The sequence below is a fragment of the Mustela putorius genome, unplaced genomic scaffold, assembly GCF_011764305.1.
Source record: "Mustela putorius furo isolate JIRA1106 unplaced genomic scaffold, ASM1176430v1.1 tig00537227_pilon_pilon_pilon, whole genome shotgun sequence".
Classification (NCBI taxonomy): domain Eukaryota; kingdom Metazoa; phylum Chordata; class Mammalia; order Carnivora; family Mustelidae; genus Mustela; species Mustela putorius.
In genome coordinates this window covers 39,337,305-39,465,486 of record NW_025422368.1, presented here as the reverse complement: position 1 = coordinate 39,465,486, position 128,182 = coordinate 39,337,305, and the positions used below count along the sequence as shown (strand labels likewise).

Genomic DNA, 128,182 nt, shown 5'->3' with positions numbered 1-128,182 from the left:
GGTTTATATGTTCACATTCTCCAATGTGCACGCACCACACTTAGCACTGTGGTGCCGTAACAAAGGCACTGGATCAACAATCACAGTGTAGGATAAACTTCTGTTTCCTTCCATGTAATTGTTTTGGAAGGCTACATTATTTAACCGTTTGGAGGCAATTTACTCATCTTTAAAATGAAACCACTGGAGGGGTGTGTGGTTGGCTTGGTCAGAAGAGCATGTGATGGGGTGCCTGGGTGGCTCAGTGGTTTGGGCTGCTGCCTTCGGCTCGGGTCATGATCTCAGGGTCCTGGGATCGAGCCCCGCATCGGGCTCCCTGCTCCGCAGGAAGCCTGCTTCCTTCTCTTTCTCTCTCTCTGCCTGCCTCTCTGCCTACTTGTGATCTCTGTCTGTCAAATAAATAAATAAAATCTTTAAAAAAAAAAAAAGAAGAGCATGTGATTTTTGATCTCAGGGTTTTGAGTTTGAGTCTCATGTTTGGTGTAGAGATCACTTACAATAAAGAAAATTTAAAAAATAAAATGAAAGGGATTAGAGAAGATGGTTTTTCTACATTCTCTTGGGGCTTCTGACATCCGAATTATGCTATTCCGTATCTGAAAGATGATATATATGAACAGAGGAACTTTGAAACCTAGATTCCCCATATTTTGACAGTGAAAAAAGCATAAAATAAAATATTAAAGGAACAATAGATGCTTGAATTATACTAGGCCTCACATTTTGTAGATTTCTTTATCAGATATCTTCCTTAGTGTTTACAGATCACAGTCATTTCTGTTTTAGAATGTTTTTTTAAAAAGATTTTATTTATTTGAGAGAGAGACAGTGAGAGAGAGCATGAGGGAGGAGAAGACTCCCCATGGAGCTGGGAGCCTGATGCGGGACTCCATTCTAAGACTCTGGGATTATGACCTGAGCCAAAGGCAGTTGTCCAACCAATTGAGCCACCCAGGAGTCCCATAAATAAAAGAGGATCTGGGGGCACCTGGCTGGCTCAGTTGGTAGAGCATGTGACTCTTGATTTAGGGGATGTGAGTTCAAGCCTCACACTGGCCCTAGAGCTTACTTTGCAGGGGGGCAGGAGAGGATCTGGTTTTGGATCATCTATCATATCATCAGATGATGTTTGATAATCTACCAGACAAGGGGAAAACATTAAGCACTTACATAAAACGCATACCTGTATGGGTGTCAAAAACACACGACTATAATTTTAATCCCGCTTCAGGCGGGATTATAAAGAGAATTTGCTCACCTTGCTCGAGGTGCTATACCCAACCTCCTCCTGCAGGAGGCGCTCCAGACACCTGCCCTGCATTTACTCCATCCATTCGCCCCTCCTCTGACTCTTCTACACTCCCATCAGGCAGGAGTAGGTAGAAAATGCACAGCTTTATGTGGTAGTGTATTTAAGGTGTTTAAAAATCCCACATCAATACCTGACTGAACCGCCCCCAAAACAAAACAAAAATCCCAACTAAAATATGCTGCATAAACTGACCCCAACCAAAGATATATAAGGTCCATTGACCTTTTTAGTTTTCTAGGAGGAGAAACTTACTGTCATTAGTTCTTTTCCATATGTTCTGAGGTATTTTAATTGTATAAGCAAATTAAGGCTCACTGAAAATAAAAGCTATTTTTTTAAAGCTAAAGATTCTCCATCTTTCTCTAGAAAACTTTGAACCTAAATGACTACGAAGCATAAAATTTGAATTACAGAAATGCTCATGGCTTTTAATATCTCACCTTCAAATTGCTTTCATTTTCTCAGTTTTTCCTCAGTCATTTTATTTTATTATTTTTTTAAGATTTTATTTATTCATTTGACAGAGATCACAAGTAGGCAGAGAGGCAGGCAGAGAGGGAGAAGGAAGCAGGCTCCCCGCTGAGCAGGGAGCCTGATGCAGGGCTCCATCCCAGGACTCTGGGATCATGACTGGAGCCGAAGGCAGAGGCTTTAACCCACTGAGCCACCCAGGCGCCCCTCCTCAGTCATTTTAAATAATGCCTTACGAGCTTTATTTTTTCTCCATACTTGAGGGAGGAAAAAAAAAAGTATCTGAAATGAAGAATTAGCTTGAGATAACTTACCTCTACCTTGGCTCCACACCAACTTGGATTTCCGATTCTTTGAGCAGGTCAGTGATTTGGGGAACCAGTAAAAGAGATGGGCTATTCTTCTGAAGGTCCTGTTGAAGTCACTTCTAATGGCCATAGCTAAAACTATGAATGTTCCAGAATGACTCCCTACAGAAAATATGGATGAGGAAAGCACAGTAACACCCACATATGACACTTTAGCTGTGAACTCTCTTCCAGCCAATATGTCTGGGGACCACCTGTTAGCCCTAAATCCCCTTCTCCTGTCATTCCTTTGGTTTGTCCTTTAGACCTTAGCCCTCATAACTTAGAAACTGTATTAATAGATGTTCTTTCTAAAGAAAGCGTTTTAAGCTTCAGAAACTCTAACCTATTATAACACTTGATAATTTTTAAGCTAGACTGCCCCTCCCCCTTTCAAAAAAAAAACACAGTTACTTTCAATGGAGGAGCAAAGTTACCAGTATCCACTAAAGTTCAGCATCCAGCAGAATTTCAATGCAATTTGTAGGACTTGGTGATTAACAAGCTGCCTCCCAAAGCCATAGCCTTGAGTGCAGTTGTTTTGTACAAATTTAAAATGTTTTATATTGTACAAACTGAAAACTTTTCCAGTGAAAACATCATATGTGTTTTAAACTGTCAAGAATTTATCCTGGAAAAAAATTTTGATTCTTAGAAGCCAAGAAATGTGTAAAAGAACAAAGATTCTTGCTAAGATTCCGTTTTGGAATTTGACCCTTAGCTGAATATTTTTCTAGACCTTTAACATTATTGTGTACTATTTCAGCAGACACCAATGTTTAGCTCTCTACTAAACAACTGCGGCTGAGGTTCTGATCATCCCACCTGAAGCTATGTTTAACCACTAGTCCTTGTGCTTTTTGCCAAAAGAAACTTAGGATAGCTTGCTTAGTCCCTCAACATCCTGATGTAGTATCTGAGTTGTGTGTTTAATACACCACACTAAATCTTTGATGCTGATTTGTATGCTAAAAAACACAAACTGTATTATTACCAGTTTTTATTTCCACACTGCTGTCTTTGTTTTCTATTCCATTTTTGGTATTCCTTAGGATTTGGACTTTGAGTCTTCCTGTAAGTGACAATTGGGGAGGAAGTCCAAATAAAACAACAGTGTAAGACTTTTGAAGATACTTAGGTCTTTACGTTTATTTATTTATTTTTAGTAATCTCTATCCCCAATATAGGGCTCGAACTCGACCCCAAGATCAAGTGTTGCATTCTCTTCTGAGACAGCCAGTAGCCCCAACTTTAGTGTTCTTAAAAATGGGATGTGGGGGCACCTGGGTGGCTCAGTTGCTTAAGTATCTGCCCTCAGCTCAGGTCATGATCCCAGGACCCTCGGATCAAGTCCCGTGTCAGGCTCCCTGATCAGTAGGGAGTCTGCTTCTCGCTCTGCCCCTCAACCTGCTCATACCTTCTTCTTTCTCTCTTGCTCTCTCTCAAATAAATAAAATCTGAAAAAAAAAAAAAGGGACATGAATGATATATTCAGCTAAAACAATAGTGTTATAACTCCCTTATATTTTCAACACTTTGTATTTTCAGCACTTCTGAGTTTGTATTTTTTTTTTTTTTAAGATTTTATTTATTTGACAGAGATCGTAAGTAGGCAGAAAGGCAGGCAGAGGAGGTGGGTAGGAAGCAGGTTCCCTGCCGAGCAGAGAGCGCAATGTCGGGCTCTGGGGCTTGATCCCAGGACCTTGGGATCATGACCTGAGCCAAAGGCAGAGGCTTTAACCCAGTGAGTCACCCAGGCACCCCAGTACTTCAGAGTTTTAAACATTGGAGCAAATTTCCTACAGCACTTCTGAAAGACAAAGCACAATGCGTAACAGACGTTTCTGAGTGGGGTGAAATCAGAAATAGTAGGCTTACCCTGGTTGTGACTGTGATTCTGAAGGGAGAATAAATTTTTGATATATCAGTTGAGATTGCTTATTCCTACTGATAGTGGTTTTTTAAATTTTTATATTATTTATTTGTTAAAAAGATTTTATTTGATAAAGATCACAAGTAGGCAGAGAGTCAGGCAGAGAGAGTGGGGGAGGCAGGCTCCCCACTGAGCAGATGTGGGGCTCAATCCTAGGACCCTGGGATCATGACCTGAGCCACAGGCAGAGGCTTTAACCCACCGAGCTACTCGGGTGCCCTGGTTTTTTGCTTTTTAATATTTTATTTATTTATTTGACAGAGAGATAGAGAGCACAAGCAGGCAGAGCAGTAGGCAGAAGAAGAGAAAGAAGCAGGCTCCTGAGTCCAAGGCAGGGCTCAGCACCTGAGCCGAAGGCACACGCTTAACCTGAGCTACCCAGGCACCCCCAGTAGTGACTTTCTTAATTCCCAACAACTTACCTCTTATTTTTAGCACAGAACACCATAAAAGTGAAATTACTGCTCAAAAAAATAACTGGAAAGCAAGATAAACCCAAGTTTATTATAATTCCTTTCTGGATAAATATATTCTAGAGTAAATATTTTGAGAAGATCTTTCACATCTAAGAAGAGTCACCCTGCTTGACAAAGTGTAGAGGTCTGTAAGGCAATCATATAGTATTTGGTCATTTCCAAAACCATAGAACCTGGAACTTCAGAAGATATTATGGGATTATTTTTCACCTTTCTTCCGTAACCTCTAATTCCTTTTTTATTTACTCAAAAAGATTGTTTTTTTCCCATATGCTTTATGTTCACTTGAGTTTTTATTTCTTCTGCTGTTAGAACTATAGCTTATGTAAAGAGCTAAATCCACTAAGTATATACCATTTTTATATCATTAATCCCTACCTTTTGAAAATATATCACAATATTGAAAAAAAGGCTACTAAACTGATATAGCCTATTGGGTTATTATTAGGTAAGCACACTAGTATGTATCACCATGTATTCATTAACTTAAAATGTTCTGAATGATGATTGTATTTTTGAAGGTAAAATTTAAAAGCAAGAATACTAGGGATGCCTGGGGGGCTCAGTCTGTTAAGCATCTGCCTTCGGCTCAGGTCATGATTCCAGGGGCCTGGGATTGAGAGCAGGAGGCCTGCTTCTCCCTCTCTCTCTCTGTCTGTCATTCCCCCTGCTTGTGTTTCTCTCTGTCAAATAAACAAATAAATAAATAAAAAAGCAAGAATGCCTGGTTTCCATGTTGCTGTTATGGGGAATAAAACATTAAATCTTTTTTTTTTTTTTTTTTTTAAAGATTTTATTTATTTATTTGACGGACAGAGACCACAAGTAGGCAGAGAGGTAGGTAACGAGAGGAAGGTAACAATGCTTCCTGCCAAGCAGAGAGCCTGGGATCATGACCTGAGCGGAAGGCAGAGGCTTTAACCCACTGAGCCACTCTGGTGCCCCTAAAACATTAAATCTTAACTGATATTCACATGGAATGGATTTGTTCTTGTCAATACAACTCATAAAAATTCAATCCCCACAGCATGGGTTTATTTATTGGTAATCTTTCTAGAGGTGCTGAAAACTAATCTGCAAATATGTGAACTGATCCCATAATAAAAGTAAAATTTTACCTAATGTTCAGTGACATGAACATTTAAATTATACAATCAAATACATACATGTTAGATAGTCCAATGGAAAATTACAATCAAGAGGGATTAAACAAACATCCCCTCACTCCAGAAACTCTCAGACTAAACAGGTATTTTTTTTTTTTTTTTAAGATTTTATTTATTTGACAGACAGAGATCTCAAGTAGGCAGAGAGGCAGGCAGAAAGAGGGGGGGAAGCAGGCTCACCGCTGAGCAGAGAGCCTGATGCGGGGCTCGATCCCAGGACCCTGAGATGATGACCTGAGCCGAAGGCAGAGGCTTAACCCTCTGAGCCACCCAGGCGCCCCTAAACAGGTATTCTTAACAGGCATTCTTGACAGGGACCATTCACCCACATATTTCTTTCTTTTCTTTTTTTTTAAGATTTTATTATTTATTTGAGATGGAGAGAGAGAGAGAGAGAGCACAAGACAGGGGAGGGTCAGAGGGAGCAGCAGACTCCCTGCTGAGCCAGGAGCCTGATGTGGGACTCAGTCCCTGGACTCCAGGACTGTGACCTGAGCTGAAGACAGCTGCTAAACCGACTGAGTCACCCAGGTGCCCCATGCATGTATTTCTACAGTATGTATAGGTGATACTTAAAAATTCTCTACTACAATAATACATTGATTTGAGATTTCAAATTAAAACCTAATCCATTTTCAGGGGCAGCTGGGTGGCTCAGCTGTTAACGTCTACCTTTGGCTCAGGTCATGATCCCAGGGTCTTGGGATGTAGCCCCGTGTTGGGCTCCTTGCTCAGCGGGAAGACTGCTTCCCCCTCTCTCACTCCCTCTGCTTGTGTTCCCTCTCTCCCGGTCTCTCTCTCTCTCTCTCTGTCAAATAAATAAATAAATAATATCTTTAGGGAAAAAAAAGAAAACAAAACCTAATCCATTTTCAGTTTCCCAATGTTCATGTTACTCAAATTTATTTACTCTTTGGGACATGCTATCTTTATGATATGCAGGTTGTGCATAATCACACTTCAATAATCTGGTAAGTCAGAAACCGTTTAAGACCGAAATCAGAACCACAACCTTGCTGGATGAAGTAACTTCTTGCTGAGTCCATCCTTTAATATACGACTCTCGATAGATGTTTCAAAGAGAATGTTCCCTTTGGATTTGGATAGCATAAATTTATTGTAGAACTTACATTAAACTAGAATCAGATTTAGAAGAGAAACAAAACTGTCCTTGTATCCAGTAGTCTGAGAATGATTTACCATCACCACAGATATTTCTTTCAAAAGACAACTTTTGTTTCTCAAACTGCTATAACACAGAAAAATACAAACTTTTACATTAAAATTGAGAAATTTATTGATATTTTTTCATGATGGAGTAAGCAGAAATTAAACAAAAAATGTACAGCTTCAAACAGTGGAAATAATCCTAAAATTCTTATGACAGTTACACACTTATGGCCAAAGTAAAATGAACAGTTTTTAATAATTAAATCACTTTAAAAATTCTGCTCAATAATTTATCTGAAATTAAACACATGTGACGATAACTGGGTTCTGGGCACCTTGTAAAATGAAATGTCACTTTACCCTTCCCCCAAAATTGTGATCCTTGTAAAACAGTGGTTCAGTTCGGCTCCTCACCCAAAGAAGCCACTTCTCCATACTATCACTTGTAAGCAAGTCAATTATCAGTCATTTCTGATCTGTAAGGATGACAAGTTTGGTTCCACTTAAAAAATGTTTCCAGTAGGCAGTCAGAGATGTAGAACTCAGCCTTACTCAGAAGAGTAGAGGATCAGTATTTCAACATATCAGTCATGGCTTTCTTCTAGAGCTCACTGAGGTCAAATATCCTCATTTAATTATAAATGTTAAAAGGTAAAATTACATCTTAACAGCAGCCAAAAATTTATATCTTTTTTTACGTATTTACAATATTGTACATATTTACATGACCACATCAAATACTGAATTGTAGAAATAAGAGACCATTTACAGAGGCATTCATTTAATGCCCCAGCATTATTTTCTTGTGCAAACTAAAGCTGTTCTCAAACTTCCCAGAAAGCTAAAGACAGTCAACATTGCGAAGGCCGCCATCCATGGTTAAAGAGCCAAACCTAAAACACAAAAGAAAAAAGGAAATTAGATGATTCCTTTATTTGGCCCTAACACTTTAAAGAAGAATATAGGAGACTTTTCACATGAGTAAGCTATTAAAGAGTTTAAGCAACTATGATTTGCTCTATTTCTTACTGAAACACAGTGGTATTATTATAAATATGTGAAAAAAAAAAACCCCAATCAGTGGCTTGGAAGGACTTTAAAAAATAATAAAGATATTTATTTATTTATTTGACAGAAAGAGAGAGAGAGAGCGAGCAAGCACACAGACAGGGGGAGGAGCAGAGGGAGAGGGAGAAGCAGGCTCCATACTGAGCAGGGAGCCAATGTAGGACTTGATCTCAGACCCACCCCAGATCATGACCTGAGTCAATGGTAGATACTTTTTTTTTTTTTAAGATTTTATTTATTTATTTGATCACAAGTAGGCAGAGAGGCAGGAAGAAAGAGAAGTGGGGGAAGCGGGCTCCCTGCTGAGCAAAGAGCCCGATGCGGGGCTCAATCCCAGGACCCTGAAATCATGATCTGAGCTGAAGGCAGAGGCTCAACCCAATGAGCCAACCAGGCGTCCCTCAATGGTAGGTGCTTAACCGACCGAGCCACCCAGGAATCTAATCCAGAAAATGGTTTAGGTTTTAATATGGAATCTCAAATCAATGGGAGGACTTCTTAAGAGAAAAGGATGAGGGATGTGATCTAGGAAGTATTAGGAAAAACTGGGTAAATTTTTTTTGGTGGGGTGGGATTTAGAAAACCAAAGGTAAGAAGTTGGGAGTAAGTGTGACATCTCAACGGAGAGTAAGGAATGCAACTTTGCTGTTCTAGAGTTATTTCAGGGGCCAGCAGGAAGTAAAGTTGAGTGAATGAGCTGGGCCAGAGTATTCTATTCTTTGAATTCAAGTGTGAATTTAGATTTGACCTTTTAGGTAACAGGAGTTTAGAAATTTCTGAGCTGAAGGAGTATGTCAGTAGAGTGTTTGGGAAGATTGTTTTGGCTATAATAGCCATGACATATGGGAAAAGCCTAGTCTTAAGAAGATAGGTGGTAGGTTATCACGACAGCTCCTAGGTGATAATCTAGAGGAAGGAGGTTTGATGAGGTCAAGAGGGGGAATATGGAAACATTCTCAAGGAAGATCACTAAACTTGATGAAAGGCAGCAAAAGGGTTAGTATCTAAAATAACCTATGTTCAAGGGATCAGGAAAAAGGTGGCTCCACTGAAGAGACTGAGGAAATTGGAGGGGAAACTAAGTTGGGAAGGGTGGTATGATGTGATTTTTAGATACAAAAGAAATGAAGTGATAATGAGAAAGCCACATGGAGACAGTGGTCAAGACCTGGAGTCCATTATTAGCTCTGGCAAAAATCCGTAAGCGGTCATTTGACATTTAAGCTGTGACAATGCCATGTTATATCACACATATATTGTCAAATAAATTTGCAAATAAGACAGGGGAAAGTGACTTATGGGACACGTTTTAATAAGTGGGATTTTACGTCACAAGGCAGAAGAGATTCAATGTAAGTTTGTGAAAGCATATCTTAATAGTCTTTTCTTGCTGATATTTAGCTCAAGTTGTGAAAAAACTAAGTTGGGTACTATAAAAAGTTTAGATAATTACTATGTAATTGCTATAAACCAACAGAAAAATAGATTTTAAAACCAAAAGGCAATTCACACACACAAATCTGAATAAAACATAAAAAGATGCTTTCATATCACTATTAACCAAAGAAATGCAAATTAAAACAAGGTATCAGTTTTAACCAACTAAATCAGCATACATTAAAAATGGGTCACATTAAAAAAAAAAAAGGTAACATTTGGGGTGCCTGAGTGGCTTAGTTGATTAAGCCTCGGTCTCTTGATTTTGGCTCAGGTCATGATCTCAGGTTTGGGGGATCAAGCCCCGCCTCAGGCTCTGAGCTCACCAGGGCATCTGCTTGAGATTCTCTCTCTCCCTCTCATTTTGCCCGCCTCTCACTTGGTGCATGTGCACTCTCTCAAATAAATATTTTAAAAATAATGATTCTAAATTTGTTTATTTAAAGAGTGAACAAGCATGGGGACCAGCAGGGGGAGAGAAATCTTCAAGCATATTCCCTGCCAAGCACAGAGTCCAAGGCAGGGCTCAATCTCCTGAACCTGAGATCATGACCTGAGCCCAAATCGGGTGGTATGCTTAACCCACTGAGCAACCCAGGAACCCCAATAAATTACAATTCTAATGAGAAGATGTATGAAAAATAATGTGCAAAAGATTTTCAGTTTCACAAATGGATTCAAATTAGCAAATAATTCTATTAACCAGTGCTACTTTATAATGGAATCAATCACAGTTGACTTGTCTTTATCCAAGCAACCCCAAACACATTAAAAGGCACCATGGAAATCACAAAACAAAAGGGTTCTGACTTTATATCCTTTCCCCACTACTTTAACCTAATGATACAGGAAGACAGACAGGTACAAATATAGATCTATATGTATTCTACTGCATATAAAATCACAGGGCAGAGTTAATATTTGCATTACTTACCTTTCTAAGATATGATTATTTTCAGCAAGTTCTTTAACCACCCCTTCCATTTCTTCCTTTAATTTCTTCATACTATACAAACAAAACAAGTATCAATGTCTCTGCTCAAGAAAGTATGCAAATGTTTTAGAATTCTATTAATATGTTTTAGTACTCTAGATTGGACTAAGCCATTAAATACCATTAACAAATTTATTCACAACAAATACCAAAAATTTCAAAATAAAAGAGCAAGATTGCAAACTGAAATAAAAATGAATGAAAACATCATAGTTACCAAATAATAAATCTCTTACCCAAGAGTCATTTCCACTAATGTATTAGAACATGGATAAATTGGGGTCATGGTATGTTTGATTCCACTGGAGGCTGCAAACATTTTCTGGGGCAAAGTTTCTTGTAACTGAAACATCAAAAATACCTACATCAATCACTGAACAAAGTATAAACTACAGATCTTACATTAAAGGCTACACGTTTTTTTGCTTTTGTTTTTTTAAAGATTTGATTTATTTATCTGACAGAGAGAGAGCACAAGCAGGGGGAATGGCAAGCCCAGAGACAAAGGGAGAGGGAGAAGTAGGCTCCCTGCTGAGATCCCAAGACCATGGGATCAGGACCGGAGCTGAAGGTAGATGGTTATTAACTAACTGGAGCCACCCAGGTGCCCCAAATGTTACACAATTTAGTAAGCCCTTATAGCTTTAAATTTTAATATCAAATCTGTGAATGATACAGTACTTAAACCACCACTTTAAAAAAGGTTATTTTCATAGATGATTAAAAAGAATGGTCTATCAGATGCTTTTAAAAATAATTTTTAAATTTTTTATTTTATCAGATGCTTTTAAGTGTAAAATACCTAAGTTCTGAAAATTTGGTTCAAAACACATATTACAAATGGGCAAACAGAACTGAATATAAGGCGTATTAAATCGTATTTCTCTCTTTTCAATCATTTCAAATATAAGCTGAGAAGAAATGTATTTTTTCCTAATAGGAAAAAGATTTTTTTTCTGGACACTTTTGATAGTTATACCTCATTTGTATAGTCTTGATACTTTGATACTTCTTCTTCAATATCAAAACACTGATTAGTTAGGGATAATAACTGTTTCCTAAGATGAAGCATCTTTCTAAAAACCAAAAAGAATCAATTAGTAAGCAGTCTAATGAAATACTATCTTACTTACAATATACAATGTACACTGAATTGTACTTTGCACAGTCAGCCACTAAAGTTCCTTACCTCATCCATTCTTCTGACTTATCCAAAAATGCTTCATATTTTTTAACACATTCGTCTGTAAAGTGGGTCATAGCTTTTGTTGCATGGTAATACAGTTTTTGCCTATAATTTAGAAATAATCACATGCTTAAACCAATGTGATGGTTTCTACTGCCAATATTAAAAACTTTTTAAATACATAAAATTTATGTTTCTTAATAATGACTATTCTGGCTTTAGAATATGGATAGTAGAATGCCAAAGGTTTCTAAGATAGGCATTATAGCAGCAAGACGTGAAAGAGAAGGTTCATGATGGAGAATGGTCAGAAAATATTTATTTAATGAAGTTAAGGTTAAGAAAGTGGTTAATTCTGTCCTTGCCTATGTTCTCTATTCTCTATCCTTCTGCAATCAAAGCACATGATGTAGAAGATTCCCTTCTACATCATTCTCCCTTTTCCTTAACCTCTCAACCAGACGAAGTGGGCCTCAAATATGTGCACACAAAGTAACAATTCTGTAAAGCCAAGATTAAAAATGTACTTTTTATCTGAATTAATTTCAACTTTTAAGAGGAACTGCATTAATTACATAACCAGAAGTAATTATTAAACATGATAAGGACACTTACTTATCGAATTTGTGGATCTGTTCTTCATTGTAAGCTAATCCTAAAAATAAGAAATATCACTTCTGCAAATATAGAATCACAAAATCATGCACACTTCTTTTTCTTTTGAGAGTATGACTTCGAAAAAGCTAAGAGTTTAGAGTAGATGACACAAATTTACAACCCATGGGTTAGATATATAGCTTACAAACATTTTTAATTGATCTCTACAGTGTTAACATAAAAAAAAATTAACTGCCAACATTTAAAAAAATCAAATATTTCTTTCTTTTAAAGATTTATTTATTTATTTATTTATTTAAGTGATCTCTACAACCAATGTGGGGTTCAAACCTATGACCCCGAGATAAAGAGTTGCTTGCTCCACTGACTGAGCCAGCCAGGTATCCACAGGATATTCTAACAAAATCTTTATTTCCAGCTCTCTTAAGGATAGGAAGATTTTGGTGCAATGAATTTCATGAATCTGAGTAGTGACTCTCCCCTTCATATGGGTATCTCCTCTCTTCTCCTCCTCCTCCAATCTCGTTCCCTTTTGTTACATGTTCTCTAGAGATTTTAGAGTTCAGAACCCTTAATTAAAAATACTCAAAAAACATTGGTTTTAAGAATAATTTTTAGTATATTCAACCTCCTTCCCAACAGAATCAATTCTCTGAAATAAGGATCCACCCTTATAAATATACCAAATTAATTCACCTGAATTACAACTAGTAGAGCTGATTCATTAGATTAATAAAAATTTTACTTACTACGTTCTGCTTTGTCTTTTTTGAACTGATAGTAAATCTCTGTGATGCAATTTAGCAGGACTTGTAGCTTTTCTACACTATATAAGGAAAAAAAAATCCAAATAAATTAATTGAGTCAATGTGAAAAAGGACATTTAATAATAAGAGCAGACACTACCCATAAAATTATATAACCTACTGTCTATCTTTTGGATGAGTGCCTTCTTGATGGGCCCATGTATCTGCCAGCAATCCACCTGGAGATAATTTGCTTTCGATATCCTGAAGACTGGTTTCTATTGTTCCCTGAGAACTGGAAAGCTAAATAAAACCAGTGGGTTCAGATCCAGATTAGCAAAATACAGAAATGATACACTGCCAATGGAGTCTACAGTCTGAATCATATTTTTTTTTGTAGATTATGGCAATTAAAAGCAAAAAAAAAATATTTTTATTTATTCATAAGATTATTTATTTATTTGACAGAGAGAGAGAGAGATGACAAGCAGGCAGAGAGGCAGGCAGAGAGAGAGGAGGAAGCAGGCTCCCTGCTGAGCAGAGCCCGATGCGGGGCTCAATCCCAGGACCCTGGGATCACAACCCGAGCCGAAGGCAGCTTCTTAACCCACTGAGCCACCCAGGTGCCCCTATTTTTATTTTTAAATGCAAGGACAGTTTCTTGGTTTGATTTTCTACAGAGTATCACATGATAATAAAATAAGAGATTAACTAGTATTAATACATCTTATAAAGCATTTCTTACTCTAAATATCCTTTCTTAAAAAAACATGGAAAATACTTTCCATCATTCAATTAAGCTTGGTTCTTTACCTGTAAAATATGGTTAATACTCTGTATCTCATAGAGTTGTTGCAAAAGTCAAATAGAACCATTAGCATAGTTAACCATTAGCATAGCAAACCAATGACTGTCATAATTTTGTAAATACTTACTCTCAACAATTTGGTGTGTATGTCTGAAATTTCACCTAATTCTGCTGCTTCTAGGTTGATCTTCATCAACTTTTCATAACTGTATAAACAACAATTATGGAAAAATTAGCATAATGAATACATATATTTTAAAAGATGTTTTATAAATTGTATCTGAGTTTTTATGACAACTATTTGAGAATAAAATATTAAATGCAAAGCCTACAAGCAAAGATTCCAGAAAAAGTTGATGTCTCTGTAAAGAAGGAATTTCCAACAGTCTATGCCAAGAAAACAGTCAAAATACTAGACTGCAGAATGGCGGTCAATAGTACACACTGATTTCATTTGTTATATTTCCTCTGCAATATAAATAATACAGCCCAGGAAAATCTTAAAATATTCTGTTTCAAAAAACAGTCTCAGGGATAAGGTAAATTAATAAGTACTAGTAAACTAAAAGTAACCCCCAAATTCTGTAAATCCTAACAAAACACAGTTCTAGAACACCCCTTACCACTTCCTTTGTTAACTGCAGTTTTGTATTTTCCTATTCAGAGTGGCTGCTTTTGCAAGGTTAAAAAATGAGACATTTCTATGTCAGATTACCTTTTCCTTTGCAAAGGGTAGGAGAAAATGTCACCAATGTTCTTTTCTTACCGAGAAGACTCAATTTTGTCTTTGTAAGGAATTAACTTAATCTAAGGTTGTATCTTAATACAAATATTTGCAGAGCATACTGTATGATGCCAAGGATAACTAAATAAATGAAAGAGAAATGGGACAATATTTAACATTTTAACCAGTATTAGTATGGAGGTCATCTACTCACACTTTCACAGTTTTTTCAATGTTTCTGATGCAGAAATCCAATGTGATTACAACTTCTGTCTTTTTGTGAACAGTTTCATTATAATCATCTTTAACTAATTCTCTAAAAAATAATAATATTCTCATTAGTTCATCTAATGAATGATTTTTTTTCTAAAAACATTCAATTTATTTGCCAGAGAGACAGACAGCAAGAGAAGGAACACGAACAGGGGGAATGGGAAAGGGAGAAGCAGGCTTCCAGCTGAGCAGGGACTTGATCATAAGACCCTGGGATCATGACCTGAGACAAAGGCAGATGCTTAACGACTGAGCCACCCAGGTGCCCGTTTTTTTTTTTTTTAAGAATTATTTGTTTTCTCCTATCACTAATTGCACTACTGTTACTATTGTTCAGACAAATTTATTAACAATCTTGTTATATTATGAAAGCCAGTTCATCTACCCACTGCCTTGGGCTGAGTCTTGCCAATTCACTTTTTATTACTGAAAGCATCACTGTGACCCCTATGCTTTTCCAGGACACAAACTATTAATTACTACTTATTAAGAGTTTGGAAATCTAAGGCATTAAAATTATATTAAGGAATTAAAAAATCTATAATCACATGAAAAATCTATAATCACATGAATAAGCATTATGCCTTATACCACCAGAATTAATTTTAATTACTATTACGATCTCTCAAGAAGCAGAATGACATAGTAAATGATAAAACTGGAGGGCTTTTGGTTTACATTTAAGGTCAACAAACCAAACCTGTTTTTGCTAAGGATGACATTTATATTTTCAAAGGTTATAAAAACAAAGTAAAAACAAAGAAGAGAGGGGTGCCTGGGTGGCTCAGTCATTAAGCATCTGCCTTCGGCTCTGGTCATGATCCCAGGTCCTGGGATTGAGCCCCACATCGGGCTCCTTACCCAGCACAAAGCCTGCTTTCCCCTCTCCCATTCCCCCTGCTTGTGTTCCCTCTCTTGCTGTGTCTCCCTCAGTCAAATAAATAAATAAGATCTTTAAAAAACCCCCCAAAAACCCAAAGAGAACTTATGGAGCTCATGGAGTCTAAAATATTCATTAACGGAAAAAGTTTACCAACAGTGATCTATCTTAAAAACTATTAAAAAAAATTAAAAAAAAAACCCAAAACCAAAAAACAAAGCAAAAAACTATTTTCTCATGGCTTACTAAACTACAAGTTACGAGGTAAAAGAAATCCAAGCTTTATGGAGCAGTGACTGTGGTAGATAACAACCGCATGAACGTGAGAGAATAAGTAACAATACAAAAGTAAACAAAAGTAAATTTACAGTACAAAATTAAGTAAATTTACTTACAAAAGTAAACAGAATCAACACTTAAAAGAGTTTTCTAGAAATCATTTAGTAAAAATGAAGAGGCTTTTTAACAGAAAGAAAAAAAGCATAGGCTTACAAGCTGGGTATGTGAACACCTAAAAAACCCCATCAATTTATGGATTTAACACAGAGGTGACAGGCAAAAAAAGTGTCATTCTTCTTTCTTCTTAAAGCACCAGCAGAATGAGAATGATGAAACACTTCATACATGTTTTTGCAAGAAAGGATGAATAGGTGTGAGGCAGATATACATAAACTGTCACAAGCATGAAAGCCAAGTGGCATTATGAGCCCAGGGAACATGAGGCCAGTAGTATGTGTATATAAAATTCAAAAGCCTCAAATGATGTATAGAAACTGGAGGCACGATGTTCAAGGGAGACTATTTGTTCTCTGGTTCTAGCAGGTGAAAGACAGCATCTACAAATCATGAAAGGTAAAAAAGGTCAAGTCATACTCATCCACAGAACATTACTTAGGATTACTTTCAGTGAAGAGAATACTTAACTAGATGATCAATATTCTGACCTAGAATAACTATATTAAGTGAATTGGTAAAAAAGAAAAAGTTTTTTATTGCTTGTCAAAGTGAAGTGTGTATTTCACTGTATAATTTCACTTACATGAACAGTCTAGAATAGGCAAATCTATATAAATAGAAAGCATATTTGTGGTTGCCTGGGGATAGGAGGTTATGGGGGAAACAGGGTGTGGCTGCTCATGGGTATAGGATTTCTTTTTGGGGTGACAAAAATAATTTATAATGAGTGGTGATGGCTGCACAACTCTGTGAATGTACTAAAAACCACTGAATTATACACTTAAAAATGGGTGAACTAAACAGTATGAAATTGCAGCTCAATAACGCTATTAGAAAAATAAAGTTGAATGTACACTTCATTTGGGAAAAAGGCAAGAAAGAAAGGAAGATTCTGAGGACATAAACTCTAGAACAAGTACAGATTTTACTGCATCATAATAATGCCAAAGCCAGGGCAGCTGGGTAGCTCAGTCAGTTAAGTGTCTGCCTTTGGCTCAGGTCATGGTCCTGGGGTCCTAGGGTCCTGGTGTCAAGCCCTGTGACGGGCTCCCCTGCTCAGCAGAGAGCCTGCTTCTCCCTCTCCCTCTTCCCCTTGCTCATGCTCTTTCTCTCTCTCAATTAAATAAATAAAATCTTAAAAAACAAAACAAACATAAAAACAAAAAATGACAAAGCCTACCAAGACAGTGAAATGACAGCCCCAGTCAAGGTCCTTGGAAAAAGATTTTATTTACCATTACATTGTACAGTGTGGTATGTTTTAAAATTCAGATACTATTTGTCCTATCTGTCTCACAAGGTTGTTGTAGGTATCAAATGAAAAAAAGAGTTGCTAATTTTTTTTTTTTTTAAAGATTTTATTTATTTATTTGACACAGAGAGAGAGACATCACAAGTAGGCAGAGAGGCAGGCAGAGGGAGAGGGGGAAGCAGGCTCTCCACCAAGCAGAGAGCCCGACGTGGGGCTCGGTCCCAGGACCCTGAGACCATGACCTAACCAAAGGCAGAGGCTTAACCCACTGAGCCACCCAGGGGCCCCAGTTGTTAAATGTTTTGTAACCAAATGTGGAACAAATGTATCATCATAAAACCCAAGGGACAACTGGCTGGTTTTGCTGGTAGAGCATGTGACTCTTGATCTCAGGGTCACTGAGTTCAAGCCCCACTACTGCAGGCAGAGATTACTTAAAAACAAAACAAAATGAAACAATAAAAACCCCCAAGAACTTAACCCTACCTAGTCTGAAGAGGTAAAGTATCAATGATGGGGTGGTTACCACTTATTTTCAAATTTCAATTTCTTACTTACATCAACCATCGTATCCCCTTTCGCATTAATTCCTGATAAAGCAGCAAGGTACTGGCAACTTTACAGGCATAACACACAACTCCTGTTATTGCCTAATGAAGAAACACAATATTTGGTGCTAACTGTGGTACAGGATAAAAAAAAAAAAAAACTTCTACATAACAACTTTCCAGCTTATATATTTTTATATATAAAATATATAAATATATGTATACATAAATCATTTAAGTGAAAAATTTCCTAGATCACATACACATATGTAAAGATAATACATTTTACTGTTTCCACTATTGATAATTTTAATTCACATGTTTACAGAATAATTTTTTTTCATAGTAATTTAATTAAATACTAACCTTAGCCATGCTAGCATCCCCATCTAAATCGTAACGTGGATGTACTTTAGGGAGGGAAACTGAAATATGAAGTAAAATAATTAAAATCAGAAATAAATCATTTTGAATAGGTTACTATATCCTTTATATAGCAATTTTCAAAATTAAACATTAACCCCTAAATTAAACATTAGTAGCAAAACTCTTTAAAGTTCTTTTTTTTTGGACAACTATTTATTTATTTGAGAGGGGGAGAGAGACACTGAGAGAAAGAGAGAGAGTGAGCATGCATACACAGGAGCAGGGGGAGGAGAGAAGGAGACTCCCTGCTGAGCAGGGAGCCTGAAGCAGGGCTTGATCCCAGGACCCTGGGATCATGACCTGAAGGTAAACACTCAACCTACTGAGCCACCCAAGGAGCCTCAAAGTTCTTTTCCAGGTTAAAAAAAACAAAAACTCACTTGAAACAACACTCAATCCTTAACAATGAAGAAATTACCTGAAATATTTCTAAAGAGTTCAGTTTTTTCTTAAATGTTTTTCTACACAATAAGCTCAATGCTTCTCTTTTTAGATCTAAATCAAATCCCAAAGACCCAAACAGAAAAGTAAAAATCTGGGGGCTTTAAAATCTTTAAAAACAACAAAAAGATAAAAATCTGGGTAAACCAAAAGAATGAACAAGAATGAGCACACAAGTCAAAAAAGAGAAATATATCTAGTGGATAAACACATGCTAAAATGTGTTTGGTCTTAACAGTGGTTAGAGAAATATAAAATAAATGTCTGCTAAATTTTAAGAGAATGAAGAAAATAGTAATACATTCTCCTGGCAAGAGCACAACAAAACAGAATCTCTCTGAAAGTATCAGTAAAATGTGAAAAATAAAAAAATAAAAAATATAAATGGCAAAAAAAAAAAAAAAAAATCTGGGTAACCCTCACCCACCACCGGTAAGATTAATAATTTAAGATCTCAAAATGTAGGGGCACCTGGGTGGCTCAGTGGGTTAGGCTGCTGCCTTTGGCTCAGGTCATGATCGCAGGGTCCTGGGATCGAGTCCCGCATCGGGCTCTCTGCTCAGCAGGGGGCCTGCTTCCCTTCCTCTCTCTCTGCCTGCCTCTCTGCCTACTTGTGATTTCTCTCTGTCAAATAAATAAATAAAATCTTAAAAAAAAACCCACAAAACTCAAAATGTAGATCTAATTTTTCTTAGACTCCAAAGCCTGGCAAAATGTCCTAGTCACACTGGACACAATAAACATTTGCTCATATTTATGATATAAAAGGTTATTTTGAGTGTTAGTAAAATACTAAAAGCAGAGAGCTACAGTATAACATACATGGCAAACTATTTTACTATTTTTTTTTAAGGATTTTATTTGTTTATTTGACAGAGATCACAAGTGGGCAGAGACGCAAGTAGAGAGGGGGGGGGAAGCAGGCTCCCCACTGAGCAGAGAGCCCAATGCAGGGCTCGAACCCAGGACCCTGGGATCATGACCTGAGCTGAAGGCAGAGGCTTTAACCCACTGAGCCACCCAGGTGCCCCTTACCATTTTTTTTTAAAGATTTTATTTATTTATTTGACAAACAGAGATCACAAGTAGGCACAGAGGCAGGCAGAGAGAGAGGGAGGGAAGCAGGCTCCCTGCTGAGTAGAGAGCCCGATGTGGGAGTTGATCCCAGGACCCTGGGATCATGACCTGAGCCAAAAGCAGAGGCTTTAACCCACTGAGCCACCCAGGCGCCCCTCTTAACATTTTTTTTTTTTTTAAAGATTTTATTTATTTATTTGACAGAGAGAGAGAGGGAAGCACACTCCCTGTTAAGCAGAGAGCCTGATGCGGGGCTCGATCCCAGGACCCTGGGATCATGACCTGAGCCAAAAGCAGAGGCTTTAACCCACTGAGCCACCCAGGCGCCCCTCTTAACATTTTTTTTTTTTTTAAAGATTTTATTTATTTATTTGACAGAGAGAGAGAGGGAAGCACACTCCCTGTTAAGCAGAGAGCCTGATGCGGGGCTCGATCCCAGGACCCTGAGATCATGACCTGAGCCAAAGGCAGAGACCTAATCCACTGAGCTGCCCAGGTGCCCCATTTTTTGAAACAATATTGAAGGTCAAATTCTGTAGTCCTCAAAGACTCTTCAATTTTATTACTAGTCTCATTCAACTAATTTACAAAATAGTATTTATGAAAATTCTACATTACTATCATCATCAAGCTTTATGAAGATGCCAACTATTTCTACAGATCATTTTTTTTAATGGCTAGAAGTATCACTAAGAAAATCTCCACTTACTTTTCTCATATATCAATCCTATGGTATTCAGAGGTTCCCGACTTACTACAAAGATGGGATTTTCTTCCGTCGTTTTAGGGAAATGCTGTACCAGTCTTCCAGGTTCGACGACTAAACGTCGTCCCTCATATATAAGTTCTTGATTTGAAGAAATAATTTTGGTTTGTTTATACACCAGTTCATGAAATACAGTAGCACTGTGTGAGAAAAATTCAAAAGGACAACACATAATTGGGGTGGAGTAAGAACTTTTAAAATCTTTTTTTTTTTTTTTTTTTTTTTTGTGCTGAGTATAACAACATTCATTTCTACATGATACTTCAGATCATGGGCAGTCTATAGAGACACTGCTTTGTTGATGTGGGTACTATGATGTCTATTAAACTGAAAATTCCACATAACGTGTCTAGACAGCTATCAATTCCAAAATACTTTTATGTCTGAATAACCATGTTGGATATGTGTAAGATACAGGATTCTTAATGTTTACTAATGGGAACATGGCAGATCACTTTGGAGCATGGACTCTGGATCAGACTACATGGGTTCAAATTCCAGTTCTACTTACTTGCTGAATTACCTTCAGTTACTTAACTACTTTATGCTAAGTTTCCTCATTTTTATAAAACACGAGCAGTATCACCCACCTCACAGAACCATGGAAGATTTAATCCCTTTAACAGCTGAGAACAGTCTCTGAGATATGATTGTAGAATATGTTAAACGAATGAATAAAACCAGATTTTTTTCAAAATGATATTTTGGGGAAAAAGGCAGATTCTCCCTGAACTCTGCCCTCAATCCCAGGGCCCTGAGATCATCATGACCTGAGCCAAAATCAAGAGTCCGCTGCTTGACTGACTGAACCATCTAGGTGCCCCTATGATACACATTTATTCATGCTACTACATACCAAAACAAAGATGAATAATACACACCTACCTGTTATATTAATATTTTATTATATTGATGTTATATTTAATGTTTATATTATTATTATACATGTTACATATTAAAATCTAAAATATTATTTTATCTAATTGATTTTAGTCCTTGATAAATTAATTGCCAGTAAAGGTCTCTTTTTGAGTTTTATGAGACATCAAAACTGCTATCTGAATCTCCTCAAAACAGACACTGAGGTACATAGAATGGGTGTAATGTTTTTTTTCCCTTCATTTTATTTTATTTATTTATTTTTTAAATAAAAGATTTTATTTATTTGACAGAGAGAGATCACAAGTAGGCAGAGAGGCAGACAGAGAGGGAGGAAGGGAAGCAGACTGCCCGCTAAGCAGAGAGCTGAGGTAGGCTCGATCCCAGGACCCCGGGATCCTGACCAGAGCTGAAGGCAGAGGCTTCAACCCACTGAGCCACCCAGGCGTCCCTCCCCTTCATTTTATCTATTTATTTATTTTTATTTTTTAAAAAAGACTTATTTATTTATTTGACAGAGATCACAAGCACGCAGAGAAGCATCCAGAGAAAGAGGAGGAAGCAGGCTCCCTGCTGAGCAGAGAGCCCGATGCGGGGCTCAATCCCAAGACCCCGGGATCATGACCTAGCTGAAGGCAAAGGCCCTAACCCACTGAGCCACCCAGGCACCCCGCTCCCCTTCATTTCAAAAAACATTTGAGATCACTGTAGATTCAAGCAGTTTTGTTTTTTTAAAGATTTTATCTGACATACAGAGAGAGACAGAAACACAGTGAGAGAGAGAACACAAGCAGGGGGAGTGGGAGAGGGAAAAGCAGGGTTCCCACTGAGCAGAGAGCCCGATGTGGGGCTCGATCCTAAGACCCTGGGATCATGACCTGAGCCAAAGTTAGCTGCTTAACAACTGAGCCACCCAGGTGCCCCGATTCATGCAGTTCTAAGGAAAAAATACCCATTGATATTGTATACCCTTTGCCCAGTTTCCCCCAATGGTAACATCTTGCATATATTATAGTGTAATATTATAACCAGGATATTGATTCTTATATAGTCCATCTATGATTTCAGATATCCCTAGTTTTACATGTAAGTGTGTGTGTATTTAGTTATATGCAGTTCTATCAAATTGGTAGATTTTAAAAAATAATATAGGCATAATGTGTGTTTTTTTTAAGGTAAAACAAATACTTATTTCTCCAACACCTAATATGGGGTTTATGCCACATATATAAATAATAACATACTGATTATATTTAAGATACATGCTTTAATGTTTTTTAAGTGACAGGGTAATACTCTTAAGTTTTTTTTTGTTTTTTTTTTAAAGTAGGTTCTTTGCCTAACATGGGGTTTGAAATCAGGAACTGGAGATCAAGAGTCACAGGCTCCTCTGACTGAGCCAGCCAGGCAACCCTGACAGGGCAGCACTCTTAACCCAGCCCATCCATTGGTAGATGTTATCTGTGCTTAGGTGATTAAGAGAGAAGGCATAGAAACAATAACAGTCTTGTAAAACCTGCAGTTTAAGAAGAAACCAAGTTGACTACAAATTTTATAAAAGTAGAAAATTAATCCTTTCACTCTAAAAATAAGTGAATAAGAATTTACTAAGCATGCAGACTTAATTTCCTAAGTGGGAAGTGGGTGTCTTTGGAGAAGCTGAGACATCTTTTCCATTTCCTCTACTAATTTAGAAAGATAATTATAAAACACAACATTATGATATAGGATGAAAACATAAAGAGGTACTTACGTATTATAGCTATGAATATAAATCTTATGAGCTGTCATTTGTTGCAGTGAAAAAACATGAATTATCATTCGATGAAGTATATCACTAGTTTCTGCAAAAAACTGGTCAAAACCCCAACATTTTTCCTGATCTGCCTCCAGGATGTTTGCAAGAACAGGGGTAAGTAGAACCTGAAGACCCCTAAAAGAGTATTGAAAAAGTTACTTGAAAAGTGAATGTTGCATTTTCTCTAGATACAAAAATATTAATATTTACCAACAAATCAAAGTAACTTCTATTGCTTAAGCTTGATCTAAAATTTTTTTAAAGAAATTTTATTTATTTGAGAGAGAGAAGGAGAGAGAGAGAGAGAGAGACAGCATAACTGGGGTGAGGGGCAGAGGGAGAGGGAGAAGCAGGCTCCCCAATGAGCAGGGATTCTGGGACTCAAGGATCATGACGTGAATGAAAGGCAGACACTTAACTGACTAAACCACCTAGGCGCCCCTGATCTAAAATTTTAAAAAATCTGCCAACTTTTCAGAAAGTCAGGTAGCCTTGGTTTAAAATTACTTGTCAATGAATCAGAGGTTATGGTATATTTAATGTTAACTTATCTTCTACTGATTATTTTATTTGCTCCTTCCCAAGTTTTCTCACTTTTCCAAACACTCCAATGTTATATATCCATGGCCATCAAGACAAGATCAGTGGATTAGAACCAGGCAGTGATGAGGATAAGATAATGGCTTAATTTCAAGGTCTTCAATATTCTTTTAATATTGCTAATATATAATTTTTAATGTTGAATTTATATACTTTTGTAGTATACTTTTTTGGTAGTATATTTCTTTAGGAAGTAAAATTGATATACTAGATCAATGAGTGTCACTTTAACTAGAGATAATCTTTGACTAATAAGCTTAAATTTTTTAAAAATAAAAAAGAATGTAAAGATTTTTAAAAAATTAACATATAATGTATTATTTGCTTCAGGGGTACAGGTCTGTTAATCAACAGTCAAGACTTATTTTTTCTCATGCTTTCACTGAATTATACAATACACTCAAAAAGACTCTCAATTATGGAATTTCAAAGTTTTTTTATATATTTGTACATATATATACATACATACATATATATTTATTTATTTTTAAATGCAGGCTCCATGCCTAGCATGGGGCCCAATGTGGGGTGTGAACTCACAACCCTGAGATCAAGACCTGATGTGAATTCAAGAGTCGGGCGCTTAACTGAGCCACCCAGGTGCCCCTAAAATATATTCTTGACTATGTAACAGACACTGGAATAATTCCTTGGTGGCTTAGTAACAATTAGAGGTGGACAGGTGATAGCAGGCAAATTAGTTACATGAGAACCAGAAATCTTTGCTATCGGTCTCTCTTCCTACTGTGCTTTCAAAGCTTTGAGAATGTGAGTCTGAGAATGGCAGCAGCTACCTTGTGGCTGCCAGCAAAGAGCCTGACCTAGAGTAAAGACGAATCAGAGAAAAGGAGATGTGAATGATTTGAATAGACTAAGTCTTGACGTCACAGTCTGAGTCCAAGGATTCAGCTGGGCTTTGAGTCATATACACATATGAACTTTCAATTACAAAGTCAATCTACATCCTTTTTCACTTAAACCAGCTGAATTAGGTCTTTCTCAATTGCTACCCAGTCTTGGCTAATATATATAGTGACTGTTACTTTTTTTTAACAGTTGTTCTATTTTTCATAGTTGTTTTCATTGCTGATTTGTAGTACTTAAAGTACTTACTATTTCAAAAAAAGATTATATAACATACTTTCCGGTATCTAATCAATTTTTATAAAAGAATTTGTAACTCGGTATGCTAAACACTGATAGGTAACACCTGCATCCTGAAATATACAATCTGTAGTTCAGATTGTCAAATTACTCATTCTGAATTTCAGAAATATAATGATTAGCCAATGCTCACTTCCTGACCCTTTGACATTTTATCAATTTTGCCTGAAATTCCAAAAATGAGTATTTTCTAAAACAAAATTTAACATAAACCACTATTAAAACGTTCAAGTTCTGCTCTCCAATCAAATGAATTTCTCTGGATAATTCTGGCTTCATGACCCAATTTCATTTTGGAGAACTTTTTTAAACACACAAAAATGAAATTGTCAGAATAGTGGTTCTCAAAAACTGATTTTATACCATGTGGTACACCTGACACCAATATAACACTGTGCGTAAACTATACTCAAAAAAAATTTTTTTAAGCCCCCCAAAAAGATTTTAGCAGAACTCTTAGTTTAAATGAGTATCACAGACATCAAAAATATAAAACAGTAATAGATGATATTTTATTAGCTTATGATATATATGGTTTTTTGGATGTATATGGTTTAAGTGAGTAATATCTAATATTTAAAATATTAAATATTTAAATTTATTTATTTATTTGTAGAAAATCATATAAAAAGCATCCACAAATTACAATGGATGTTAAGCCAGTAAATCATAACCTATGTTACTTGTAGATTATAAAACTGCCAGACTCAGGAAAAATGGAAGTCAATTCAGTAATCAGAAATTCTAATATTGATGAGTGTCTTGGGTTTATTTCCAGAATAAAACCCAAAATAATCTACTCTCTAAATTTCTTTTCCTTAAATTTTTCTTTGTGGTAACAATTCATGTCTGACAATAAAATTTTTTTGAGTTCTGCTTGCTAAGTTAAATTAAGACCCACGTGAACATTTGAAACTGTGAAAACAGTAGTAGAAAAGTATTAATTCTCACCTTTTCAATAATATAAATACTTTTAAAAATGAGAATACTAAACTTTTTTTTTTTAAGATTTTATTTATTTATTTGACAGAGAGCACAAGTAGGCAGAGCAGCAGGCAGTGGGAGAGGGAGAAACAGGCTCTCCACGGAGAAGGGAGTCCAATGCGGGACTCGATCCCAGGACCCTGGGATTATGACCCAAGCTGAAGGGAGCCGCCCAACCGACTGAGCCATCCCTAAACTTCATGACTGTTTTTTAGAACTCTAGTTATTACTATCTGCACCACTATTTGTGGTCTGTCCATATGGATGGTCAGTACAAAATATACCAAGGTCCTAAGCGAAATTTCTACATTGGACAGAATTCTAAGACTAGTGATTAGCAATATCAAAAATGTTTGCCCTGTATCCTAAGAGATCTGATAAAACTATTTATATACATCTATAAATCTTTACATTGCCACAAAGACAAACACCACACTTCAAAGTATGCCTAAAACATAGTAACATCTTAAAAAAAACGCAAACCAAACCATACTGAGTATTTGCAATTTTAGTCAACAAAGATCTCAAACATCAAAGTGCAAAAGAGAACTGGATACACCATACTGACCGAGAAAGACTACAAGAAATAGGCATGTCTCCACTCCAGTCGATTGGTCCATTTTCTGCTTTCTGTACGCCAGATATTGCACCAGAAGGCTTTCCGGTAATTATTTTATACCTTGGGAGGAATAAATGCAGAATAAAATAAGTAGTTTATTATTTCATAGTATATCAATGAGCTTTGCAAAAATATTTCCTCAGTTGCACCTACAATTATCTACTAGACGAAACTTTGTGATTGATGTTCACAGGATCCATAAAACAATCAAAATACTTTGAATCTGACTGACTGAAGTAGAATAGTGGTTGTACGATTATTTTATATATGCCATAATTAATTTTCATTGGGATCTCAGAGTGCCATATAACAGATCTTGATGTTCACAACAAAAATATTAATTTTTCCATCTGAAAAAATCGAGCAAACACAAAAAAGTTATGTTACAGAATGTTTCTAGGCCATAAAAATCCCTTTTACCCATATTATCCAAAGCAGTCAACTGGACTATGAAATTACCGCAGAATGAACAGTAGAATTTTTTCCTTTTAAAAGAAGACAACACTATACACAGCACAGTATCACAAACATTCTTTGCAAATTGAAAAAATATTAACACATACAATAGGCGTGTGTGCCAAAATTAAAGGCCAAATTTAACTGGATCCTTGAGGTAGGTGATAAAAATAAAGATGGCCTAGAGAAAGAGCTGGAGGGGGAAGCAAAAGAATACCATAAAGATGGGGGAAGTCAATGAGAGCAGCCTGGCAGGTTTCAGCACTTTTCTAAACAAAACCTGAGAGTGGGAGAGAAAGAAGGGTTCCATGCTTTCAAAAATACTTTCCTCCAGATGAAAATGCAAGACATAATACATCAGTCTTACATAAGTTTATAGACATTATTTCTAGCATATTTTTTTAAAAATACTTTTTTATTTGACAGAGAGAGAGAGAGAGAGCACGAGATGGGGGAGGGCCAGAGGGAGTAGACTGCATGCTGAGCAGGGGAGCCTCGAAGTGGGGCTTGATCCCAGGACCCTGAGATCATGACGTGTGCCAAAGGCAGACACTCAACTGACTGAGCCACCAGGCACCTTTCTAGCACAATTTTTTATTTGTTTGTTTCATGTGCTCTGAGCGTATCAATATATTCTCTAAAAAAGCACAAGACACCAGGTACCGCTGATTTGGACCACTTGCTGCTTCTACAGGAGAGGCAGCAGGAGTTTTGCCTTAACATAGTTTTCACAGAAGGAATTTAATGTGAAAAGTAAGTTGCATTCATATGAGAAAGATCTGACTGTGGAAGAATAAGTAGAGATATGTGAGATTAATGCAAAAAAGAAGTGAAGAGAATGATGGCAGAACCCTTAAAATATTTGGAAAAGCTTTACTAATTTTGCTAAGACGCCTAAGTAAATACACTAATAAAATGTAAATGATAGGCTGAGGGAATGACACTGCTATAATGTGAAACAAAAGCATCCTTCAATAGTAAAACAGTCTTTATTACTATTTCAAGCACCTCAGAACATTATCAGTGTTCATGAAAATCTGTGCATATAAAGAAATAAATTCTTCTGGGGTGCCTGGGTGGCTCAGTGGGTTGAAACCTCTGCCTTCAGCTCGAGTCACGATCCCAGGGTCCTGGGATTGAGCCCCATGTCGGGCTCTCTGCTCCGCGGGGAGCCTGCTTCCTCCTCTCTCTCTCTCTCTGCCTGCCTCTCTGCCTACTTGTGATCTGTCTGTCAAATAAATAAATAAAATCTTAAAAAAAAAAAAAAAGAAATTCTTCTAATGGTATATCTGTGCACATGATGACAAAATTATCGGGTATTCCTAGCTGCTGATGAGTCACATGTTTCCTTCCTTAGGGAGCATCATGTTTTTATTTAAACCATTTTTAGGGCAGCAAGAAATGTGCAAAAGCTTTAAAGTGTAGGTGTGACAAAAACATGATTAAACTGTTAGGTACAATTTACGTTTAATGAGAAAAACACAAATTGACTCTCAGCCTTCATTAATGAAGAGATTTTATAAAATGGGGACTGCTACAAAGCAGGCTCAAAATAACGTTATACCAAAATCATCAGTACAGTAATGGATGTCTTCCTCCCATGAATATGCAGACTGTTCTTGCTGAAAACATTTAGATAGCCAGCTTTTAGCAAAAGTCATTGCATCAGCTGGTTTTACCTCCTCAAATCAACAAACAGAAAAATATCCTTCTCTCTCGATTTCCTAAAGTAAGATTAGATGAAAGATCATATTTTTATAGTTGTGATTACTGAAGTCATGTTTGCTTACAAAATGCAGGGGTAAATACAAAGGTCTGAGAAATGTTAAGATCTAAAGAATGATTGGACACACTGGGATGTCAGTGAGTTACTATCCCAGAACATGCTCTAAACAACATTTATAACCTTATAGTTTTATGTGTACACAGATTAGCTACTTCTCACAACACAGGCTCATTCACTAATTTCTTTTATGATAAAAAGATATATGATTGGTGTACAGATGTTTATAAAAAATTTTACATCTAAGCGTGCCTGGGTGGCTCAGTCAGTTAAACATCTGCCTTCAGCTCGGGTCATGATCTTGGGGTCCTGGGATTGGGAGCCTGCTTCTCCCTCTCCCTTTGCTTGCTGCTCACCCTGCTTGCTTCTCTCTCTCCCTCTGTCAAATAAATAAGATCTTTAAAAAAAATTTCATATCTAGAATTCCATCTCTTTCCTTCTTTTTACTTTTTAAAATTTTATTTGAGAGAGGGAGCTTAAGAGAGAAAGCAGAGAGAGCACAGAGGGTGGAGGTTGGGGTAAAGGGGCAGAGGAAGAGGGAGAAGCAGGCTCCCCGCTGAGCAAGGAGCCCGAAGTGGGGCTCGATCCCAGGATCATGACCTGAGCCAAAGGCAGACCCTTAATCCCCTGAGTAGAAGGCCGACACTACCCAGGCACCTCTCTTTTTCTCCTTTATTTGGTTTACAACAGTGATTTTATACACAGTAACTATTTCCCATTAATTATGGCAGTACATAAAGGTATAATGTACTAGTAAAATACATTGTCTTTGACCGAAACCACACAGAAAAAAACTTATTAAATGTTATATATGTATATTAAATGTTATTTCTGAAATGGTAAAAAAAAAATCAGATCAGTTCAGGGTAAAAATTTTTTTCTTTCTTTTTAAAAATTTTCTTTTTAAATTTCATTTTTTAAAAGATTTTATTTATTTAGTTGACAGAGAGAGCTAGAGAGGGAACACAAGCAGGGTGAGTGGGAGAGGGAGAAGCAGGCAACGCACCGAGCAGGGAGCCTGATGCAAGGCTCGATCCCAGGACCCTGGGATCATGACCTGAGCCAAAGGCAGACGCTTAACGACTGTGCCACCCAGGTGCGCTGTTTTTAAAATTTTATTTCTTTTAGATCTGGTTTTAGATCTAATGGTTTTAACAGAAATACTATTTTTTTTTTCAGTTATATAAATGAAAAAGTAGTATAGTACTTCTATAGAAGTAGTACACAAAGAGAAATAAACGGTGTGCTGAAATAGACTCCAGAAAGCAGGGTATTTTTAATAATGGACCAAAGGCTGGGACACCTGGGTGGCTCAGTTGGTTAAGCAGCTGCCTTCGGCTCAGGTCATGATCCCAGCGTGCTGGGATCGAGTCCCACATCAGGATCCTTGTTCAGCGGGGAGCCTGCTTCTCCCTCTGCCTCTGCCTGTCATTCTGTCTGCCTGTGCTCGCTCTCTCCCCCTCTCTCTCTCTGATAAATAAATAAAACCTTAAAAAAAAAAAAAAATAATGGACCAAAGGCTGATGCCATTTACACTTTGTATATAAGATACTTAAACACAATATGAAAAATTATGCCTATATATTTTATAAAGCTGTATTCTTATTCAAAACAAAATAGATTAATACATCAGAAATGATGGCTAAAATCAATATTGATTAGTATACACCCCAAAGTATGATGACACAAAGACAGAAATACATTTTTAAAATTGTTTTGAATTTTAGAGAAACCACTTACATCACTTCCTTATTCCTACGTGGCCCTTCAAATGGTCTAAATGGCAGGGATCCAGTAGCTGCATGGTAAAATGTTACCCCAATGCTCCAAAGATCAACTGTTGCTCCATACTTCTTCTGATGATCTTTTCTCAGTACTGCTCTCTCATACATATCAGGATGCTTTAAAAAAAGGATGAAGAAACGAACTTGTGTTCTATAGTAATACATTACACACAAATGGGTAATCAATAACACCTACAAATTCCACCATATTTTCCTTATAATTTCACTTTCCCAATCTAAAAAAGACAATTTCATGTTTTCTTTTCCCTCCTCAAGCCTCCAAACTATCCCTGACTCTCAATTTTGAAACCTCACTTCATACTTCAGCGAGGAAATGGAAGCAATCAGAGATCAATTCTCCCTATGCCTTTTATGAAATACCAACCTATCTGAATCTGTGTCCAGACTCCAGGCCTACTTTCCAGTTATGATGGAACTGCTCCTGTTAAGGGCTAACTTTTCCATCTGTGCTGTGGAACCTACCCTATTGAGACTCACCAATTCCAGAAATCAGCTCCTGCAATTAACCCTTTTTATAATAAAATATAAGTATCAATTTCCCCCTACTGGATCATTCCTTTCAGCTTACATACATGCTTTAAGATCTCCCATTTTCCTTCTCTTTTTGGAAGGGGGTGGCGGTAGAAGGAGAAGGGGGAGAGAATCGTAAGCAGGCTCCACACCCAGCGCAGAGCCTGATGCATGACTTGATCTTGCGATCCTGAGATCATGACCTTAGCTGAAATCAAGAGCCACCCAGGTGCCCCTAGAATCCCCCCCTTTTTTTTAAAAAGCCCTAAACTGACCCCACCACCCTTTCTACATATGACCCAATTCTCTGCTTCCCATCATAGTAAAACTTCTCAAAATAGCTGTTTACATTTATAACTGTCTTATTTCCTCATCTCCTATTTAGGCCTATGGCATTTAATATTATTTATATACTCTAAGATTTTATTTATTTATTTCAGAGAGAGAGAGAGACAGCACAAGTAGGCAGAGTAGAGTGGCAGTCACAAGAAGCAGGCTCCTGCTGAGCATGGAGCCCAATATGGGGGCTTAATCCCAGGACCCCGGGCTCATGACCTGAGCAGAAGGCAGATGCTTAACCGACTGAGTCACCCGGGTGCCCCTTATCTAATACTTTAACTCCCAAAACTATCTCCCACCCTGAGCTCCAGATTCATATATTCTACTGTTTTCTCTAATATCTAAAAAGTAGCTCAAACTTCACATATCTAAAATAGACTCTTGGTCTCACTCTCAAACTGGTTTCCTTCTAATCTTTACCTTCTTAAGTAACCAGTACCACCATCTACCCAGTTGCTTATACCCCAAACCTTTCAGGCAGCCTTGATTCTTTTTCCTCGTCCCTGACATGCAGTCCATCAGAGCAAGTCAGATGGACTCTGAGATAAAAATAAAATTTTCTACAATGATTTCACAGACTAGCCTGACTGGGTTGACTGGGATGGAGCAACCCAGACAAGTAGCTGGTCTGATGTTGAACACATGACTTTAAGCCCAGGAGACACTATATGAGAGTTCTGGAGTAGAGACAAATCTTAGAAGACATGGCTTAGGAGCTTACAGATCCAGACAGAGATTCTGGTGGACATTAAGCCCCGCAGAGTATAACCAGGAGTCATACATGCTTTGCCTCTTGATACTTGCCTTCACAGAAGTGACGCATTAGAACTTTAAGATTCTGGAAAGATAAAGCTACAAGAGTGTATTATTATGGACCAAAGTAGAGCAGAGTTGACCAAAGATCTGATCATCCAAATCAGAACAAATGCCTTATGACACTGTGATATGTGGCTGTGGCCCAAGGGCCTGGGAACCAATGCAAATGGCACTACTAGGAGGGTGTTTCTAAATAACACAATCTATGAATCTGACTCCCAAAGGGTCACAATCCCTGGATTTTGTGTGTGGTGTATGGGAGGGGTGGGAGATGGGGATGGGGGATACTCTTTCGGGAAATACCCTTTATTTTTTTTTTAAGATTTTATTTATTTGAGACAGAATGAGAGAGAGAGAGAGAGAGAGCATGAGAGAGGAAGATCAGAGCGAGAAGCAGACTTCCTGCCAAGCAGGGAGCCTGATGCGGGACTTGATCATGACCTGAATGGAAGGCAGTTGCTTAACCAACAGAGACCTGAGTGGAAGGCAGTTGCTTAACCAACAGAGCCACCCAGGTGCCTGTGAAATAGATTTTAATGCAAAATCAAAAGAGGTGATAAGCATGAGGGGTTTGAATTGAGTGTCCAAACTTATGCCTACCAGACATATGGGGTACAAGTAGTTTTGCTGTTTTATGGTGTAGCACATAAACTACTGTCCTTAGAAGTGCTAGCCAGACCTTTGACCTAATAGATGGTACTTAGTGTATAAATGGGCTGTGAACAGAGTACCTGGATATGCCTGATAATCCTCTAGCACACGAGGAGTAGATACAGCGATTCTAAAAGAAGACAAAGGGGGAATCTCCCCAAAAGGTGCAATAATACACTACCTAACTGGTATAATTCCCTGCAGAGTGACTGAATGATACTGGCTTAATACAGAGTGGTTAGATGTATCTGTGTTCACTGGTTCTCTCCTGAAAGTAAGACTTGTGTTTCTGGAGGGTATGGTATTACTGGGCCTGGCCTTCCACACTTGGAATAGGAACATAAGAATAAACCTACTATAAAACTCTCATTTTATATTATTAAAATATCCATCATATTAAAAATGGAAGAATGAATGTTGACGTTTTCTTTGGACTTTCACAAACAAAGTCTGGTGGGAGATTAAACATCTGGCCTGGGAATTCCAGAATGAGAAATTTTTTCATTTAAATATAAGTATTTCTGTGGGGCATCTGGGTGGCTCAGTGGGTTAAGCCTCTGCCTTCAGCTCAGGTCATGATCCAGGATCCTCTCAGCTCAGCAGGGAACCTGCTTCCCCACCCCTTCTGCCTGCCTGCTTCTAATCTCTATCTGTCAAATAAATAAATAAAATCTTAAAAAAAAATAATACACACACACATATATAAATATTTCTAGATTGCTGAGCTTCAGGCTTTTATTTAACTCTTTTCTTTTTTTAAAGATTTTACTTATTTATTTGACAGACGGAGATCACAAGTAGGCAGAGAGAGAGGAAGAAGCAGGTTCCCCGCTGAGCAGAGAGCCCAATGTGGGGCTCGATCCCAGGACCCTGGGATCATGACCTGAGCCGAAGGCAGAGGCTTTAATCCACTGAGCCACCCAGGTGCCCCCTCTTTTCTTTTTTTAAAGATTTTATTTATTTATTGAACAGACAGAGATCACAAGGAGGCAGAGAGAGGAGGAAGCAGGCTCCCTGCTGAGTAGAGAGACCGATGCGGGGCTCAATCCCAGGACCCTGGGATCATGCCCTGAGTCGAAGGCAGAGGCCTTAACCCACTAAGCCACCCAGGTGCCCCTTACTGAACTCTTTTAATAATTTCTGGTATACTGTATTTGAAAACAGGGCTGGGCATAGTATGGAACAGAAAATAGATTAGAGCAAAATTTCAGCCTGGAGTTCAACATGAACTGCAGTTAAGCTAATGGTGTGTTCTTTCCATTTTAAGTTTGTTAAAAAGCAAAAGCTAAACTCTGGTCCTGGAAGGCTAAGTGAAAGAGTAATAGTTGGTAATGGGTGGTCAACCTCATAAAGGCTGGTAAGGAATGGCTGTTTTGCTTTCCATGGTAAATGGGAAGAGCTACTGCTATTGAGTAGGCAGAGATCAGAGATGAAAGACATCCTGCTTAACAGGGAATAGTTCTGAAAAATAAGCTTCTGATATCCAGCATGACTTTTGTCATCTCTATGTCCAATGTGGAACTCAAACTCACAACCCTGAGATCAAGAGTGCCACCCTGTACTGACTGGGCCAGCCAGGTGCCCCTACAGCATGACTTCTGAATATCCTGCCAGATAACTTGTATAGGTGAGAAGTCTATCATTCCATCTGATATATAAATATAAAATATATTTGTACACAGAGTATTTTTGTAGCTACAAGAATGCAGCTCTATGTCAACCTACTTTGTTTAGTTAGAAACCATGAAGAGTTACTCACTGCTTTGGAAAATCATGCCAGTGCCAACACCACCACTTGTGATGTGTGACTCATTAACAGAACACGCAAGTCATCACTGTACTTGCACTGGAAGTGGTAATGCACACAAGTGCAAGCATCAGATTTTTTAATGTCTGCTAGTGAAGCTGTTCCTAAACTTCCACATATTAAATATGATTTTATTTTCCCATATAATATTATTAAGATATTAGGTCATTTTCTTAATTAGGCATACAGGTTGATTATATCTAAGCATTTCATTTCAAGATACTGAAGGGAACATTGCAAAACATTTATTATAAAAAGGGAGCGATCATATGGAGTTGAAACCACTAGGCTGTATGTTCTGGCTAGCTTCTGCTTATAACTCCAACTCCAACCCAGGAATCTCATGCATCTTGTTCACCATGGAAGCTCCAGGGCCTCCAGTAGTGCCTGGCACACAGTAGGCACCCCATACATATTTGTTGGATGAATATAATCCATTTTGGGTATTCTTATTAAAAGATTATCAAAATATAAGTACAGACTAATTTGGGGTTATATACTGTTAACAGAACAATATTTATTTATTTATTTAACAGAACAATTTAAGATACCTTCATTCACACTAGACTTAGAATAATCTGAATAAAGCTATGGGGCAGCTATACTTTATTCTTCATGGTATAAGTTTACAACAGCAGAAGCCAACTGGAAAGAAGTCAGAATCCGAGACTTTCTTTCTTTCTTTTTTTTTTTTAAAGTAATCTCTATATCCAACTTGGGACTCAAATTCATGACCATGAGATCAAGAGTCAGATGCTCTACCAACTGAGCCACTGCAGTGCCCTTTAAGACTTTAAAGATAAAGTCCTGAGCCAGAAGCAATTAGTGATAGTTTTTTATTATAAACTTCCTGATTACATGTTAAATGTACTTATTACTTATTTTAAATTTTTGTTAATGAAATATGGTTGACATACAAGTTACATTGGTTTCAGGTATGTAACACAGTGATTAATAATTAGCGGGGCGCTTGGGTGGCTCAGTGGATAGAGCATGCAACTCTTGATCTCAGGGTTGTGAGTTTGAGCCCCACACTGGGTGGGAAGCCTACTTTAAAAAAATAATTCTAGGGGCACCTGGGTGGCTCAGTGGGTTGAGGCCTCTGCCTTCGGCTCAGGTCGTGATCCCAGGGTCCTGGGATCGAGTCCCGCATGGGCTCTCTGCTCAGCAGGGAGCCTGCTTCCTCCTCTTTCTCTGCCTACTTGTGATCTCTGTCTGTCAAATAAATAAATAAAATCTTAAAATAAATAAATAAATAAATAAAATAAAAAAATAATTCTAGGGGTGCATGGGTTGCTCAGTGGGTTAAAGCCTCTGCCTTCAGCTCAGGTCATGGTCTCAGGGTCCTGGAATCGAGCCCCACACCAGGCTCTCTGCTCAGCAGGAGCCTGCTGCTTCCCTCTCTCTCTGTCCACTTGTGATCTCTATCAAATAAATAAATATAAAAAAAATTCTAAATTAAAAACGTCTTTTTAAAAACCAACCAACCAACAAACAAACAAAATTCTATACATTACACAAAGCTCAGCACTGTATGTGTAGTTACCACAGGCAAAGAAAATGAAAGCAAAAATAAACTACTGGGACTACACCAAAATGAAAAGCTTTTGCACAGCAAAGGAAACCATCAATGAAACAAAAAAGGCAACCTACTAAATGGGTGAAGATATGTGCAAATGGTATCTCTGGGAAGGGGTTAATATCCAAGACGTATAAAGAACTCATACAGGGGCACCTAGCTGGTTTCATCAATGGAGTCTGCGACTCTTGATCTTGGGGTGTTAGTTCAAGCCGCTTGTTGGGTATAGAGATTACTTAAAAATAAAATCTTGGGTGCCTGGGTGGCTCAGTGGGTTAGGCTTCTGCCTTCGGCTTGGGTCATGATCCCGGGGTCCCAGGATCGAGCCTGAGCAGAAAGCCTGCTTCCTCTCTCTCCTCACCTGCCTCTCTGCCTACTTGTGGTCTCTATCTGTCAAATAAATAGGTGGAATCTTTAAAACAAACAAACAAATAAATAAATAAATAAAATATTAAAAAGAAAAAAAGAAGAACTCATACAACTCATAACCAAAAAACCATAAACCATCTAATTAACAAATGGGCAGAAGACCTGAAAAGACATTTTTCTGAAGAAGACATCCAGATGGCCAGTGGTCACAGGGAAAGATGCACAACATCACTCATCATCAGGGAAATGCAAATCAAACCTATGAGATACCACCTCATACAGGCCAGGATGGCCAGCATAAAAAGACAAGAAATGACAAGTGCTGGCAAGGATGTAAAGAAAAGGGGATCTTCAGGCACTGTTGGTGGGAATGTAAACTGGCACAGCCACTGTGGAAAACAGTATGGTGGTTCCTTGAAAAATTAAATATACTTACTTTTAAGTATATTTTCTTCAGTGGTTTTTTTTTGTTTTTTTTTTGTTTTGTTTTGTTTTTAAGATTTTATTTATTTATTTGACACAGAGAGAGATCACAAGTAGGCAGAGAGCCAGGCAGGGTTGGGGTGGGGGAAGCAGGCCCCCTGCCGAGCAGAGAGCCTGATGCAGGGCTCAATCCCCGACCCTGAGATCATGACCCAAGCTGAAGGCAGAGACTTAACCCACGGAGCCACCCAGGCACCCCTTCTTAAGTGTTTCAAATGCTTACTAACTTTATACAAACACACCTTACATAGTTTGAAACACAGACTTTTCTAGCTTTCTAGCATTTCAAGTTAGATCTTTTCAAAAGCATTTCATTTTTTGTTTCTTATAATGTTCCTTTCTGTCTTTCAATAACCAACCTCCCTGAATAGAATCTTCTGCTTCAGAATTATAACAAAATTTGCTCTATAGGGATATCATTATAACAAACTTGTAATAATATTAACTGCTGTGATCCAAAAAGGGGAGCATTTACTAGCTACATGCTTCTAAAACATATATATAGCTTTTTCTCTTAATATAGATCCACAGCATTAGAAAAATTAAAGAACTTGAGTGTTATAAAAGAAAAATTAACAGCATCGCTAGATGGCAATATCTAATTCCCTCATTACACACCATACACGAGAATAAAAGTTTAATTTTTGTCGTAAAAGTTAGTGACATTTTATAGTTGACCAGTCACCTATATTTACAACATATTCCGCTTTAAATAAGTGATACAGGACTTACCAAATATTCTTCTGTGCCATACAGAGAAACAAACTGCTCATCATCTTCTAATTCTCTAGCTGCACCAAAATCTGTGAGTTTGTACACAGACTGTCCATCTTCCCCTATAACACGCATGATATTCCCTGGCTTAATATCACGGTGCACTATGCCATTCTCTCGGAGATGATTCATTCCACCGACTTGATAAAATAAAACAAAGGAAATCATAATGTAGGCATCTATGTACATGGGTATGCACATCAAATTCATCCACATTCACTCAGTATGTTTTTCCGTAAGTTGGTCTAAAATCATTTTTACCAAAGAAATAACAGATGGTGTTTACATTTTGTATCTCATGTCTGAGAAACAGAGTTTAAGAATAAGGATCAATATGGTTTAGGGAAGACTCCAATCTCTCTTAATTAAATACTATTAGGAAATGGAACAAAATGGTCTTCAGCAAAAAGATTTCCTGAATTACTTCTGGTTATATACATGTGGGTAATGTGCCTAAACTTAAGAAAAATGATTCCTGAGAAATTGACAATCTTTCACCACACTTTCCTATTTCTTTAGCTTGGAGAAAAATTCCATAAAATAGTAAACTGGACTCAATACATAAAACAGTAAAAAATTAATTGAGGCAAAGTGTCAGATTGGCTTTCATAAGAATATATTTCTTACATGCTTAAAGCTGTTCTTCAAAGGTCATTTTCCTTTTTTCTTTTTTAAGGGTAAAGGGGCTACATTGCTGAAATTAATCTGTTTTGGCTAACTGACAAGCACTGCCACTGAACACTAGTTTGAAACATTTGACAGCTGATAGATGAATGTCCAAATATAACATACAAAAATAAGCTTATGGGTATCATAATGGGTTTCATATCAATTATGAAAATTCAGGGCTACCTGTACACTTAGGAAGTCATCAATTATCTATAACTTCTACTTGGTTAAATGGGTTGCAGCTTATATTGTTTTTCTCTTATCTTATCCTCACCTAAAGGGTCTCCACACTGCTTCCACTATCAAGTTCAAGAATTCCCACTAACCTTATGCCTTCTTTATCAAAGAAAGAATATGGACTTTTCCCATTCCTCAAATACTGATTCACTTCTCGTCAAGAAGATATTATTATTCCCTTTGGTTGCCATATTCTTCTTTTTTTTTTTAATAGCTTTGAGATGAAATTCATGTATCATTAAATTCAGACTTTTAAAGTATACAACTGAGTAGTTTTTAGAAGAGTCAAAGTGTACAACCATCATCACTATTTTCAGAACATTTTCATTATGCCAAAAAGAAACCCCATACCCGTTAGCAGTCACTCCTCATACCTGCCATCCCCTCAAACCCCTGGAAATGACTAATCTGCTTTCTGTTTCTATGGATTTGCCTATTCTGGACATTTTATATGAACAAAATAATAAATATTATGACCTTTGTGTCTGGTTTCCTTCACTTAGCATCATTTTTCAAGGTGCATCCATTTTATAGCATGTATCACTACTTTCTCTTTTTTTTAAAGTAAGCTCTAGGCCCAACTCATGACCCCAAGATCAAGAGTCACATGCTCCACCGACTGAGTGAGTCAAGTGCCCCATTTTTCTTTTTCATGAACGAGTAATATGTCATTGCATGGATAATGGACATTTTATTTATACATCAGTTGATGGACACTTGGGCTACTTCCATTTTTGGCTATTAGGAACTGGTAGACAAGTTTCTGTGTGGACAAGTTTTTAATTCTTGTAGGGAAATACCTAGCATTGGAATTGCTAAGTCCCATGGTAATTCTTTATTTAATCTTTTGAGGAACTGCTAGACTATTTTCCCAAGTGGCTGTACTTTTTTACGATCCAACACCTATATATTAGGGTCCAACTTTTTCACATCCTTGCCAACACCTGTTTTTGTTGTCTTTTTTTAAAAAAATAATTAATTAAGAGAGACAGAACATTTATGAGTAGAGGGAGGGGCAGAGGGAGAAGACCTTAAGTAGATTTGCTGCTGAGTGAGGAGCCCAAGACCAGGCTCAATCACATGACCCTGAGATCATCATCTGAACTGAAACCAAGGAATTGGACACTCAATGGAATGAGCCATCCAGGTGCCCATTTTATCTTTTTGATTTGGCCATGCTAGTGAGTATGAAGTAGTATCACTCTGTAGTTCTGATTTGCATTTCCCTAATGACTAATAATCTTGATTCTCTTTTTATGTTCTCATTGGCCATATATGTTCACCTTCTTTGGAAAGATGTTTATCATTTTTATTTATTTATTTTTATTTTTTACTTTTGCCCATTTTAAAATTGCACTGTCTTTTGATTAAGTTGTTAGGATCAAAATTCCTTATCGTATATGTGATTTGCAAATAACTTCTCTCATTCTGTGGGTTGTCTTTTCACTTACTTAATATTGTCCTCTGAAACACAAATGTTTTTAATGTTGATGAAGTCCAGCTTATCTATTTTTTCCTTGTGTATGTACACTCTAGGTGTTGTATCTAAGAAAGTACTGCAAAAAGATCTTTGGTTTTGAATACAAAAATAATATATTTACAATTCTTATGTCGTTAGGAGCACCTAGGTGTCTCAGTTGGTTAAGGGTTAGACTCGATTCTTGCTTGGGTCTTTATCTTGGGGTCATGAATTCAAGCCCCGTGTTGGGCTCCATGCTGAGTCTGGAGCCTACTTTAAAAAAAAAAATTATGGGGGCACGTGTGTGGCTCAGCTCATTAATAATCTGCCTCTGGCTCAAGTCATGATCCCAGGGTACTGGGATGGAGCCCAGCATCGGGCTCCCTGCTCAGTGTGGAGTCTGCTCCTCCCCCCACTCCTCCCACCACTCATGCTCTCTTTCTGTCTCTCAAATAAAATCTTAAAAAAAAAAAACCCTTATGTCATTAAATTATATACACATATAACTATAAAATCACACATCTATCTATATACACATATATTTATAAAATCACATAAATAAACGTACCCACATCTCGCAAAACAATTAAAAATTCAGACTCTGGTAGTCCATAGGCATTAGATGGCTCTTCTAAAACAGTGTATAAACTTCCGCATGGACAAAATTCCATAATAAGTACTTTATGTCTTGTTGTTGTCTGGAAAAAAAAAAATCACTGATTGGGACTCAATATAAAAGTTTTTATTATAAGCTAGTGCTTATCTGATTTCACTTAAATGGAGAATATGAACGCACTATGAATGCTTTACCTGGGATTTGTTAACTACCTATTGACTATACTCATATAATGATTAACAGCTTCTAGATTCCTATTGGATTGGTTTTTGAAAGATGATCAAACCACGATGAAAGCTGGCTAAATCTGAAATAGAAAAAAATCACTGCTACACTGTTATAATGGTTCTTTAAAAATTTCTTTAATTTCTAATACATAATAGTACATTTAGGACATTAATGTTTGAACAGATCTCTTAAGACACTTGAAATTCTTCTCATGACAAGTACTTCCACTTCAGGGAATGGAGTGTTTTTTTTTTTTTTTAAGATTTTATTTTATTTATTTGACAGAGATCACAAGTAGGCAGAGACGCAGGCAGAGAGAGGAAGGGAAGCAGGCTCCCTGCTGAGCAGAGAACGCGATGTGGGGCTCCGTCCCAGGACCCTGGGATCATGACCTGAGCCGAAGGCAGAGACTTTAGCCCACTGAGCCACCCAGGTGCCCCTGGAGTGCTAGTCTTTTTTTTAAAGATTTTATTTATTTACTTGACAGAGAGAGAGTTCACAAGTAGGCAGAGAGGCAGGCAGAGAGAGAGAGGAGGAAGCAGGCTCCCCACTGAGCAGAGAGCCTGATGCGGGGCTCGATCCCAGGACCCTGAGATCATGACCCGAGCCGAAGGCAGCGGCGTAACCCACTGAGCCACCCGGGCGCCCCTGGAGTGCTAGTCTTAAAAACAAATAGATGGCAGAAGAGCCTAGTGGTCCCCCTCACAGCAGTCTGAGCTTGCTGATTTGCATATGAGCTGCGGATCTGTTTCAAACCTTTTAATGAATCATTGATTATAAGATACATCACAATTTAATAACAGCTTTTTAGGGAAAAAGAAATACTACCAAATTACATATATACACTGATGATAAGACATGTTCCCATTTTAGGAACTTGAAAATGTGATTTTGAGTCTTAAAATCCAGTATTCATCTCCAATTTTTTTTGTGGTTATTTCCAATTTTTTATCCTTCCTTCCTTTTATAATTTTTCCTGCATATCCCCAAAACACTTTCATTGTTTTTTTAGATTTTATTTATTTATTTGATAGAAAGAGAAACAGCAAGAGAGGGAATACAAGCAGGGGGAATGGAAGAGGGAGAAGGCTTCCTGCCGAGCAGGGAGCCCAACTCAGCTCTGACCTGAGCCCAAGGCAGATGCTTAACGAATGAGCCACCAGGCACCCCAGGATTTTATTTATATGAGAGAGAGACAGCATGAGAGGGTGAGTCAGAGGCAGAAACAGATAGAGAGCACAAGAGGGGGTAAAGTCAAAGGGAGAAGCAGACTTCCTACTGAGCAGGGAGCTGGGAGTCTGATGTGGGACTTGATCCTGGGCCTCCAGGAGCATGACCTGAGCCAAAGGCAGTCACTTAAACAGCTGAGCTACTCAGGTGTCCCCCAAAACACTTTCATAAACTATTTTATTTTTAAAAAGATTTTATTTATTTATTTGATGGGGTGGCGGGGACACAAGCTGAGGGGAGGGGCAGAGGGAGAAACAAACTCCTCACTGAGCAGAAAGCCAGAACCGGGACTCGATTCCAGGACCCCCGAGATTATGACCTGAGTTGAAGGCAGCCACTTAACCAACTGAGTCACCCAGGTGCCCCCTTTTATAAACTATTTTAAATTTCTCTACTACTGAGTAGTTATAGAAAAAGAGAAATAACTTTAAAAGATTTTTTTTATTTTTTTAATTTTTATTTTATTTTAAAGATTTTATTTATTTATTTGACAGACAGAGATCACAAGTAGGCAGAGAGGCAGGCAGAGAGAGAGGAGGAAGCAGGCTCCCTGCTGAGCAGAAAGCCTGATGTGGGGCTCGATCCCAGGACCCTGGGATCACGACCTGAGCTGAAGGCAGAGGCTTTAACCCACTGAGCCACCCAGGCACCCCAAGATTTTTGTTTTTAAATAATGAAGTAATATGTTGATGGTTGAAAATTTGGGAAATACCCATAATTCCATTACCCAGAGATAATTATGCTAATATTTTGGTGCATTTCCTTTCAGTCTATTTCTTATCTATCAAATCACTTAAGAGATACAAAACATGATACTGTATATTCAAGATCACACTGTGTATTTATTTTTAATCCTGTTTTTCTGACATAACATTATACATAAACATGTTTCCAGATAATTAAAACTTTGGTAAATACCTCTTTTCATTACTGCTTTAACTATTGTGTAGTGAAGAATAAATTTCACCCCAAGAGAGGTCAGGTTTTTGTTTGGCTTTGGCTACCAACAGGTGATTAGTAGGCATCTGGAGTACCCTGTCTGCGAGAAGTGTTTCTCTGAATGGGGGCTTTGGCCATTAACAGTCTAATGATGTGATTTATGATGGAGGTTTTAGGATGTACAAGTCCATCTCAATTTCTAAAGGAAAACACAACTAAAGGTATTAGCCTGAACTTCTGGAAAGGGCTAAAGACTAAAAGTCAGCCATGCAGGCAGTATGTGATTGAGTCCCAACAAAAACTCTAGACACCAAAGGTTCAGGTGACTTTCTGAGGCTGGCAATATTTTGTGTATACTGTCATACATCAATACCAGGAGGGTACTGTATCTATGAGGAAAAGGAAGATTCATGTCTGGAATCCTCCTATATTCTGTTCTATGAATTTCTTCCTTTGACTAGTTCTAATTTGTCTTCTTTTGCTAGAATAAAACTGTAACTACATTTCTTTCCTGAGTTCTCTGAGTCATTCAACATTCTATTTTTTTTTAAGACCTTATTTATTTAGAAAGCGTGAGCATATGAGCAGGGGGGAGGGGCAGGGGAAAAAGGAGAGACACCGAAAGCAGAGTGTGAGGGCCAATGTGGGGCTCAATCCCAGGACCCTGAGATCATGACCTGAGCGGAAATCAAGAGTTGGACATTCAGGGCACCTGGGTGGCTAGTTGTTAAGTATCTACCTTTGGCCAGGTCATGCTCCCAAGGTCATGGGATCGAGCCCTGAATTCGACTCCCTGCTTGGCAAGAAGCTGGCTTCTTCCTCTTCCACTCCCCATGCCTGTGTTCCCTCTCTCATTGTCATTCTCTCTGTCAAATAAATAAAATCTAAAAAAAAAAAAAAGAGCTGGATACTTAACTGACTGAGCCACCCAGGCATCCTGAGTCATTCAACATTCTAGCATATTATCAAATCTGGGGGACGCCTGGGTGGCTCAGTGGGTTAAAGCCCCTGCCTTTGGCTCAGGTTATGATCCCAGGGTCCTGGGATTGAGCCCTGCATCGGGAGAGCCTGCTTCCCCCTCTCTCTGCCTGCCTGTCTGCCTACTTGGGATCTCTCTCCCTGTTAAATAAATAAATAAATAAAATCTTAAAAAAAAAATCTGGGGACAATTATGGGGAGCCCCAAATTTGTAGCCAGCTGGTATGATGTGATGATAGCCCTAGGGGACTGGTGAACTTGCAGCTAGTGTCTGAAAAAGTAGTCTTCTGGGGACTGTTCTCTTTGTACAGTATGCCAAACTCTTCTGCAGCTGGTATCAGTGATCTTGAACAAACCTGGCAGGTGGAAGGTTACATTCTTTTTTTTTTTTTTTTTTTAAGATTTTATTTGTTTATTTGACAGACAGAGATCACAAGTAGGCAGAGAGGCAGGCAGAGAGAGAGAGAGAGAGGGAAGCAGGCTCCCCGCTGAGCAGAGAGCCCCATGCGGGACTCGATCCCAGGACCCTGAGATCATGACCCGAGCCGAAGGCAGTGGCTTAACCCACTGAGCCACCCAGGCGCCCCATCTTTTTTTTTTTTTTAAAGATTTTATTTATTTATTTGACAGAGACACAGTGAGAGAGGGAACACAAGCAGAGGGAGTAGGAAAGGGAGAAGCCAACTTCCTGCCAAGCAGAGAGCCCAATGTAGGGCTTGATCCCATGACCCTGGGATCATGACCTGAGCCAAAGGCAGCCATTGAATGACTACATTCTTAACCTTGAGCATAACAAACTGAGTAACTATCCATCACATATTCTAACTTATTTAACCATTCTTTATCATAAACAGGGCAGCAATGAACATCTTTGTGCATAAAACTGTATTTAAATTTCTGATTAGTTCCTAAGAAGTACTTACTAAAAATAAAATCATTATTATAAGGAATATAAAGTGCCAAATTATTATTTAAAATGTGTGATTTGACTGATTCCTTGTTCACATCTAGAGGGATTAAACTAAATTTCTATTTCCATTACTTCTAGATAATTTTTCTAATGACATTCTTTTTTTCTTCCTAATGACATTCTTCTTTTCAGTTTCTTCCTAAAGTCAATTATATCTTTTATATACTGTATTAACATATACAGTATGTACTTATACACTGTATTAATTTCTGGATTCCTAGGATTTTTATTCTTTTACAAAGCCTTCTTCGTATTGTTTGACTTGCTCCTTTTATAATTATGTCAATTTAACTTCACTTAGTTTTTATTTCTAGTAAAAATACTGGTAACCACAGCCTAGTATAAGAAATATACTACTTTTTCTGATTCCATGATACTTTATTTCCATTGTTATACCTCTTCAAGAATCTTTGAGGACAAAAAAAAAAAAAGGAATCTTTGAGGACAGGATATTTGGTTATACAAGCTCTAATTTTCATCACTTAAAAAACTTCATTGTTTATAAAGCAATTTTTACATTAGGTCATTTCTCCCGGATTGCAGTAATTACAATAAATAAGATAAGATTAACTAAAGCTTGACTACTTACCTCCTCTTCAATAGCAAATAATTTGACAATATTTTTGTGATTGAGTTTTTTTAACACTTCAAATTCTCTCATTTGAACATCCACTGGACGAAGGAAGCTTATGTTATTAAATACTTTGATAGCAAATAAGTCACCAGTTTTCTAAAAAAAAGAGAGAAATATTTTATTTATCTATAGTATTATAAAGAAAATTAAAAGGTACTATTAGAACTAACTATAGCAATTTATTTATCTTACAGAACACCCAAATATTTTTTAAGCATAGGTAACTGTACCAGAGCTCTTGATTTTTTTTTAAAGCTAAAATCAATTAGCTGCTCCAAATTTCTCTCAAATTATATGCTTCGAAATGAAGTAAAGGCTTTCTTTCAAATTAAAAAGCTTCCAGGGGTGCTTGGCTGGCTTAGTCAGTAAAGCATGCAATGGTTGATCTCAGGATCTTGAGTTCAAGCCCCACACTGGACCTACAGCCTACTTAAAAATAAACAAATACATAAAAGTTAAAAAAAAAAAAAAAGCTTCCATTATATGAGGCAAAGAGAGTCACATATAAGAAGAGCTCTAGTAATATCAAATGTGAAAGTATATTTTAGATAGGAAAGTAGTATTTTAGAAGGGTTTCTCCAGGGCTTAATAATTTAAACAAAACAGGAAAAGAGAGATTGAAAACTATACTCCATATACAAAATTTCATTAAGCTCAAAATAGGGACACCTGGGTGGCTCAGTGGGTTAAAGCCTCTGCCTTTGGCTCAGGTCATGGTCCCAGGGTCCTGGGATTGAGCCCTGTATCGGGCTCTCTGCTCTGTGGGGAGCCTGCTTCCTCCTCTCTCTCTCTCTCTGCCTGCCTCTCTGCCTACTTGTGATCTCTGTCATAAATAAATAAAATCTTAAAAAAAAAAAAAGAAGCTCAAAATAGGGATGCATGGATGGCTCATTCGGTTAAGCGTCCACCTTTGGATCAGGTCATTACCCCAGGGTCCTGGGATCCAGTCCTACATTGGGTTCCCTGCTCAGTGGGGAGCCTGCTTTTCCCTTTACTTGTTCTGCCTGCAGCATTCCCTGCTCATGTTCTCTCTTCCTCTGACAAATAAAATCTCAAAAAAACAAAAAACAAAAACAAAAACCCTCAAAGTAATTAAATTAATCGTTAAGAAATACTCCAGAGCACCTGGGTGCCTCAGTTAGTTAAGTGCCCTACTCTTGGTTTCAGCTCCAGTCACGATGTCATGGGTCATAGAATTAAGCCCTGAATCAGGCTCTACGCTCAGTGGGGAGTCTGCTTTAAGATTCTCTCTCTCTTCCCCTCCCCCCCAATTGCACACATGTGCACTCTCTCTCTCAAAATAAATTAACAAAATCTTTAAAAAGGAAAAGAAAAGGGTCAAGGGTCAAGGAAAAGAAAAATGGGTGCCTGGGTGGCTCATTTGGTTAAGACTCTGCCTTTGACTCACATGATCCCAGGGTCCTGGGATCGAGACCCATGTTGGGCTCCATGCTTGGTGAGGAGCCTGCTTCTTCCTTTTCCTTGACCCTTCCCCCTGTGCATGTTCTCTCTCTTCCCTCTCTCTCAGTCAGAATTAAAAAATCTTAAAAAACAGACAAACAAACAAAACACCACTCCCTAGCTGTAATACTGTGTGTGTGCAGATGTGCGTATGGAAGTAGAAGCTGGAGTTGGTTCAGGTTCAAGTAGCCTATCTTCATTGGATTGCATCACTGCTGCCTTGGAGATGTTTCTGCAACTTCACCTAGATGACTAGGGTAGATTGTTTCTTTCTTTCTTTTTTTTTCTTTTTAAAGGTTTTATTTATTTACTTGACTGAGAGAGGCACAGCAAGAGAGGGAGGAGTGGGAGAAAGAGAAGCAGGCTTCTTGCCGAGCCGGGAGCTCAATGTAGGGCTCAATCCCAGGATCCTGGGATCATGACCTGAGCTGAAGGCAGACACTTAACCACTAAGCCACCCAAGTGCCCCAAGACTGTTTCTTTACAGAGCCTTCTCTTAGAGGATCAAAGACATTTCCTTTTCTCTGTGGATGTGCCTGCAGCACCCCACTCTCACTCTCTCATGGAATATTGAAGTAGATTGCAAAGAAAATTACAATGCACAACTGTAGCTGGGAGGCCCTCTTAGAGGTGCAAATGCTTAATTTCAGGTAAACATCACCTTTTTATATTCTTCATATTAACTTTGCTTTAAGGCTCTCTTCCAGACCCTCCTACCTCCTCCCAGTCATTCTAAGTGGCAAGCCTCTCCTTAGTGGTCAGTCCAGATTCTTTGGGTTTAATCTTACTTTTCCCATAATCCAAGGTTGAACTTCCCTGGAGCATGTGGAAAGATCATTTCCTCTTTGACTTTGGGGTTTAAGCACCACCTGCCTAAAGATATTTCATGGCTGCCTGTCTGTCAGGATCTTCGTGCTATGCCGGCTTTGATGCCCTCTCCATAGCTTTTCATACAGATTCACTACTCATAGCCAAAATCACCTCAGAAGCTCACAATCTTTTTCTCAGTCAGAATCTCATGATCTTTTCTCTTAAAACCATTTAACTGCCTGGGACGCCTGGATGGCTCAGTCAGTTAAGTCGCTGCCTTCGGCTCAGGTCATGATTCCAGGGTCCTGGGATCGAGTCCTGCATTGCATCGGGCTCCTTGCTCAGCAGGAAGCCTGCTTCTCTCTCCACCTCTGCCTGACGCTCTGCCCGGCTTGTGCACTTGTGTTCTCTCTCTCTGACAAATAAATAAATAAATAAAATCTTTAAAAACAAACAAACAGGGCGCCTGGGTGGCTCAGTGGTTTAAGCCGCTGCCTTTGGCTCAGGTCGTGATCTCAGGGTCCTGGGATCGGGTCCCGCATAGGGCTCTCTGCCGAGCAGAGAGCCTGCTTCCCTCTCTCTCTCTGCCTGTCTCTCCATCTGCTTGTGATTTCACTCTGTCAAATAAATAAATAAAATCTTTAAACAAACAAACAAAAAAACTCCAAAACTCCAAAACTCCCAAAACCCATTTAACTGCTTCACAGCCTCTCATCAAGATCACTATTTGGAGACCACATCTATGTGACATGATCACACCTCCCTCACTCTAGCTTACCACCCATTTTCAGACAATATGAAAATAGAATAACAACCAAATCACAGTTTAATTACACCATTTTCCTATTTGTTCAACTAGAGTAAGAACACTGCTAAATCTATCTACCAAAATATACCACAAGATTTCTCTTTAGGATACTTATTTTCAACTTAATCTAGAATTAGGAGAATCCTAACAGAGGAACAACTGGGGAAAATAATGCAATATTGCGAAGTGCCTACTGTGATCAAGGCTAGCATTTTCCATACTTTTGTAGTCCAAATCATACCTGTGAGATTACTGGCATAGTGTGGGAATGTACTGTTTTCCCTTTATTCAACTGCACAGTCACCTGTCATTCACTGTCCCTAACTCAAAGCATAGAGGAGGAATATTTAAAGGATCTCCATGTAGTTGGGATCTACATATAGCTGACCCTCGAACAATGAGGGTTAAGGGTGCTGACCCTCTGTGCAGTCAAAAACCATATTTACCTTCAACTCTCCAAACACTTAACTACCAATAGCTTATTGCTGCAGCCTTACTGAGAATATAAACAATTGATTAGCGTATATTTTATATGCTACATGTATCCTTACAATAAAGCCAGAAAGGAAAATGTTGTAAGAAACCATAAGGAAAAGAAAATACATTTACAGTACTGTACTGTATGTATTGAAGACAATATTCACATGTAAGTGGACCCACACAGTTCAAACCCATGTTATTTAAGGGTTAAATGTATACATATAGGAAAATCAACACATCCTTCCTTTAGCTCTTCCCTTTAACTTCACCATGATTTTTTTTTTAAAGATTTTGTTTATTTATTTGACAGAGATCACAAGTAGGCAGAGAGGCAGGCAGAGAGAGAGGAGGGAGCAGGCTCCCTGCTGAGCAGATAGCCTGATAAAGGCAGAGGCTTTAACCCACTGAGCCACCCAGGTGCCCCTAACTTCATCATGCTTAACAAACATACACATTCATCACATACACTAATAACTAAAAACAGGTCAATGAGAAAGAGACAGATTACGGAAGTAATATACTTTGAATAACAAATAGTAAATTTGAACTTGGGTCATTCCAGGTGGTAATACAAAAAGGTCTAAATATATCATAGTTTAAAATTCTTAAATAGGGGTGCCTGGGTGGCTCAGTGGGTTAGGCCTCTTCCTTCGGCTCAGGTCATGATCTCAGGGTCCTGGGACTGAGCCCTGCATTGGGCTCTCTGCTCGGTGGGGAGCCTGCTTCCTCCTCTCTCTCTCTTCCTGCCTCTCTGCCTACTTGGGATCTCTGTCAAATAAATAAATAAATAAATAAATAAATAAATAAATAATAAAACCTTAAAAAAAAATTCTTAAATAAAATGGTGAGTGCTGTGAAGTGTGTAAGCCTGATGATTCACAGACCTGTACCCTGGGGCAAATAATACATTATAAGTTAATAAAAATAATTAATTTAAAAAAGGGGGAGAGGAAAAAAAAATTCTTCTTCTTTTTTTTTTTTAGAAGTGCAGAGGGAGGGGCTCCTGGGTGGCTCAAGGGTTAAAGCCTCTGCCTTCAGCTCAGGTCATGATCCCAGGGTCCTGGGATCGGGGGCTCTCTGCTCAGTGGGGAGCCTGCTTCCTCCTCTCTCTCTGCCTGCTTCTCTGCCTACTTGTGATCTCTGTCAAGAAAATAAACAAAATCTTAAAAAAAAAAAGAGAGAAGAAGTGCAGAGGGAGAGAGAATCGTTTTTTTTTTTTTTTTTTAAAGATTTTATTTATTTATTTGACAGAGAGAGAGATCACAGTAGGCAGGCAGAGAGAGAGGGGAAACAGGCTCTCTGCTGAGCCAAAGGCCCAATGCAGGGCTGGATCCCAGGACCCTGAGATCATGACCTGAGCCAAAAGCAGAGGCTTAACCCACGGAGCCACCCAGGTATCCCGGAAAAAAAAATTCTTAAATAGTTAAGGGCAAGCAGGATTTTTCAGGTATAGTCCTAAACCTCTGAAATTGATGTCACTGAGAACAAACATGATTTCTGAAAATACACCCATGGGAAGAATACTAGGGACTGAATACTAAACTGACTCTTCACAGTCTTCTAAGTAAATTCCTATGACCCTCAAATCCTTATTTTAGGTCTTCTGACTATATGGGATAAAATACATTTCCGTTCCCTTTGAAGAACAACTTTGGGTTATCCTAGGGTGGTCTAATCTGTCCTCATTCTTCATTCTTTTATTCCACAAACATTTGCAGAATGCCTATTAGATATAGGAACTTAAATGAAGGACACCCAAGTATCTAAGTAAGGAAAGAGGACCAGAATACATGGAATATGCCTCACCTAATTTCTGTCACTACTAACTACCTATTATTCCATCAGTTTCCAATTTACGTCCTTTCCAACACCAGCTAAACCTAAAACTCTTTGTGGGAAGGAACTGCACGTTATTTGCGGTTATGTTCACTAGATCCGTCACAGTGCCTGTCATGTACCAAGTGATTATTAAAGTTTGTTAAAGTTAATTTGGGTCACAGGAAGACAGACAGTCAGATGTGGTCTCAACACTAAATCTTGTGTCACCACCCATTTTCTTTTCTTCTTGGCACAGGGCATAAAACAAAAACAATTTATAGGGCAGGAATATCCAAAGTTGACCATATGGACCTGATAAAGAACCCAGAACTTGTGGACAATTCTGGAATCTGAGGGGAAAAGGCTAAAAGCTATATGACACTTCTGATTCAGCCACTGCGAACCAGAGGCTGTTTACAGTCAGCTTCTTTCCTCAGAGGAAACAGCCCCTCCCCTCTGAATGCTTATCTTATTGTTTCTGACAGAACTGACAGGCAATCACACAGCCATAGGAAAACATGAAACTCCTCCTTACTCAAATATTTAAAGCTCTTGTTTCTGAAAACAAGAATTTAAAATTCTCCGAATATCATTTAGTCAAAAAGAGTTCACAGTGCTGAAAAATTAGTGGATTATCTGCATTATAAGAGATTTTTTTTCTCTATTATTCTTCCAGCTTCCTTCCCAGAATAGAAACTTTAATGATCTTAAATTTCTTCATTTTAAGTTATTTTAATTATCTTTAATTTCATCTTCCAATATAGAATCTGACAGAAAATCTTTTTTGGTTCTTGAAGTGCCTCCAAGATTAGCCTTTTATTCTATTCTCACTTCCACTACAAGTTCTGTTTACCTCATACCTTTTAAGTGTGGGCTCCTTGCTGATAATCTCTTTTTATTCCAATCTACCTTGTAGGATGCTGTTTACTAGGACATGAAACTGTAATACAGCATATCAGAACCACCTGGGGATTCCCCTCAAACTATGCATCTGCCTTTGCATACTTCCTTCATCTGTAGCCCACCCCAATGCACTCACTGCCATAAGGAACTTTTCTGCTAGTGAGGTCATTCACTATGAGGACTAGGTTGGGGAAAGAATCAAAAGGCACAACACCAATCTTCCTAGTCCCTTTTTTAAACCAATCTCTTCTTCTCCACTCGCAACACATAACCTCTGCCACTATCAGGTAGGTATCACTAACTCTAACGCAAGCTATACTTGAACCACAAAAACAAGAACTCTCTTTAAACAGGGTAAACGAAAACATCGAGTCTCATCAAGTCTCACTTTTTAGTACAAGTGTGCTTCCCAAAAGAGAACATATACAGTGATAAAAAGCCTTCACAGTTTTCTCTGAACCAACCTTATGCCTTCCACGAAAGACATTTGCAGTAGCTCCTTGGCCTAAAATATCAGATAAAAGCCACAGATGATTAGAAGTGCTCTGCATTTTGGCTTGGTCAGGAGTTCTTGTTAAACTAAGAGAGAAGAAAAAAATGCATGTTGTTTTAAGGGAACAACACATTAAGGAACAAATGTTAGCTATTTTTAGTCTCCAGTAAGATCATAACTTAGTTATTGCTAAACTGAAAAGTGCAGTCTAATGTAAAAATATAAGCTTCCAACAATATTAAAGACTAAAATGCCGTGTGGGCTCTGAAAAAAAACATTAACCAATGACATCTTAACATCTTTAACTCACTTATCCCAAGGCTGCATAAAATATCTATTTCCCTTCAGATTTTATCTTTCTCAGGAGAGTGATACTGGCCACTTATCTCCTTCAGATGTTTTGAAAGATTAGTCAGTGATGAATTATAAGGTGTTTTAAAGTCATAAAGTCGGGGTGCCTGGGTGGCTCAGGGGGTTAAGCCTCTGCCTTCGGCTCGGGTCGTGATCCCAGGGTGCTGGGATCAAGCCCTGCATCCGGCTCTCTGCTCAGCGGTGAGCCTGCTTCCTCCTCTCTCTCTGCCTGCCTCTCTGCCTCGTGATCTCTCTCTCTGTTCAATAATAAAAATAAAAAAATCTTTAAAGTCATAAAGTCAAATATAACAGAAGTATAGAAAAGAATTACTTTTTTTCTTTAAGGGCAGAGCTACACTAATGAAAACAACTGTTGCCATGGCATAACATTTCCATAAGGTAAAATTTCATCAGCATGGTGCCTGACAATCATAATGGAAAGATGCAAAAAGTTTTTATTCTTGAAAGGTTGCTAACTCTTGTGAAATTAAGGATAATCGGTCCAATCTCCAAGTATATAAATATACACATATTAGGTGTATATTACCAAAGTCTTAAAAAATAAGCAAGTGGATGCTATTATGTATTAAGTAAAATCTCTGTATCTTCTGCTCAATTTTGCTAAATCTAAAACTTCTCTAAAAAATAAAGTTGATTTTTAAAAAAAGCACCACCCCTACCTAGCCTTCTCCTTTAATAACTGGAAAACTACATTACTTCAAGGGTATTAAAAATACTTGAGCTCCATGTTGGAATAAAAATTAGTAGCATAAACAATATTCTCACCATGCCACATTAAAACTGCTGTAATACCAAATCAAATCAGATCCTGATATCCCTTTGTAGTCCATTAGAACAGACTAGGTATTCAGTGATGAATTAATGACTATCAATATTCCAAGAAGGATTAGAAACATAAAGAATGGTCCATTTTCAATAACCTTATATATTAAGATATATAATCTTTACCATCCATCTAATTTAGATAAGAAATGTTATCTAAACATTAACTTATTGGAAATAAGCAATAAAAATAAGAAGCACTTTTCACAAGGAATACACATCTGTCAGCTGAGGTTAATAATATCAACTATCTTTTCAGTATTTTCAAATATTTTTCAATAATGAAAAACCTTTCCTAATTACTGTAACTGTGCTGAGGTAACTGTAAATGTAAAATAGTGCAGCCAGGTACCCACACATAGCTAGTAAATAATATATAAGCACTTTTATCAGCTAAGATATATGAAGATTTAGGACTAGTTTCACAGTGATGAGGGGAAATGTCTTTTGAAACTATCTTCCAATAAACCCACAATAACAGCATGCTAAAACATGACTCAGCACATCCCCAAGGTGTTTGCTTTTTAAATCTTCCCCAAATTTTGATACATTATAGGCAGGCACTCAACAAGTATGTTACTAGTGCCTGCCTTAAGCCTACTTCCTCATACTGTCCAAAACGAAAGTTACCATCTGTCTATGGATGAAAACAAGTTTGATGACAGGCATCTGGACAAAGTTCAAGGATTTCCAAACTCTACCACTATGTTAATAATCCAGCGTTCTGGAGCGAAAAAAGTGGGTCTTTGGTTATGCACTGGACAGTTAACGGGTAGACCTTGTTTTGAAGCCATCTGCTGAAAATACCTGGGAAACGGACTGGAAGATAAACCCGTAAGCAATTTCCCAAAGGAAATGTACATTATATGTGTGTATACTAATAGACGTCCTCAGCTTCCGGTTAGTCAATCCACGACGTTACCATCACTAAAACCCTAACGAAACGTCTACTGAATCATCGGTAAAATCAAACCCTTTGAACACTGCTGTTCGTGTCAACGTTCATAAAGGAGTAGAAAACTGTCAAACTCTTTTAAAAAAAGGGGGAATCCGTCTCTCCGGGGCGGCCAGGGCCCATACCCGGTAATGAGCACCACCTCTTTCTTCGTGCCCAACGTCGCTGAACGCTGACCCGGGAGGGCGCCCGGTCAGAGGGCCGCCCAGGGGGGCGAGAAGTAGAGGTGGAAGGGACCGGGCCCGCACGACCATTCTACCGGATTTCGGACGCCCCAAACACCCGGGCGGGAGGCGGCCACCCAGCCAAGGTCCCGGCAGGGCTCGGCCTCCGGTGGTGCTGGGCTTCCCGGGTCGCCCGCCCCGCCCCCGCTCTGACTCAGCATCCCAATTTCCCACAGGGGGCGGGAGCGCTCCGCGCCTGCCCCTGCGGGCCTCCCTGCTCGTGCCCCGCGCGGCTCGGCCCCTCTGCCCGCGCCGCCCCACTTACCGCGCCAGGTCTCCGTCGCACCACCTCCAGCTGGCTCCCGCGGCCTCCGTGAGCCTCGGGACACTTCCGGCTTCGCGAGCCCTGGCCGGGGGCCACGTGACCGACGGCCGGCGCGCGCCGGTGCGCGTGCGCACGTCCGCCGGACGAGCCTCGGCCTCCGCCGCCTACCCTGCGGCCAGGGCTGGTGGGGCTGCTGGTTTCCACGTTCTTCGTAGAGAGAGGCGGGGAGACTGGGGGTTGCCTGGAGTTGGAACTGGTCCGCACCCTCTGCCTGCCCCTCCCTCCCCCTAAGGGTGAAGCTAGGGAGCCCTGCGCAGTGAGCAGTTTCGGTTTCCCAGAACTGCAAATCCCGCCCCGTCCTCGAGAACTACCGACAGAGCGCGACGTACGGTGACAGTAGGGAAGACAGACATTGAACTGATTGCAAACATTCTAATAGTCACAGGTGCGCAGAATGCTGGACACGTGCGAGGCTGTCCCTGGGGAGTAACACAGTCTGGACGGATAGATCTGAAAGTGTTTTAAAGGCTGTGTTGGCTGCAGTGGGGTCCCATGATCGCCTCAGAATAATCCAGAAGTGAAATTCTTAATGTAAATAAGCTCATTTAATTCCTTACTTTTTTTTTTTTTTTTTTTTTTTGCGTTGAGGAAGTCAGGAATGAAAGTTGTCTTAACTCCCTCTTTACACGGTATTTGAAAAATGGAAGTGTTGGAGAACTTGACTGAAATGAGGTCCTGAATACTCGTGCCTCCAGGATCTCAAGCAGCTCTTCCCTAAAGTGATCCCTTCTGCCCACTGACTGCACTGCAGCCTTTCTCAACATAGGGAGAGGTCAGAGACACTCTGGCTGTTTCAGGGCTAAACTTGTAAGACTGACGAGGAAGAATTCTTCCCAGTTGAGAACTACAGCAACCAGGAATGAAATAGGAAACCAGGGGCTTTTGAATGGAACACATCTGGGTTTGCAGTCCCAACTCTCCCCACCAAATACTGACTCTAACTAAGCACGTTCCCCCGCCCCATAACGTAAGTCTGTTATGTTCCTTGCACAATGGAGATAACAAAAGTCCACAGTAATGCGTTGTTACAAAGGAAGTTACTTTATTAGACTTTTAAACAATGTTAAAATAAACCACTTAATTAACCAGTGTTAGATGGAACCATTCTAACAACAAATCTATTTACTGCTTACAATTCCAACCAATTTCAGTTCTGTATCTAACACCAAGAAGGGGACCTGTCCAGGTTCCTTACAACAGTAAGACCTACAGCTCAAAAGTTTTATGGGAGAAAATGTAATTAGCTGAGCCAAAGGCCTTGATTCACATATTTACCAAAATTATTTATCACTGAAATACCACAGGTATTTTCTTAAAGGTAGAGCTGTTTGTGAACCAATTAACGTTAACATTTAAGACTTTAAATAAACTGTTAGGCACATAACTCGACCAGGCATCTTAAAACCCTTGCTGTTCCATAGTCAAGCCACACAAATCCGTCTTTGCTTTTGTGACCTCACCTTTCAAGAGGTGAGATTCACTCTTGTGACAATTATTTGGGGGCTTATTTTTGGAAACTAAATACAAGTAAGTAATTCATGAAGAAGCAGAATTTCCTAATTGCTATGGTACTCCCTAAAAAAAAGTGCTCTGGGTAACTTCAGGGAAAGATGGATATTATACATGACTATAGAACATGAAGTTTATCTTCTACTGCAGACTCTTAATTTCCATGTTTTGTTTTCTCTTGATCCTGAACATACACAATCTTTTGAGGCTTTAAACAGGGAAAAAGGAGGCGTCACCTTTACATATATGGAACTAATAGTACAGCGATCATAGCTAATACGAAGTCTTCGTGCGCAGGTAGTATAAGAAGCCATTCATACTTAAATTCTTGCTTGTGAGGTAGCTACCATTATCTCCCCCATTTTACAGATGTGGAAATGTATATGGAGAAGTTATTTAAATTACTTAAACTTTTTAAAACCAGTGATTAATAGAACCTACTCAAATCTGCAACCTGCCTTAGCTCTTAAGCACTATGCTGACTTGTTAGTATACTTTGAAAAACTAGTGCTATTGCACTAGATGCCATGATCTTTCTTACAGTACAAGAAAGCTTATCAATGGAACACTTCAAGCTTTCACATACCCATTTTAACTTCTTTATTTAGAGAGAGAGCACTTGTGAGCGAGTGGGGGTAGGGGGTGAGGGGGAGGGAAAGAATCTTTTTTTTTTTTTTTTAAATATTTATTTATTTGACAGAGACCACAAGTAGGCAGAGAGGCAGAGAGAGAGGGGGAAGCAGGCTCCCGCTGAGCAGAGAGCTCAATGCGGGGCTCGATCCCAGGACCCTGAGATCATGACCTGAGCCAAAGGCAGAGGCCTAACCCACTGAGCCACCCAGGCACGCCCCAAGGGAGAAAGAATCTTAAGCAGGCTCCACACTTAGCACAGAGCCTGACATGGGACTTGATCCCTGACCCTGAGATCATAACATGAGCCGAAATCAGGAGTAGGATGCTTAACTGACTGAACCACCCAGGTATCCTTTTTTTTTTTTTTTTTTTTTTTTTAAAAGAGAGAATTTATTTTTTAAAAGTAAGTTCTATGGGGGTGCCTGGGTGGCTCAGGTCATGATCTCAGGGTTCTGGGATCTGGTCCCATATCAGGCTAGCGCTCAGCAGGGTCTGCTTGTTCCTCTCTTGCTGCCCCTCTTCCTGTTCATGCTCTCTTTTAGATAAATAAAATCTTAAAAAAAGAAAAAAAAAAAAGTGGGCTCTATGCCCAACATGGGGCTTAAACTCATGACCCTGAGATCAAGACTCCCATGCTTTACCCAACTGAGCCAGTTAGGTCCCCCTCACTTACCTATTCTTAAAAACATTTTTATTTAAGTATAATACACATTTCATCCATCTTTTTTTTAAAGTTAATTTAGTTTAACAGTTAATTTAGTTTAGTACTTTTATTCTACAATGTAAGGAAAATGTTTAAAATCACTACTGTAATTAACGCCAAGAAAGATTTATGTATATAATTAAAATAGTTTTAGGACGTTTATAGACCACTGAAGCCATCATGAAAACTTTAGGGAGGGGAACCACATGGGCCAAAGGTTAAAAAAAACAATCAACCCTCACCTAAAATCTTGAGCTTGTAAAATTTAAATTTAAATGACTGTAGAAATTGTTCTTTCTTTGAATTCAGTTAACGTATAATATATTATTTGTTTCAGGAGTACAGGTCTGTGATTCATCAGTCTTATAATATCCAGGGCTCATTACAACACATACCCTCCCCAATGACTGTAGTAATTTAATTCTGCTGCTCAGTTTATCCCTCCTCTCTTAATTTCCTAATACTACTTACTATTATTTTCCTCTTGCTTTCTTGCAGGGTCATGAATAAAAATGGAGAGAAGTACTTCTGTTAACTAAATGGGCACATACTTATAAGCATCATTAACACATAGGTACAGTGTCCCAAGTAAATCCAATAAAAGAGGGGGAAAATTGGATTTTAAATTCTAGCAATGGATTGAAAAAGGCTTTTAAAATAATTTTTAAAATAATCTGAGAGAATTAAGCTCCATGTAATCTTTTGGGAACATAGATAAATCATCTATAAGCTTATATGTGCAATTCTTTAAATGAAAAATCAGAAAGAGATGAAATAAAATTAAAGTACTTATAATAATATCAAAAAAGACTTGGTAGATTTCACTACGTAAAATTTATTTTTATTTTTTTATAAAAAGTGTAGAACACCGGTACCTACTCTTAAATCAGTTAATTTATGAAACCATTCTCTTCTGTAGAACCAACATTGGCATCAAAATAGTTTAAAGAAATGTAATGGCTATCTACGAAAATTTAGTTTTGGTTTGTTATATTCCCCCCATATTTTGAGACAGCGCACATAAAAGAAAATTAAAATTCTCAAACATTTTATATTTAGCAATTGAAAAAAAAGTACACTGTTTTCCTGCTATGGTCTTTATAAAGGATTTAACGTTTCAAGTAAAAAAAAAAAGGTACTAGAATAACCGTGCTGTATCTTTTAACAGCATTTTTATATAGAACAAATTTGCACTGGCATGCAAGCAACTTCTCTTGTTGTCACATACCTATATTCAGAGAAAATTACACCCATTTTACAGAGAAATCCCAATACATATACTGCAATAAGCTTAAAGCAATGTTAAAAAGACCAGTGTGAATGGCACACAAAACTGCTTCCTTATAAATCAACTGGAATTCCTGATCATAAAGTAGGCACAGGGAGATCCAGTCCTTAGGGCTTTGCTCTCTGGAAGAATACCTGTAAATAAAATATTAGTACAATTAGTGCTGATGTCAGAAGATGTCACCTTTTACCTGAAGATAGGCTCCAAGTCAGTAAGTGGTAGTCATTCTTTTGTAAAATAAAATCAATATTTAGAACATCTCACATACTGCATAAATCCACACATGGCACAGACCTGTACCCCTGCAGCAAATAACACATTATATGTTAATTTAAAAAAAATCCACACATGGTACAAGAACTTCCTTTTTTGGACAATTTGATCAAATCTCGAGATAACTTATGTTGACATTAGTTGGGAAACTAGTGAAAATATGGTTATTAACGCTGATGCAAGAACTCAAGTGATCAGAGGAAAACATGTTCTTTATACCTTTTGCTGACTGGCACACAGTCACAGCTAATACAGGCCAATTAAATTTTGAGAAAGAAATGAACAAACCAAAGCTAAACATAGCAGCTGTTATCCTCTAAGGAATTTACTATTTATTTGATTATAAAGATTTTTTTTAAAAATTCATTTGACAGAGATCACAAGTAGGCAGAGAGGCAGGCAGAGAGAGAGGGAGAAGCAGGCTCCCCGCTGAGCAGAGAGCCCAATGCGGGGCTTGATCCCAGGACCCTGGGATCATAACTCAAGCTGAAGGCAGAGGCTTTAACCCACTGAGCCACCCAGATGCCCCTATTTATTTGATTATTAAAAAAATACTTGCAATTCAACATTTGAGAGTATGAATGAATAGGCTAGAGGTTGTGCTGGTGACTGGTTCACTATTACATAATACTTTCCATAGTTAGGTACATGTTTTTTTGTTGTTGTTGTTTTTCTTTTTGTTTTCAAATACAGATTTTATTTTTAAGTAATCTCTGCACGCATCGTGAGGCACGAACTCATGATCCTGAGAGTAAGCCAGCCAGGAGCCCACATAGTTAGGTATATGTTAAGTGAGCACTAGAAAGACTACTGTCTGTAAACTCAGGAAGGACTGTATTCATCATTGTATCTTTAGCATCTAGCAGATCAGCCATTCATTTAACAAATAATCTGTTGACTAAGTGAAGAGAGGAGTGATCACTACATGAGCATAACAAAGCCTCACAAAGAGGCCAAGCTTGAGGCAAGCCTAAAGAATGGGTAGAATTCATAAAGGAGAAGGGTTGCTAATAAGGCAGAATTTTTGAAGAACAGCAAGAACAGCAAAGACCATTCCAGCAAGAGAAATCAGAAAGGTGGTTTAATACCAGAAACAGGAAACAAGTACAACAACAACAAAAAACCCTGAATGTCAAACTAAGAAACATGAGTTTATTTTTTAATCAACGGTATAGGTTTATGAAGAGTATAAGGCAAATGAATTTTAGAGGACTATTCAGGGTTTTCCAACAGCTCAGCTTGGCTACAAGGGAAGGGATATCCGCACGAGAGAACCCAACTCCACACCAGAGCAGCAGCAGTGGAGACAGAGAGCAAGTTCAGAGTGAGGAGGAGAGAATCGGCAAGATCTAAGGATCGATCACATCTAAAGAGAGTAGGCACAAAAGATGGAACTTCACTTTCCCAAAAACAAGAATAGTGCTATCCTGGAGATAATGTTCCCACTGAAAAAAAAGTTGGGCTTCAGAGGAAGACTTTATAAATGCAGCTGGATGAATTACTATGTTTGGAGCACAAGCCTGCAACACTGTACCTGGATCAGCTGTTACAGATCCCTTTAATAGAACGTTACAATTTTTGTGAGTCCTTTCACCAGCTGGATCAGTTATATAACAGACATCACCTCCACAGGCACTTCGATTTTATAGGGAAATGGCAGTGGGGAGGGTTCCCGATCTTAAACAGTAACTTCTCATCTTCTCACAAACTCCTATCAGTATAAGCTGGCAAACTACTACCAGGGAAAAAATGGACAAGGACAGATGTTACAGAAGCAAAGTTAAGGACAACACACACTTACTTCCTCAGCAAAGGCCCTGACTTAACAATTTTACAGAGTGCCTTAGACAAAAGAACCAGGTGGTTATTCATTAAGTCACCTGCTACCAATATATTTAGCATAGTGTTTTGTCCTCAAATTTGTTGAATGAAAGTAATACAAACAAAAAACAGTTCTTCATCTTGTTACACTGCAATTTTATTTCCAAAACATGAGCTCTTTATTGGCAAGGAAAGTAACTCATACGGTTGTTTGCAGCAGTTAGCATAGTACCTGTTACATAAAAAGCCATCATGGAGTAATGAAGGACTACCTTCTTGGTGAGAGAATATAAATTGTAAATCTGAATTCCTGGAGAGGTTTTATTTGCTGACTGATTGATTTTATTTATTTATTTGACAGATAGCACAAGTAGGCAGAGCGGCAGGCAGAGGGAGATGGAGAAGGAGGCTCTCCACTGAGCAGGGAGCCCAATTAGGGGCTTGATCCCAGCATCCTGGGACCATGACCCTCACCCAACTGAGTCACCCAGGCACCCCAACCCGGAGAGTTTTTTTTTTTTTTTTTTAAATTCACTCAATTATGGGATGCCTGGGTAGCTCAGTTGGTTAAGCATCCAACTCTTGGTTTTGGCTCAGGTCATGATCTCATGCTCCTTCCCCATGTGCTCTCTCTCAAATAAATATTTAAAATAAAAAATCTGGGGAGCCTGGGTGGCTCAGTGGGTTAAAGCCTCTGCCTTTAGCTCAGGTTATGATCCCAGGGTTCTGGGATCAAGCCCCGTGTCGGGCTCTCTGCTCAGTGGGGAGCCTGTTTCTTCCTCTCTCTCTCTCTGCCTGCCTCTTCTCCTACTTGTGATTCTCTGTCAAATAAAGTCTTTAAAAAACAAATAAAAAATCTGTTAAATTTATGAATGTAAAAAAGCCTTGATTGCTCAATCTGAGGATTCTTTCTGTCCGTTTTACAATTCAAAAGTTTCAAAAACAGGATATAACCAAGTAACTCATACTTCTGTTTTTATATTTTTAGTTTCTTTCAACTCAATATGGGCACATGTTCTCTCTCTTTTTTTTAAAAGATTTGATTTATTTATTTGACTGAGATCACAAGTAGGCAGAGAGGCAGGCAGAGAGAGAGGAAGGGAAGCTGAGCAGAGAGTGCGACGCAGGGCTCGATCCCAGGACCCCGGGATCATGACCTGAGCCGAAGGCAGAGGACTTAACCCACTGAGCCACGCAGGTGCCCTGTCTCTCTCTCTCTCTCTTTTTTAAAGGATTTTATTTATTCATTTGATAGACAGGGATCACAAGCAGGCAGGGAAACAGGCAGAGAGAGAAGAGGAAGCAGGGTCCTCGCTGAGCAGAGAGCCCGACGTAGGGCTTGATCTCAGGACCCTGGGATCATTACCTGAGCCGAAGGCAGAGGCTTTAACCCACTGAGCCACCCAGGCGCCCCCCCCCCCTTTTTAAAAGATTTATTTGACACAGAGAGAGAGATCACATGTAAGCAAAGAGGCAGGTAGAGAGAGGGGGGAAGCAGGCTCCCTGCTGAGCAGAGAGCCCAATGTGGAGCTCTATCCCAGGACCCTGGCATCATGACCTGAGCCGAAGGCAGACAGACGCTCAATGACTGACCAGGCACCCTACGCACATGTTCTTAAACATTACTTGCTGTCTCAATCCTGTACTTCTTAATTACATTACAAACTATAAAAGGAAATTGCCTGGCATTTTCATAGTATGTTCAAGCATGTACACAGTATGCTTACCTCACTTTTTATGATCTCTTCTAAGAACTCAGTTGAAAGGGGCTTTATAGAAAACTCTAACGAATAACATTTAAAACTACAGATTTTTTTTTTAAAGATTTTATTTATTTGTTTGACAGACAGAGATCACAAGTAGGCTGAGAGGCAGGCAGAGAGAGAGAGTGAAAGGGAAGCAGGCTCCCCGCTGAGCAGAGAGCCTGATGTGGGGCTCGATCCCAGGATCCTGGGATCACGCCCTGAGCTGAAAGCAGAGGCTTAATCCACTGAGCCACCCAGGCACCCCAAAACTACAAATTTTTATAAGCAGGTTTTAGAAGACATCCCCAAATAAGTAATGATTGGTAAGGCCAGAGTATGACACAGTATTATAATACGTATTCTCTCTCCTCTCTAAAATATTACCTGATGGTATGAAGATATGTATGTTTTTCCAAATACCTACCTTTAAGTAATTTTTAAAAACTTTAGCATCAGGCTGTTGAAGCGCTTGACAAAACTCCTGAGGGGCCGAGATAGGAGAGAAAGAGAATGAATCTAATTGTATTAAATTCACTGTAATTCAAATCCAGTTTTCTTTTTTGAATTGTGTTTAAAAAAAAAAAAAACAAAAACATGTAACTGAACATCTTAATCACTTTTTTTTTTTTAAGGATTAAAAAAAAAAAAAAAGATTTTATTTATTTATTTATTTGACACAGAGAGAGAAATCACAAATAGGCAGAAAGGCAGGCAGAGAGAGAAGGGGAAGCGGGCTCTCTGCTGAGCAGAAAGCCAGATGTGGGGCTCGATCCCAGGATCCTGAGATCATGACCTGAGCTGAAGGCAGAGGCTTAACCCACTGAGCCACCCAGGTGTCCCTTAACCACTATTTTTGTATATACAGTACACTAGGATTAACTACATACATAGTGTTGTGCAACACACCTCTAGAATTTTTCACCTTGTAAAACTAAAACTATACCCATTGACCATCAATTCCCCCTCCCCCTGCAAACCCCTGGCCACCACCATTCTACTTTATGTTCCTAAGGGTTGGACTACTTTAGATATTCCATTTAGGTGCAATTACACAATATTTCTCTTTCCGTGACTGGCTTATTTCATTTAGCATAATGTCCTCAATGTTCATTCATGCTGTAGCACGTGAGAGCATGTCTTTTAAGGCTGAATAATATTCCATTGTATGTATATACTACATTTTACTTACCCATTCATCTATCAAAAGGCATTTAAGTTGCTTTAAATCTACAGTAGTAGTATGGTAACTTATCAAAGTCAACTAGAACAGCTCCTCACCAAAAAAGGTTCTATGGCATCTTCAAATGTAATACTTATCAGATATAAGTTGCTTTCACTTTTGAGAGTATGGCTCTCCTAAACAAGGTTGACTCATGCCTGAGAAGGAAGAATGGAATAAAAACTACATTGCTCTGACTGTTCTCACCTAGTAAGAGTGGTAACTGAGCAGAGCTTGACCAAAAGAAAAAGAAGTTAAGTCTCTCTAATAGAATTCTGCTAATGGTACTGTCAAAAGGCATATGAAAAAAGGAAAACAGGGGATGCTTATTTTTTATAATCAGATTATTAGAGAGAAATAGAACTTTGCTTTACTTAACAATCTGGTGTATTTCTATTTTTGATGGGCATTAAGATCATTGAGTAATTAGCAATTTATTGCTTTCATTAAAACATAACCTTCCTTATGTAATAAATAATAGCTGAGAAAACTCATTAATACCTTCAAAGACGGTATGTCATGAAATAAGAGATCATAAATTCATTAAAAATGAGTTTTATGATCAATCTTATGCAGGATCTATCCTATTTTTCAATCAAAATTTTCATTATCTTTCATAAAATAGCATAAAAACTCTTTAAAAACACTGTTGGCAAAAAAAACAATTCTTAGAATCTGATGAAGAGATTTGTAATCAAAACTTTGATACCTCAATTAGATCTATGTGCTGTTGGACAAGTCTAGGTAACTATATGCCAAGAAAATTACTGAATGCCATTAAAAAAATTACTCTGCAATAGTGTAAAAATGTAAGATTGCTTTCCAGATACTTCACAGTACAGTTTCAGTTTTAGAAAGTAAGCACTGATAAGCTTCGCATATGTAAAATAAACTACCTAGCACAAATCTTCACAATAGGTTTGTGTATTGTAGTGCCCTTTGGCAATTTGGGGAGCCTACTGGACTCTTTATAGCATGCTTTTTAAAATTATAATTTACAATATATGGGATTAAAAAAGAAGCTTTGGTTATCAAAATGGTTATTAAAAAATTTTGATATGTGGGGAATAATATGATTACTGACTGACTTGGATAGCAAGGTCTAGTGGTGTATCTTCAGAACTCCTAATTTCAATATACTGAAGTAAAAATAGTATTGTGAGATTCCTAGAACAACTAATGTGACACAAAAACAGCTGTGATTTCTATTGGTGACAAAGTCACAGGCAATGTGAATGCTACTGTGATTTGTGATTTGTCACCTACACAATGGTAGGAAATTAAACTTTTGGTTAAAGGTTAGTAAAAATAAAAATATAATTTTCTCCCATTCAATTTCATGTACCCCTGAAGTTTGAACTCTGTGATCCTGTAGTGAAACATCAAGCTGAAGGTAAACTTTCTTTAAAAAAAATAAAAATTTTTTTTTAAAGGTTTTATTTATCCATTTCACAGAGATAGAGAACACAAGTAGGCAGAGAGGCAGGCACAGAGAGGGGGAAGCAGGCTCCCTGCTGAGAGAGAGCCTGATGCAGGGCTTGATCCCTGGACCCTGAGACTATGACCTGAGCTGAAGGCAGAGGCTCAAACGACTGAGCCACCCAGGGGCCCCGCAGTTTAACTTTCTTGAATCAGTATTTAGGTTGAACTACACAGTCTTATTTCTTTAATTGAATTAAGAAGAATGTCTGCTCTGACAGCTCTTACCTGAATTATTTCTGGAGCTACTTGCAAGGAAGGCAGATATTCTTGTTGAAGATACTGAACACATTCTGGGCCCTGAAAACCAAAAGATCATTATAACTGAATTATCTTGATATTAATGATGCATAAAAAGAAGTTAGAATGATACATGTACATGTCAAAAACAGTATGGTATTGTGATTAAGAATATAGTCTGGGGGTGCCTGGGTGGCTCAGTGGGTTAAGCGTCTGTCTGCCTTTGACTTGGGTCATGATCCTGGGATGGAGCCCTCCATTGGGATTCCTGCTCAGAGGGGGCCTGCTTCGCCCTCTCCCTCTGCTGCTCCCCCTGCTTTTGCTGTCAAATAAATAAATCTTATAAAAGAAGAATACAGTCTGGAGTCAGACTGCTTTGATTTGAGGCTTGACTCTGCAAAATTTCTGGTAACTTGAGGTTACTTAATCTGAGTCTCAGTTTCCCCATCCGAAAAATGGAGTTATTGTGAGGGGTGTATGAGTTAAGAAATATAAAGATTTTAGAATAGTGCTTAGCATTCACTGCATGTTAACGTTATTTAGTATTATATCTATATTCTTTTTTTTTTTTTTTTGCGCTGCATTTCACTGCAAAATGCAAGTTATTTCCCCACCCTTGCCCCTTCTCTCTTTATTAAAGTAAGCCCTACAGCCACTGTGGGGCTTGAACTCACAACCCCAAGATCAAGAGTTGCATGTTCTACCGACTGAGCCAGCCAGGTGCCTTTCATCTTTTTCTTCAGTGTACTCTCCTATACTTAGTGCCCATGCATTGCCCATCACCTCATATAACCCCACTGTTCTCACTTAAAAATTAAGTGTTGTTGTTTTTTTAAAATCAGGAAAAGTAAATGTGTGCCTCAAGAGAAAATCAGTCAAATGAATAAATGAGAAAATAGAACCAAGGGAGACATTTTTAAATAGAATATTCTGTTTGATTCACTTCTGAGTGTCTAAATCAGAGCTTCCAAAAACTAGACAAATATTTTGGAATTACAAATACCATTCTCACTGTTTCTATTCATTTTTCATCCTCCTTGATTTTCCTTTTTTAAAGGATTTTATTTTTAAATAATCTCTACACCCAACATGGAGCTCAAACTCACAATTTCATGATGAAGAGCTACATGCTTCACCAACTAAGCCAGCCAGGTGCCCCCCTCGACGTTCTATTATGACTCTTATGACTCTTTTCTCTTAACATTCATACCTCTGGTTACACTTTTAGCTTTCTCTTAACTCTTGCTTTAGCCAGGGTTTTTCTATTCTGGTCTTAAACAGTCTCATTCGTTCCTACCACTTTGCACTGACTATACACTGTGGACTCTAAAATCAGTATTTAGTTCTAACTGCCTCAGACCCATATTCCAAACTGCTCTCTGAATCTGCTTCAAGCTATCCTCAATTATAACCCTAGTGCCCACTGACTTCCCAACTTTTCATATATGACACAAGGCTTTTTACCACCTAGTCCTATTTTACTTTTTAGCTATGACTTTTACCTCCCTATTTTAGCTAAACAGGTAATTCTATTATTTTCTATCAAATCTACAAGGCAACGTCTACACTGTCTTCATATACCTCCTTAACTTTGCTCAGAATGACAGCTCCTCCTCCTGTCAGTCCAATGAATCTCCTCCTCCTGTCAGTCCAATGAATCCTAAAGCCTATCAAAAAATGAAACCAAGGGACGCCTGGGTGGCTCAGCTGGTTAAGCCGCTGCCTTCGGTCCAGTTCATGATCCCAGGGTCCTAGGATCGAGTCCCACATCAGGCTCCTTGCTCAGCAGGGAGCCTGGTTCTCTCTCTGCCTCTGCCTGCTTGTGTGCTCTCTCTCTCTGACAAATAAATAAAATCTTTAAAAAAAAAAAAACCCAACAACGAACAAGACTACTTCTATCCTATGGCTTTCTCATACTGCCATCAGAGCCAAATTACTTGCTCATCTTTAGTCTCACAATATTACATTTAATATAGATGTATTAATTTATTTCTATTCAGGTACTTAACCCACTGAGTTATTTACACATTGTGTCCCCTGATTCTAAGTCCTAAAAATATTGGGGGACTTTTAAACTTAATTCATCTTTATATAGCTCCCCTGTTACACCTGCCCTGCATCCAATCCCCACATATTCTTCACCCTAGCATACAGCAGGCCTAGAGAAATTACTGCAGAAATGAAAACCCTCCAAATCTTTATCAGAATCAAAACCTCAAGTTCAAATGAGGGAGTGGACTGCGTGGAGACTGATTAATACTTTTTTGAGGGGTTGGAGGAAGCTGCTCTGTGGGAGTGCCAGTCCTTTGTTGGCATCCTGGCTTTGAGAAGGTTGGAGACAAGAACTATTGTTTTTAAAATAAGTATCTGATTTTTATTTTTAAAATTTTATTATTTTTTTAAGTAGCCTCCATGCCCAACAGGAGACTCAAACTCACAATCCTGAAATCAGGAGCTGCATGCTCCACTAAGGGAGCCAGCCGGGCACCTCAGTACCTGATTTTTAAATGTTCACAATCTATTCACGTTACTAAAATATATTGTACCAGGTAAACAAGTCACCAATTGGATTTAGCCAGAATCACTTAAAATTTTACAAACAATTAGACTGACAAGAAGAACAAAACATTCTGAAGTAGTGAAGAACTCTAACCATTTATAGTACTTAAGAATTTGGAGAAATCTGGCTGTGAAAAGCCAACTAAGTCATGAAACGTGGATCTTTTTATAATTTTTTCACATTATTTGTCAAACCAAAACAAACATATATTTTAAACTTCTTGTTATCTAAAACATAAAGGACAGTAACAGATACCGTTACTTTCATTCAACCTCTTCCTCACCTTCAAAAAAGAACTAAATCAACTTTTACAAAAGATACAGTAACAAGACAAGTCAAACACAATTAAAACCATAACAAATCTCCATGTATGATGAAAACAAAGGGGCACACAATGCAAGGCTTACCCGTTTGAGATGAATTGTTTTCAATGTCACCGCACACTCAGATAAAGCCTATGAAAAACAAGTGTGAGTATTTTAATACACTTCATTTTCGGTTACTTGTCTCTTTATTTCCCTGGCCACTGCTCATTAACAATTACTCCCAAACAAGGGACAGAGGAAGGAAAGTGACAGGCATATGGAATAAGTGGGTTGGATAGAAAAAGGAATAAAATTTAAAAATGCTGTCTTAATGCACAGCGTATCAAATTATAAAATCTAGGTTTTACTAGGTTTTGGGGAAATGAAGAATGGATTCTGCCTGACATCAGTATTCTGAAAATGAGATCTAGGGAAACTACTTTCCAAGCAAAAGAAAGTTACTCTTAATGGTTAGGAAAACATTGTGCACAAGGTTCAGAATGAAAGTAGTAGAAAACTAATAACTCAATCAAGTTTTAGTAAGTGCTTACATCATGTACACTTTCAAGGTTCTAGAAAAAGAGGAGATGGAGGCTGTTAAAGTTGAAGGAGCTGGATTTTTCATATGAAACTTAAGTATCAGGATTCAGTAAGAATATACAAAAGGTTGAGAAAATATCAATCTTTTAAAAATGAATCCTAATTTGAAATTAATTAAAAATAATGGCAATGAGACTAATATAGTCAGCCTGGCATTAAAGAAATTGTGAGTTAGAATACACAAGATGTACACAAGGTAAACAAAGATTCCTAGGTGCTTACCAACACTGTTTGTGCATCTGCCAGGTCAAAGGTTTGTTTTAAAGGTGCTAGGAAACATGCGGGGACAATGTGCTTATAAACAAAATCAGCAAATCCCACTGGTCCATCTTTACCTCCTGTCAAGAGAATTCAAATTTTCATCTTGTATAAAAAGAAAGTCAATTAGTTATCACTGGGCACAGTTAACTCCCAGCTCCTGTCTATGTTAGAGTCAGGGTTCCATTTCATCTCTAAGGGTCTTAAGAAACAGGTTGTGGAATGAAGTTTTTTGTTTTTTTTATTTTTTAAAATTCTCTTACCCCAGAGTTCTACCAACTTGGAGAGGATGATAAAACAGGTTTTCTGTGCAATTGGATCTGGATATTCAACTGCTCCTTGGATAACAGTCACCAGCACTCGTTCTACATTCTCTGCACCTGAAGAGAAATAAAAATTTGAGTTTAATCTTAAAATTTATTTGAGAGAGAAAGAGAGCACGAGTGAGGTTAGAGGAAGAATCTTCCAGTAGACTCCCCACTGAGCAGGGAACCTGACATGGGGATCCATCCCACAATCCTGACATCATGACCTGAGCTGAAACCAAGAGTCCGACATTTAATGGACTGACTGAGATACCCAGGCGCCCTAAGTTTAATTTTAAAAAGAACCTAGAAAGGCAACCTGAAGCACTCTGTTGTTTCTTTTCTTGTAAAAGATTTTATTTATTTATTTGAGAGAGAGAGAGAGAGAAATGGAGCAGGGGCAGAGCAGAGACAGAAGCAGACTCCCTTCTGAGCAGGGAGCCCAAAACGGGGCTCAACCCCGGGACTCTAGGATCATAGAAGCTTAACTGACTGAGCCACCTGCGCAGCCCTCATTGTTTCTTTTAATTTTTATTTTTGGGTAATTTAATTAGCTTTTATTTTTATTTTTAAAGTTTTAAATTTTTTAAATTTACATTTTAGGTGGTTAACACACAGTGCAATACTGGTTTCTGGAGTAGAATACAGTGATTCATCAACACACATACATACATACAACACTGAGTGCTCATAATACCTTCCTTAATACCCATCTCCCATGTAACCCATCCCCTACCCACCTCCCTCCATCAACCTTGTTTGTAATCTATAGTTGAGTCTCTTATAGCTTGTTTTGCTCTCTCCTTTCTTTTCCCCATTCCCGTATGTTCATATTTTCTTTCTTAAATTCCACCAGAGTAAGATCATACAGTATTTGTCTTTTTCTGACTTACTTCACTTGGCTTAACACACTCTAGTTCCCACCCATGTCGCTGCAAAGAGCAAGATTTCATTTTTTGATAGCTAATATTCCATTGTATTTATCTGCCACATCTTTATCCCTTCATCAGTCCATGGACATTTGGGTGCTTTCCATAGTTTGGCTACTGTTAATAATGATGCTATAAACATCCAGGTGCACGTATCCCTTCAAATCTGTATTTCTGTATCCTCTGGATAAATACCTAGTAGTGCAACTGTTGGATCATAGGGTAGTTCTATTTTTAACTTGTTGAGGAACTTCCATACTCTTCTCCAGAATGGCTGCACGTTAACATTCCCACTAATACTGCAAGAGTGTTTCCTTTTCTCCACATCCTTGCCAACATCTATTATATCTTGGGTTAATTTTAGTCATCCTGACAGGTTTGAGATGGTATCTCATCTGGTTTTGATTTGCATTTCCCTGATGATGAGAGATGTTGGGCAGCTTTTCATGTGTCTCTAAGCCATCTTGATGTCATTTTTAGAACAGTGTCTCTTCATGTCTTTTGCCCACTTCTTAACTGGGTTATTTGTTCTGGGTATTGAGCTTGGTAACTTCTTTTTTTTTTTTTTTAAAGATTTTATTTATTTATTTGATAGACAGAAATCACAAGCAGGCAGAGGTAGGCAGAGAGAGGAGGAAGCAGGCTCTCTGCTGAGCAGAGAGCCCGATGTGGGGCTCGATCCCAGAACTCTGGGATCATGACCTGAGCTGAAGGCAGAGGCTTAACCCACTGAGCCACCCAGGTGCCCCTGAGCTTGGTAACTTCTTTATAGATTTTGAATACTATCTCTTTATCCAATAAAACATTTGCTAATATCTTCTACTCTGTCAGTTGTCTTTTGGTTTTGTTGACTATTTCCTTTTGCTGTGCAGAAGCTTTTTATCTTGATGAAGATCCTTTTGTTTCCTTGCCTGTGAGGATGTGTCTTGTAAGGAGTGGCTATGGCTGAGGTTAAAGAGGTTTCCGCCTTTGTTCTCCTCTAGGATTTTGATGGTTTCCCATCTCCTATTTGGGTCTTTTATCCATTTTGAATTTATTTGTGTGTATGATGTAGGAAAGTGGTCCAGTTTCCTTCTTCTGCATGTGGCTGTCTGGTTTTCCCAACACCGTTTGTTGGAGAGACTGTCCTTTTTCCATTGGATATTCTTTTCTGCTTTGCCAAAGATCAGCTGACCATACAGTTATGGGTTCATTTCTGGGGTTTCTATTCTGTTCCATTGATCTAGATGCCTGTTTTCATGCTAGCACTATACTATCTTGATGACTGCAGTTTTGTAATATAGCTTAAAATCTGGAATCCTGATACCTCCATCCAGGTTTTTCTTTTTCAGAATTGCTTTGGCTATTCAAGGTATTTTGTGGTTCCTTATAAATTTTAGGATTGTTTTTTCTAACTCTGTAGAAAATACTGGTGGTATTTTGATGGGGATTGCATTAAATGTGTAGACTGCTTTGAGCAATATAGACATTTTAACAGTGTTTGTCTTTCAATTCATGAGCATGGAATGCTTTTCCATTTCTTTGTGTCCTCTTCAATTTCTTTCATAAGTGTTTTATAGTTTTCAGAGTATAGATCTTTTACTTTAGTATAGATTTATTCCTAGGTATCCTATGGTTTTTGAGGCAATTGCAAATGGGATTGACTCCTTGATTTCTTTTTCTGCTGCTTTGTATTGGCATATAGAAATGCAACAGATTTCTACACATTGGTTTTATATCCTGTGACTTCGCTGAATTCCTGTATAAATTCCAGTAATTATTTGGTGGAGTCTTTTGGGTTTTCTACACAGAGTATCATGTTGTCTGCAAATAGTGTAAATTTGACTTCTTCCTTGCCAATCTGCATGCCTTTATTTATTTTTTTCGTCATATGATTGCTGAGGCTAAGACTTCCAGGACTATGCTAAATGTGGGGAGAGTGGATATCCCTGTCTTGTTCCTGACCATGAGGGAAAGGCTCTGTTTTTCACTACCAAGGATGATATTAGCTGTGGATCTTTCATATATGGCCTTATGATGTTGAGGTATGTTACCTTTATCCCTACTTTGTTGAAGGTTTTGTTTTGTTTTTAAAGATTTTATTTATTCAGGGCACCTGGGTGGCTCAGCTGTTAAGCGACTGACTTTGGCTTGGGTCATGATTCTGGAGTCCCAGGTCCCGCAATAGGCTCCCAGCTCCACATGGAATCTGCTTCTCCCTCTGACCTTCTCCCCCTCTCAGGCTGTCTCTCACTGTCTCTCAAAATAAAATAAATAAAAATTCTTAAAAAAAAAAAAAAAAAAAAAAAGAGGGACGTCTGGGTGGCTCAGTTGGTTAAGCAGCTGCCTTTGGCTCAGGTCATGATCCCAGCATCCTGGGATTGAGTCCCACATCGGGCTCCTTGCTCGGCAGAGAGCCTGCTTCTCCCTCTGCCTCTGCTGCCACTCTGCCTGTGCTCTCTCTGACAATAAATAAAATCTTTAAAAAAAAAAAAAAAGATTTTATTTATTTATTTGAGAGCGTACAAGCAGGGGGAGAGACAGAGGGAGAAGCAGATTCCTGCTGAGCTGGGAACCTAACATGGGGCTTGATCCCAAGACCTGCAGATCATGACCCAAGCTAAAGGCAGATGCCCAACCATCTGATCCAGCCAGGTGCCCCTTGCTGAGGATTTTTATCAGGAAAAGATACTGTATTTTGTCAAATGCTTTCTCTGCATCTATTGACAGGATCATATAGTTCCTATCCTTTCTTTTATTAATATCATGTATCACACTGATTGACTTACAAATATTGAAACACCCCTGCAGCCTAGGAAGAAATCCTACTTAATCGTGGTGAATAATTCTTTAAATATACTATTGGATTCAATTTACTAGTATTTTATTGAGAACTTTTGCATCCAAGTTCATCAGGGATACTGGCTCTATAATTCTCCTTTTCAGTGGGGTCTTTGGTTTTGGAATCAAGGTAATGCTGGGTTTGTAAAAGTTCTCAATTCATATAGTGTAATAAGACAAAACCATTTACAGAAGATAAGATCCCTCAGTTTTTACTAATCTGTATCTTAAATTTTAAGCATAAAACACTGAAAAGTAACTAGTCCCTTGTTATATTGCCCTCTGGATTTCTTACATAGCAAAATTCTCTATGTTGCACAAAACAGTCCCATTTATTTTTCAATTAGCAACAATCGCACCTTGTATAAACCTCACTGGCTACAATACTGCCACTGCACAGAGCTAGTCCCATTTACTTTTAATTTCAAAATAGCAAACTGGCCAGTAAGATTCAACTGTCAGGTCAATGCTCATAAGCTGCCACCAAACTATTTTTACCACCAAGGAATCAATTAAAGAATACTGCCCTATGGGCACCTGGGTGGCTCAGTTGGTTAAAGCTTCTGCCTTCCGCTCAGGTCATGGTCTCAGGGTCCTGGGATCAAACCCTGCATTGGGCTCTCTGCTCAGCAGGGGACCTGCTTCCAACTCACTCTCTGCCTGCCTCACTGCCTACTTGTGATCTCTGTCAAATAAATAAATGAACTCTTAAAAAAAAAAAAAAGAATACTGCCCTAGGAAAAAGGGAACTGAATACAAAATATTTTTAAGGTCCTCTACACGAAATTGATTCCCACCTTGATAATAATGAACTGTCACCCCAGGGTCAAACACACAACCACTTTAAAGTTTGATTTTTACTTCAACTAGCTCTTGCTCATACTGATGTACAACAGCAACAAGGCTTCAAGCAGATAATCTCAGCGTCCCACCTTGATTTGCTATGACTTCGCTCATTCCACTGCCTGTGACTGTTTGCAGGAAAGCAAAGTAACTCCTTCGCAACATTTGCTTCTCTAAAGCAGCAGACTGGTCATTTTCTTCTGCTGGTCGGAGCAATACCTCAAAAATTGCATGAAGTAGAGGCATAAACATTTGCTGTAAAAATGGAGATACCTGTATCTGAAGATAAAAACAAAAATTAATATTCAGAAACGTGAAAAATATTAATATAAAACTTAGAAAAACACATTTTACAAAAAGCCTTTACAAAAAGCAGAGTTTCTATTTAGGATATGTATTTACATAATTCTGTTGGCAAATATCAGTACTAGGACAAAAATCTGTGTTAGGCATATACATTATTTAAATCTTCAAAACTGTTAGCTCAACTCATTTCCTACAGTTAAAGAATCAGGTTAAAATAATAAGGATTCAGAGGCGCCTGGGTGGCTCAGTCATTAAGCATCTGCCTTTGGCTCAGGTCCTGACCCTAGGGTCCTGGGATGGAGCACCTCATGAGGTTCCCTGCTTAGCAGGAAGCCTGCTTCTCCCTCTCCCCGCCTTGTGTTCGCTTTCTCGCTATCTCTATGTAAAATAAATAAAATCTAAAAAAAACAAAAAAACAAAAAAAAACCCCCAAAACAAGGATTCAGATATATTTCACAACTGAATACTGCCACGAATTATCAAGAAATGAATTCTGTTGCTAAATTACATGCAGAATTTTTAAGACTGGGCTCTCAAGGCTTTATGTGCCTTGATGCAAATTGCTTAACTTCTGTGTCTCAGTTTCCTCATCTATAAAATACAATGGTTCTCTCAAGGGCTATTAGGAGGATCAAATGAATTAATATACCAAAAAAAAAGGCTTAGAACGGACTTTGAACAGAAAGCACTACAAGTTAGCCAATTTTATTTGCCAGCTTATACTTGGTTTACATTTCCTTGTACAATAAAACTGACTTTAGCACAATGAATTAACTTCAAACTTCTGCTTGGGCACCCAAGGTGCAAGTTTTTATTTACCTCTAGACATTTTAGTACTCAATGGCATTTTCATTTGCTTTTCTAAAACAGCAGACTGTTTCTTCAGAACAGAGCAGATAAGGTTTATTTTTATTGAAACATCCATTAAGCATGGCCTATGTGTCAGGTAGTGTGTGAGTCACTGGAGATGACAACAATATTTATGGTCTATGCCCTCAAGTGACTTCTATTAAAAAACAAAACAAAACAAAATGTATCTAAAGATCAATATATCTAATTTGTAAGTCAGGAGATTCTCTGAGCTCTAAAAGGTCTGTGGTACCTTAAATTTGGCTGTAATCTGGTTGATAAGAGGAATGAACTCCTGGAGGTCTTTTGCTTCACAATCTTTGAGCATGTGTTCTGAGGCAGACGGGATGAACGGAAGAACTTCTTCCTCTAGGCAAATAATCATGCGATGAAGGAAAGTACGAACTCCACTTCTGAGAATATCCTTTTGCAGGGGACAACTGAGAGCTGGCAAGAATGTCTGTAAACAGTCCAGATAAACTTCGGAACAGCCACACTGTTTCACAGTCTGCTTGTTGCTGAAAGCTTTGCTGGTTCGGCTACACAAGCAAAATCAAGCAACTAGTATTAACTTTTTGCTTTAATAAAAGTTTTATGGAGTAATGAAAAATAATGCACAGCTAATTACACATTTGACAAAACTAAGAAGCCAATTATTTACATTCTATGTCACAACTGCTTCCATCTTTAACTAATATGGCTATTTGTACTATTATTGCTTCCAGTTGCCAATCCAGAAAGGGTTCAAATTAAATGAATGAGAGGTAATTGATATAAGCCTTCTAATGAGAACCCACCTAAATGTTTTACTAAAATCCTACTGATAAAGTACATAGAAAAAAAGAAAAAAAAAATCCACTGCTATGACTAGGCTGTCCTAGACAATCTACAAACTCCTGATTTAAATTTAGCAAACAATCTTTAGAATCAAGTTATTTATAAAACGTAACATTAGCTTTTGCACTGAAGTACTCTGTAGAACAATTTCTCTGTGCAGCTTCTAAATAGCAATCACTGCAACTTTCATACTGTTATTGTTTGCCAATAAAATATATGGGCCAAGAGAAAGAAGAGGTAGCTTGGGTAGTCTTCAAGACAAAATGAGAGAGCTAAAAAGAAGCCTCAACATTATCAGTACCAGGGCGCCTGGGTAGCTCAGTGGGTTAAAGCCTCTGCTTTCGGCTCAGGTCATGATCCCAGGGTCCTGGGATCAAGCCCTGCATCAGGCTCTCTGCTTGGCAGGGAGCCTGCTTCCCTTCTTCTCTCTCTGCCTACTTGTGATCTCTGTCTGTCAAATAAATAAATAAAACATCTTAAAAAAAAAAATGACTATCAGTACCAGGACTGATCTAAGATGTCCCAGTATGTCACTGTTCTATAAATTTGTTAGCCAGGGACACCTGAGCGGCTCAGTCAGTTAAGCATCTGTCTGCCTTTGGCTCAGGTCATGATCCCAGGGTCCTGGGATTGAGCCCTACATCGGGGTCCTTGCTCAGCAGACAGCCTGCTTCTCCCTCTGCCTGCCGCTCCCCGCTGCTTGTGCTCTCTGACAAATATTCTTTTGGAAAAACAAAAACAAAAAACTCTTCGGCTAATCCCCTCAAACACATGAACAGTTTATTCTAAAGAAGTCAGAGGAGTGGGCACCTGGGTGGCTCAGTGGGTTAAGCTGCTGCCTTCGGCTCAGGTCATGATCTCAGGGTCCTGGGATCGAGTCCCGCATTGGGCTCTCTGCTCGGCAGGGAGCCTGCTTCCCTCTCTCTCTCTCTCTGCCTGCCTGTCTACTTGTGATCTCTTTCTGTCAAATAAATAAATAAAATCTTAAAAAAAAAAAAAGAAGTCAGAGGAGTTAACGCTTTAGACAGTTGTCAAACCAGAAATGCAGAATGTTATGTGATCTATTCCCTTCTTCAGCTAAATCTTCTAATTCACTGGGTTTAGAGAAGGAAGGTTTAGGTAATTCTCTCCACAATTCAGTCTTTGAAATATGGGTGTGTATGCCCAATTCTAACAGATCCATATAAATGGTTCTTTGTGTGTACAGACACCCAATTTACAATTTTAATTATAATCACACTCACCTGGCAAATCCAACAGCATGGTTCAGACAGTCTGCTAGTGATGCCTGTCTTTCTTCATCTTGTGCCAGCATCAATTTTTCTAACAGAATTTTAAACTTCTCCATCAATGGGGTCAACAGATTTCTCATTAAGGCTTGTTTCCGTTCAGCTGGATATTCACTATTAACAATCAGCACTCCAGCTGTCTCATAAATAAACAGTTGATCATCGCTGCTCAACAAAGACTGGTAACCATTCTCCTAGAAAGAAATTCAGTCCTATTGCTGTTTATCATTGTTCATTCAGTTCCTCTCATTTAAGCACATTAAGTCCCTCTATCAAAGCAGCTAAAGCATTTAAGTACCACTAGGACTATTACTGCTGTAGCAGTTGAGAAAACAAAGATAAAGGAGCTATATAAGGTAGTTAAAACATTTATACTTAAAACCCTATTAAGCAGACAACACCCAGTAAACACAATTTGAATGAAGTCTTTTTATATACTAAAAAGAGATTACAGGTATAGTACAAGCCCTTGTTTATATGATTGGTATAAAAAACATGAAAAACTTCTAATATTGATAAGATAATATGGCTAACAGGAATTTTTTTTCAAGTAGGCTCCATGCATATCAAGGAGCCCAACACAGGGCTTGAACTCACAACCCTGGGATCAAGATCTGAGCTGACATCAAGAGTCAGATGCTTAAAGGACTGAGCCACCCAGGTGCCTGAGGACTTTCTGAATGCCTAAGTCTTACAAGTCAGTGTGAACTGCCATGGAAAATAGGCATTAATCAAATGAAGTACTTTAATATATAGGGTTCTATGATATGCAAAGATAATTTAACCATATAATTCATTAGTAATCTTTCATTCAGTCTAATTATGTAATCACTATATCCTAAATACTGATATTTACTTAAAAGAATAAAAGTTTCTTTCTTTCTTTTTTTTTTTTTTTTAAGATTTTACTTATTTGACAGAAAGAGACACAGTGAGAGAGGGAACAAAAGCAGGGGGAGTGGGAGAGGGAGAAGCCGGCTTCCAGCCGAGCAGGGAGCCCAATGTGGGTGGGGCTTGAACCCAGGACCCCTGAGATCATGACCTGAGCTGAAGGCAGACGCTGAATGACTGAGCCACACAAACACCCCAAATAAAAGTATTTTTATGTTTAACATTTCTCAAGTGGTTGCTCCAATAGAAACTTTTATCAAAATGAAAAAAAAAGTCAATGTCAGTATACAAAAACATGTAGAAGTCAAAACATAGTTACAAAGTAGCTCAACTTAAATATTTCTTGTGAAATGAAAACCAAAATATCGACCAGCTTTTAAATTTTACCCAAAGCCTTAAGCTACCCCCCAAAACTCAATAGAATGCATTCACTTAGCATGCTAATCACTAAGCCTGGCAGTCACTTAGAACGGCTAATATGATCTTATACTAAGTAGGAAATAATTTAGAAATTGAATTTTTCCTTCTCCATAAAATACTTCAACATTTAACAGAGGGCAGACCTTATCTCACTCAGACAAATTTATCAGTCAGCTCCTTTCCATTTTTATTCTTTCTTTTTTAAAGATTTATTTATTTATTGGCAGGGGGAACAGAGGGAGAGGGAGAGAGAAACTCAAGCAAACTGTGCTGAGTGAAAAACCCAACTGGTGGTGGGGTGGGGCGGGGGGCTTTAATCCATAAACCTGAGATCATGACCCAAGCAAAAACTAAGTGTTGGGGGCACCTGGGTGGCTCAGTGGGTTAAGCCTCTGCCTTCAGTTCAGGTCATGATCTCAGAGTCCTGGGATCGAGCCTGCATCGGGCTCTCTGCTCAGCGTGGAGCCTGCTTCCCTCCCCTCTCTCTGCCTGCCTCGTTGCCTACCCGTGATCTCTATCAAATAAATAAATAAAATCTTAAAAAAGAAAAACCAAGAAACACCAAGTGTTGGATGCTTAACTGACTGTGCCACCCAGGCACCCCTCCATTTTTATTAATTCTATTACTATGCTTTGTTTGCTAATATCAACAGAATCTTGGTAAAGAGAACTAATTAATCCCTCAACTGTGATGAGGGAACTAAAAGAACTAACACAATCCCTCATCTTTGCCATCACCCCCCATTAAGAAAACTGTTTATAAGGCATTAGCATTAAAGGCTAAAGGCATGTGTGGCATCAATGATACTTAGGGAAAATCTGTAATTTGGAAAGATAGGTACTTACAGGTGGAGAAAGCTCTAGTAAATCTTGTATTCTATTCAGAATATCCTCAATGAAAGGATTCATTTGTTTACTGAATAAAGGCAAAAAAGGAAAATCACAATTACATAAACCAGTGTGCTCAAAATACCAAATTTCCTTTTAAAGAGGATGGAACTAAAAAAAAAAATGTTCAATTCTAAGCTAGTCAGATGTTATCATTAAAACAAGTTAGGATTTTTAAGAATTATAACCTTATAAGTCTAAGAATAAGTAGTTTTCATACCAAGAAAATGGTACTAGTAAAAAATACCACAAAACAGAAAGTTCAAAAAATTTATTTCTAAGAAATATGTTCTTTAGGACTTCAAATAAACCAGAGAGTAATCCACAGCAATAAAACTGTTAGTTAAATAAATAACTAATGTCATTAATGATGACAGGTGTTATCTATAAAAGTATGCAAACAAATCATTTCGCAGTGATGAACATGGCTAATGAAAAGTAAAAGAAGTCGTGACATTAGGATACCAAGAAAGTAAACCTGACTGAAAAAACAAAACAAAACAAAAAACCAAATCTATCACAGGCTTTTAGAAAATAACATATAGGTCTTATTTAACAATCTTAAAAACAAAAAGTAAACATAACAGCTGACGTTTAGTACTTACTTCAGAGATTTGACAAATCTGGAAAACAGGTAAGCAGTTCTGCTCCGTACTTTTGCACTAGAATGCCGCAGACCCCTATGATCTAAGAAAGCCATCTAAAGAAAGAGAGATACTTTTACTTAAAATTTTTATTGGTATTGTCACAATATATTTTTGTTCACATCAAATTTTACTTCTTAGCTCCTGGAAGACAGGAACCAGGTATATATAGCACATAATCCCTGAGGACACCAAGAAGCCCTTGAGGACTTGTTTTAGATGACTTATTAAGCCAGAAACTGTCCATTTTAAAGAAATAGAGGCTGGTTTCAGTATATTCAAGAAGTTTCTCAGAGCTTTTGGCTCTGGGAAAGGTTATAAAGATAGAATTCTATCTGCTCATTAACTGAAATAAATCGAAAAACAAAAAACAAAAAACAAAAAACAAAAACCCAGAAACGGAGAATAAATGTATACTTACTAATACACATGGAATGTGTTGAGGTTCAACTGTAAAAAACTTTTCATATCTAACAACAGTTTCGAAGAACTCCAATGTCACAGATGTATGCTGATAGGAACTAACTCCTGATGTTACCAACTGGGCAAGAAAAAGTTAAGAAATCTGTTCTTATTCAGTGTAACATCAAAATGCCCCAGTATTAACAGATGCTAAATTAAAGAACTCCCACTAGCTTATAGCGAAAACAGAAAACAGAAAATATTTATTCAAAATAAATTATCTGTAGTATACTTACAGTTCGCATCATATCCTGCAAAGCACTAGCTTTTGAAACATCACCTGAGAAGTGAGCACCATGAGACACTGGAAGAGCTTCTGCCAGCATATATAGCAATCTTATTGCTACTTCAACTTCCATAAAACGTGTCGTCTGCCAATTCCTACCATAAGAGAGTATATATGAGATCTGAGTATAAACATTTTCTATAACACTGACAAAAGCCTCTTTAATTAAGAGGTCATAGCAATTATTAATTTTAACAGGCAACAAAATTCACATCACAAAAGTAGAAATAACTGATGTGATCCATTTTTGTTTACATTGCAAAGAGCAATGTTTCCCCACAAGGAGGATGATAAATGGAGATAACAATGATATGGATGGAGCTAGACTGTATCATGCTAAGGGAAAAAAGCCAGTCAGAGAACAACAAATACACTATGATTTCACTCACATGTGGAATTTAAGAAACAAAACAGGTGAACAGAGAAAAAGGAGAGACAAACCGAAAACAGACCCTACGACAGAGAACAAACAGATGGTATCCACAGGGGAAGTGAGTGGAGCGATGAATCAAATACGTGATGGGGATTAAGAGTACACTTGTCATGATGAGCAATAAACAACGTACAGAATTGTTGAATCACTACAATGCACACGTAAAACTAATATAACACTATGTTCACTATACTCGAATAAAGAAAAGATGAAGACAAATGCATTGGTTCAGAGATACAGAAAGACCTTAGTAAGTAACAAAGATTATTTATGTGACTCACTTATTGTAGACCACATCACAGAGAAAAGGAAGGAGGTAGAATAGTTACAAAAACAGTAACAAACTTACTGCAGCGTAGAACTAAAAACTCTGCGCACAGAAGCCAGCAGTAACTCTGGTGAAACTTGAGCAAGCCTGTCCAACAGTAACTTCAGTTGTTTTCTATACTCTACAAACATGGCTTCATCTTCACCCTAAGATATATTTAAAAATTCTTATTTTAAAACTTAAAAGACCCTAAAATTCATGTAAGTCATTAGTTCTCATATAGTTTTCTGCATTTCTAAATGTAATATGTATTTTCATTTTTTCATTAACATTTATTTACATAGGAAAACTTACTATGGTCAGTAGCCTTTCCTCTCCTGCCCACAAGGAAGTATTTATGAACATAGCCCTAGATCTCAAAAGCCTAGAGCCAGGAACAGTATAGATAGGCGAATGGGTTCACACTGGGCACACATAGAGCCAGAATGGGTTCACACTGGGCTTTATGATAACTTTACCACCTTATTCATACTCCTTGTATCTTGTAATACTCTATGAATGAGGATATATATATATATAAACAAATCTGGTTCTTTGCAAGTGCATAATGCTTTGGTTATCATCACCATATTCTTTTATAGTCCAAGATTTTTGAAAGCCTCAGGTGGGGAATTAAACACTTAGCATGTTGCAAAACAGTGTAAGTGATGCTTGAGTTGATAGAAAGCACCTGATGATGATCCTTGTGCTTGAGGCTAAATGCCTCACTGGCAACCCTGGATGAGACTTATATAAATACAACAAGTCCAGAAAGCTGAGTGACTCATTTGCACTTTCCCACAGACTCTTAACAATCTGACGTCCACTGACCAGGCCCCAACTGATCACTCTCATAATTCAAAGTAAAATGTGATAAGCAATGATACTGTCAATACTTTACAAAGTTCAATGCTACAAAGTGTTTTAAAAAGGGACACAATAGGGACGCCTGGGTGGCTCAGTTGGTTAAGCAGCTGCCTTCGGCTCAGGTCATGATCCCAGCGTCCTGGGATCGAGTCCCACATCGGGCTCCTTGCTCCACGGGGAGCCTGCTTCTCCCTCTGACTCTGCCTTCCACTCTGTCTGCCTGTGCTCGCTTTCGCTCGCGCTCTATCTCTGACAAATAAATAAATAAAATCTTAAAAAAAAAAAAAAAAAAAAAAGGGACACAATACCAAAAAGGTTATTTTTTGAAGGTATTATGAAGGCTTATGAAGCTTCTATTAATTCCACCTAAGGTTGAGGTCAATAATAAACATGTGATTATTAAAATACTTCTTACTTTAAAGCACTCTAAAATAATCAAAACTTAAAATGTTAACTTAAGTAAATAATGACTTAAAAATGATTTCTCCCCAATGTAAAATCCTTACCTCATTTTCAAAGTTATATTCTTCATCATAAGTCAGTTTTTTCATAACGGCCAACATGATTGCCTAAAATTAAGAATAAAATGTCTTTTGTCAGTTTCCTTTTATCAGATATATTTTGAAATTAAGCTGCATTTCAAGACAGACTGCAGATACAGACTCTGGTATCAGTTTATAAGCAAAAAGAAATCAATTACCTCTACGTTAGCTTTTTGCTGATCCGAGAGCACTGGAAGCTGTTAAAAAGTAAGCAATAAGTTTATAAGGTTTCCTAAAGTCATACTTGCTTATCAAAATATTTTAAAGATTTTATTTATTTGAGAGGGAGCACAAGCAGGGTGGGGAGTGGGAGATGGGAGAGTGAGATGCATACTCCCTGCTGAGCAGGGCTCAATCCCAAGACCCAAGGATCATGACCTGAGCCCAAGGCAGACTCTTAACTACGTGATCCACCCAAGCACTCCTCAAAATATTTTTCTAATCAATCAAGATATTTTAAAACATGCACACTTCTTTGGAGGCAGGTTTGACAATACCTTTCTATATTTCAAATGCACCTAACATAAGATCTAGCAATTCTATTTCTACTAAATAACTTGACATTAGATGAATTTTAACTTTAATATATTTACCGAAGAAATTTATAGGACAGTAAAGTATGGTCTTCTCTTGTTTTCAAGCAAGGCAAAAAAAAAGCTAGAGGTCCATTAAGAGACACACAGTGAGATTACCAGGAGTCATTTTAACTATTTTCATATCTTCATGTCTTCCCATTACCTAAAATTCCTTAAGGTATGTAGGCAGATGTGTGTTTCATTTATAACAATAATACGGAAGGTAGTATTTTAAGCTTAACTTCATTTAGTTAATCAAATGTAAGTAAAATAGGAATGGTTTTCTCATCTAATGACATAATGGGAAATTACTAATTTTTAAAAGGCTATGAGCCATAATAAGGAGACTACTACCATCTACATTTTAAGTTCTTAGTGAAAGCAATTCTCCAAGAGAAAATTTTTAATTGAAAAAAGCTGCTTGGGGGCGCTTGGGTGGCTCAGTGGGTTAAAGCCTCTGCTTTCGGCTCAGGTCATCATCCCAGGGTCCTGGGATCGAGCCCCACATCGGGCTCTCTGCTTAGCAGGGAGCCTGCTTCCTCCTCTCTCTCTGTCTGCCTCTCTGCCTACTTGTGATCTCTGTCTGTCAAATAAATAAATAAATCTTTAATTAAAAAAAAAAAAAAGAAAAAAAGAAAAAAGCTGCTTGTAAGAAATGCTCTATATGTAATTAAAATAATAAACAATGTTTAACAAGATTTCTACTATATTTAAAACAAAAACAGGGGTGCGTGGTTGGCTTAGTCGGTTAAGTGTCTGACTCTTTTTTTTTTTTAAAGATTTTATTTTTTTATTTGACAGACAGATACCACAAGTAGGCAGAGGCAGGCAGAGAGGGGAGGAAACAGGCTCCCTGCTGAGCAGAGAGCCCAGTGTGGGGCTCGATCCCAGGACTCTGAGATCATGACCTGAGCCGAAGGCAGAGGCTTTAACCCACTGAGCCACCCAGGCGCCCCAAGTGTCTGACTCTTGATGTCAGCTCAAGTTTTGATCTCTGGTTCATGAGTTTAAGGCCTGCCCTGGGCTCCATTCTAGGTGTGAAGCCTACTTAATAAAAAAAGAAAAAAAAAAAGGAAAAAAAAATAACAAAAACATATTCAAAATGAAAAAATAACCTAAACCTGTAGCTTTTAATTAGTTACCAATTTTTAATTGGTTAAAGCCTAGTGAATTTTATAACCTGGCTATTCTCATTTCTGGCTAAGAAGTTGAGTTGGGGGAGAGACGGAAGTACATTACTATTTAACAGTAAATATCATTAGCTAGTAGAATTATGGGTATTTTCTTCTTCTCATTTTTCCTGTATTTTCCAATTCTCTATGGCTTGCTTATATTATCTACTGGGCAAAAAAGAGTAAAACAAGGACTCACCTGTTTCAAAATATGAAGATAATCGTAACAGAATCCAATAATGTTAGAAGAGATGTCATCATCCTCATGAATTAGTAGCTGCAGCATCAGTGCCACTTTTGTTTCAATAGCTTGTAGTGCCTCTTGAGCATTCTTGATATCCCCATTCTTAATCAATTTAGTCCAACTAACTATCAATGACTGTCCCATTCCATTTACCAGCTTAGAAAATCTGGCTAGAAAGTCAACATCTTCTTCCTATTAAGCAATCAAGAGAGACCTCAATTTAAAACCACCCACATAAGCAACAAACAAACAAAAAACACCCACATAAAAGGAAGAAGAAAAACTCTGAACTTTAGTATGAATCAAGTGCAAATTCTAAGATTCAATTTTAAGCTAACATTAGACATTTAACCATTCTACCACCTGGACTGAAAAATTTTTAGAATTTGAATTCTACTATTATTAACCACTTGTACTCTTTCAAGCAATTCTTTTTAATGGTTATAGACCTATAGATAGTGCCAAGTTTATAAAGCTTAAAAAAAAAGAGAACTGTGGTTTCAAAACCTTCCTTCTAAACTGTTCAAGTTAGGGGCGCCTGGGTGGCTCAGTGGGTTAAAGCCTCTGCCTTCAACTCAGGTCATGATCCCAGAGTCCTGGGATCGAGCCACGCTGTGGGCTCTCTGCTCAGCAGGGAGCCTGCTTCCTCCTCTCTCTCTGCCTGCCTCTTTGCCTACTTGTAATCTCCATCTGTCAAATAAATAAATAAAATCTTAAAAACAAACAAACAAACAAAAAACCCTGCTCAAGTTAGTAAACATGCTGTATAAGTTATGTCATATTACAGTATGTGTAACAATTTATAACAATTTGAGCCTTAACTATGCTGCAAAGTGACAGAACTGCTCTTATAACTACCTGCCTAAGGTCATACCAGTGTGTCAGAACTCAAACTTCAGATTGTTATCATTAATTATCCTTCTGATATTCTCATATAGAAAGAGATGTTACCTTCATCATCTTAGGTCTTTTACCACAGACTAAATAAGACAATTATTAACAATGTAAGAAAATGTTACTATTCTTCTGTCAGCAAGAACAACACTAAAGCTGACATAACAACAAAACAGATTTCTTACTAATTTTTTTATCATTGTCACAGTAAAATAGAAATCTTCAAATTCTGTTTCTAAATTACTTACCACACCCAGAGCCTTCATTCTGTTGGGCCTAAATTCCAACGGCTCAAATGAGTAACAATTCAAAAGTATAGTAAAAATGTAATATTTATAACTAAGTCTAGTTTTGGTCAAAATATATTGGCATATATATAGTATAGTTCTTTGCTACGTAAAGTATAGACCAGTAGTATCAGAATCAACTTGAAGTTTGAAAGAAAACCACAATTGCAGGTAACATCCCAGATTTCAAGTTTAATAACTGGTGTAAGGCCCCCCCCCATCATGGGGGCCAATGCTACAGATAACATTATGGCTTTCTGGATACAATGTTTCCTTATAGTCACCAAGAATTTATAACACTTAAAAAAAAAAAAAGAAAGAAAACATGTTTAAATTAGTACCTTTCCTACTTTGTTGTAGCAATTCTCAAAACTTCATACATAAATTTACTGACCTGGTCAATGCTGAAAAATCCAGCAGACTGTAATACTTGACACAAAGATTCTACTAGTTTCATTTTATCAACAGGATCCATTCCTTTATTTACAATTTCAAATAAACAGTCACATGCTTCTTCCCGTAGAACTTCTATTGACATATGACCTAGCAGCATATTTATAAACCTGGAAATAGAAGGAAAAAATTGTTAACAGTGTTTTCAAATTCATGAGTTTTACATACTGTATTCTGTAGGTCTATCTTTAAAGTACAGGAATACTTACCTATCATTGGCTATAAGGGATAAGTCTATCCAAGAGACATAAGCCCCAACTACTTCAAGGCACTGACATGTCACTTCTGAATTAGTATACTGATAATTTTGTAAAATTTGGTACCATGATTCCACCAAGTTTGGAATGCACTGTTCCCTCATGGTATCTTTTATTAGAGTATTCCTACGAGCCTCCTAAAAAAACAAAACAAAACACCTTATGTGTACAGTAGATTATCACACAAACTAATTTTTGACATCTGAATACTTGTGCATAGTAGTATCTCACAATTAAACTTCTAGACTTGTTAACACATTCCCTGCCACTATTTCCTACTTATCAACTCTAAAATCATATCCTGTGATTCTTTTAATTTCCTTTTTCCGTTGTATTCCTTAGAGCCAGATTTAAGTCCTTATTAAACACACTACGAATAAGCATTACTTAGAAATCTAAAGCATATGATAAAAGGAACTTCTCAATACTATGCAAACATGATATTTAAACTACTTAAGAGAATGGAAAAATTTTTTTTTTTAAAGATTTTATTTACTTATTTGACAGAGAGAGATCACAAGTAGGCAGAGAGGCAGGCAGAGAGAGAGGTGGGGGAAGCAGGCTCCCCACTGAGCAGAGAGCCCGATGTGGGGCTCGATCCCAGGACCCTTAGATCATGGCCCAAGCCGAAGGCAGAGGCTCTAACCCACTGAGCCACCCAGGCGCCCCTGGAAATTTGTTTTTAATTAAAAGAATTTTTTTTAGTATAGTTGACATAAGATGGTACGTTAGTTTCAATTGTACAACACAGTGACTCAATATCTCCATAAATTCTGCAAGAATGGCAATAATTATTTTATTTTTATTTTTAAATATTTTTATTTGACAAAGTGAGAGAGAGAAGTAGGCAGAGCAGCAGCCAGAGCGAGAGGGAGAAGCAGGCTTCCCGCTGAGCAGAGAGCCTGATGTGGGGCTCGATTCCAGGACCTCAGGATCAAGACCCGAGCTGAAGGCTAAGTCTTAACCCACTGAGCCACCCAGGCACCCCTCTTTTTTTTATTTTTAAAAAAGATTTTAAGTAATCGCTATAACCAACAAGGGTCTCAAACTCACAACTCTGAGATCAAGAGTCACATATTCCACCAACTGAGCCAGCTAGGTGCCCCAAGAATGGCAGTAATTTTTTTCTTTTTGAGAAAAGGATAGAGAGTGATGGGTGAGGGCGAGAGGGAAAAGTGAGAGAGAGAGAAAGAAAATCTTTTTTTTTAAATAAAAAGATTTTATTTGATCTGTTCCATTTCTGACCTGGGCCGGTTCACCCCTCCTTAGGCAACCTGGTGGTTCCCCACTCCGTGGATGTCACCATACTGATGCTGAACTTAGTGTGGACACCCAATCGGCATAGTGCACTACAGCCCAGAAATCCTGGGCTCAAGCGATCCTCCTGTCTCAGCCTCTCGAGTAGCTGGGACTATAGGTGCATGCCACCGTGCACAGCAGGTTTTGAGAGAGAGAAGAGAGAGCACATGCAAGCAGGGGAAGAGCAAAGGGAGAAACAGATATCCCCCTGAACAGGGAGCCTGAGACAGGGGCTTGATCCCAGGACTCTAGGATCATGACCTGAGTTAGGCGGATGCCTAACCGAATAGGCCACCTAAGCACTCTGAGGCTCTTAAGCAGGCTCCACATCCAGAATGAAGTCCAACCCAGGGCTCGATCTCATGACCCTGAGATGATGACCTGACCCGAAATCAAGAGTTTGATGCTGAACCACCCAGGCACCCCAGGAATGACAATAATTTAAATGTATGATAATAACCTTTAACATAGGGGTGCCTGGGTGGCTCAGTGGGTTAAAGCCTCTGCCTTCAACTCAGGGCATGATCCCAGGGTCCTGGGATCAAGCCCCGCATTGGGCTCTCTGCTCAGCGGGGACCCTGCTTCCTCCTCTTTCTCTGCCTGCCTCTCTGCCCACTTGTCATCTCTGTCAAATAAATAAAATCTTAAAAAAAAAAAAAAGTTATATGACATATAATGACCTTAAATTATTATATACATTTGAATCAAGCAATTTCCTTTTTTTTCTTTCTGATCTTTTCTTTTCTCTTTTTTTGAATCAAGCAACTTCTACTGTGTTAACATTAAAGAAAAAGTTATATGGGATAATAAATAGAGAAAGACTATGGTGATGGGCTTTATTACTAAGAATACAGAAGAAACTAGCAGATTCATTAGCAATGATTCCTCCTCACTGAGTAACTATACAGCAGTAGTAAATACAGACTACATTTCTCTAGAAATTCATAAACAGACCCAATTTGTGTATTTTATTGGAGAAAGTGCTTGCATAGTTAAGAAAATCTAAAGTAAGGGTGCCTGGGTGGCTCAGTGGGTTGAGCCGCTGCCTTCGGCTCAGGTCGTGATCTCAGGGTCCTGGGATCAAGTCCCGCATCGGGCTCTCTGCTCAGCAGGGAGCCTGCCTCCTCCTCTCTCTCTCTGCCTGCCTCTCAGCCTACTTGTGATCTCTCTCTGTCAAAATAATAAATCTTTAAAAAAAAAAAAGAAAAAGAAAATCTAAAGTAATACTCTAATTTCAACATACACTTGGGAAAAAAAAAGCCCAGTTCAAGCTCCTTTGTAAAATAAAATTCAAAATGCTGGGTGAATTTAGAGGTGCCCAGCTGGCTCAGTTGGTAGAACATGTGACTCTTGATCTCAGGGTTATGAGTTCAAGCCTCACTTAAAAACAAACAAACAGGGCACCTGGGTGGCTCAGTGGGTTAAAGCCTTTGCCTTCAGCTCAGGTCATGATCCCAGGGTCCTGGGATCAAGCCCCATATGGGGTTCTCTGCTCAGCAAGGAGCCTGCTTCCTCCTCTCTCCTCTCTCTCTGCCTGCCTCTTTGCCTACTTGTGATCTCTGTCAAATAAATTAATAAAATCTTAAAAAAAAAAAAACAAAACTAGAGAAAATTCAGAATTTTTTTTAAGATTTCATCTATTTGACAGAGAGAGAAAACAAGCAGGCAGAGCCAAAGGCAGAGGGAGAGGGAGAGGCAGACTCCACGCTGAGCAGAATGCTTGATGCAGGGCTCAATCTCAGACCCCAGCATCATGACCTGAGCCAAAGGCAGATGACTGACTGAGCCACCCAGGTACCCTTGAATTTAGAATTATTAAGAAAATTTGAGGGTAGCTTAATTGGAAGTGTATGAGACTCTTGATCTCAGAGTTATGAGTTTGAGCCTCACGCTGGGTAAAAGATTACTAAAAAAATAAATATGCTTTAAAAAAAAAAAAAAAGGAGAAAGAACAGAAAATTTGTTTCCAAAGAAAGACTTCCTGCTCTTTTATTATGTGCCCATCATCTCCTACAAAATCCACATTAAGAACTAACAATTAATGGGAAGTTACTTGCCTCTGATGTATGCACCACATCACGATCCACCAACTCTGAATCAATAGCCATGAGGATTCGGAGGTACAGATCTACTCCCCTTGGATTTAGGTCCACTACTGAGAGAATGTCAAAAAAAAATTTGGGCCATCTAGTGAGATATTCTGTAACAAAAAGTAAGGCGAAGACTTGGGCCGCTTTATTTCGTATAAAGGTCTTCTCTGGTTGGGGATTCAGCATCTGACAGAGAGAAATAGTTCATGAAATTAAATGTAAGCTGTAAAGTCTCAAAAAGTTTTCCTGTAATCCTAACATCTAGAATTTAGGGAAATTTTTTCTGTTTGCAGTATACTTAAGGTGCATCTTAACTCAAAAACTCACCAAGCCTCAATACAGTCTAGATTAGGTATGCAACAAATATGCTGGAAAATTACCAAAGTAATTTAAGTGATTACCCAGATGGAAAATAAACAAAGGTGCTATGTTTACTTCTTATTCTCATACTTTTAAAGAAAAGTTTCATGTGCAGAATTTTATTAGTTTTTGGTTCTACTAGTTAAATTGTTTTTCTTCTGTTTGCTCTTTAAGAAAAATAGAAATTCTAGCTACCTAACTGCTTCATATGCTAAGATTAAAATTAACAAAAAGAACTAATGTGAATAAAGATCTCTAATGGCTTTCTTGTAAAGGGCTCTTTGTGAAGAAGCTGTCTAGGAGGGCTCACCTTTAGGAGAGAGCAAAAAAAAAATCTGTCTTTTTGTCAAGTAGTTAAAACAAAGTAAAACCAAAAACAACAAAAACCTACCTTAAAACCAAGGTTTCAGCATCGGGTCATGTAAAGCATAAAAGTTTCAGTGATTGATATAATTTTAAATTACTGCTAAGTTTCATATACCCAAGATCTTTGAAATCAGCACTTTCTAAAAAAGCTATGGGGTCAAAGGGAGGATAAATGATGAACATTTCTGAGGCAAAGTTCTAAACTCTTGCAACACTAAAAATTTAAATATCTGGTAACTTAATGTACTGAATGAAATTACTATTTTACCTGAGCTTGAAGCCAAGATATGAGCGTCTCCCTAATTAGTTGTTGTTGAACAGTAGTTAGTTCTGAATATCTGTTCAAAATAGAGAAGAAAAATAATGACGGCTATATTTGATATCTGTGGTTTAAAAAGTAACAGCCTCATATATCTGAAAGGGAAAATTTGTCTAACACTCAATTACTTAAAATTTCCTAAAAGAAACTGATCATGCTTCTCATCATGGCTTAAAAGAAAAGATAGGGGTGGGCCCAAAAGGTAGCGTCATTGATCTTAGTTTGATTTGTGGTCCAGTTCATGTTAAAATAAAATGACAGCTGTGGAATTTCTCAAATAGAAATACATCTACATTTTGAGGTCTATGGCTTACAGAATAAATCAATAGGCAAATGAAGGGCCCTCTAAACAGTGATTAACTGTTTTTGCTTATTTAAAGCAGGGTTCTAAGTACAAGTGGCCGGGGCGCCTGGGTGGCTCAGTGGGTTAAGCCGTTGCCTTCAGCTAAGGTCATGATCTCAGGGTCCTGGGATGGAGCCCCGCATCCGACTCTCTGCTCAGCAGGGAGCCTGCTTCCTCCTCTCTCTCTGCCTGCCTCTCTGCCTACTTGTGATCTCGCTCTGTCAAATAAATAAATAAAATCTTTATAAATAAATAAATAAATACAAGTGGCCATGTTGCCACTAACCTCTAACAGAGTTGGCTTACAGAAACAGGTCTGGCATTGCTAGATCTTCTGATTTTTCCAGAGAAGCTCGAAATGAATTTTTTCTGTGAAATGTCTGGATTTTTTATATGTAATCAATTAACTCAGTATTTTTAAAACACTTGGGTAAATCAAAAACACATCTATAAACTGGATGTGTCTCATACACCCTCATTTACAGCCTGTATTATGATTTTCCCAAAGAGAGGAAAACTAATTTAGAAAGTGACCTCTCCCCATATATTTCAGAGTCAAAACAGTGAGAAGAGCCTTACTTGTATTTAACTTGATGTTCCAGTACTTGAAAGCAGAAAAACTTTATGTGATCATCACTGAAAATGAAAAAAGGAAAATCAGATAAGCAGAATATAATTTAAAGAAAAAACAAAAGTAAAGTACTAGTGAAACATAGTTGAAAAGTTTCTCAAACAAGACCTCTGGCTTACTTTCTACTTAGTGATCTCAATCATTATACTGTTTAGAACTTAATTATTCCATGCTCAATAGTTCCATTAAATCTCACAAGCAAAACAATGAAAAAAAAGTTAAGATGCACCTTAAGTATACTGCAAACAGAAAAAATTTCCCTAAATTCTAGATGTTAGGATTACAAGAACCGCTCCTACACTTTACAGTAGAAAGGCTAGGTGTAAAATGACAAATGGTCACACAGCCAGGGATTGAGTCAAATCAGAGATGGTAACTCGTCATACCTAAAATTCAATCCTACACAGTTCCACTGCAGCCAAATCCAAAACAAGCAGGGTCACACAGACTGGTAGTTCAGCCTCAAAATTTATATAGAAAACCAAGTTACAAATATACTGTCCTTATAGAAAGGGCAGAAATCTACCAATTATCTACTCTCAAGGGTCTACAGGGTTGATACAGAGTTAGTCACAGTGAGCCAGCTACAACCTCTGACAAAAATCTCTTTAATGAACAACACTCTGTTCATCCAAGATAGCTGGTTTGGGCCGGGCTTAGTCACAGAAGACAATTTTCATAAATAAAGCTAACTGGTCAATATAAGAATAGACAATAACTTAGACTACATGAATGAATTAAATAAAGTAATTTCACACACAAGAAGATGAAACAATCTTTAAAAGTTTTAAGTTAGGTTTAATCAGCACCTCTTGTAAGTAAGAACTTAAGGTTTCTATTCTTTTTTTTTTTTTTTAAAGATTTTATTTATGTATTTGACAGAGATCACAAGTAGGCACAGAGAGAGAGGAGGAAGCAAGCTCCCTGTTGAGCAGAGAGTCCAATGCGGGGTTTGATCCCAGGACTTTGGGATCATGGCCTGAGCTGAAGGCAGAGGCTTTACCCACTGAGCCACGCAGACGCCCCTAGGGTTTCTATTCTTAGCACAGATGACACTGAAGCCTTAAATCAAGTATACAAGACTCTTGTTTTCCACTCAAAAATAAACTATAGGAATCCTTTAATTAAAAGTCAGATCCTTAAAAAAAAAAAAAAAAAAGGCCAGATCTTCTACACTCCCAAGCATATAGTATATGTTCTCAAAATTAACTCTCACTAGAGCACTTGATTCTGATTGTAAAAGGTGGCAAGTATGATAGCCACAGAATGCTGAGGATGTCAGCTAGAAGCATCACTAATATCCATGGGCATCTATTCCCACCAGTGAGTTGTTTACTTATAATTAGTGAGCTGTGTTTCCCTAACCCTTACTATGTCAGTCGTAGGTCTTTTTTTAATTAAGTAACTGAATTAACTATTATATAAACTAATGAAGTGAGTATGAAAGTGCTGATTTTGGAAAAATTAAGTTGAAGGCTTTGGAAAGACTTCATAGAAAGTCATATTGCAAAAAAGGAAAAACCTTAGAACACTAATTCAAAGGGAAACAAGCACCCCTATGTTTATACCAGCATTATTTACAATAGCCAATATATAAAAGTAGCCCAAATGTCCATTAATTGATGAATAAAGATGTGGTGTACACACACACACACACACACACACACACACACACAGGAATATTATTCAGCCATAAAAAGAGTGAAATCTTGACACCTGCAATGACATGGATGGAGCTAGAGTATAAAACGCTAAGTGAAATCAGTCAGAGAAAGACACCCTATGTTTTCACTCATATGTGGAATTTAAGAAACAAAAGAATGAACAAAGGGGAAAAAATGAGGGAGAGAGAGAGAGTGACAAATCAAGAAACAGACTTATATAACTACAGAGTTTAAACTGATGTTTACCAGAGGGGAAGGAGGGTATGGGTGTGAGTTAAGTACATGATGGGGATTAAGGAGGGCAGTTGCTATGAGGAGCACAGGGCGTTGTATGGAAGTGGTGAATTACTACACTGCATGTAAACTAACTAGAATCAACATAAAATTTAAAAATTTTAAAAAATTTTTAAAAAGGGAATGTGTGTATTTGATGTGGGCTAGATAACCAGAAGATTTAGGAGAGGTAGAAAACAATAGCCAAAAGTCTAGGAATCTGTACTAATCGTTCCTCAATCCACTAGAGACCTAAAGTAGAAATTATAGAGGATGGATCACTGAGTGTGATCTTTGCAAGAAAGATGAAGCAAATGCTAATGGAATATACATAAAGGAAAGACTTTGGCCCAATATAAAAAGATTGCCAACTGAGTGTTTCTATACTTTAAAATAAAAATGCAAGATACAATTCATGATTACCTCCTTTGCCAACTTTTTAGAAAACCAACGATCACTTCCAATCTTAAGAAGTTTTTACTGTACTGTATTTCAGCTGGGATCTGCTCTCAGATACACAGCATAAGGCAAAGTCTAGTTTTGCTGAAAGTTAATCCCGGAATGGCCAAATTACTGGTTTACTATTTTTCTCATTTCTATACTAAATGGTTTTCCAAAACACAAGCCATAAAAATGCTTTTATGAAAACATTTTCTAAATACAGGTCTCACAGAAATTTAAATTCCTCTAAGTCATATAAATTTTCTTATAATTACCTGTATGTCCTCTGGGCTAGAGCTTCTGCACACACTTGCCAGGCATCTGGGGAAATCTTTAATTGCTCAAAATAGGCCAGGGCCTGTAAGATTACGAAGGTATAAATGCATTTGGAATAGTTGATCTCAGTGCCCTACTGATATTAAAATATTCTAAGAGTAGCTAACCAATAATAAATCAGTCAACCTGAAGAAAAATAGCTAAAACACTGAATTCTGGCTTCTGTATAAGTGCAACTACTGATCATTCCTAGAAAAAAATTTTAAGTTAAAAAAAAATTCCATCAGTTAGATACTCAAAACTGTTTCCTTATAGCAAAGGAGACAACATAAAAATGCTCTGCTGACCTCAATGCGTAATTATGAGTATTAAGAGAAAAAATATACAAGTGCTATGCTCAGGTCATGATCCTGGAGTCCCAGGATAGAGTCCTTCATCGGGCTCCCTGCTCAGCAGGGAGCCTGCTTCTCCCTCTGACCCTCCCCCATCTCGCGCTCTCTCTCTCTCTCTCACTCTCTCTCTCTCTCAAATAAATAAAATCTTAAAAGAAAAAAAAAATTCTTAAAAAAAAAAAGAAAAACCAGGGGTGCCTGTATGACTCAATCAGTTAGGCATTCAACTCTTGATTTCAGTTCAAGTCTTGCTCTCAGGGTTCTGATGTCAAGTCCTGTGTTAGGCATTATATTGGGTGTGGAGCCTAGTTTAAAAAATTAATTAATTAAAAATAAAAGTAGATAAAATAATAAAAATCTTGAAAAAAAATGCACACACACACAAAACAAAATAAAAAAACCCAAACCAAAATTAGAGTTCAACTGTATGGTACAAATATTGGAAAAGTATGAATAATTGAAATGCTTTAGGAAATGTAACTCATTTCATGAATTCAGGGCTCTGTTATGTGAGTAGATATACTCCAGGGGCACCTGGTTGGTTAAGTATCAGCCTTTGGCTCAGGTCATGATCCTGGGGTCTTGGGATTGGACCCCGCATTATGCTCCCTGCTCCATGGCGGGGGGGGGGGGGCAGCTTGCTTTTCTTCTTCTCCTTCCCCCAATTGCACTATCAAATAACTAAATAAAATCTTAAAAAGAAAAAAAAAAGTAAGTATACTCTAGAATGGATGCAGCACCAAGTCCATGGGCTCTTTACCAGATTGTGGGGAAAATGAGAATTACTTCTGCTACTCTTTTCCATTAGCATGTTGCAACTGGAATCAATGACAGATGCAGATGTCACATATGACAATGGACAAACTGTAATCCTAACAAGCTGTGAAAAGTATCTCAGTCAAGAAAATCACACAAAAACAGTGCTAGATAATTCTAAAGCAACTGTTGTACTGATCAGATTTCAAAATCATGTAGAAAGAACATTAAGCATTATAGAGGAACCTCTTTTTTTTTTAAGAGAGGGAGAGAGAGGGGTAGGAAGGGGCAGAGGGCAGAGGAAGGAATCCTAAGCAGGCTCCACTCCCAGCACAGAGCCCTATGTGGGGCTCTATCTCACGACCTTGAAATCATGACCTGAGCCGAAATTGAGGGTTAGACAATTAACTGACTGAGCCACTGAGGCGCCCCTAGAGGGGCCTAATTTTAATTAGTAAATATTCTTTAAAACTGTGGTTTGTGCCCCACTAGTGATGACATCAATTTTATAGGTCTTGATCCACAATAAAAAAATGAAAAACAATATCAGAGTGCATTGCACATAATAAAATAACTTATTTTGATTCACAGACCTGTACCCCTGGGACTAATAATACATTATATGTTTATAAAAATTTTTTTAAATTATTAAAAAAAATTAAATGCATTCCAAGGATGGAAAAAAAAGTAACTTATTTTGTGTAAATTGTTTTAGTTGTATATGCATATATATACTATATACAGTAAAAATATATACTTAGTTATGTAAGTCTATACAAACACAAAGGAGTCAAGATGTAAAATTTTTTTCCTTTTAGGTTAGAGATTTTATTTATTTTTTTTAAAAGATTTTATTTAGGGCGCCTGGGTGGCTCAGTGGGTTAAGCCGCTGCCTTCGGCTCAGGTCATGATCTCAGGGTCCTGGGATCGAGTCCCGCATCGGGCTCTCTGCTCAGCAGGGAGCCTGCTTCCTCCTCTCTCTCTCTGCCTGCCTCTCTGCCTACTTGTGATCTCTCTCTGTCAAATAAATAAATAAAATCTTAAAAAAAAAAAAAAAAGATTTTATTTATTTATTCGACAGAGACAGAGGGAACACAAGCAGGGGGAGTGGGAAAGGGAGAAACAGGCTTCCAGCCAAGCAGGGAGCCCAATGCAGGGCTTGATCCTAGGACCCTGGGATCAAGACCCTGGGATCAACGCAGATACTTAATGACTGAGCCACCCAGGCGCCCCAGGTTAGAGATTTTAAAAGAAATCAAAAAAGCTCTGTTAGAGTTGTATGAATGGGGTAATGGGTTTTCATATGTGGTCTCACTCGCTGCTCCCACTGATAAGATCCATGTAAATGAAGGTAAGGAGATGAACATCACCAGTTATTATCCTAAGTATAAATAATGTCTGTCTTTGGAAATTAAGAACAGAAGAACCCAGGTGCTGCAAAGAACCTAATTCAGTTGTCAACTAACAATATTCCTGAAACCTAGGTTTTCCTTTAGGAACATTTACTGTCCCATTTAAGGACAAGGTGGAAGCCACTCAGGTATGCTGCATTACCACCTCATATTTCACTTACCAAAAAAAGAAGGCGGGGGGATTTAGGGGCTAGAATTATCACTGACATACCATTTTCTTTAAATAATGGCAAGTTTTAAGCCAAAGACAGTGATTCCATTAAAAAAGTGAAAATAGGGACACCTGGGTGGCTCAGTTGGTTAAGCAACTGAGCTTAACTGGGATAGAGTCCCACATCGGGCTCCTTGCTCGGCAGGGAGCCTGCTTCTCCCTCTGCCTCTGCCTGCCATTCTGTCTGCCTGTGCTCGCTCGCTCTCTCTGATAAATAAAAAAAAATCTTAAAAAAAAAAAAGTGAAAATGATATGAAAGTTTTGTGGGTTTGTTTGTTTTTAAAGATTTTATTTATTTGACAGAGAGAGATCACAAGTAGGCAGAGAGGCAGGCAGAGAGAGAGAGGAGGAAGGAGGCTCCCTGCTGAGCAGAGAGCCTGATGCGGGATTCGATCCCAGGACCCTGAGATCATGACCTGAGCCTTAGGCAGCGGCTTAACCCACTGAGCCACCCAGGTGCCCGAAAGTTTTCAGTTTTTAATTAAAGTCTTTGCATTCTGAGTGCATGCATTACTAGCATTTTTGGTTTTTTAAAGATTTATTTGAGGAAGAGCAAGAAAGTGTGGGGGGAGGAGCAGAGGGAAAGAAGAAAGATAATCTCAAGAGGACTCTCAGCTGAGAGCAGAGCCCCAGTGTGGGGCTCGATCCGTCAACCCTGAGATCATGACCTGACTGAGACCAAGAGTCAGATGCTCAACCAACTGTGCTACCCAGATGCCGCATTTACTGGCATTTTTAAGTGAAATTCTGTGGCAATTATGAACAAGTCAAAGCTTTTATCATCTTTTCTTCTATTTCATACCTTTTCTCTAATGCTCTCCTGCCTCTAAGTGGCAAGAGTCACTTTAGCTACTGTCCCTGAAAAAAACAGAACTACAGCCAGACAATGGAGAATTGGGGTTGGTAGACAGTTATGATCAAAATTGATTATGTTCCACTACTCTTGATTTCCAACATCAGAACCATCAGAATTCACTTTCCTTCAGATTCCTTCTTTTTTTGTCCTAATTAAATCTGTTACTCGGGCTGGTTTAATGGATATCAAATTAAGCCTGAATTTGGAAGCTTAACATCAACCTGTAGCTGAAAAAAAAAAGAAAAAAAAAAAAAAACAAATCTGAGGCTGACAGAACTAATTTTTATTGATAAAAAGCATAATTGTGTATTAAGACCACTAACAATGCATTGGATTTATTTTTCTGAAAAAGAAAATTATTGTGTATTTAAGAAATTTGTTGGATAGTGGTATTTAATTAAAAAAAAAAAAAAAGATTTCCGGGATGCCTGGGTGGCTCAGTGGGTTAAGCCTCTGCCTTCGGCTCAGGTCAAGATCCCAGCATCTTGGGATCGAGCCCCATTCTGGGCTCCCTGCTTAGCAGGAAGCCAGCTTCTCCCTCTCCCACTCCCCCTACTTGTATTTCCTCTCTCGCTGGGTCTCTATTAAATAAATAAATAAAATATTATAAAACAAAACAAACAAAAAAACCACAAATGATTTCCAAAAAGGATCATAAAAAATAACAAAAAGGCTATTTAATAACTGAACAAAATAGTAAAAGGCTTTTAGTTATAGTCATGCAATACCAAGGTAAAGATCTATGCTACTTCAACTATGTGACTAAGGCTTTGAAGGTAGGCAGCTTAAACTCTTAAATAAAGAAATTTAGCTACATACAGAAAACATGGCATTTATTTTATTTATTTTTTAAGATTTTATTTATTTGAGAGAGAGAGGGACAGAGATAGAGAAGAGAGAGAGAGCGCGTGTGCACAGGAATAGGGAGGAGAAGGTGGAAAAGATTCCCCCGGAGCAGGGAACCTGATATGCAGCTTGATTCCAACACCCTGGGATCATGACCTGGGCCGAAGGCAGAGCCTTAACCAATTGAGCCACCCAATCCAAAAACATGGATTTTATTTCTAAAAATATTTTATTTATTTATTTGAGAGAGAGAATGAAAAAGAGATCATGGAGGGGAGAGGTCAGAGGGAGAAGCAGACTCCCCATTGAGCAGGGAGCCTGACATGAGACTCAATCCCAGGACTCTAGGATCATGACCTGAGCTGAAGGCAGTTGCTTAACCAACTAAGCCACCCAGGCACTCTGCAAAAACATGGATTTTAAATGTCTTTTGATGTCTTAACTAGTTTGTTAGGTACCTTGTTACTAGCCAGACTACTTAAATCTCAATCCCTGTTATTTCCCTTTATGAGGATGGCTGGTTACTTATTTAACAGCAGAGGCACAGAACCATGTTAGATATTACTTGAGGGTTTTTTGGGTTTTTTTTTGTTTTGTTTTGTTTTACTTAATAAAAGTTATCCGGGGATGCCTGGGTGGCTCGGTGGGTTAAGCATCTGCCTTCGCCTCAGTTCATGATCCCAGGGTCATCAGGCTCCTTGCTCAGTGCAGGGCCTGCTTCTCCCTCTGCCCCACTCCACACTTGCAGTCTCTCTCTCTCTCTCTGACAAATAAGTAAATAAAATCCTTAAAGAATAAAAATAAAATTAAGAAAATTCTTCCAAAAAATTCTTTGGTCACCTGGATGGCCCAGTCAGTTAAGCATCTACCTTTGGCTCAGGTCATGATCCTAGGGTCCTGGGGCTGAGTCCTGCACCAGGCTCCCTATTCAGTGGCGAGTCTGCCTCTCCCTCCACATCTACTCCTGCTCACGCCTGCTCACTCACATTTTCTCTCTCTCTCTCTCAAAAATAAAGAAAATCTTAAAAAAAAATTCTCCTTAAAAGCACTACAAAAACTGCAATAATATTTAGTGAGCCTGTTACCCTCATTAGGTGAATTATAAAAAATATCCTTTGCTATGAGAAGCAGAAAGAAAAAATGCTTCTCCTTCCTCTTACCCTGTACTTCAAAACATCTTTTAAAAAACTTAATTATAGGCTTATTCTTTAAATTCTTCTTTTATCATTCAGCTATAGCCCTGATTACAGGTATAGTCCACAACATGTTTAACTGTTTATTTTTGCTCAAATATCCCAGCACCTCATAATGGATTCCTTGTCATCTAATCATTTTTTGTAACCTAAGACATGGCATATATAACCACTAATTTACATGTCTGCCTGGAGTAAATAACAAGGATGCTAAATATCACCAACTCAAAGGTTAAACAACTCGTCCAGACCAAGTCAGGAAATATAAAGATAAAATATGCACGTCTGCTATTATGGAGAGTTCCTTGAGCAATCCTTTGCACTGCAACTTTTAAAGAATTAGAAATAATGATTGATGTGACATAAAGAGCTGCCCTGAATCACATCAGATTTTAATACCTTTCTTGAGCCAACTAAAAAGAACATCAATCACAATGCTACCATTTCTGTATTCAGAATATATTCAAGTACTTCAAATTTGTCTCTGTTCATTTCTACTCAAATGAAACCTTTATCATCAAATGTATTTTGTTTTTAAATCCAAGCCCTCTAATACAAATTTGGGTTAACAACCTTTAAAAACTGATTAAGCTGACTTAACTTACCCTTTGTCTGAAGTCTGAATCAGCATTTGGATTTAGCCCTAAAAGAGCCTGTTCATCCATCCCTGCTGCTATTCTTGGAGTTTTCTGATTACAACAGGCGTGCCCTCTGATCCCACAGAAGAATCCACAAACATCTGCACACACAAAAAAAAGAGAAAGAAAACAATACTTGATAAACAAAACTGACGCTTATCCAGAATATCATCGTAACAAGTGGATGACATTACGCAAAGAAGTGTAAATGTTGAAAGAACTTCTTTTGAAACTAACCCAAATTACAACTAAAGGAACATAAGTCTCAGAAGAAGGCACCTACTAAATACTCCACAATGTGTAATTTCTAAAAATCTAACATATGGAATTAATGTTCTCAAATTTTCTTATTCTTCAGGATCAAGTATAGAAAGTAATTACTTTCTACTTTAAATAGAAGCATCTGATCTGTGTGGTATAATCATCCCCAGTACTTAAAAGTGCAACTCTGCAACTATATTAAAATACGACACATCTAGATTCTTATACTAATTTGCCTGTTTCCATTTACCAATATCACAAACCTTTAGTAAAAAAAAAAAATAACTTAGAGTGGTTGACTAAATAGTTAACCTTGGAGTTCAATATCCTTACTTTAGAGTCTATCAAGTACTTCAAGATAAGTCAAATGAAAGAGGAAGGAGCAGAAGAGAGAAAAACCAGTCATTTAACTTTTAAACAACAGACAGGGTAATTTTAGAAATTTATTTCAAAAACCATTTTTTTAGTCTTTGGAAAGCAATGCACTTTTTCATAGTGTAGGGTCTAACATTCTCAAATAAGAACACGATTAAGCCCCAAAAGGCAACTTAGTTTTTGATAGAACATATAACTGAGGGAACATGGAACAAATTCTAAATGATGTGAAAATCACATTTATTCTCTCAATGCCTATAAGGTAGGGAGAACATGCTTACTCCTCCATCAAAAGGCTGTAGGGCTTTGTGACTGTGTGTGTGTGTGTTTTAAAGATCATAAACCAAAGAGAAGATCAGAGCCTAAAGAAGTCAGGAGACTGAAAGCAGGGGCTGAGGGCGCATAGCATTTTGGAAACGGTGAGGCCAGTATCTGATCCAGGTTAGAGGACGCCAACTACAATATGCTTTTCTGTCTTCCCCTGGGCGTGCCTGAAACAAGTAAGTCAGGGTGTGCGCTTAGAGCCCTTTGAGGGAAAAGCTCAGCTTTCTCTTGTGATTACTATCATATGTTCAGACTACAGCAAGGCAGGACCCACTGCCCTCAGGGTTAAGATGCAAACTCTTTTGAATGACTCCTCACTATTCTGCACCCCAACCCTACAAGGCCAGTGGTATTCTGCCTTTCATCTTTGCACTCACTGCTTTTCTTGTTACTTGGTTAACCCCTGCCTGTCCTTCAAAATTCAGCTTAGAAATCCTCTTTCAAGAACACTTCTTTGACCCCTATTGTCCAATTCTTCCAAACTGGATTAAATGCCCCTCTTAAGTGCTGCTATGTTGTCACCACTGCCTACTTACCAGTTTTCTCTCTATAATCTTAAAGGGAAAGACTGTCTTAAATATTCCTCATTATATCTCTAGGACATAGTACAACATAGACTTTGGGTCTGGAAATACCTGGGTTTGTACTCCAATTCAGTCATTTTCAAACTGGTGCCACATGGACAACTAGGAAATGTGAAAGAGAGAGCCCTAGAGAGGGATCATCATAGAGATAAAATGGGAAAGACCATCTATCTCAAAAGTTGTAAAGACCTCGGTGAGATAGGTATGTAAAGGATGTCTAGCATATAGTGGGCCCTCAACAGATTATTTATAATTCAGAGCTAGTCACATGAGGAATGGGAACTACTTAGAACAGTCCAGATTTATCATTTCATACTAATAAACGGGCATTTGAATAGATGGGAAAATGCAAAAAAAGGCAGTGGTTTTCCTCCCCATCCTTGCCATAAATGACTAGAAAATTTGATGATTCCCTGGAAAAAACGCACATACAAAAAAGAAAATGTGAATTTCTGTGAAATCCCAGGTTAAAAAGTCCTATGGCAGGCACCTGGGTGGCTCAGTTTGTTAAGCATCTGCCTTTGGCTCAGGTCATGATCCCAGGGTGCTGGGATCATGCCAAGTAGGGCTCCCTGTTCAGCAAGGAGTCTGCTTCTCCCTCTCCCTCCGCTTTCTGCTCCCCCTGCCCGTGCAGCTGTCAAATAAATAAATAAAATCTTAAAAAAAAAAAAAAGTCCCATGGGGCTCCTGGGTGGCCTCTCGTTTAACAGACTGCCTTAGGCTCATGCCCTGATCCCAAGGTCCTGAGATCTCTATCTTCCTGCTCCCTTCTCAGCAGCGAGTCTGCCTCCCTCTCCTGCTCCCCTCCCCACACTTGTGCTCTCTCAAATAAATAAATCTTAAAAAAAAAAAAGTCTTAGAAAAGATTCCTTTAATTTAGGGAAAATTCCTTAAGCTTGGTCAAGTCACTTTAATTCTATCAAGAGAAACAGCACTGAAGAGAAACAGTTCTTAAAAAACCTGGCCAATAAATAACCTAAGGAAACATAAACTTGTTACAGTTGTCAGTAGAGAAAGAATCCCCCACAGAGAAGAAATTTGCATAATAATCAATATGCAGTGCAACATATCCATAAAACGGTGAATTACCCACATGTGTGCAAACAACTTAAAAGTTACAACCTGTGCAAAAAAGGTAACAGTTCCCTCAGTTAAAGGTTGTGCATGAACACATAATGTTCTAACGTGGCACAGACGTGCAGGCTTAAACATTTGTTACAATGCGATAAACACTTCAATTACGCATCTAGTAAATGTTTTGGGAGAAGGTAAGCAACATACTTAAAATATTAAGCCCTAACTTTTCTTTGATAGCCATTAAATAAAAAAAAATCAAACAATCAGGGGAAACTCCTCCACACCTACTAGAGATTGTTCAAAGACCAGGACTGAATCTTTCCAGTCTTTTAACACCACGCTGACAAGTCGCTTTAATAAAACGTAACTTCCCCCAGTAACAACTAATTAGCACTTTCAAAAAGTACTCTGTTTCTTCTGGTTACAGGGAAACATCACGCTTGCCTACCCTACAGAACTGTGAGGAAGGGAAGAGAAGAAATGGCGTGTCTGTGCTGGCAAATTACTACACAGAAATAACACTTTTCTCCTTTTTGTCCTGGGGCGGGGGTGGGGGGTGGGGGGTAGGCAAAGCAAGTTTGAGGTCTCTGCAGTTGAAACTGGAGGGACACGCTGTTTTTACAAATGACGCTGGCCACTTTTACTACATTAGCGGCCAGAGACGATGCCAACCCTCCTCGGCCGCCCTTGCCCCCTCCTCATCCCCTCTCCGTCCCTCCCCAAAGGAAGCCTCGTGGCAATTCGGGTGATGAAACACCCGGCAACGGGCGGCCACGCACTCGGGACGCGCTCCGCTGCTACGGCCGCAGCTCGTACCCACCCCCACCCAGTCCGCCCAGCCTCGGGGCGCGCCATGGAGGGCCCCCGGCCCGCACTCCTCCCCGGCGGGGGGCTCCCCGGGCCAGTCCGCCCGGCCAACTTCCCCGCAGCCTCGCGCGGACCAAGCCGGGTCCGAGTCCCGCCGCCCCCGAGCTCCGAGTCACCTTCCCTATCACTCCATCCCGCCTCCCCGCCTGCACTCCCGAGGGCTGGTCAGCGGAGCGGAGCGGCGCCGCACGCAGGGAGCGGGGAGAGCGGCCCTCGTCCTTGTCGCCGTCGTCCTCCGCCACGGCCGCAGCGCTAACGCCGGAGACCGAGCAGGCTGGGGCCGCGCGCCGCTCCGCGTCCCCTGGCGCCTTCTCTTGCGTGGCGCCCGGCCGGCAAGCTAGCAAGCGGGCGGGCGGGGTCGGCGCCCCAGGAAGGGAAAGAGCGCGAGGGGCCGGCTAACGCCGCCGCCGCCGCCTCCGTCGCCGCTGAGTCAGCGCGAAGCGCGCTCCCCGCGTCGGCGCCGCGCGGGCCAGCGCTAGCAGCCTCATGGAGAGTGCGGACGACAGCCCGCGGGCCCTGACCCGGAGCCTACAACTCCCGGCATGCAACGGGCAGGCGCCGCTTCCGGGCGCTCGCCGGGGCCTGTGGTGCATGCCGGGATGGGGCGTCCGGCACGAGTCCCTCCCACCCCGCTGAATCTCGCGTGGGTCCTCACCGCGGGTCAGGTGTGCTTAGAATGTTTCATAAGGGCTTCATTAGCTAGTTGGCAGGTTGGAGTACCGAGCTCTTGGGATCCAGATGACGTAGTCCAAACCACGTGTGATTTAGGCGTTTAATTGCTCTTCTATGGTTCCACGTGTTTAGGGGCCGGAAGTGTGAGGATCCTCTCAGGAGCGCTGAAAATTCCTAAGCTTCTCTTTAAACGTACTAGTATGTTACCGTTCACGAAGAGGAGAGCATCCTTAGGGAGTTCTACTCGTAAGTTACTTTTCTGGTTCTGCTGCTTCGTTTATTCGGAGGCAGTATTGGCTCAAGGTGTCCGCATTTGAATCCCCACCCTAACCCAACCCCTTTCCCCTCCCACACTTGATCTCAGTTTCAGGCGCTTTACATAATCTTACCTGTACCTCGGTTTACTCATTTGTAAAATGGGGACAACAGTAGTACTGATCTTAAAGGGTTCTTGTGACGACTGGGAATAATATATGTTTGCACACAGTAAGTGCTCAATATTTAGGTTTCACTGTTGAGTATTTTCTACTGGATACAGACTAGGTTGCAGTCCCTCAGACTACAGTGAGGAGCAAACAAAACTTGGGAAGGGAAATTCGGAAAAGAAGGAGAATACAATTAATGTAACAATTAAGCAGCTACATTTGTTTAGTGACCCACCGTGTGCAAGACACTACGACATGTATTTCATATATACAATATTTTCCATCACTTTTGCATCATGTTTGTAGTTTTAAAGTGTTAGGCGAGGATTCCTGTCCTATTTCAGTGTATCTTCAGAGTCTAGCACGTAGGACAGTGCCAGCCTGTAGTTAAAACTCAGTAAATATATAATTGCATAGATTGATTCTTACATTACCTGTGTCCGTCAACTATGGACTGTGAAAACCCAATATTAATCCTAGTCTGAGTGGCTCCAAAATCTTTAATATAGTCAGACTATGTATGCCCCATTTACCTATTATCTACAGCTTATCTATAGTTTATCTAATGACATTGGCCCTTTATGGTAGTTCAAATACCTAGGATTATAAAAATCTTTCAATTTTGAAAACTTACATTATTTTGTGTGGTTTTTTTTAAAGATTTTATTTATTTATTTGACAGACAGAGATCACAAGCAGGCAGAGAGAGGAAGGGAAGCAAGCTCCCTGCTGAGCAGAGAGCCTGATGCAGGGCTTGATCCCAGGACCCTGGGATCATGACCTGAGCGGAAGGCAGAGGCTTTAACCCACTGAGCCACCCAGGTGCCCCCAAAACTTACATTATTTTGAAATAAAGAAGCACTTGGTGGAATCCAACCAAAGAGGACCAGAAACGGTTATTAAATTTGACTACTTTACAGTCTGGCTTTCTCATCTCAGACTAACATAAAATGCCAGCTACTAAAGTGGTTCATAGGGATGCCTGCGTGGCTCAGTTGGTTAAGCATCTGCCTTCCTCTCAGATCCTGATTCCAGAGTCCTGGAATGGAGTAGGAATCCCTGCTCAGCGGCGAGCTTGCTTCTTTGCCCTCCCTCTGTCTGCCTGCTCCACCTGTTTGTGCTCTCTCATTATCTCCATATCAAATAAAGTCTTTTTTTTTTTTTTAAAGATTTTATTTATTTATTTGACAGAGAGAAATCACAAGTAGATGGAGAGGCAGGCAGAGAGAGAGAGAGAGAAGCAGGCTCTCTGCTGAGCAGAGAGCCGGATGCGGGACTCGATCCCAGGACCCTGAGATCATGACCTGAGCCGAAGGCAGGGGCTTAACCCACTGAGCCACCCAGGCGCCCAAAATAAAGTCTTTTTAAAAAAGTTTATAAATAAGACATTTTAATTTAAAGCATGTATACTTGCATATAGCGTTTTTACATATTAGTTGCCAACGTTTTGGAGCATTTATTATGTGCCACAAATAGCTTTAAGTGTTCCTAAATTAATCCTCACAACAATTCTATGAGGTACTATCATTATCTATGAGGTACTATAAGGTACTATCATTATCTGTATTTTATAGATAAGGAAACTGAAAATAGCAGAGCTGAGATTCAAACCCACTTCATATGTACTCAAAGGTTGTTATCTCTAGGTGGTGAGATTGCAGATGATTTTTTTTTTCATTGTACATTTTTGGATTTAAAAAAAAAATCCTCCATGATGTGATGTTATGAGCACAGGTATTATATAAGACTGGTGAATCACTGAATTGTACCTCTGAAACTAATAATACCTTATATGTTAATTAATTGAATTTAAATTTTTAAAAAAGTAAGTAAGTAAATAAATAGGCCAAAAAAAAAAAATCATCCACAGTGACCATGTAGTATTTTCATAATTAGGAAAACATTAAAAAAAACGCAAAACTACTTTAATAAAAGGAAAAAAGAAATAGTTTCATTCACTCTTTGAGCATTTATAAATGCTATGTCCCTTGGGAAGCATTTCCAGATTTCTTCAACCAGGTCTGTTTAATTGTTTTTTTGATGTTGCTTTTTTAAAATCCTCTTTTATGTCATGAATATATCTTAATATGTTTTGTTTTGTATTAAATTTGTGTGGTTGTCTTTCCTGTGACTCAATTCTTGAAGATTGAAAAATCTTATTTTGATTCTGTTTATGGATAGTGATTTCTCAGTAAATATTTGTGAAATGCATTAAATTGAATTAAAAAAAAATGCAACTGTGAGCTGTTAACCACTGAGTTCTGTGTCAACTTCTCTTCCTCACATGCTTCATCTTGATGCTTGTTAAGTCCCGTGCCATTGTCACCAAAAGCTCACTCATTCAAGATGGGTTTTCTGGCAGAGAAGGAAATTGAAAAATAGGTCAAGTAAAGTTCTAGTCCAATCATTGATTTTTCTTAGAGAAAGTGGGTGTGAGGCAGGAAGCCTCAGGCAGAATAGAGCATTGAAGCATTATTTAGTATAGGAAAAAGTTTTTTATTTCTTATCCAAAACATGGTATAGTCCCTTAGGCTTCATTATAATGACATCTCTCCTCCATGTCAGTTGATTGCTAATTGTTAATAGTTACTTAAATAGTCAGTACCCATTGATACTGAATAGAAACACCGAGAGATTCCTAAATAAGACACCTTTAAATATTCAGTTTCTATTTACCTACTACAGATATGGGGTACTATTACCCCATTTCACAGATGGGAAAATTAAGGCACTAAGAAATTAAAGTAACTTGTCTAAGATCATTTAGCTCCTGAATGTGAGAGCTGAAATTTGAACCCGGGTCATCTGGCTCTACGTTCCTGTGCTCATAACTACAGCCCCTTTAAACTAGTTGAATCGACCATACCTCAACCTAAGGCTGCTCTGTTCTGGTGAATGTTCTTCTGGTTAACGAAAGTGCCTTGGGGATTAGTTCTGGGTAAGTAATGTTCCATTACTTTTGATAGTTTCATCAAGAAACACCTATTAAGTGCTCGATTGCACAGGAATTGTACTAAATGGTTCTTGAGTTTAGGTAGACTTAGAGTAATTGCCCATCTTGGATATATGTACATCAATTATCCACACAAAGCTTACCAAAAGATAAGGAAATACAAATTATGAATATGTGTCTATATACTTTTAAAATTCATAATTCATTGCATTTGATCCCCATACCAATTCATTGGTTAGCCAGGCAAGTATTGATAGTTTCATTTTACAGATAATGAAACTGAAGTCAAAAAAGGTTCAGAGACTTTCCAGAAATCTCACAGATACTGAATAAGGGGGTTTGCGCTGTAATCCAGTTCTCTTGACTCCAAATCCAAATCCTAACTCCAAATTTGCGCAGCTCCAGATAGCAAGGTTTCATTCTGGGGGACAGGAAGAGTCCTGTTTTGTGGCTCAGGGGTCCCGCATATGGAGGGATTTGAGACCAGGTCTCTGGTTATGGATGCCTGAAATCCCAAATTAGGGTTAGGATTAGGGTTTAGGAGCATGGCAAGCCAGATCTGCTGGCTGTGGTGCAAGCTACCTTGGGGGTTCAGATGAGGGAGAGCTCAGGCTGAGTGTCAGAATGTGCATTAGTGTCCATGGCAGGCCTCCAAAAGTGGGAGTGGCCTTGGGAGCCGTCCAAAATTCTCCTAATCTGGGGAGTTTGTGTAGCTCTATAGGGCATGGTTTCCTTCTGGAAGGCAGGCAGAGTCCTGTGGTTTTAGCTCTGGAGTCTCCAATCTAGAGGGCTTGTGGACTCTCGGGACCATTGCCTGAAAACCCAAGTTAGGGTTAGGGATAGGACCTAGGAAATGGCAGGTCTGATTTGCAGACGCTGAGGCGAGCTCCCTGGGATCCGAAGTTAGGGCAGGTGTCAGGCTATCATTCAGGCTGGAGTTTGTGTCCATGAGGGCCACTGAACCTGCAGGAGACCTAAAGACCTAAAGACCTAAACACCAGAGACCCCTCTGGGTGTTTGCACAGCTCCAAATAGCAAGGTTTCATTCTGGGGACAGGGGGAGTCCTGTTTTGTGACTCAGGGGTCCCCCATATGGAGGAATTTGAGACCAGGCCTCTGCATATGGATGCCTGAAAACCCAAGGTAGGGTTAGGATTAGGGCCTAGGGCCATGGCAGGACTGATCTGCTGGCTATGGGATGAGCTACCCAGGGAGCTGAGTTGAAAACAGGGCTTAGGCTAAAGGTCACAATGCAGGTTTGTGTCCATGATGTCTCCAAATGTGGGGGTGGCCTCAGGGGCAATGTAGGTTTTTCCTACTCTGAGGTTTTCACACAGCTCCAAATAGCATGGTTTCCTTCTTGGGGTTAGGAGTTCTGTATTGTGGCTCAGGGGTCCTCCATATGGAAGGATTTGAAACCAGGCTTCTGGGGACAGATGCCTGAAAACCCAACCTACGGGTTAGGATTAGTGCCCAGGGGCATGGCAGGCCCTATCTGCTGGCTGTGAGAGGAGTTACCTTGGTGGCTGAGTGGAGGGTAGGGCTCAGGCTGAGTGTCAGAATGGCATTAGTGTCCATTTGGGCCTCAAACAGAGGGGGTGGCCTCGGGGTCCACACAGGTTTCTCCTAATCTGGGGGTTTCATGCAGCTCCATAAGGCATGGTTTCCTTCTGGAGGGCAGGCAGAATCCTGTGGTGTGGCTCCAGGGTCCCCAGTAGGAGGGCTTGTGGGCCAGGACTCTGGGGACCAAAGTCTAAAAACCCAGGCTAGGGTTAGGGTAGGGCCTAGGGCATGGCAGGCCTGATCTGCAGACGCCGAGGTGAGCTCCCGGGGATCTGAAGTTAGGGCGGTTGTCAGTCTGTGGCTCAGGCTCAGTGTGTGTCCATGAGGGCAGTTGAATATGAGGGTGGCCTTAGGGTGCCTCCTGACATTCAGAGGTGACCAGGACCGCATGTGCACCCATCCTTTAGAGCACTTTCCTGGCTCCCTGGGGGCGAATTGAGTTAGGGTGTGAGCCCGAGGCTCAGGCTCGGGCTTTCTTTTGGTTTCTTTTTCTTCTTTTTTTCACTGGAGGTGAAGATTGCCTGAGGTGGATGTGCAGGTTTCTCCAGCTCTTGAGTGTTTCCCACAGCTCCCAATGGCACGCTTTCCTCCTGGGTGGCATGTGGAGTGCTGCGGTATGCCTCAGGGGTCCCCAATCTGGAGGGCTTGAGGGCCAGGCTTCTGGGGATAGAAACCTGAGAATCCAACCCAGTGTTAGGTCTTGGGCCTGGGGCATGGCAGGCCCCACCTGGTGGTGCTGAGGCTGGCTCCTGGGGGGCTGAGTGGAGGGCGGGTTTCACCGGCATCCGGAGATGACTGGTACCACATGTGTACCCGCCCTTTAGAGGCTTTCCTGTAGGTTTTGGGTGACACCACTTGGGACCCCAGGCTGGGCCCAGGCGTCTCCCCCATAGGCCCCTGCCACTGGTATTGAGTTCGCAGGAGCTTTCTGGCCAGTTCTCATGAGCTTTCTGCCCAAATTGACATCACAAGCAGAAAGCTCATGAGAATTAGGTGGCATTGGATGGGGATTCGGCCCATGTCGGCCCCATGCTGAGAGCGCTTTCTTGCTAGGTGTGTGCTATGGCCTTGCCAGAACTCAAGCTGGGCCCATCTGGCTTCCAGAAGCCCCCTGCAGGGGCGAGCTCCCCCAGGACGAATTTGAGTTAGGGTGTGAGACTGAGCCTCAGTCTCTGGCTTCTTTTGGCAGAAGGGGGCGCCAAAGGTGAGGGTGGCCTGAGGTGGGTGTTCGGGATTCTCCAGCTCTGAGTGTTTCCCGCAGCTCCCAACGGTAAGGTTTCCACTTGGGTGGCAGGTGGACTGCTGGTGTGTAGCTCAGGGGTCCCCACTTGTGGAGTGCTTTGGGGCCAGTCCTCTTGGGATGGAAGCCTGAAAACCCAACCTAGAGCTAGCGAAACGGCCTAGGGGCATGGTGGCCCGATCTGCTGGTGCTGAGGCGGGATCCCCGGTTGTGATTTGAGAACAAGGGTGACGCTCTGCATCAGGCTCCAGGTTGGTGTACAGGGGCGGCTGCTGAATTTGGGGGTGGCCTCTGGGCGGCATGCAGGTTTCTCTCGGTCTGAGGGTTCTGAGCAGTTCCAAATGGCAGTTTCCATGTGCGAGGAAGGCAAATTCCTGGGGTGTGGTTCTGGAGTCCGCAATCTGGAGGGCTTGGGGGACAGGCCCCTGGGAACAGAAGCCTGAAAATCCAACCCAGGGTTCGGGTTAGGGCCTAGGGGCATGTCAGGCTCAATCTGCCAGTGATGAGACCGGCTCATCACTGAGTAGAGGGAGTTTTTGGCCATGAGTGTGCCTGGCTTTAAGAGCGCTTTCTCGCAGGGCTCTTTCTGCGACCACTCAGGACCTTGGACCATGCCCAGGCGGCTCCCTTGAAGGGCTGCGCAGCTCTAAGGGAGTTCGCTGGGGGTTTCTGGCCAATTCTCACAAGCTTTCAGCCCAAATTGATATTGATTTGAGAATTGGCCAGCATTGTGCAGTGATTCAGGGCACGTTCACACCTGCTGTTGAGAGCACTTTCTGCTTAGGTGTGTTGCAAACATCCTGGAATTTGGGCCGGGGACACCCAGTTTCATGGGTGGTAAAGTCGGAAGGAGAGTGTTTGGGAATTCTCCTGGATAGAGGCATGCTTGTGGCTTCAAGGGGTTTCGTGTCAGCTACCCTGGGGTGAATTTCATGCCTGACACTGGGTGAGTCAGGTTATCTCACAGGTTTTCCATTTCCTCCTTAGGAAATTGCTGGCAGGTAATGTTCAGCTTGGAGCAGAACCCTCCTGCACGGTCAGTGGGCATGCAGGCTGTTGCAGCCACTCTGGAAAAGAGTATGGTGGTTCCTCCAAAAGCTAAAAACTGAACAACCCTAGGATCCAGCAAATGCAATCCTAAGTATTTACCCAAAGGACACAAAAATGCACATTCAATGGGGCACAAGCACCGTGATGTTTATAGCAGCATTATCAACCATAGCGAAACTATGGAGGGAGTTCCAATGTCCATTCACTGAAGAATGGAGAAAGAAGATGTGGGTGATCTATATCTATATCTATATCTATATCTATATCTATACACAGTGGAATAGGACCCAGCTTCAAAAAGAATGAAATCTTACCATCTGCAAGGATGTGGATGGCTCTATAGTGCATTAAGCTGAGCAAAATCAGTAGGATAAGACCAATAGCCAATGACTTGACTTCTGTGGAATTTTCAGAAAGAAAACAGATGAGCATAGTGAGGGGAGAGAGATAGGCCAATGAGGAAACAGACTCCACCTGAGAGCACAAACTGAGGGTTTGTGCTAGAAGGCAGGGGTGTGGGGGGAAGGGTTGAATGGGTGATGGCTATTAGGGAGGGCACTTGCTGTGATGAGCTCTGGGTGTTCTGTGCAGGGGAGGAATCGCGAAATCCTATCCCTGAAGCAAAGGCATTACCACTGCACAGAAACGAATTGGAATTGAAGTCAATGAAAAAAAGAAGACCACGTTCTGCTTTATGAAGAGTGAGGTAAAAATGGAGTGATTTTCACTCTCCTATTCTGTAGAGGGTCATTTTCAAACACACTGTGGTAGGATACACTAGTTTCTTATTATATAAGGAGCCCTCAGAACGCTGCAGTGAAAGATTCAGATCTCAGAGCATGTACGTGTTCCATTCATATTTTACTTACAGTTTGCCCAGGTACAAAGGTAAGTGGAGAGAAATAGGACGGAAGAGGAAAGGAGGTGTTAAGCATTCAGGAGGTAGCCTTTTCCATTTCTCATGAAAGACTTGGGACAGTGTAATTTTGGAAGAAGGAGGGGGGATCCCAGAGTGTTAACGGCAGATGGGAGTTCCAGGTCTGCCTGGAGCTGACAGTGGTCCCTGAGGTGAGCTGAGCTAAGGGCCTGCAGGCCCCATCTGCCAGGGCTGAAGCGGGTTCCCTGGGGTGCTGAGTTGAGGGTGGGGTCAGGCGGAATGTCAGGCTGTGGGTTTGTAACCAGGCTGCTGCAGAAGGTGGGGTTGTCCTCAGGGGGTATGCGGGTTTCTCTGGCTCTGAAGGGTTCTGCACAGCTCCAAATGGCACAGTTTCCATCTGGGTGGCAAGCGGACTCCTGGGGTGTGGCTCTGGGGTCCCAAATCTGGAGGGCTTGGGGGAGGCCCCTGGGGACAGAAGCCTGAAAATCCAACATCGGGGTTGGGATAGGGCCTAGAGTCATGGCAGGCCCGATCTACCAGTGCTGAAAACGAAACCGCAGGGGCTGAATAGAGGGAGGGTTTGACCACCCGTACACCTGGCTTTTAGAGTGCTTTCTCGCAGGGTTCCTGCCACGACCACTTGGGACCTCAGGCCAAGCCCAGGCAGCTTCGCTGAAGGCCCGGGCAACCGGAAGCGAGTTGTGCCAGGGGTTTCCAGCCAAATCTCATGAGCATTCTGCCCAAATCGACATCGATTTGGACTGAGAATTGGCTGGTGTTGCATGGCATTTCGGGCCGCGCTCCGGGCCAGGATGAGAGTGTTTGTGGGTAGGTGAGTGCTGCAGCCATGGGAGACTGCAAGCCAGTCCCATGCAGCTCCCGGAGCCGCCCTCCTCACCCCCCCAGCCCCCAGCCCCCACCCCCCACCCCCGCAGAGGCAGAGTTGATTTAGGGTGTGAGCCTGAGGCTCAGGCTCTGGCTTTTTTTTGGCAGAATGGGGCACCGACAGTGAAAGCGGCCTGGGGTTGGCATGCAGGTTTCTCCCGCTCTGTTTCCCGCAGCTCCCAATGGCACGGTTTCCTTCTGCGTGGCAGGCGGAGTCCTGCAGTATGGCTCAGGGGTCCCCAGTCTGGAGGTCTTGAGGGCCAGACCTACTGGGGATGGAAGACTGAGACCCAACCCAGGTTTAGGGTTCAGGCCTAGGGTTGTGGCAGGCCCCACCTGCCAGTGCTGAGGGCTCCCAGCGGGGCTGGGTAGAGGGCCTGTTTGGCCCAAGTTGTAGGGGAAGGGGCTGCACATGCGCCTGCCCTTCAGAGCGCTTTCCTGTAGCCTTCGGGCGACACCACGTGAGACCCTGGGCCTTCACCAGTAGGTTCCTCCATAGGCCCCTGCCACAGGAAGCGAGTTCATCAGGGCATTCAGGCCAATTCTTACGAGCTTTCTGCCCAAATCGACATCAATTTGGGCAGAAAGCTCGTGAGAACTGGCTCGCGTTGGGTGGCATTTCGGGCCACACTCCGGCCCTAGAGGAGAGCATTCATCAGTAGGTGCATGTTGTGGCCATGCGAGGTGGGTTGCTTGGCCCACCTGGCTTCTGGAGGCCCCCCACAGAGGTGAGCTTCCTGGAAGCAGAGTTGAGTTAGGGTGTAAACCTGAGCCTCAGGCACAGGCTTCTTTTGGCAAAAGGGGCTCGGAAAGTGAGGGTTGCCTGAAGTGGGCGTGCAGGTTTCTCTTTTGTGAATGTTTCCCGCAGCTCCCAGAGGTACACTTCCCTCCTGGGTGGCAGGCTGAGTCCTGCGGTATGCCTCAGGGGTCCCCAATCTGGAGGGCTTGAGGGCCAGGCCTCTTGGACGAAAGCCTGCGAACCCAGCTCAGGGTTAGCGTTAAGGCCTATGGTCATGGCAGGCCCCATCTGCCAGCTATAAGGCAGGATCCTCAGAGGGGAGAGTAGAGGACAGGCCTGGCCTGCGTTCAGAGGCCATCCACGCTGCAATTGCACTTGGTGTTTAGAGGGCTTTCTTGCAAGCTTCGGCCCACGACTATGTGGGACCCCCGTGACTGGCCAATGCGGCCCCCCCAAATGCCCTCACCGCCGAAAGCTAGTTCACTGGGGTACACAACCAGTCCTCACAAGCTTTCTGCCTAAATCGACATTCATTTGGGCAGAAAACTAGTGCGAATTGGCTGTTGTTGTGAGGCAAAACTCGATGCATGCCCACCCAGTGTTGGGACATGTATGACTGTGGTCCGGGTCCAGGCGGCTTCCCTGTTGGCCACCAGGGACGCGGGCTCCCTGGGGTCAAATTTAAGGGAGGGGGGAGGCTGAGCCTGGGGCTCTGGGTTTGTTGCCAAGAGTGGCACAGAAGGTGGGGGTGGCCTGAGGATGGCATGCAGATTTCTCCAGTCTGAGGGTTTTGCACAGGTCCCAATGGCACAGTCTCCTTCTGGGTGGCAGGCAGAGTCCTGGAGTGTGGCTAGGGGTTCCCAATCTGGAGGGATTGGGGACCAGGCTTCTGGGGATGGAAGACTGACAACCCAAACTAGAGTTAGGGTTTGGGCCTCAGTGCATGGCAGGCCCTATCCGCCATCACTGAGGAGGGGTCGCTGGGGAGCTGATTGGAGGGCATGGTTCAAACCAGGTGTCAAATCTGGGTTTGTGGCCTGGGGGGCCGCTGAGTATGGGGGTCACCTCTGGGGTACATGCAGGATTCTCCTGCTCTGAGGGTTCTCTGCAGCTTCAAAGGGCACGGTTTCCTCGTGGGTGGCAGGTGAACTCCTGGGGGTATGGCACAGGGGTCCACTATCAGGATGGATTGGGGACCAGGCCTCTGGGGACAGAAGCCTGAGAACCAAACCCAGGCTTAGGGTTAGGGCCTAGGGGCATGGTGGGCCCATCTGTCAGGGCTGAGGTGGGCTCCACAGAAGACTGAGTACAAGAAAGACTTGGTCAGCAGTCGGAGGTGATCCTGGAGGATTTCTGGTTCCCCTAGCACACCCCAGTCCTGAGTGTCCCCTGTGGTGGCACTTGTCACACAAGACTGTCATTTGTTGTTTCTTGGTCTGTCCTTTCTGCTTGGAGTAGATCTCTCTCACAGATGCCTGGCTGGATGGCAGGCAGATGAATGGTTTTGGGATTTTTGGTCCTGGAACAGCAGGCGCCCTCAAAACCCTGATGATGGGCAGGGGGAGTCTCTGTCCTTCTGTGTGCCCCCAGCCTCAGTGGGATCTAGTGCCCAGGACAAGGGACGGGAGTCCTCCCAGATGAAGTTTGTTCTATGAAAGTGGCTTCCTTCTGACATCACTAGGCAACCACATTGCATGGCCGTTCCTGCATGGGAGTTGCAAGAAGCAGGCTGGTGTCACGGGGTATGGGGTGTTTCGTGGAGGCTTGTCAAACCTCAGGAGGCTTGTCACATGTTCCAACAGGGCAACATCAGGGTGTGTGCTCTGCCTACCCCATGACCCCCGGGGGCCCTGGGGGCATCTAGCTCTGGAGGATCTACAGAAATGCAGACTGGCCTGAGCAGAGCCTTAGTGATCTGTCTTCTTGGTTCCTGGGTGTGGCTCTTTCTGTTTCTCCAGGCTGTTGATTCTCCTTTGTTTTCCTCTGAGCAGCACCATTTTGCACTGTTTTATTGGTGTGGATTCAGTGCTGGTAGTTCAGACAAATTCTTCCTGAAAAGAAGGGGAATAGAAGCCATCCTTGTTTCCTAAGCAGACCTGAGCTGATTCCATAGTCACAGCCCTTTCCCAGGCCCCTGGGCCTTCACGTGCTCTCCAAGGCTGAGATACTAGAAAAAGTCTTCTATTCTTAACAGGTTGAAAGAATTAGTTTCATTTTTAAAAAATTCAACAAATTCACACTTTTCCTCATTTCTGCCATGATCTGCAGACATTGAATGAACAAGGTTTGATGGGGTGAAGGAAGAATGGGCTTTACAGTGGGATTTGGGGCACTGTTGACTCACCGCTGCCCCCGTGTGGTCACTCTCCAGATAGCAGTGGCCCAATGGGTCCCGATTTATAGGATTCAACGGAGAATAGTAAGACTGAAGAAGGTTGGTCCCTGAAGTCCTTAGCTTCTAAAAACCATCCTCTAATTTATGAGCGGCATTCTACATCGAGTATCTCTTAACTAGATATGAGGGTTAGGGTCAGGGTCAAGTTACATACATTAACTAGGGACAGCTTTTTGTATGCCAATCTTACCTGCCTAAGGTGCTTTTTTTTTTTTTTTTAAAGATTTTATTTATTTATTTGACAGAGAGAAATCACAAGTAGATGGAGAGCCAGGCAGAGAGAGAGAGCGAGAGAGAGGGAAGCAGGCTCCCTGCGGAGCAGAGAGCCTGATGCGGGACTCGATTCCAGGACCCTGAGATCATGACCTGAGCCGAAGGCAGCAGCTTAACCCACTGAGCCACCCAGGTGCCCCCTAAGGTGCTTTTTAAAAAATACAGCGGGAGAGGATATAGTCACCAAAGCACTGAGCACATGACCTGTCCCCAGAAATAGGTCACTGCACATAACTATTGTTTCATTTTAGCTGAGGACCAGGAGGTCCTCTAAGGCCTTGGCAGGTAGCATCTGTGGCCAGCTGGCCGTCTCCCCACCGACAGCGACACGCAGCTCAGCCCATCCTCTGCTCTGCTCAAGGGCAGCAAACAGACAGACCAGGTGCAGGCGGGACTCTCTCCTGTCAGGCATGGCTTGCTTCTGACAGCTATACAAGTGGGCCAGCTCACATGCACATGATGTATTCCCTTGGTTCCTTGCTATCGGCCTCCCCTTCTGTCACCCTGGTCCTGAACCTTTAGCTCCTGTGAGAAATTGGGTTTGCAGATTTCTGTTGACCATCGAAGTGTAGATCTGTGTTGCCTTTCTTCCCTGTCCTGGGGTCAGAGAGGAAGTCGGGAAGAGTCATCCTACTCTGAAAGCAGCCAAAAGAAAGATCAAGTGTGCTCTGCCCTGGCACCTCAGGTTTGAAAGCCATGGCCAGCTACGTACTTCATGCTCTACACGATCAGCTTTAGGGACTCACGGTTGCATGTGACATGAAATCATACTGAAAGAAATCTCGTGACCAAACTCTTGCCTTGCAGAAGACAGTTTAGGGACACTGCCCAATGCCCACGCTGTTATTTCCAGTCTAGCCAAAGCCCAGTCACACTGACACATGTGCCCAAGGGCACATCTGTGACATCCTCCTGGAGCACCCATGGTCCCCTTACCCCCCGGTATGGCCAACCCTGCACACCCCCAGTCCTCCCAAGCATCCCCTGTCATGATCGCCCTCCTGGAGTGTTTCCTGTCCCCCTACCCCCAGGTCTGGCCAATGCTGCACACCCCCAGGCCTCTTGAGTATCTCCTGTTATGCCACTTGTCACACAAGGCTGTCATTTGTTGTCTCTTGGTCTGTCCTTTTTGCTTGGAGTAGATCTTTCACAGATGCCTGGCTGGAATGGCATGCCTGGTGAATGAATGCTTTTGAGATCTTTTTTTTTTTTTTTTTTTTAAAGATTTTTTATTTGTTTATTTGACAGACAGAGATTACAAGTAGACAGAGAGGCAGGCAGAGAGAGAGAGAGAGAGGGAAGCAGGCTCCCTGCTGAGCAGAGAGCCCGATGCGGGACTCGATCCCAGGACCCTGGGATCATGACCTGAGCCGAAGGCAGCGGCTTAACCCACTGAGCCACCCAGGCGCCCCTTGAGATCTTTGATCTTGGAACAGCAGGCATCCCTCAGAACCCTGATGAACATGGGGAGTCTTTGTCCTTCTGTGTGTCCTCAGCCTCGGTGGAACCTAGTGTCCAGGACAAGGGTCTTGGGCATCTTCCCAGATGAAGTTTGTTCTGTGAAGGTGCCTTCCTTCTGAGGTCACTCTGCAGCCACGTTGCATGGCTGTTCCTGTAGGACGGAAAGCATGCTACTCTATTATATTCTCCTTGCACACTGTGCCTACCAAAGAGGAAACACATGTTCACCCTCACACGTTCACACTTACACCTCCATTTCTGAGCATCACTACCCTGTAAACGACAGTGAATTCCTGTTGGGTGGCAGACCTGTAGACGTGCCATTCCAGGTGTCAGTAGAGGAGGATGGAGATGGCGTTGTGGCTAAAGGGATGGACGCCCTTGCCTCTGGGGGTGAAGAAATTAGATTTGACCCAGATGGCACTATGTTCTACTCAAAGAAGGGACATGATCCTAGGATCTTTGAGACCAGGGATTGGCACAGACTTTTCTGGGAAGTCTTCTGTAAAGATTTTCTGTTAGGTGTTGCAGTCCATGGGGTGTTTCTGACAATGACTCCACTCTTGCACTGTGATTTGAAAGCAGCCACAGACTGTCCATAACTAATGTTCCAGACACACTTGATTGCAAGAATATGGGGGGAGGTCCCATTTGGCCCATGGGTGATAGTTTCCCACATCCCAGATCTGCAACACGATGAATGAAGAGGGAGAGGTCTCTTCTTTTCCAGGGGCAGAGTGGGAAGACACTGGCATCTTTCCTGTCTGACCCCGGCCCCTGTTGGTGAAAGCAAAAAAAGATGATAGTGAGATTGGCTAACAATGAAGGCTCAGGAATTCCCTCCCCCTCCCCATTTCTCTGTAGGCCTCAAGCTTCCCACAACACGTTTGTCTGTGGTTGAATTCCATGTAGGTATTGTTTGGCTGGGTCAGTCAACAAGGCCTGGTGGGTATATCTTGCGGGTTCTACACCACACAGATGCTCATCTTTTTTTTTTTTTTTTTAAATATTTTATTTATTTATTTGACAGAGAGAGATCACAAGCAGGCAGAGAGGCAGGCAGAGGAAGAGGAGGAAGCAGGCTCCCCGCTGAGCAGAGAGCCCGATGCGGGACTCGATCCCAGGACTCTGAGATCATGACCTGAGCCGAAGGCAGAGGCTTAACCCACTAAGCCACCCAGGTGCCCCCAGATGCTCATCTTGTTTAGGCCAAGACCATGAGCACATTTGGGGTTCTGCTGAGTTAGCGGAGGATCTAGCATGTGTGGGCTTCAGGACAAGTCTGACTGAGCCCTCAGCAATGTTATGGAGCAACTGGCTGCCTGGGCCCTCAGTGGCACCGGCACAGGCCTGGCCTACGCCACTTGTGCTGTCACAATGGAGAAGTCTAGCTTTTTCCATCTTCCTCTACCCTCTGTCAGCATGTGGGTTTCCCACCAACCATGTCTTTGCAGACAAACTCTGAGAGGGTCCATGGCTTAGGACTCCACTGACATCTCAGAGTCTCGTTATAACCACTGCCGGAGGTTTCTGTGGCCCTGACATGGACTTTATTCCCACAATATGCCCAGTGAAGAGTCCCAGGAGAGTCTGGGGGTCCAGGAAAGATCAATGGGTATTTGTGGCTGTAGCTAAAGCCAGTTTTGGGGATCATACTAGAGGCCATCTCCCATCTCGGTCTGGCTTTTTTGCTGATTGCCAGTACGACTTAGGAGAGTACCTTCATTGGAGCTTGAGGCTCATGCTTTCTAAAAGGAGAAGACGTTTTTAGATGAATTTATTCATTCAAGACGATGGAATGAACTCCTAAGAAGTTCTGGGCAGTCTCTGAGACGGATTCTATCTCAGGGGTTCTGACTTCCATCGTCCCCGCTCCTATGCAGTTCCCCCAGTGGACACAATGGCTGTTCCATGGAGTTTCCCCAGGGCAACATTGGACTAGCCAGTGTCTTCAGGCTATACTCCCAGGCCATCTGATGTGGCTGAGGGGCCATGAACAATTCTGAGCCTAAACCAAGGTTTTGGCTGTGCTGCCTTACTTGCACACAAATAGCAGTGTCTGGCTCAGGCCGTCACTGCCACCGCTGAGCTGGCTTAGTGAGGACCTTGCCCAGGACACTAGCCCCATGACACTGTGAGGGCACAGCAACGTCAGGCAATGCGACAAGGGATTCTACATCGGTGTAGATGATGCGAGGTACCGTTTCACAGCAAACATGACAGAAAACATTTAAATGACAGAATAGGAAGTAGTTCAATGTACTCTCTATGAGGGCAGTGATGGGAAAAGTGAACCATGGAGTCAGAAAGGGGAATGGGAGTTCCAGGAAGCAGGCTGGAGTTGTCAGGGGGTAGTGGGTGTCTCGTGGAGGGAGGGATCAGGAGGCTCATCAGAGGTTCCAACAGGGCAGCATCAGGGTGTGTGCTGGACCTGACCCCAGACCCCCAGGGGCACTGGGGGCATTCTAGCTCCAGAGGATCTACAGAAATGCAAACTGGCCTGAGTTTTTGTAATTTGGGAGTGAAGTCTTGCGTTTCCACATAAAGTATGTCATCTGGGAAGAGAGAGTTTGACTTCTTTGCCAATTTATATGCCTTTTATTTCTTCTTGTAGTCTGATTTCCGAGGCTAGGACTTCTAGTACTATGTTGAACAGTAGTGGTGAGAGTGGGCATCCCTGTTGTGTTCCTGCTCTTAAGGATAAAGCCCTTATCTTTTCCTCATTGAAAATGGTATTCGTTGTGGGCTTTTCATAGATGGTTTTTAGGAAACTGAGGAATATCTCCTCTATCCCTACTCTCTGAAGAGTTTTAATCAGGAAAGGGTGCTGATTTGTATCAAATGCTTTTCTGCATTAATTGAGAGGATCCTATGGTTCTTGTCTTTTCTTTTATTGATGTGGTCTGTCCTGTTGATTGATTTGCCAATGTTGAACCACACACTTACATCCCAGGAATAAATTCCAGCTGGTCATGATGGATAATCCTTTTCATGTACTGTTGGATCTATCAGCTAGGATCTTGTTGAGTATTTTGGCACCCATGTTTATCAGGGATATTGCTCTGTAATTCTCCTTTTTAATGGTGTCTTTGCCTGGTTTTGGGATCATTATAATGCTGGCCTCATAGAACGAGTTTGGAAATTTTCCTTCTGCTTCTATTTTTTGAAACAGCTTCATAAGAATAGGTATTATTTCTTCTTTGAGTGACAGCCTTTGCTGGATATGGTATCCTTGGCTGCATGTTCTTCTCATTTAGTATCCTGAATATGTCTTGCCAGCCCTTTCTGGCTTGCCAGATCTCTGGGGACAGGCTGACGTTATTCTGATACTCCTCCCTCCATCCATCAGAAATCTCATCCCCAGGCTGCTTTCTGGATTGCTTTCTTGGTTCTAAGATTTGTAAGTTTTCCATTTTTAATTCTAATAATGTATTTATAGATGATTTTATATTTTCTATGTGTACCCTCATATGATGTGTGAATAGTCACAATTATCCCCTCAATTCTTATTCTTTTTGTTTCTCTTGCCTTATAACACTTGGTAGATTTTCCAATGCATTGTTGACTAGAGTAGCATGGTTTGAAGATTTGAATATACCTTTCTCAATATCTGATAGAAAAAGCAGATGAAACATTGGTAACAAATGTGACCTAATTGACATATATGGAGCATTACACATTAAGTACAGAATACATTATTTACAAGTGGTCTGAGGTATTTAGCCAAGGAAATGAAATGTTGGGCCATGAAGCAAGTCGAGACATTTTAAAGCCTGAAGTTAACTAGATTATATTCTTAGACCACAGGAGAAATGAACCATAGTCATAATGAAAAGAAAACCGGGAAGTCCCTCAATGTCTAAAAATTAAGTGTAACTTTGCTACATATCCTGAGGGCCAGAGAGGGAATCACAAGGGAAATTTTCAACCCTTCCTACATCAGAGCTCGCAGACAATGGCACTCTGTCTGTGAAGAGCAGTATGATTATCTAGACAGGAATTGAGCCTTAAGTCAGAGTTCTGCCTGCCCCAGTCACACCTGGCAGCCTCGGCCTGTGGTCCCCTCACAGCTGCCCTTTTTGGTAGCCCTGAGCTAATAGGGACAACATGGCTATATGGAAATGGGAAGCTACCCACTGCTAGTGATGATGGTGCACATACTGAAAACATAAGAAAGAAAAAGTCTGTAACTTTCTGGAATGTTCTTCCTCATGATGATGTGTCACTCTGTATGCAAAACAAAACAGACCAAATATAGAAACCTGCTCCAAATGTTCCTCCCCGTGATCACTCCCTTCCTTGTGAAGATTGTGTCTCCCAGGCAGCTGTCTTGACTTGTGTTTGAATAAAACTCTCTTCTTTTCTCTCCAAAATGTTTAAAGGGATTTGTTCCCTTCGTTTCGACAATAACATGTTTTCTTTTTAAGTGAAAAATCAATGTTCCTGGTTCACCACTCCAACAGCACAGAGGGCAGTTGTTCTGGTTCATCCTGGAGCTTCCCTGCAGAACTAAGGATATGAATATATATTCCAGCACAAATGGGCTCATCGTGGAAGGATGCTCCGAAGGTCTGAGAAGCACTATCCACTCCACGGGTGAGACCAGAAGGTGAAGCTCCTCCAGCTTAGAGCATTGCTTTTTGGGTCTTAAAGTTGCCTTGGAAATGTGGGAAACCATTGCATTTCCTTTTTTTTTTTTTCCTTCCTAAGATTTTATTTATTATTTGACAGAGACACAGTGAGAGAGGGAACACAAGCAGGGGGAGTGGGAGAGGGAGAAGCAGGCCTCCCGCTCAGCTGGAAGCCAGATGCCGGTTCATCAGAGTACCCTGGGATCATGACCTGAGCTGAAGGCAGAGGCTCAATGACCAAGCCACCCAGGCGCCCCAACCATTGCATTTCCTAAAGCCCAAGCCAGGGAAGGTCTGAAACTAGCAGACCTTGCCAGGAACCAGGAACAACTCTGCAGGCAGGGCTCGTGCAGGAACCGAAGGCACAGGGTTCTGAGGGTGGTCTGAAGCCAGAGGGGTCTCCGAAAGGGGCAAGATGTCTGAGGGAGGGGGTGCCCTACCCAAGATCCGCCCGTGGCTGCCCCGCAGAGCCAGTGTTCAGCGCGGAGGCATTGCCTCTGGGATTGCAAAAGCACGGAGGTGCAGATGTAAGAGGGTTGCCTGGTACCGGCAGGCGCGACATCCAATGGGCTCAGGGCACCACCCTTCCCGACCATTGAGCACGTGGGGGTGGGGCTATGTCCTCTGTGGGCGGACCCAGAGCTAGCTCAGCTTGCAGAGGCGGAGCAGGCACTGGGGAACTGGGAGAGATCCTGGGCGGGTGTCCTGCTTCGGTAAGTGCGGGCTCTGCGCTGGCTTGGGGATCCCCGGGATAGAGTCCTCGAAGGGCGCATGAAGCGAGTTCATTGTGGGAACTCAGATGGGTTTTCTTTTTCCCTTGAAAATCTCTTCTGCCCGATGTCCATCAACTGGCCCTCTCCCCCAGACCCCTGGATTCCAGGGCGCCCGCTCACCCAAGCTTTTGTGGGATGGTTGTATACATTTCAAGATTTCCCATGTTCCCCAGGAAGACTGCATGTAAAGACAGCCCACAGTCCCCAAATTCAGTGGGGTACCTCTCATCCCCTGGCATGGTGCAGGCAACGGACCTTGAGCAGGACCCCGAGTTCAGCAGAGTTTTCCCTGTTCCTCATCCCCCACACGTGTGGCGCTAACAAGCCCCAGAACAGTTCCCCAGCTTCAACATTTTGAGACCTTTCTTCGGGCTTGGTGATAATGGGCTGTCAGAATCGCACTTTAGGGTCCTCCAGGTTCCTGTCCCCGCCTCCACCCCCAGACACGTGTGTGACGATAACAGCCCCAGGGCCATCCCCCAATTTTAGCATTGTGTCCCATGTCCCAGGGAATGGTGGTAATGGGCTGTCAGGATCCTGCAGGAGCGTCCTCCAGGTGGGGGCCTGGAAGCTGGAGGAAATCAGACCCCACTCAAGTTGCATGAGGAACAGATGAGTTGAACTGTTCCTTTGGAAGGATAATTTCTCTTTTCCAAAAAAGACAAAGTCTTGGTCTACTTTAGAATGTTGATAATTACTACTTAAGAAACAAGTATGTGTTTCTAAGAAAGAAAAGAAAAGAAGAAAACAAACAAGTCTATGTTTTCCTTTCTTCCAGGAACAGAAGCAGGTGTGCCGGCCTTAGGCATTCTCATCCTCAGCTGACAACTCTTCTCTGATCGGGCTCCACGAGACCCAACGTTTTGAACAACAGTGTCTGAGTCAGTCATGCAGCTTGTCACAGGACGTCAGTGTTCCAAGAAAGCAGTAGGTACATTGGGTGCAATGTCACTTACGTGTCAGGACTGGAGGTAAGACTTCCTTTTTTTTTTTTTTTTTAAAGATTTTATTTATGTATTTGACAGACAGAGATCACAAGTAGGCAGAGATGCAGGCAGAGAGAGAGAGAGAGGAGGAAGCAGACTCCTCGCTGAGCAGAGAGCCGGATGCGAGGCTCGATCCCAGGACCCTGAGATCATGACCCGAGCTGAAGGTAGAGGCTCAACCCACTGAGCCACCCAGGTGCCCCAAGACCCAACGTTTTGAACAACAGCGTCTGAGTCAGTCATGCAGCTTGTCACAGGACGTCAGTTCCGAGAAAGCAGCAGGTACATTGGGCGCAATGTCACTTACATATCAGGACTGGAGGTAAGACTTCTTTTTAACTAAAACCTCCTAGGCTTTTCTCTTTTCTCTGGTTGAGCCATGAAGTAAAACTGAAGAAGCTGTCAGTATTCTGGCTTTGGTGCAAGAGTTACTTAGTGTCCCTGCAGGTAGAACATTGCAGGGAATGCCATTGTCTCTGTTCATTTACTGCTGTTCATAACCTGCACATCTCTTTCCTAGGAAGTCACTTGTATCAGAGAAGGAAGATGAGATTTACTCTTTGTGTGTTTTTAATGTATAATTTGATCCTTACTCTAATGGTGTTTATTCACTTGGGCCTGGGGTATGGTCCTAGGCCAACATCTAGACTTAGGTGCCTTTTTGTGGCCAGATAGAGACATGGATGATGTCTTGTCATTTGTCAGAGGTGATGTTTCATAACTGATTAGTGTTTTCATCACAAGAGTTCCAGTTAAGGTAGAGGGAAAATTCATAATTATTCAAAGTAGGCTTTTACCATTTAAAGCTTGACTTTCTAGTTTGACTAAATGTATCATCTAGATATTTTGACGTGCTGCACTTTCTCTGTAGTTTCTTTGGTGGTGGAGTCAGAGGAGAGTCTTTGGAAGTTCTCCTGGATAGAGGAGCCTCAGGTAGCCTCCTCCTGGTAGCCTCAGGGGGCTTGGCAGACTTCAGGAGCCCTGGGGTGAATTCTGGAACTGCCTGTCTGAGGCTGGGTTATTCAGGTGATCACACAGAGTTTGTTTCTCCTCATGAAATTGCTGGAAGGTAATATCTATGGAAAGGCTTTTTACACAGAATCTTTCGGGCTACTGAAGAGCAACGAACAATGAGGTGATTTGGGCTGTATTATTCTGTAAATAATGGCTTTATAACCCCTGTAATAGGCTATGGTATTTTATCACACAAGGAGTCCTCCGAAGTCTACAATGAAAGACTCAGATCTCAGAGCTCATTCATGTTCCATTGATATGTGACTTACAGTTTGCCCAGGTAGGAAGGTGATTTGAGAGAAATATGACACATTTATGAAAGCGTTGGGCCAGTGTCATTTTGGCAAGAGGTGGGAATCCTGGAGCGTTGCAGCAGACAGGGGAGCACCAGGTCTGGGGAGAGCTGCCAGGGGTCCCAGAGGAGAGCGGAGAGCATCTGCAGGAGGGTGTGGGCAGGGCTAGCACTAGGGGTGGCCATGTGTCTCCTGTGTGACAGTTGTGACAGATCAGGGCTGTGAGCAGGTTCCTGACTGAGG

General features: G+C 40.2%; 2 protein-coding genes and 1 pseudogene across 7 annotated transcripts; all 3 read right to left on the bottom strand.

Moving 5' to 3' along the window:
* Positions 1 to 6,977: 6,977 nt before the first annotated feature.
* On the bottom strand, positions 6,978 to 55,786 carry TBK1 (TANK binding kinase 1). 3 transcript variants are annotated; one of them, XM_004752494.3, is made up of 21 exons: positions 55,363 to 55,607; positions 52,696 to 52,810; positions 45,907 to 46,047; positions 40,925 to 41,054; positions 37,950 to 38,131; positions 30,599 to 30,759; positions 26,569 to 26,679; positions 23,208 to 23,387; positions 20,519 to 20,715; positions 18,232 to 18,290; positions 17,876 to 17,967; positions 14,671 to 14,772; positions 13,860 to 13,938; positions 13,106 to 13,227; positions 12,928 to 13,004; positions 12,176 to 12,215; positions 11,564 to 11,665; positions 11,354 to 11,450; positions 10,611 to 10,717; positions 10,315 to 10,386; positions 6,978 to 7,768 (listed from the first exon to the last, which is right to left on the bottom strand). In XM_004752494.3, exons 2-21 carry the CDS (start codon positions 52,780 to 52,782, stop codon positions 7,717 to 7,719), a joined length of 2,190 nt encoding a protein of 729 aa, XP_004752551.1. In that variant the 5' UTR covers positions 52,783 to 52,810; positions 55,363 to 55,607; the 3' UTR covers positions 6,978 to 7,716. The 3 variants fall into 3 exon arrangements, with proteins under 3 accessions (XP_004752551.1, XP_044928802.1, XP_044928803.1); XM_045072867.1 differs by lacking the exon at positions 52,696 to 52,810 and having other exon boundaries at positions 55,363 to 55,786; XM_045072868.1 differs by lacking the exons at positions 40,925 to 41,054; positions 45,907 to 46,047; positions 52,696 to 52,810; positions 55,363 to 55,607 and adding an exon at positions 38,987 to 39,220.
* A 3,296-nt stretch (positions 55,787 to 59,082) lies between these two features.
* XPOT (exportin for tRNA) lies at positions 59,083 to 105,964 on the bottom strand. 4 transcript variants are annotated; one of them, XM_004752498.3, is made up of 25 exons: positions 105,826 to 105,964; positions 102,189 to 102,322; positions 95,917 to 95,999; positions 93,212 to 93,268; positions 92,239 to 92,308; positions 91,212 to 91,430; positions 87,808 to 87,992; positions 87,540 to 87,708; positions 85,920 to 86,156; positions 84,132 to 84,170; positions 83,938 to 84,000; positions 82,607 to 82,731; positions 81,775 to 81,919; positions 81,498 to 81,617; positions 81,038 to 81,132; positions 80,391 to 80,460; positions 78,189 to 78,427; positions 76,361 to 76,646; positions 75,042 to 75,231; positions 70,319 to 70,435; positions 70,020 to 70,135; positions 69,300 to 69,347; positions 66,321 to 66,392; positions 63,819 to 63,875; positions 59,083 to 59,689 (listed from the first exon to the last, which is right to left on the bottom strand). In XM_004752498.3, the coding sequence occupies exons 2-25, from the start codon at positions 102,246 to 102,248 to the stop codon at positions 59,663 to 59,665; spliced, it is 2,889 nt and encodes a 962-aa protein (XP_004752555.1). In that variant the 5' UTR covers positions 102,249 to 102,322; positions 105,826 to 105,964; the 3' UTR covers positions 59,083 to 59,662. The 4 variants fall into 4 exon arrangements, with proteins under 4 accessions (XP_004752555.1, XP_012911545.1, XP_044928817.1 ...); XM_013056091.2 differs by having other exon boundaries at positions 105,831 to 105,947; XM_045072882.1 differs by lacking the exon at positions 105,826 to 105,964 and adding an exon at positions 103,817 to 104,289.
* LOC123390105 lies at positions 74,343 to 74,513 on the bottom strand (annotated as a pseudogene).
* Positions 105,965 to 128,182: the final 22,218 nt, after the last annotated feature.

What these genes read in the sequence shown, in the direction of transcription:
- TBK1 (XM_004752494.3), bottom strand. Translation starts at nt 52,782, where the DNA reads ATGCAGAGCACTTCTAATCATCTGTGGCTTTTATCTGATATTTTAGGC. An exon ending in TATATTCATAGCTATAATAC is followed by an intron (nt 20,716 to 23,207) that starts GTAAGTACCTCT and finishes TTTCTCACACAG; the next exon opens with TGCTACTGTATTTCATGAAC. An exon ending in TTAGTGGAAATGACTCTTGG is followed by an intron (nt 10,387 to 10,610) that starts GTAAGAGATTTA and finishes TTGTTTGTATAG; the next exon opens with TATGAAGAAATTAAAGGAAG.
- XPOT (XM_004752498.3), bottom strand. Translation starts at nt 102,248, where the DNA reads ATGGATGAACAGGCTCTTTTAGGGCTAAATCCAAATGCTGATTCAGAC. An exon ending in GTTTTTAGTTCTACGCTGCA is followed by an intron (nt 81,920 to 82,606) that starts GTAAGTTTGTTA and finishes CTCTTATGGTAG; the next exon opens with GAATTGGCAGACGACACGTT. An exon ending in AACACATTCCATGTGTATTA is followed by an intron (nt 81,133 to 81,497) that starts GTAAGTATACAT and finishes CTCTTTCTTTAG; the next exon opens with ATGGCTTTCTTAGATCATAG.